Source organism: Sceloporus occidentalis, unplaced genomic scaffold, assembly GCF_023333645.1.
Source record: "Sceloporus occidentalis isolate IW3139 unplaced genomic scaffold, rSceOcc1.0.p SCAF_2, whole genome shotgun sequence".
NCBI lineage: Eukaryota > Metazoa > Chordata > Lepidosauria > Squamata > Phrynosomatidae > Sceloporus > Sceloporus occidentalis.
In genome coordinates, this window is record NW_028316982.1 from 41,235,304 (window position 1) to 41,363,368 (window position 128,065).

Here is a 128,065-nt window from a genome sequence, read left to right on the forward strand (position 1 = left end):
CAGCTGAGTGGTAGGAAGCATGATTTGCATGCCAAAAGTGGGCTTCCAACTCAAGAGGAAGGTAAGTCACACAATAGACATGTATGTCTTCTTCTTCTTTCTCCCTGCCAGTGCAACTGAAGTCAGATAGTACCAGAGCATGGCTCCACACCTGGCCATTGACTGGTCACAGCAGTGCACCCAGGCTCTATTTGGCCGCTGTAGTAAAGCCAAGTAAGAAGGAGCAGCCTTTGCCCAATGGATTTCTAGTAGAGCTTTATGCTCTGCCATCATTGAATAGGAACTTTATTTCGCAGGCCCTGGAATGGGCCTGTCACATCCTAAAAGGGAGCATTATGGGTATGGGAGGCAGCAAAGAACGCTGTTTACTGAACAGCGAGAAAGCTGTTGTCACCTCCAGAGAGGGTGATTTTCAGGAAATCACCCCTTGGGGAACACATCCAGAACATGATGGAAATGTTCAGGGGCGGCAGCGGCAGCATTCTCGCTGTGTGGTAAACAGCATTCTTTGCCACCTCCTGTCCCCATAACGTTCCCTTTTAGAACACGACAAGTCCGTTTCAGGGCCTGTGCAATAAAGTTCTAAGATTTTGGCAAAAAATGACTAATGTCTTAGTTTTAGAATCTGAGAGTTTGAATCTGTACTCGGTGTGTTTGTGCCTTCAAGTTGCCTGTTGAGTTATGGTGATCCCATGAGTTTCATAGGGTTTTCTTAGGTAAGGAATCCTTGGAAGTGGCTTTACCAGTTTATTTATTATTTGTTTGTTTGTTTGTTTGTTTGTTTGTTTGTTTGTTTACAGTATTTATACCCCACCCTTCAGCCCTAAAGGCTCTCAGTTCCTTCTTCTGAAATAAAGCCTACACACCTGGCAGGCTCCAATCCAAGTATTAACCAGGTGTCATGCTGCTTAGCTTCCAAGATCAGATGGCCTCTTATTTACAGTATTTATATCCCGCCCTTCAGCCCTAAAGACTCTCAGAGTGGCTCTGGTGACTTTAAGGCATTTAGGCTATTTCCCTTGGTTATTATATAGCAGTTCGAGGGAGGGTTTAGACAGGCAGACAGAAAAAATAAGCATTCTCTCCACCCCCATTTCCTACCATCTAAAATATACCCTTATGAGCCTGAAACCAGCACTTCAGATCTGTTTTACCAAGCTGCCTGGAACCTGAGAGGGAAAATATACTTGTTAGGGACTTTGGAAACAATACATTTTATTGAAAGCCTAAGCTTGTATATCCCTGTTTTTTCAAATATGTGGAAATAGTACAGAAATGTCATGCCACTCTAAGATCAACGGTAACATCAAATGTTATTAGCACAGCTCTAATACATTTGAACAGCTGGATTTAGTTTGGCAAATTTCACTCTTTCCCCTTTTCTCTCACCATCCTGTTCAAAAGTTTCAAGTGTGAAATTCTTCCAGTACTCCCTGGGATTCATTGTCTGTTCTGAGTTAAAGACCCATAGAAGAATCAAACAAATTTTAAGCTGACTCAGCACCCCTGTGAACATTCTTTAGGCAAAACTCTGAAAGTCTACACTCATATACATTTCCTTTGGGTTTGCTGTTTCTCTTGTATTATCTACAGAACTGCTAGCCACAAAGCTGTCCAGTTCTTTGACGATCATTTCAGCTACAATCTTCTTACTCATTGGATTTGGATTCATAGTACTGTTTTAATATTACATGTGGTAATAAAAACCCTTTGTCAGACTGTGTCCCCAGTTATCATCAGAATTTAAGTAAAATAAACTTAGCCCCACTGAAATGAGTAAGAATTGAGAAATATAATTATGACATGTTTTAAAATGTATTTATTTATTTGATTTATACCCCATTTTTCTTCTAAATGGATCTCAAAATAACTTACAATATAAATTAAAGCAGAACATCAAAAACAATTAGACTTAATACAAACGTTTTAAAATCATTAAAACGTTGTTGTTTCTATGTGCCTTCAAGTCATTTCTGACTTATGTCCTAAGGCAAACATCATAGGGTTTTCTTGGCAAAATTTGTTCAGTGGCAGGTTTGCCTTTTCCTTCCTTTGAGGGTGAGAGAGTGAACCTTACCGCCCGAGACTCCTGGGACGGCCTGAGAAAAGTCCAAAAGGGGCCAGGAAGGGAACGAAACGAGTGGGGGACACATTTTACTGCACACAAGGAAGTCCTTCACTTATTTTGTTCTCATTCTGTTCCAGAGGAGGCAATTTTTGAGAACTGCTCTGAACAGTTCTCAAAAATCGCCTCCTCTGGAACAGAATGGGAAGGGAAAGGAAAAGAACGGAACAAGTGAGGGACTTCTGGGTGCAGTAAAGTGCATCCCCCACTCATTTCATTCCCTTCCTGGCCCCTTTTGGACCGTTCTCAAGCTGTTCTGCTGAACTCCTGTGCAGTAAGGTCCTGTGTGTCTTGTCAAGGTCACCCATGGCGAAGTGGGAATTTGAACCATGGTTGCCAGAATCCAGTGCTCAAACCACTACACTAAACTGGCTCTCATTATTAAACTATATATACAATTAAAACACTACTTTTAAAACATTATAAATTAAAACAATTAAAACATTAAAATACCCATTTTGTTGATGTATGCCTTCAAATAGTTTCTGACTTATGGCAAACCCAAGATAAACCTATCACGGGGTTTTCTGGGGCTGACAGTTTGAGACTCGTCACAGGTTATCTGGTGAGTTTATCTGGCCAAGTATGGGACTAAATCCTGATCTCCAGAGTTGTAATCCAACACTCAGACCACTACACCACACTGGTTCATTACATACCAAAAAGCAGCACACCCAATTGTATGTCACAAAGATGTTTCCTGTGCGCTTACTACCAGAGGCTGGGAAGATGGTGGGATGGATGGAAAGCCCTCAGAAACTTTTGTCTTCAGAGATCCCGGGTGTTCCTGGAATAACTCGCCAACAAGAGTGGAATTTAAGTGAGGATGACTGTCACTACTTAGAAGTGAAGACAGACGGTAGAATCAAAGTAGATTGTAGGAAGTGTACATAGAAATGTTTTATTTGTTTGTTTCATTTCTCATTTGTGCAACAGGCTCAAGTTGGCTCTTCTCCTCTCCACTTTCTCTTCACAACAACCCTGTGAGGTAAGTCAGCTGGAAAGAGAGAGTGGTCCATGGACACCAGTCAGTTTCATATGTAAGTGAAGACTTTAACCTCTCTCAAGTCCCAGTCGAACATTCTAAGCACTGTATAGCTTTTTCTGGCTTCTATGGCAGTAAGTAGAATTGAATATTACAAACACAATCACAGTTTTAAGTCCCAGTATGTACTTTAACAGCAATACTATAAATTATATATTAAACTTGATATATTAAATACACACTGTCCCAAAAATCTTGTATCCAATGAGGTGCCAGTGCGCGATTTGATTGCAGAACTCTTCTGTCTGGGCTGCTAAGTAGCACTGTAACATTTGGATGCAAACCTTAAAGCCTTAAATTTAAAAAAAACAACAAGATAGATTTAAGTGTGATATAGAAATTTCACTAAAAAAAAATCCCCCTTTGTTTTCTCCTAAATACATAGCTGAAAATACTACTACCTTATGAAAGGTGAAAAAGGTCTGCTTCTGACAAATGCAACTCATCCTTACCTCTAGTTCTCCTTCGGTTTCTGAATTCAGCCAGCAAGTACAGCCCCAGCCTTAAAGCTTCCTCTCTACTGGGCCAAACCAATAATTTGTAAGGATTACAACATTGCACTTTGCAAAATATCACATTTTATAAATAATTTATCTGTATTATCACCTAGCAAGAAATACACACTTTAGAAGAGGAAGGAGTTTCTGAAATATACTGTTGAAATGTGTCTCTTTCTTATTGATGTTTTAAAAATGAAAGCCATACCAATTCAACATTTTGCATATCAGATGATAGATTATTACACAATCCATTTATGCCAATTCTGAAAACAAGTTGTACTATATCTGACAAGTCTGGTCTTTTTTACCCCTAGATCCTTCTTTCTCAATTAATTTGCCTTTACAATGAAAGACAGGGATATTTTCATGACACCACTGATAGCTATTCTAGTTTCTACTGATATGATCCATAATTTGCCATGTACTTCAAAAAGCTCCCCTGAGGCTGAGTTTTCTGCAATTCTTGACATGTTACTAAAGATGCTCAGTTAATAGCAGTATGCCAGCTTTCAGTTTAACTTCACAGTTGTCAGGTGATGTTTCATTATTTTCTGCTGTTGTAGCATATTCTAGGAATTTAATTATTTGAATATGTTTAATATTTGTCTGAACAACAATCAAATCTTTTGTTACAAACCTGCAATATTAAACCTTCAAATAAATGGATGATCTTTGTTATCCTTAACTGTCTTTCTTAACAAGTTTATATTGTTTGTATAAAGTGACCCACATGCATTAATTTTTGCACAGTTTTTGGAACCATGAAATCAGCCTTGTCATATTAAGCATTTGCACTACATATGTTGTACTGTAGAAAGCTAAAACATGCAGATCTGTATGAGAGGTTTGTGAGGCATGTTGGAACCACTGTTTGTATTGCATCCTTATGCCTTGAAGGTAGGTCATATAGGCCATGTTTTGACATGACAAAGCAGAGTTTTAAAAGATTTCTGGCTTGTGGAAGGTTAGCCAGAATGCTGGTGCATGCTAGATTAATTGTTCCTGATTTTATAGTGGGAGTGGCTAAACAAACCAGAGATCTTGCTTTTTATGTGTGTGAAACATGATTTGATTATCAGGTTTATCAGGATAAAAACAAACCAGAGAGCAATCTCCCTGCCAGATGTTTATTTCACAGTACAGAAGATATGGCTCCAGGTTTTCGGAGGGCAGACGCTATGCACCAGCACTTTGATTGTTCCCGTTAAACTACAGATTTCTGGTTTACTGTGATGGACAAATGCTGCGAGGGTTAGGAGAAACCAAGCCAAACCCACAGAACAAAATCCACTCTGAGGCTATGAGGAACAGATTAATATCAGACATAACTAACATAGGCAGTGGTACCATTGAAGCAGGATTTGGGGGAAGAGGTTCATGGTCTGCCTCAACAAAATGAGTAGGAGAGTTCCTAAATACATCAGATCAGGCTGACAGTTTCTGGAAGCAAGTGACCCAATAGACATTATGATTAAAAGATGGGGGCAAAGGGGAAAGAGGATAAAACCATTAAATCTAGAGTAGGCCACTAGTAGGAGTAGGAGACTTATAGATCTTTAGTTGCCTTGGCAGGTGATCCTGTCAAAGCCCTAACTGATCTCTAGAATAGGAAAATGGCCAGGGTAGTGGACACGATTGCCCCTAAGCATCCCCTCCCACAAAGTGGAGCCAAACGAGTCCCGATTCACTAAGAAGCTGGTGCTGATGAAATGAGTGGGACAGAGACTAGAGCAACGATAGTGGAAGACTTGGAGTGAGTCCAACTAAACATGTGCTAGAGCTCATTGGAAGGCCTATGCCATGGCAATGGTGAGAGCAAAGGAATTATACTTCTCTGCCACCATTGCATCTGCACAATGTCATCCAGTGAAACTGTTCTGAGTGGTCAGGGGCCTTATACATTCTGGCCCCGAAGAAGGAAACAAAGACCACTCAAAGCTAGCTGCAAAGAATTTGCAAGACACTTTACAGACAAAATCACTCAAATTCACTCTGACTTGGATGCTGTAGTTGAAACAGGTCCAGTGGATGTAACCTTAGTATCTGCTTGTACTGAAGACCTCCCTGAATCCTACCACTCTGGATTGGCCAATCTCTAATATTCCATTCTTAGGCAATGTTCTGGAATGTCTGGTGGTCTCCCAGCTCCAGGGGTTTCTGGATGAAATGGATTAATTAGATCCATTTCAGTCTGGATTGATACCTGGCTATGGGGCTGAGATAGCTTTGGTGGATGACTTACACAAGAAACTGAACAGAAAAGGGGTTTCCATGTTGGCCTGCCAGATCTCTCAGTGGTTTTCAATACCATTGGCCATGGTATCCTTCTGGGCCACCTCACTGAGATGGGGCCTGAGGACACTGTTATGCTGTGGTTCCAGTCTTTCCTGGAGGGGCAAACTCAGAAGGTAGTGTTGAGGGACTCTTGTTTGACTTCTTGGCTGCTGGCCTGTGGAGTCCCACAGAGTTCTATTTTGTCCTCCATGTTATTTAACATCTACATGAAACCACTAGAACAGGTCATCCTGAGCTTTGGGGTGCAGTGTCACCAGTATGTGGATAACACCCAACTCTATCTCTCCTTTCCATCTGATTCCAAGGAAGTTTTCTCTGTATTGAAGCAATGACTGCTATCAGTAATAGACTGGATGAGGGCAAACAAATTGAAATTTAATGACAACAAATCAGAGGTGCTCCTGGTTAATCAAAAGGCAGATCAGGGAATGGGGACTTTCACTGTGCTGGATGGTGTTACACTCCATCTGAAATCCCAGGTTCGCACCTTGGATCTCCTCCTCCTGGACTGAACTATGAGCCTTGATGCCCAGGCTTCAGCACTGGCCAGGAATACATTTGCACAATTAAAACCATTGCACCATTCTTTGACACATCAGATCTGACTATGGTGAAACATGTCTTGATTATATCTCGTTTGGACTACTGTAACGCACTCTACATGGGGCTGTTTTTGAACACTGTTCGGAAACTTGAGTGGGTCCAAAACGCCACAGCTAGAATGCTGACCAGGGCCAGTTATAGGGAGAATATAAGCCCCGTGTTGAAACAGCTCCACTGGCTAGCAGTTCATTTCGATTCAAAGTGCTGGTCATGCTTTATAAAGCCCTATGCGGTTAAGGTCCAGACTATCTGAAACTGTGGCCCCATACAGACAGGACAAAATAAAGCTGCTTCAGGTCACTTTGGAGGTATGCTATTCAACTGATTTATGCGTCCTAAGAATCCGGAAGCCATGCCAAAGCCACGCTCCAGTCCTAAGGACTGGAGTGTGGCTTTGGTGCAGCTTCCAGACTCTTAGGATGCATGCATCATTAGTGACCCAAAGTAGCTTTATTTCGGCCTGTCTGTATGGGGCCACAGTATCTCTCATATGAACCTGCCAGAGCCCTAAGATCTTCAGAAGAAGGCTTTCTTTTGGTCTCACCACCATCACAAACTCATTTGGTGAGGGCATGAGAGAGATCCTTCTCAGTGGCTATAGCCACCCCCTGGAATATTGTTTCATGGGAGGATAGTCTGCCCCCCCCCCCCGCTTTCCTTTTGCCGGCAAGTAAAAATGTTTTTATTCAGGCAGGCTTTTTAAAAATCAAGACAGGATGGCTTTTATATTGGGGTGGGGACATCTTTTAGTTATATTTTTAACTTTTGTATGTTTTAATATTAATTTTATACAGTTTTAACTGAATTATTTTAATGTTTTTTAATTATAAAGTTTTTAAAAGTGATTTTATCTTGTGAGTTGTATTGGTTCCTTTTTTGGGAGAAAGGTGGCATAAACATGAAATAAATAAATAAAGCCTTTTTGCTCAAAAATGACTTTCAGGGTAGCTGAACATGAGAAAATTCAGACACCAAATTCAATTAAATCAACAACAAAGTGTGGAAATAAGAGTTAAAAACACATCAGTAAAGAGAAGCAGCAGCGCTGTCTACACTACCCCAACTTAGATGTCAAGGGCCTATCTGAATTTTTAAAAGTCTTCATTCTGATTTGTAATCCAGAATACAAATTTATGTAACATCACCAGTAAGAGAGAACACAAGCACAAAATTACTAGGATAAAATAATACCAGGAGGGAAGTTAAAAGAACTTTTTAAAGAATAATTGTTTCTCTCTCTCTCTCTCTCTCTGTGTGTGTGTGTGTGTTTCTCTCTCAGAAAAAGAGAAAGAGGATGTAAACTGAGCCATAGCTTCCTTCCTGTTTTCCTCCCTTAATTTCACTGCATTATAATCCTTTTTCCCCTTGCAAGCTATCAACTACTAAAGGGAAATGAAAGAATTTGTTGGCCAAGTCTAATACTCTTAATTGACATGAGGCCCGAACAGACAGGCCAAAATAAAGCTGCTTTGGGTCACTTTGGAGGTATGCTGTTTAAATGATGCAAGTGTCCTAAGAGGCCAGAAGCCACACCAAAGCCACACTCCAATGCTAAGGACTAGAGTGCAGCTTTGGCACAGCTTCTGGCCTCTTAAGATGTGTGTGTCATTTAAAAAGCATACCTCCAAAGTGACTGGAAGCAGCTTTATTTTGGCCTGTCTGTTCGGGCCCATGGAGTGCTAATTTAAAATTAGCACCCTTGGAAGTCAGAACTACTACTTAAAAGGGGTAAATGAACCTTCCATTCAGTTTCATCATGGACAGCTTAAGCAATGCAAGCATCCTTGTCACCTGACTGGTTTTTAAACCAGCCTGACAGGGCTGTTGTTTTGCAGTCCACTCTCAATATGGTGCAATTTGAAATCTGGATGTAGCTTGGATTGAATAAGCATGTGCAAATGAATAATCTTACAGCAGCTTCCTGCATCATAAACCAAGCTATACTTGAAAGTTTGTTCAGTTTCAAAACTGAAAGTTATGAATGCATGATGTAGGACTAGGGGATACATGTGCATTTTTGCACAATCATATCAACAATTGTCTTCACTTTTCTGTGCATATTTGCGTCTATTCACCTTTCCTCTGTTGAAAATGCACAGTCATCCAAATGCAGTGAAAAAATGGACAGTGGATTTCAGTAGATACTCTGGTGAAATCCACAAAGCATTTTTCTGTAGTGTTTAAGGAGTTTTTTTGCGGGGGAAAGAGGCATGCAGAAAGCCTGAACTCCTGCAAACTGCATGTGGCCATATCACATTGTCTTCAACTGGAACAAAGAATATTTTAAACATGTAGACTAGCCCTAGGACTCCAGGAAACCAGGGCTCAGATCTTCATTCAGCCCTGGAAACCCATTGGGTGACCTTGAGGAGGTCCCGCTCTCTCAGCCTCAGGGGAAGGCAATGGCAAACCTCTTTTTAATAAAATTGCCAAGAAAGCCCTAGGATAGGGTCACCATAACTCAGAGCTGACACATTACAAGGCACATTACAAAGTGTCGCATATTCCTGGACATTTCTGCTATGGAACATGAGGGTGAAAATTTGGCCTACATGCTGGTTAATGTTGCCTCTTCTGCATTATAAAAATGGTGAATTAAAATAGCATGCTCAAGACCAGCCCTAACTTGAAGAAACAATCTCAGATCTCCTCCCCCCACCTTGACCATGATGCAGTAGGGAAAAAAAAAGGGGGGGGGCTAAGCTTTCCTTCTGTGCTGTTTCCCTACTGAAAAAAACCTTCAAAGTTTTCTTCCCCAAAGCTGTTATCTGTAAACAGCACTTTGGGGGCAGCTTGGGTGGTGGGCACTCAGCAGGAAATGACCTACGGGGTGAGAGGGCATTTTGTCCTTGATGTAACAGCTTATGAAAAGTGGATCTTCTACACAATTGCTAAAGAATTATTAGATTTAAAATGGGAGGAATGAAGTCCAGTAACTCAACCAAGGAAATGCCAGTTAATGCCCCTGTTACAGTCTTTAGTGTCCATAATTGTTTCCAGTGAGTAATGATGATAACATACTAAAGAGTTCTTAAAATATGATCAGTGCAAAACATAATTGATGTCTCCATTGTTTTCTGTTCCAAGTTTTCAGTATCCATCAGAGTCTTACCACAATGTGTTTCTTTTGGTTGGTTGTTATACAAAGGCTGACATGATGACAGAACACACATATCTTGTTTGCTTTCTAGAAGTTAGTGGGGAAAGCACATATGAGTGCTGGATTCCATTCATGGAACTATGCAGTACTTAGACAGAGAATCAGGCTAGGTTTAAACCTCCCTTGCCCATGCATGGTGGACCATATTGGGTTATCATGCATTTTTTGTTGTTGTTGTTGTGTACCTTTAAGTTGTTTCTCACTTACAGCAACCCTAAGGAGTTTTCTAGACAAGTTTTTTTAGAGAGAATTTGCCATTGCCTTTCTGGGAGGCTGGGAGAATGTGACTTTCCCATCCATTTACCTGTTTGCAAAAGAAACATCTCTTCCAGCATCATAGGAGTCTAAGGGTCAAATTAGGTTCCATGTTTAGCACATTTTTGCAGAGATGCTCCTTCAAGTGGTGAAAGGTGTCTGTCATAGCACATGATTTTCCTACACCTACATATCTTTCATTTATTGGGCTTTGTTTTGTGGTTGTTCACTGCAAGGTAAACGCATGGTTAATTTGCATGTCTGATCCCTTAAGCACAAGAAATTATGTTACAGGAAGGAGAACAGAAAACAGGGCTTAACTAGAGGGAATTCACATTCCTCTTGAAAGACCAGTAGATTGTGGTTAACAACCCAGGGATTGTTTGGTCATCCCAATTTATAATGCATGTCCTGCTCTCAGTCCTCAAAACTCATAAATTTGTAAGGGCTGTTTGCTGCCCTCAAATTGACTTTGACTTCTGGCAACCCTGTGAATGAGAGACATCCAAGTCACCCTATTATGAATAGCTTTGCTCAAGTCTTGCAGACTCAGAGCTGTGGCTTCCTTGACTGAGTCTATCCATCTGTGATATGGTCTTCTTTTCCTATTTCTTTCTACCTTACCAAGTCTTTTTATCTTTTCTCATGAGTCATGTCTCCTCATGATATGTCCACAGTATGACAGTCACAGTTTAATCACTGGCTTCTAGGGAGAGTTCAGGCTTGATTAGTTATAGAACCCTGTATGACTTTCTCAAACAATTGAATGAGCTGGGTGGAGTTGGCATGAAACCCTGGATTCTCCTTTCAAGGCTTTGATTTATATTGATGGGTGGAGTGAAGACTACACACTGCATTGGGAATTATGTTTGATCCATATAAAAGTTTCAGTTGCACAAATTATAAACTTGCAGATTTCTGTCACTAAATGTATTGTATTAAGATAACTTCAGATTTATAACATTTAAATTAAACATTAATATCACTATTACCCTAAATCTTGTGTGAAATAGTCTCCTTATAGGGCAATCCTATGTACATTTACTCAGAAGTTAGTCCTACAGAGATCAATGAATTCAACCATGGAAGTGGTATAGGATTACATCCTTTGCCTACCTGGCAACAATGAATTTGTAAATATTATTTTGCAGATCATAAATCATACAATTTTTATTAACTTGGCACTGGTCATGACATTGCCATTTTACTGTAGCCAGTTCTACTGTAGCCATGTGCCTACCTACAACTGGCAAGATAAACAGCAACTGCCTTCAGAATTCCCCACTGAGCATGTGTGAATAGGTAAAGGTGTCTCTTTGACATGATTGTCTAGTTGTGTCTGACTGTAGGGGCTGGTGCTCATCTCCATTACTAAGCCAAGGCAGACAGTGTTGTCAAAGACAACACTGTGGTCACGTGACCAGCTTGACTAAATGCTGAGGCACATGGAACACAGTTACTTTCCCACCAAAGTGGTACCTATTTCTCTACACTCGTCCTTCCACATTTGCGGCTTTGACTTTTGAAGTTTTGATTATTCATGGATTTTATTAATATGTTCTCTCTAGGAATAACTAGGTCCTCCAGTGCAACTCTATGGTCACCTTTAAACAAAGGTCACACTGAAGGACCTAGAAATTCCTAGAGAGAACACTCCACTAGGCATTTGTAGCTCATTCAGCATGATTCTATGGTCAATGTAAGGCAGATATTGACCACAGAGTTGCACTAGAGAACCTAGAGATTCTTAGAGAGGTATTCTCTCAGGTAAAAACATAGTGTTTTGTTATTTGAAGTTTTCCCACATTCATGGAGTCCTGTGCCCCTAACCCCAGTGAATGTGAAGGGATGAGTGTACCTGCACTTTTACATGCTTTTGAACTGCTAGGGTGGCAGACGCTGGGACTAGTCACACAGCGCTTGTGGTTTGAACTGCTAATCTGCTGACCTTATGGTCATAAGAGTCGGCATCTTAACCGCTAAACCACTGCATCTTGATTTACTGTGTAGGTATTCATTACCTATGTCATGTCATTACCATATATTCATTATTTTATTGTAGGAGGAAGAGGAGGAAGAGACAAAGTGGCATCAGAAATGACAATATTTAAAAGTTGTTAGGGAACACTTGAAACTCCCAGGATATTTTGTCATTGACCTCAGATTAGGAATCCTGGAAGAACTTTCATAGACCAGTTAGACCTACACACACACACACCTATGTGTTGGACTGCACAATCCTCTTTATTGGCTCATCTTGTCTTGGTTTTATTGACTTAATTTTGTTGGACAGGCAAAGCTGGGGGGAAAACAACATCCACCTTGTTCTGCTGGATCTTGTTCTCCTGCATCTCTGTCATCTTATGAACAGTTCCTGTTGTCCTGTTTTAGTATACCTTGAAAGGCATTTAGAGATCACAAGCATCTTGCAATTACAACATTACAAGGTGTCACATTTTAAAAACAAGTCTAGCAGGGCAAATATACAACACACACTAAAATATGGGTGGAGTCTGGCTTTTGCTTTTCAGGCTTAGCATGTCATCCTTTCGCCCAAGATCCACTTACCAAAACTAAATCCAAAAGACTGGCAGGAGCAAGAGAAGGAGCAATGCATTTGTACCACAGTCCTATTCCCATATATTTTTAACAAGTCCCAATAAGCAAATGTCAGATTTCAGCCTTGGAATTAAGAAAAGACACAAGCTCATTAGCAGCAAAGGTGAGTTCAGGGTTTTTTAAAATATAAAAATCCAGGTTTTTTTTTCTTCCATTAAACTCTGGATATACACAGTTATAGTACTTAGATACCATTTCAACTGACATAGATTCATACTTTGAAATTTTGGAATATGTAGTTTGGACGGTGAATGAATATTAGTGTCTATTATGAAGTTAACAAATTATTTATTGGAATATCCAAATCATATGGCTACTTAGAGATTAAAATAAAGCAGAAGGTAATTTGTAAAAATTTGTACCTTACCATGGAGTTCTCCCTAAATACTCTAAAGGCACCAGATCCTGACTGATTTTGGAAGCTAAGCAGGGCTATCCATGGTCAGTACTTGGATGGATACCACCAATGAATACCAGGTGCTGTAGGCTATGGTCCGGAACAGATGGGCCTTTGAGGCAACCTCGTCATGTGCGAGGGTTGCCTGGTGGGCGGAGCGCCCACACGCCAGGCAAATCTTGTATGTGATGGGGCGCTGCAGCTGCGGCGTGCCCACCAGACCGGGAGTGTAATGTTGATGTCGCAGCTGCACCGCTTCAAGATGAGGCGGCACACCTGCAATGTCATCGTGATGTCTCGCACTTTGCAGCGTCACAGTGACATCACAAAAAGGAGCCTCTTCCGGGCGCTCTTTTTTTGTTCTGCAGCACCGCTGCACAATTTGGTTTGTACCCTGCCTATATTTCTGAGAAAGGAACTTGCAAAATCACCTCTGAGTATTTCTTGCATAAGAAAACTCTATGAAAGTCATGGGATTGCCTTAAGTCAACAGGCAACTTGAAGGCACACATACACATACACACTTTACCATGGAGATAAATGAAGTCCAAATGACTTTAAATAGCTAATGGGCAGTGCAATGGTGTTTTAATGATGTGCTGGCTGTAGGAAGAAAGGATTAGGCATAACTCTTTTGATAAAAGAAACCCTCTTCTGGCAGAACCTTAAGAGATGAGCTCATATAGCAATCTAGTAGCTGCATTGTTCTGTTGGCTTGGACTGGCTGATCAAATAGTAAAATGAAAATAGGGAGCGAGGACTTGGGGTGAGGAAAAAGCAAGGTTACATGTGATCTAAACCTTTACCTCAGGGACATAGCCACAGTGCTGGTGCAAAGTTAGGTTGGGGTGAAAGTCACCCTGATACATTTTAACTCTCCCTGGGATGAGAGGAATTTAGATTCTCACACCTTCAGTTCACCTAGGGGCCATTCAGACTACTTTTACCCCGTATCAGGGACCAAATTATGCATGTGAAGTTCATATTCACCCTGAATCTCCCACAAGCGAATCCAAGGCTTCCACAACCATTTCGGGGCAAATGCCCCTTAGCGCGGGTCATTTGGAATCAGGGTAAAAGCTGTATCTTTTGGGGAAAAAATGGGTTTGGCGAATATAAACTTGCCCCCAATCATGATTGGGGCAAGTTCAGAGGAGGGATTTAGGTCAGAGGGAGGGCAAGGGTGGCAAGAGTGATGGAGGAGGAGGAGGATGAAGGAGCCGGGGGGAAGAAGGTGGCCATGGAGGGCAATTGGGGTAATGGAGCAGGAGGAGGAGAAGGAAGGAGCCAAAGTGTGCCAAGAGAATCGGTGACAGGGGAGGAGCAGGAGGAAGAGGAAGAGGATGAAGGAGCTGGGGGGGGGGAGAAAGGGGCCATGGAGGGCAATCTGGGTAGCGGAGCAGGAGGAGGAGGAGAAAGGAGCAGGACGAAGGGTCAAGTTCAGGAGAAAGAATTAGGTCAGAGGGAGGGCACAGAACGGAACAAGCTTCCCTCTTGCACCAGGCAGCTTTCTCTCTCTCTTTTTATTTTTTTTAAAATTATTTTTGACAGACTATGCACATATTTTTTGCTACAGGTAGATAGCTATATAGATAGAATGTGGCTGCCTGCCTGTTCACTTTCCCTTTCATTTCCTTGCTTCCAGCAGCAGGGCACTTTGCAGGAGGCCTTTTTTCTTTGCGAATGCTACAATGCGAATGTTACAAATGTTTCTCTTTCCAATTTGGCAAATTGATACAGAATGCTTTTGCTACTGTCTGTAAGGAATTCGGGGGTAGCTGAGGGAAAGCAAAGAATGTGTGGCATCCTTTTCTGGCATTCCGAGGTTGTTGTTGTTATTATTATTATTATTATTATTATTATTATTATTATTACATGTGTATGAGGCACTCTGGGGTGGCAAGGAGGGAGGAGGCAGGATGCAGAGATGGCATTAGCTTGCATTTTGGGGTTGAAAATGGGGCCAAGGGAAGATCCATAACCTGCAGTGATCCAAATACCCACAACACACACACACACACAGGAGGTTTTTAAATTTGACAAAATATGCACATACTGGTGCCTGGTTTTTTTTTAAAAAAAAAAAAAAAGGAGGGGGGAAACACACTTCCGATTGCCCAATGGGTGCAGGAAACGTCACCTATGACGAAAGCGGAACTGAATGTGATTGACAGCAAAGGCACCTTCATTTTAAACTGATTTCTCTGAGGGCATTCATGGTTAAAATAGCCTGATTGAGGTAGTGGGCATTTGCTTCCAGAGGAATTCGGGGGTGGGGGGGACCGAATCTTCCCAGTTCCTTCCAGCACAAAAAGGTCAGTATGAATGGGGCCCTAGTGTCCAATGCCTAATATCAAGAATATAAAAGACCATCACATAAACAAGACAACAACCAGTAAGTATAATATTTATCACAATTACCACAATCATAAAAACCAGAAAAAAGGGAATTATATAGAGTTAACAAAAAAAAGTCATACACACAATATGAAAAATAAAATGACATAGCCAGAGATAGTGATACCTATAAGGGAAGAAAATATCAAAATCTGTCTATATATATATATATATATATATATATATATATATATAGTGTGTGTGTGTGTATGTGTGTGTGTATCCATCTCCCCTTGCAGACTTCCACATACCTTCAAATCTTTGGAGGGCTAAAGCTCATTTTCAGTAGTTATGAAGGACTTCCAGGTAAGGGACAGAAAGGACACTATGGCTACTAGCACTCTGTAGGATTTAGGCCAGCGAGCCACGTCAGCTTGTGTACTTTTGAAATAAATTTTACTATGGTAAAAAGACATCACATAAAAAACAATGTATAGCCAAGGACAAAACCTACCACCGCCATCACTCTTCTCCTACTCCAATCAAACCAAAATCAGTACCACCCTATCAGACCTTTTTTGGATGGCATCATCTCATTGCAGTATCTGACAACTGGATCCTGATGTCTCTGAAGAAGTTCATTTAAGTTCATTTCCCCTTTTCTCACAATGTTTTGGAAAAAAGCCATTTCATAAATTAACAAAGCAGTCCATCTCTTTTACATTTCCAGATTGCCATCATTGATTGCTAATTTTCCTGTTTCTAGTATTTGGTCATCTGTATAATGCCTGTAGTTTGCTATCACAACTATTTACTAGCAACCTGAAAATATGGCACAGCACCAAGCAACTGCTGTTTCAGACAACTTTCATGTAGTTACCATTATATGTAGGTCAGTTCTCCCCATTGTTCTTTACTCGTTAAAAAAAAAAACATCCAGTGGCTCTTGCAGCAGGATTTTCCTAACCTTTTGCCTTTTCTGCAGGTCTCTCTGGCTCCCTAAGTCTACTTTAGAGTGTTACTCAATCCTCAGCCAAAATTTCTATTTGCTTGCCCTTCAATACCCATGCTGGTTGAGGAGTTCTGAGAAATTCAGTACAAAACTCTTCTAATCTCTGATTTTGAGTTGATTCGCCCTTCCCGGTTATTATATCGGAAAGCCAAATGATGGTTTGATTTGCAGAGTGTTCTGTTGACAATGGTCTATCTAGTGTTTCACCAGCATAGAAGGGTTTCCCCTGAATATCATAAAACACAGACGCTGGTGAATTTTCAGGTCCTGCTGGAGCATTTTAAAAATGTTTTCTTCTCTGTCACACTACTAAATATGGCAAATGTTTCTTGTTTAAAGCTCATTGTTACTGCTGTGTGTCTTCAAGTCATTTTCAGCTTAAAGTGAACCTATCACAGTGTTTTTCTTCCCAAGATTTGATCAGAGAGGGTTTGCTATTGCCTTTTTCTGAGGCTGAGAAGGTATGCTTTCCCCAAGGTCACCAGTGGATTTCCACAGCCAAGAGGGGAAATGAACCCTGGTCCTCCACAGTTCTAGTCCAGTACTGAAACCACTATAAAATACTACCTCTTAAAAACTCATACCAAGATTTTTGTAGAATAAGTAGTGCATTTCTCAGTTTCTCACGTTCACTATTAGGATGATGAGACATGCTAATTTAGTGACATAGTAACTGAAGCTAACACTTGACAATGTTAACATGATGAGTCATTGTTGATCATTGCTTCTTATCTCTTGACACCAGATAATGAAAGCTTATATACACACACACACACACACCATTTCATTGTTACCAATCCCTTAAAAGAATGTGCAAGCCCACTTCTGTAGATTGTAGAATCTAAATACTTTAATATGGTTCAATTAACCTTTAACAACATAGAATCATAAAACTGTAGAACTGGAAAGGCCATCCAAGGTCATTCAGCGGATGTAGGAATTCACACCTAAAGCATTCCAAACATATGGCCATCCAACTTCTGTCCAGATCTTCCAACCAAGAAGAGTCCACCATCTTCCAAGGTAGTTCATTTCACTGTTGAATGGTTTGTACCATCGGTATAAATTCTTTCTAATATCTAGTCAGAATCTCCTCTCTTATCATTTGAATCCACTAATTCAACTCTTGCTCTCTGGCACAGCAGAAAATAAATTGGCACCATTTCCCATGTAATAACCCTTCAGTCTTCTCTTTGCTAGGCTAAGCATACCCAGCAACATGCTCAGCTACCTCAACCATTTGTCATGGGACATGCTTTTCAGACTTTTCTTTAATGTCTGATCACTTTCTTTTTGACACATTTCAGCTTGACAGTGTGGAGCTCAGAACTGGAAACAGTGTCCCAGGGAACACCTAACCAAAGCAAAATGCATGATAGCATCAGCCACTGTTATTCAAGCAAGAGTAAGGAACAGGTAGTTTATAGACCAAATGAGCCTGCAAGCCTCCATTTGTGCTCTGTCAGCTACATTGGCTTCCAGTTTGTTACCAAACCTAATTTAAAGTTCTGTTTTTAGCCCTTTAAACATTCAAAGGCTTGAGAATGGATTCCTTGTATGACCACTTTCTCCCTAAACCTTAAAAGACATAACCATGTTAGCCTAGAAAATCAGTATGCAAAGGGATCCTGCGGCACCTTTGAGACTAACTGAAAGAAAGAAAGTGGTAGCATGAGCTTTCGTAGACTTGAGCCTACTTCCTCAGATGCATGAGGTACAGACTTTGTAACAGAAATTTCAGGAAACTTAAATTTCTAGGATTTGCAGAACAATAGAATTGGCAAGAGGACCTAGTAATTGAAAATCCATAAGTTTATTTCCAATTGTCGACAAAGGAAAACAATGAACTCAGTGGAATTCAAGTTCCAAAAGCTGAGACCCCGAACAAGACAAAATGGCTCTTTTTATATTATTCAAGACAAAGAAGCTTCTTCAATACACCTGATTGGCTAATTACAATTTAAACATACAGAATTCTTACAATCAGAACAGAAATACATGCATACATTAAAACTGCATCATCACTCCTTACCCCCTCCTGTAGGAATTCAGTGGCTTTCCTCCTAACCTTGCTTCTGAATGTCAACTATGTGTCCTTATCTCAGTAGTTTATGTTATGTCTTTTTACTGGTGCCAGCTTCCATCCAGGTCAAGATGCACTCCTTATTCCTTTGCTCTAGTTTCTCCTAAACTCCAAGCCTTTATTTCAAAAACCATCTCTCTGGCTGACAAAGGTGACTCCATCTTTCTATAGCTTTTTTATTTCAACAAGGAATATTTCCACCACACTTAAACCTTCAGAATTCCTCAGAGGCTGTACTGTGAGTGCTCCTGCAAAATGAAGTAGAAATGGATAACTACAAGGTAGACCATTTGGTGGTAGCATCCCAGTTCTACAATATCCTTCTCAGAGAGGTTTCCTTGGTGCCCTCCCTGTGGCCTTTCCAGCACCGCGAGGAATTGTTTTTGTTGATATTGCCCTTTTAGTTCATTCATGCCATCTAGTTCAGGGGTAGGCAACCCTTTTGAGCCGGGGACTGGGTTGCTGTCCCTCAGACAACTGGGGGGCCGAAGCCAAAAAATAAATAATTAATTTTTTTTTTTAAAAAAAAATACATAAATAAATAAACCGGGACAAATGTAGGACAAAATTTTCAAATAGAGGACACTTTTAAAATAAAAAATGGAGGACACGCGAAAAAAATGCTGATTTTTAAAAAAATGTTAAGATAAATGCATGTTTCTGAGGCTTCTATAGACAATTGCCCCACCATGCCCCTCGCGCGAGACACCAAAGGCCCAACGGCAATCGGCGGCAGGACCAGGCTGGGGCCGGTCCCAAGGCCTTGCCGGGCCGCATCCGGCCCGTGGGCCGCAGGTTGCCTACCCCTGATCTAGTTCTTTCAGTTTCAACAACTGTGCATAATTTTCCATTGCTGTGAGTTTTGTCTTGTCATATTTTATATTGCTTTTTATGGTTTACTTCCCAATTTGTTTTCAAATTACCTAAATTGTTTTCATGTTTCTGTACCACAAACTGCCAACAGAACTTTGTTATAGGAGAGCATGCAAATGCTATCAATTAATAAGCAAACAAATGAACGTGTACTCTGAATTGTTACAGCCCCAACAGAAATTTACCAATTGACCCGATCATGACTGGGGTGAAGTTCTGGAACTGGCGGCAGCTGCCCGAAAAATGGTGCTGGTGAGTGAGGGGGGACAGAGGGGAGGGTCGTTTCTGCTCAACTGCCCACTCCCTCCAACCTGACCCTCCCCCTGCAATTGACCTGATCATGACCGGGGCGAAGTTCATATTTGCTGGGACCCGGTTTTCCTCAAAAGATACAGCTTTTACTTCACTTTCAAAAGACCCGTGCTAAGGAGCATTTGCCCTGGAATGGGTGTGCAAGCCTCGGATTCACTTGTGGGAGATTCGGGGCAAATATGAACTTCACGTGCATAATTCGGATCCTGATCCGGGGTAAAAGGTAGTCTGAATGGCCCCCAGGTCTGTGATAAACAGATTTTTGCAATAAGAGACTGGTATTCTTGCTATGAATTTAGAAAAGTTACTTTAATCCAGTGGCAGCTGGTGGCTTCCCTGTCAGAAGAGCATTTATGCCACTTCCAGCTTTAGTTCAAGCTTCATAAAGAAATCCAGAGAAGACTCACTGTCTTGCTGACACAAAAGCTACAGCCACCTCTGTACAACTAGAAGGATTCCGTGTTCCCAATAGTATATTTTCCAAGCTCTGTTTTTGTTGGTGTCTAAAGATGCTCTGCTGCTCAGTCACAATTCATACAGTACCTGAGGCTTCCAAAGCTGCAACTTGCCTTTCACTCAGCTATTCTGAAAACATATTTAATGTTCCCCAAACAGTTATAGTTCTGATAGTGTCATAATAAAAAATAATGTCTATTATTTTTCATTAATATTTACATTTACATAACTGAGAAGCAGAGTATTTGATAATAGCCTTCAAGTATCAGCAGGCTCATATGAAGACAGGAGACCACATACTCCCCTAGTAATATTTAGTAAAAGAACCCACACAAATAATGAACAATAGTATCCAAAATTTACAAAAGAACAATACATTTATTGGACCATTCAAAATACACAAAATGCATGTTGCAATCTTTCAACGCTCCATTGGCTTTTTCTGTTAAGGAAAATGCAACATGAGACATACAGTGAAAGAAATAAAACATGTATGTGAAAGTCACAGTGACTAAGCAAGAGCAATTAAGAAGCCACACAGGTGAAAAAGCTAATGTAATTTAGAAGTCTTGAATGTCAAGGACAGAAATATAGAATGTACAATTGGAAACACCTGAGATTCATTAAGTGTACAAGGTGAGATGATGAAATTCTTAAGTATGGGTAGAACTATGTGAACCAATCAAAATGGATGTACACGCCCACTGGGTGGAAACTGACTAGTGGGTGGTGATTAACAATGGCTATAATAATTGCTATGTTTGCCATTGTATTTTGTGGGTAGTTGAGTAGTTTGGAGTATTGGAGATTGTAGAGATTGTGATAGTATTTGGATATAGTAGAATAAAGTAGATCTTTTATATAAGACTACTGAGTTGTCTGGTGTCTTGGGTGAAGATACAAGAGTCAGCAGAATCCTGGAGAAGTTTGGAGACATCTGAGGAAGAAGAGTGAGAAGGCTTGGAGAGTTTGTCAGGGTCTTCAGCCTATTCTCTGAAACTCTGCTGCTTGGAAGAAAAGCATTAACCACTGACCAAAGCTGGTCAGCTCTGCTGCATAACAAGGTGGTGAGTTAGAGCCAGAGGTGAAGAGCTACAACTCCCATCATCCCTGACATTTTCATCAGGCAAAGGTGTTAAAAAGCATAAAGGAGAAATAAAAATATGACAACATTAGAGTCAATATGTTTTTCTCAGTTAAAATGGTATAGAGGGATACATATTCATGTAAGCAGGTCACTCCCCTTCCTGGCCATGTGGGTTCTTGGAGACAGAGTCATAAAGTCCAGGAAATAAAATGTAAACTCCATTAGCAACACAAAAAGATACTTCCTTTGAGTTCAGGATGCCTCTTTGGGATCCAGGCTGTCCTTTGAGAGAATACCAAATAATGTCACTGAGCTGGGCATTTCTCCTCTGCTCCTTTCATTGGTAGGTAGTTGCAGAAGCTAGAAACCTGCTGAGCACAATATTACATCACACATCCCCCCCCCCCCCCAGCTACTGCTATGGAGACAAGATTGGTAAGATGTGGGTAGGGTTGCCATAAGTCAGGACCTCCAAACCGGGACAAATGTAGGATAAATTTTTCAAATGTAGGACACATTTTTAAAAAATGGAGGACACACAAAAAAATTGATGATTTTTTAAAAAAAATGTTAATATAAATGCCTGTTTCTTAGGCATGATCAAAATGGAGGACATTTGGGCATTATTTCTAGACACATGGCAGAAATGGACTTCCCTTTCTGGCCAAACACCCCCAACCTCCATTCCAAAACACACACAACAGCACATTTGGGCATTTCACATGGCTTTACTTAACATGGCAATCTCTTGCATCAGAGGCTTATTCCATAACCAAACCCCTTGGGTTTAACACTTAGCATGGTTTAACATGGCTATGCATATTGAACATGTCAAGGTGGTTTCACCGTTCTTGCACCAAGTGTACTTCTCAGAAGTGTGTGTCAAGGGACTTTGGTTTTTTCTTCACTGCGCATGAGTTTGTAAAAATCACAGCAATTTACATTGGCCTTGCCTCAGAACCAAAAACACACAGAAAAAGCACTTTGGAAAGTCACACTCTCTCGGCTTCAGAAACAGTGCTTGCATGCCTCTCAAGCTGATTCATATCATCATCATCATCATCATCATCATCATCATCATCATCATCATCGCACTATCATTGTCAAAACAAGGGGGACTTGTTAGCATTAAAAGCACCCCCCCAAAAAAAAAAACCACCTTGAGGCCTCTGGCCACTCACTCATCACCTCCTTCCCCTCCTCCTCCTCCTCCCCCACCACCTCCTCCTTCTCCTTCTCCCCCTCCTCCATTCGCCTGGGGGCTGGGGCGGACGGGGCGGAGGAGGCGGGTGGTGCGGTCGCGCACAAGGCGGGGAGGGTGGTGCGCGGCTACGTGCAGGAGGCGAACCGACTCCACCTTTGCTTCCTCCACGCGGCCGCACGGCCTGGGGAAGAGGGGGCGGAGGAGGAGGAGGTGAGTGGCGCGGCTGTGCAAGGAGGCGAAGGCAGACGGAGCCAGCGCCTCCTGCGCGTAGGGAGGAGGAGGAGGAGAGGGGGCGGAGGAGGCGGGGGAAGGTGGTGCGGCCGCGCAGGGAGGTGAAGGCGGATGGAGCCAGCGCCTCCTGCGCGCGGGGAGCAGGAGGAGAGGGAGCGGAGGAGGCGGGGGAAGGTGGCACGGCCGCATGGGGAGGCGAAGGCAGACGGAGGCAGCGCCTCTTGCGCGCGGGCATGCCATCCTCCCCGCCTCCCTGTGCGCCCGCGCCACCTTCCCCCGCCTCCTCTCCTCCTCCTGCCCACGCGCAGGAGGCGCTGGCTCCATCCGCCTTCGCCTCCTCCACGCAGGCAGGCACGGGGCGAGGGGGTGGAGGGTGGTGCGTGCGCGTGGGGAGGCGCCACCTCCAGCTTTGCCTCCTCCGCCCCAGGCAGGCTTCGCTGCCCCCCTCTTCCTCCCCGCCTCCCTGAGGAGGAGGAGGAGGGCAGCGAGGCCCTGCAGGCCGCAGCAACCCAGCTGCAACTGGGGGGGGGGGTTCCCGGTTTTTGGCGGCACCAGTGACGGGAGGGGCCCAGGGCCCCCAAAATCGGGAAATTCCTGGTTGCAGCCGGGTTATGGCAACCCTAGATGTGGGTCACTCAGAGGTACTCATGATTCTCATCTCATCACTGACATCTTGCTAAGGCCTTACTGGGATCTTTGCTGATGTATGCCCCATTGTGTTTTTCTGTTTTGTTGTTTTCTCTCTCTATATATATATATACACACACACATTCTCTTTAGGAACATTTGTAAACGGTTATCTATGGCTGTATCTGCAGAAATAATCCAGTTTGACACCACTTTAACTGCCATGTGTCATGCTGTGGAATTATGGGAATTGTAGTTTGTTGTGGCACAATAGCTCTCTAGCAGAGAAGGCTAAATATCTCATAAAACTACAATTCCCAGAATTCCATAGCACTGAGCATGCAAGTAAAAGTGGTGTCAGACTGGATTATTTGTGCAACGTGGATGCAGCCAACGAATAGTAGGATACGGAGTGGGCTGGATGTGCTGTTCCATCTCTGTAGTTCTTGATTGTAAAACTAGGGTTTGGATAGTAGAGCAGTTAATGGAATTACTGGGATTGTTGGAGATCCTGGAAATGTCAGCTATTTCTTAAGGAGATCTCTGTCACTGGACTTTTCTGAATGGAAAGTTATTTGAGACTGAAGGCTAAATTTCCCTTCCTCTCCCCAGCTGAGGCAATAACTGCAGAAATATTCAGAAGGGGAAGCAGTGAAACTAGATATTACCATCTTTGCCTGTTAGGCTTTAAGAACAACCCACAAATGAGAGCGGATCATATAGGAGAGATCACTTCTTGCAGGCTGTAAGAAATCTGCTTATTTCTTCAACTTGGCATTTTTAACACAGTTTTTACAGTTTGCTGCAGTTGTTAATGCCTCACTGCATTGGAAAGTCTGGTTTATACTTTATACATTATACATTGTCGATAATAATAATAATAGAGAATATCTGCTTGTCTGTGGCTGTCATAACTCATTAGGACATTGGGATAGTTGCCTCAAAATTTAACAGGATATTTTTGCTTATTGTCCAAGCTGCAATGACCAGCTTCAGGGTGAAATTATAAATGGGAAGCTTGCTAGAAACAAAAAAGGAGAACATTGCCCATCAGATACTCAGGGCAGATGACTTAAAATTTAAGAGTAGTTGCAGTTGCCATCCCCCATTTCTGTTCAAAAAGTCAAAATTTGAAATTGGGGACTTCCTTGAAACAAAAAACAAAAACAAAACAAGGATCTGCTATAACTGCTATGCCCTTCCTCCAGTCCATCTGCCTTGGTCCAGGCCTCAGAGGTGGAGAAGAACTGCTGGACCTGATCCCATTCCCCATCACCACTCCCTTCTCCTTTTGTGTCGTGTCTTTTTAGATTGTAAGCCTGAGGGCAGGGAACTGTCTAATTAAAAGATTGTATGTACAGCGCTGTGTAAATTTACAGCGCTTTATAAATAAAGGTTAATAATAATAATAATAATAATAATAATAATAACAACAACAACTCATCCCGGTGTGAGGTGGGGGAAGAGGAAGGGAGAAACAGACAGTCTTGTTTTGGAGCTCAGACTATGGCCATAGGATCAGAGTGTTTTGGAGCCCTGAGTGATACAAGAGAATATGTTGGGATGTTACAGCTGATGTGAATATTTGTAAATAAATGCAAATAAGATGAAACATCATTAAGCACCCAAGTGACCTCCTCCCAAAGGAAATGTAATCTAGGTAGCACCACACCCCTGGAATTGTCAACACTAAGAGAATTAGGGTGCACGTAACACTATGTTAATTTTGCCCTGGATAGAAGTCAATGTTTCAGTGGGAGATCTTTCCTAACCTATTTTGCAGATAACAGGGAACCCTCATGTTCCAATAGACACAGGATTTCTTGGTTAGTTTTGTTGCTAATTTCTCTGGGTAGGATGATGAAAGGGGGAAGTATCACATCAGTCTGTGAGGCTCAGCTCTGATCTCTACCTCAGTAATATTACTGGTGATGTCAAATGTACCGGGTCAAGTGGATTTTTTTGGTGGCCCCCCTGCAAACTGCAAAGAGTGCAGTCGGAGAAAATGAAAACACCTATGAAATAACCCTGGTTCCACAATGGGTTATTTCATTGTGTGAATGTGGCCACAGTGTGACCCATTAAGACAAGTGGAGTTTCACACAGAAGGTAAAACTCTGCTTAGACTTTAGACACAGGCTTAATTCGCAAATGATCTTTCTGGTATGCACAAAAAGTGAGGGTAAGCCTGTTGGTGATCCTTTTTGCAGCATCAACATGGGAAGTAGGAAGAGGCTACAGAGGGCTGATGGATTGAACATTTATTGGTCCCTCACTAATCATTTTCCTTTGCCTAATAAAAACCTCTGGCAAATTGAAATGAAAACTGACACATTATTTTGAAATAATATTGCCATAATAAGTACTTTATAATAATATTGTCACTATCAAGCAATCTTCATCATCCACTGGTAAAATATATGTAGATCACAAAAGTAATCATGGTGATTACCCACACAGTCCATGCACACTGGATCTTGAAACATAATAGTACTATGCAATTTGTTAACCAATCCACTAATTAATTTTCAGGATGAAGATGGTGAGTTTCCCCTCTCTTGACTATAAATGCTTTGATACTATTGATATTCTTAAACAAATTATGTATCTGATCCAGTCCAAACTCTGTAACCTGACATGGAGTGCAGAAGATGAGGGATCTTGTTGCACTCATATGCTGCTTATAGGCTTCCTTTAGGCAGGGTTCTTGGTCACTAAGGTCCAAAACACACTGCAGAAATAATCCAGTTTGATACCACTTTAACTGCCCTGGCTCAATGCTAGGGAATTCTGGGAAGTGAAGTTTTGTGAGTCATTTAGCCTTCTGTATCAGAGAGCTCTCAATTCCCAGGATTCCTTAGCACTGAGCCAGGGCAGTTAAAGCGGTCTCAAACTGGATTATTTCTGCAGTGTATTTTGGACCTATGTAAACAGAATGTTAAATCAGATAGGCTTTTGATTGGATATACCATGGTTCTTCTGGTAGTCTTTTGGCTACAAATTCTGAAGTGCCTATCGTGGAATAACCTCTGACTTCAGAATAACACTGCTCTGAAGTGAGAAATGTGACAACTGCTGCCTGTTAAAATGATCTTACTACTACAGTTAAGTAATATGCAGTACAAGCCCAAAACAGTTGCTCTACTTGAATGTGGGCTGCAAACTTCCTGTGTAACATTAAGGTAAACCTTTGACAAAAACCTAGAACTAATGAATAGTCAGTCACACCCACCATCAGCATGTAAAATTTACCATTCACAAAACATCCTTATTATAATTATGGCTCCATTTGTGTGACCTATACTTAGCCTTTCACAGTGAAGGAACTGCCTCAAGTAGTATCATTTCTCAACAGTGTGTTTTGGCAGATGGAAAACATCTTTTTAAAAAGCAAAGCTTGCAAACTGACTGTTACAGAAAGGATCGGCACATGATCTCAAAATATCCATGAGTGTTTGATTCAGTGTTCCAGAAATGGTGCCTAAGAAAGTTTTTGTTGTTTATTATATGTATATAAAAAAATGCATCACCAAACTTACTGGTTGTCCTTCTCACTATGTTCTCCTTCTATTCATAGCCAAGTTTAAGGGCAACTATGCCATCAATGACATACTACCAGTGTTCTCCTGCTTTATAGGCATGTTTAGATGACTAAGCACTGCTGTATTTCTTTATCTATATTCATGGGGCAGCATTCTTATTGATATATGTCCAAGTGAACTTAGGCCAATAAAGGTATCATTGTTTGGTGGATTTATATTAGTTGTTAGCAATGCTGGATCAGAAAACAAAACTAAGTTATTTTACTGATTTCATTTACTGACAAACATTAATGGTTTGAAAAACATGGGTTAAGATCTATGAAACTAGTCTGAGTTCTAGTGGGATGAGCAACACAATGCTATCTACATCTACTTGCTTTAATCATTCATTATCTTTGGTAAATCATTTTGAATAATTTTTTTTTTACAGAAAACCATAATAGAAGTGTCTTATAACAAAGTGGACAATCTATTTTAGGTCTCTGTATGGGGGTGAATAATACTCTGTACACAATAAAATCAACATTTCCAGAAAGCCTGCTTGAACAAAGTAGTGATACAGCATGACTGCAATGTAATGGCTAAAACATGGGACTTGGATTTAAAAGCTTGGGTTCTGATCCATCATGGAACATGCTTGTTTTGTAGGCTTGCTGTAAGGATAAATCATACATATGATTAGTAATAACCCATACATAAAAACTTCAGAGTCATTCTAGAATTTTACCTTGGCATGTTCCCCCCCGTTTTCATACATGCATATGCATGTGTGTGTGTGTGTATTCCACTGAAAATAAGGTGCACTACAACTTCCTTTAAGGTAGCAAGCAAGCATGACCCCACAAAAAACCCTGGCAAAATGAGGCAGTTCCTCTCAAACCTCCCCCTTCCCACTCAACCCACTTTGTGGGATTTCTAAAATGACTCTAGAGGCTTCCTGTGTCTCAAACAGGATGGAAGTTTGCATGGAATAGTTTGCATGGAAGAAGGCCTTTCTCCAGGTGTTGCTTGTCATGCAACCAGGTAAGAAGTAAGGCCTGCTAAAATTCCTTCTCCTGCATGAAGGTATAGGAGCAGCTGTCCTCCTTCTTCAGGACATGTCCTACATTTCAGCCTTCTGTCCAGGAGGAATCCCCCAATGTCCCCCATTTTGAGCATGACGAAGCATGTATTTACATTTAGCAGTATATGAGTCCCTTGGAGTGTAGTGGAGTCTCCCTCCTTGGAGGACTTCAAACAAAGGCTGGATGACCATCTGTTGGGGATGCTTTGATTTGGATTTCCTGCATAGCAGGGGGTTGGACTGGATGGCCCTGGCCTTGTGGTCTCTTCCAACTCTGTTATTCTATGATTCTATGAGTGTTTTTAGCTTTGTAATATCCTTCATTTTTTTTCTCGAAAGTCTTCCTTTTTTTGGAGCCTTGTCCCCCTTTGCAGTTAGGACAACTAGTCACCCTGTACATGAGCCACTGTGAGTTTCCAGTCTGTTGGCCCCAACTGCACCTCAGTCTTCCATCAGAAGTCATCCTGCCAACAACTGGCATTCAGAGGGGCTGAGGTTTAAACACATTTTTCTGTGTGTGAGAGTGACATACACACTGAGCCAGCATGATGTAGTTTTTGAGCTCTGGACTACGACTCTGGAGACCAGGGTTTCATTCCCGGCTTGGCCATGTAAACTCACTGGGTGACCATGGACAAGTCACACACTCTCAGCCTATATACAGTATATATCGTATATATACATATACACACACACACACATGTATATATCATGTATAACACACAAATTTATATTATATATATATATTGTATATATGTATACATTATATATGTGTGCGTGTGTATATACAGTGGACCCTTGTTATATCCTGGGGTTTGGTTCCAAGATCCCCTGTGTATAACAAAATCCGTGGATGCTCAAGTCTCATTAAATATAATGACAGAGCAAAATGGTGTCCCTTATAAAAAATGGAAAATCAAGCTTTCATATTTGAAATTTATACTTTTTGTCTGAACATTTTCAAACCGTGGATGCTTGAATCCGTGTATAAAAAATCTGTGTATAAGAGGGGCTGACTGTACACACACACATATGTATAACGCATTTATTTTGTGTGTGAATATATATGTGTGTGTGTGTTGTACATTATAATATATATATCAAGTCTTCCCTGACTGAGTCCCCTCATTAACTTACTGGGCCTCCGTTAATACGGACCCCCTTGTATAATATCCTAGGACTCCCATTGTCATGTGATCATCGGATATGATCTATCATGATTATTAATTGGGAATTTTATAGGTGTGTGGGAGGGAGGGAGGGACAATGGGCTTGTGTGGTGTTTTGTTGTATCTTAGTATTGTGTTTCATTCTTATGGGAGCCACCTTGATCCAACCAGAGAGGAGGGATATAAATAAAATGTATTATTATTATAGTATTATTATATGTGTGTTGTACATGGTATATATATATATATGTGTGTGTGTGTGTGTATATATACACGCACATTTATATTATGTATTATATATATATATATTTTTACATTTATATATACATTTACAGTATGAGTTCATTATTATATTATTAAATGTGTGTATATATATTTGTATACATTAAAAATTTACAGTATATAACTGTATTATACTTATATGTGTGTGACATTATACATTTACAGTATGTGAGTGCATTATTTTATTATTGTGTGTGTGTGTGTGTGTGTGTATTTGTGTACATTATACATTTACAGTATGTGAGTGTATTATTATAGGATTATTTTTATGTCTGGTGACTTTGGCGGAGTCACACTCTCTCAGCCTCAGAGGATGCCAACGGCTTTTTGTTTGAAAAACCCTCTGAAGAAACCTTGCCAAGGAAACCCCATGTTGCCAGGGTCCGCCATTAGTGGCCTGAAGGCACTCACTCTCAACCACAAGGAGTGATGTATTTTTATCATGTTTTATTATAACCCGCTTCGAGCCGCAGGGAGAGGCGGGCTAAAAATAATAAATTATTATTATTATTATTATTATTATTATGAAAGAGGCCACTCTGAACCCAAAAGCGGGGGAACCGCTTTAACTGCCCCTGGCCCCAGTGGAATGCTGGGAAATGTAGTTTTGTGTGAAACAAACATCGGTCCAAACCAAAACACACTGCAGAACTCAACTAATCCGTGCGTGACGTCACTCCAGACAAGGAGCAAAGAACCCCTCCCACCCTTTTAACCACGTGACGCCGAGCGCTGCGCGCGCAGCCAATCCCGAGCTGCGTCCTTCCTCCTCCTCCCAGAAGAAAGGGGGAAAGAAAGAAGGCCCTCCTCCCTTTCCTCAGCGAGGCGGCTGCGTCTCTGCTCTCGCGAGAGTTGTACCGAGTTCTCGCGGGAGTGGCCGGAACCCTCCTCCTTCCTCCTGCTCCCCGCCGGCTGCGCGCCTCCTCCTCTTCCTCCTCCGTCTGTGTCTCTCTTTCTCTGTGTGTCTCTGAGGCGGCGGAGGGGGGCGCTGCTCGGCCCTGCGCACTGAGCGATGTTTGGCCGCCATCGCGGCGGCGGCGGCGGCGGCGGAGGAGGAGGAGGAGAAGGAAGAAGAGCAGCAGCCAGAGAAGGGGGCCGAAGACGGGGCTGAGGAGCCCAACTTCGCCACCGCTGACTGGGCCTGAAGGTCGCGAGGGAGCGGGGCGCTGATCCCTTCCCCGGCCCTTCTCCTCCCTTCTCCCTTCTGCCCTCAATAAAAAGGGGGGGGGGCGCTCCCTTTGACGACGACGACGCCCCCAAGATGTCGAACCTGAGCAAAGGGACCGGCAGCCGGAAGGACACCAAGATGCGGATCCGAGCCTTCCCGGTGAGACTAGAGGGAGGAGTTGGGAGAGTTAGGAGAGGCCGGGCCTGAGGCCTAAGGCAGCCAGGAAGCCTCGGCCTGTCAGAGGCCTCTTTCGGGGGAGGTGTCAGGAGCCCCCAAGGCTGCATCCACACTGGGGAAATAACCCAGTTTGGAACCGCTTTAACTTGTCTGCCTGAAGGCTATGGCATTCTGGGACTTGGCGTTTGTTGTGGGCCCAGAGCGGAGCTTTGCTCCAGGCCCCACAACAAACTCCAACTCCCAGAATGCCATAGCCTTCAGGCAGAAAGCAGTTACAGCGCTGCCAAACCGGATTTTAAACAGACGCATGAATTTGACACGCTGAATGCCATATCCCTCCCTGGCCTCTATAGGCTTTCGTTCGAAGGGACAAATCGGGTTTTACTTGAGGGTTTTTTGGGGCCTGAGCAAACTTTTTATTGTGCCTGATTTAGGAAACTAGTGGCAAGTAATGGTTGCCTTTGCCCAGGAACTGGCTATACCTGTTTACCCAAATCAGCTCTCATGCCAGCATTGGATCAGCCCACACTCCCATCTTTGAAATTGAGCTTCCCTTTAAAACTTCCAGACGTAAAGTTCTTGACTTAGGAGCCCAATTGAAACCAATGAGGCTTGTTTCCAAGTAAGTATAATTAAGCTTAAGTAATTCAGCTCAGCTTAAAACCAAACAAACCCTATTTATTATCTTTATTCTTTGCTTTAAAGCACTTTGTTGTTGCCTTTGGACTATCTTCCATGCCTTTCAATGTTAAGTGTCGACTGCTGAAACAATAGTGGGATGCTGCCCTTAAAATCATTAACGACACATTTCTTAACATCATTCCATTCCAGACTTTTATAGTAGTCTACACTTGGCTAGCCGAGTCAGACACTTCGTTGAAATGTGAGGATTGGACTGAATGGCTGGAACGAAGTTTGCTGTGAAGATAAGCATTTTTGATTCTGCTTTTTTGCAGATGAGCCTCTGAAATGTCACTGGGTAAAAAACATTTTCGCAGCTTCACACATAAAGCGTTATTGTTTTCTCCACGAAACTGATTCTTGTTAGCAATTGTAACAACGTTGTTCTCTTTTGTATTACTTAGAAATAACTGAATTAGAAGTTTTCACAGGCTTGCTTAGTGAGAAAGATAGATACGCAACGTAAAGTGGAAATTAATACAACATGCTAAGTTATGACTTTGTTCTTTTTGTTGTTGTATCCTTACTCGCCTAAGGACTTGGGGTCTTACTTCTGCATGCATTCATAACGTACTTTAGAAAATCATTTCATGAAGTATGTCATGAATGCCTAACTGGAAGGCCACATCTGACCACTATATTCTTCCAAAGGAAAACCCCAGCATACAAGAACAACACAACCTTTCCTTGTACCTGATCCCTTTAACCTAAGTGGGAAAAGCTCTTTCCAGCACAGCTGTTCATAATATCAGGAGGAGGCAGATTGCTTCTAGGTGAGACCTGTTCACTAGGCTAAAGAAGTCAACAGTTGGGCTACTTCTTCCAGAAAGGAACTGCAGGTGTTTGGTAAAATGAACCATGAGCAGCACCAAGATTGGTGAGACTTACTCAGCAGCAAGACCAGCAGAAGAAAATCAAGAGGAATGTTGGCGCTGACAGAAAGATGTTCAAAATCAGGAGTGGAAGCATTTGGCATTCCTGGTGTTGTTGATCTGCAACTTTCAAAAGCTCAACTATGAATATGATAAACTACACTGAAGTACATTGATTTATATGTACAATATATTATTATTATTCTTCACTTCAGAAGAATATCTATTACACATATTCAACCTAGATCATGGTGATGAAGGTTTTAGTAGTGGCTTGTAAAATACTGTGCAATCCACAATAATGTTTGACAGCTTAATCTACTGGCTTCAGAAGTCCTTTCTAAAGTCAGACTTCTGTTGTGGCGTTACGTGAGTTTAGAACAGGACAAAAAAATGGAAAACACATATTCACAGTAGAAGAGTAAAAGGAAACAGATTCTCACATGCTGTGTGATGATGGCCCACAAACTTTATTACCTTAAAAAGCCCAACATGTTTTGGCCTTGCCACCAATTGGTCTTCTTCAGGGACTATTACCAGAAATTTCTGGAGTTGCAGTCTGCACTCTCAACAAAGTAGATACTCCTTGAGTATTAGAGAGTCTTGAGAGTGCAGGCTGCAACTCCAGAAATTTCTGGTAACAGCCCCTGAAGAAAGGCAATTGGTGACAAAGCTGAAATGCATTGGGCTTTTTAAGATAATAAAAGTTTGTGGACCATCACAGCACGTGAGACTTAGTTTCCTTTTACTCTTGTATTATGCTAATTTAAAAATCATTGCACAAGTTGTTGATCTTTCTCAGAGGCTTTTTAAGTGTTGATCCTAATGCAGCCAATTATTCTACATACACGCAGAGCCCTCTCTCATTCTTTTTCTTTAGTGGGTGGGGAGCAAATCAGTGGTTGCATAATGGATGAATTCAGGGCAGTGGCACTTGTTGCGAAATCAGTTGCACAGATGGGACCTAGTATACGGTAACTATATTGGGGTGTATTTGCGTTACGGTAGAAATGTCCTGTTCGACTTCATAATTACTAGGTCATAGCTTTGAGCAACTTGAACTAAGGGTCTCCTGAACCAGGTTCAATATGATAGTGAAATTTTAAAGAACCTAGAATGGATTTTCTTATCTAATTTAGTTTCTAGATATGTTTGAAAATGTTTGGGATGCTTATGTTTGATTGGATCACTATTGTAATGTTCAATTGTCCAGTTTGACTGTTCATCATTATCATGATTCACATCTACCAAACTAGGAGACTGATCCTATGTAGAGTTAAATTTCTATGTCCATTACTTTCAGTTGTTCTAGCAGGCCCCAGTCATGCACAGCATTGAGTTACAAAGTCATATTTGTCACATACAGGTGTGTGAGTAGAGTTAACCCAGTATATTAGCTGATTGACCAGCATATGCTGTTATTGCCTGTCAGTTATTAGAGGGAACCATTAACATGTGAGACAAATTTTCTGTTATCGTAGGCAGCCGACCAGATGAATGACTGCTGCCTTGCCCAAATAGCAAATCCAGGGATAGTTTTCAGATAGCTATGATGCTCTCAGAGATACGACTTTGCTCACACAAAGATTGACGTCTTGGGTAGTTCAGATGTCCACAGCTGACCCAGTCTCTGGTTTAACTCTTTCTCTTTGCTTGCCTTTTAATTTGGCCAGGTACAGACAGAAGAGGAGCTTATGCTACACAATGCTATACATTGTTGTTGTGGACTGTAATCTTTTCTCCATTTGCTCTTGCCAGTGATAGTTTTCTCTAAGGTAGCCTTTCCATATGGGAATAGTTTTCTCTAAGGTAGCCTTTCCATGTGGGAAGTGGCCAAGCCAGGAAACCGTGAGGGGAAAATACTCCAGCCATGTTGGACATTGTAATGTATGTACAGTTTTACAGTGAAATTTTGATTTGAGCAAAAGCGGAAACACCAGAGTGTCTATAATTATATCTCATTAAGAAACATGTTTGTTCCTTGGGCACTTGTTTACATCATGATGAATTTTCAGCTTCTTTTGAATAATAGTCCAGAACGTTGGAAAAAGCCAAGGTATAGTCTGGCTTTCCATTTAACTTGGAACATTCCTGGCGTTGTGATCACAGTAGAGTTAATGCTGTCCTGGAACATGAAATCTATTGTCTGTAGATTAAGAGCCTCAAATTTCTTCAAAAGTAAGAACCGATTCTTGTGTTTGAATCACTCTCACTTTTGGGAGGGAAACCCACCTTAAATATATGACATTTTGCGTGAGCAGGGTAAGAATGCCTTTTCTGGCTAATACAGAAGATGTTCATTGTCAGCAAATTGCAGTCACAAAAACTTACTGTGTTTTGTACTAGCTAGCTATTCCAGTTCTTGGCATTCTAAATATTATAAATGTTTTGCTTATGAATAGACATCACCCGGTGCAGCATTCTATCACTGTTTAGTCAGAGCTGTCTGTTTTATTTCAATATTTTATAAACAGTGATAACAGAGTCTCATATATTGGCGTAAACATATTTACACAGGGGTGCTTCTAATAGGTAACATTTTTTGTTGTCTTCAGCCTATTAATTCAGTACCAAATCCTCTTCAGCCTCTTTTGGGATTTTCCAGTTTGACTGACTTTGCATTCCCAATTTGGAAGAGGTAAAAACCAGTGTGTATTTGGGACAATGCCTAAATAAAAGTCTAACACAATTTTGTTGAGATTCCAACAAGACCAGTCGAATTCATATTTACTAAACATGTTTGCATAGAGTTACAGTCTTAGACAGAAATTAATCACCAAGTCTTATATATTGGTTGCTTGGTATGAATGGGAGTGAGCAGGACCTCAATACTTAGCAGAAAGGTAGCATGCTGTCTTTAGTTTAATTTTCTGTTCCAGTGTATTCATTTTGTTTCACTCCACAGTTTATGATTTCTGTTCTAATATAAAGTTGTCAAATAAAAAACCCAGACATAAGAGCTAGCCAAACTCTAGCTTCCTGATCATCATATTTCTGTTGGAGAGATAATGTATGAATGGCCATATACAGTGTGCCCGTGTCATACATGATTTTCAGCATATGCTGAAAGCTGCAAGGGGCGGCGCGTCCCATTGTGACTAATGGGGCGTGCGCATGCCGCCACATGCATGAGCCCCATTCAGTTACATCGGGCTTGAGCATGCGCGGTACTTGCTTTATGCAGGGGAGTCAGGAATGGATCCGTGCATAAAGCAAGGGAGGACTGTATATGTAAGTTATTTATTTCTTACCCAAATATATGCATTTGTTTGCATTTATCACATTCCTCATCTTCTGCTTTTCTGCTGTTTTTTTTTCTCTGCAATTTTTTTGTTTGTTTTATTTTATTTTTTATTTTTTTGGTGTGTGGTTGTTTGGGGCATATTTTGGTTAAAAAATGGCTGCAAAAATCGAGGAGGACTTCAAGGGCTGCATATAGCCCAGTAGTCCGCAAACTGTGCTCTTTAAGGGATTTTGGACTTCAGCTCCCCAAATCCCAGATTATTGGCCAACTTGGCTGAGGCTTCTGGGAGCTGAAGTCCAAAATCTCTTAAAGGGCACCGTTTGGGGACTGCTGATGTAGCCTGGGAACTGCATTTATTCAACTCTTTTTTAGATTGTAAGCTTTTTGTGGTGGCAAACTGTTTGACTTAATGAACTTCTTCAGAATGCCAGGTACCATGATGATAAGTGATAGAGATATAACAGAGTTTGATAGAGGTGACATTTAGTTCCTGGCAAAAGTCTCTTTTGTACTACCACACCCACACAAAAACAAGTATTGTTTTGTGTCAGTTTAGTGTTTCTCAAGATCCCAAACTATTTAACTAACAGCAAAAAAATAAAATAAAATAAATTCTGTGTCAAACTGTTATGTGGCACTCAAAATACATTTCCCAGTAGATAAGACCCCCACATCCTGTAGTTTGGGTTATGCTCCTCCCACTCACTCCAGATAGGCAGGAAGTAAAAAGAAAGACCTTCTGGTGACCCCATGTGGGTGGAGCTAATCCTAGAAGGCCAGTCTTGTCCTGCCTATCACTCCACTAGGATGTGTTTGCCGTTGCTCTGCAACTTTTTCACTATAGCCACTCCAGTCCTTTTCCTTCTCTTCATTTCTCTTGCTGCTTTGGAAGCATGAAGAAAGATTTCATATGGCAAGGATTGGAGAAAGGTCTTGGCTTTGCCGATGACTCTCCCTTTCCTCTGAAGCTGCCCCCTTTCATGGTGGGAGCACAGGAGATTTCTGCAACATTTCTCATTTCAAATGATACTATACTATTCACATATTTTTATTTGTTCAATAGGAAGACAGGAACAAGGAAATGTACCTCTTATTCCAAAAGAATATGTATTTGACAGGAGTCTTTATTTTGCATAGTTTTTTCAATGCATTCTTTTACTTTGAAAACTTTTGTCCCAAACTTGCTTACTTTTTTAATTGGCTGCAGTGTAGAGAAAAAAATGGGGAGTGATGGAGTATGAAGAAGTAAACTGTAGGGAGAAAGGTGGGCTTTTCTTCTCTCCTCTACAATCCCTTTTTTCAGTAGGCTCCTGGTGTCCACTTTGAATGATACAGGACTAAAGAAAAAAAAATGTCCCATCAAAACCATGTTTGTATCTAGGAAGGGTGTCCTATTGTTATTGACTTTTGGTCAGAGGCTCAAGTCTTTATTGGTGACATTACAGCATACTCCCAAAAAGTACAGTTGGGGAGCATTCTATGCTACCCTTCCCAGGTTCAAGCTTGTGACTGTGAAGTGGAGGCCTTCTGGAAGCACAGCATTACATGCCCAAGCCCCGGACCTATTCTGGAGCCTGGAATTGGGATGTGAACTGAAGTTTGTCCTTGCGATTGCACGATGCTATTGGAGGCTTCCGAGGAGGGTATTTCCTCAAACTCAGAAGGAAGGTTGGTACTTCGATGTGTTGTGTTATCTTTTCAGAGCTCATGGAACACCTAGGAAGGAGAAGGAAAATAGATTAACCTGCTTCCTTTGTACTTGCATGGTCTGAAGGAAATCTCTGGCATGTCAGTCCTGCAAGGATATGTGGACTGGTCACTTTTTTCAGCAAGTGGAATTGTAGAAAACTGGGCCTTAGAAATCCTCTTGGTGAAAGCATAGCTAATTACCTGTCAGTATCACTATTACTCCATTTTCCGTAAATCTAAAAGCTTTCACAAAGATTAACAAAAATAGAATTGTGATTTTTAGAATCGTAGGATTGTAACTTTGGAAGAGACCACAAGGGCCACCTAGTCCAACTGACTACCATACAGGAATAGAAAATGAAAGCACTCCCGACAGATGGCCATCCAGCCTCTGTTTGATTCTATTTCTCCATGTCCTAGTCTCTGGAGGAGTATAAAACATGCTTGTTCCATCTTCAATATGACATCCTTTCAATTATTTAAACATGGTTATCATGTCTCCTCTTAACCTTCTCTTCTCAGATTGGTCACCAGTTTGTCCAGGTTTGAGGACATAACACATGTTTTAAAATCTCTTAGCTGGCTGCCAATTAGCTTGTGTTAGAACACCCATCAACCAGGCTCATATTGACATCTCAGAGAGACTTTACAGCAGCTGCTCTGAAATTGTGGAATGGTCTTCTGGAAGAGATACGTCTTATTACTTCCTTGGGGGCATTTAAGAGGGCACTTAAGATGGATCCTCTCCTCTGGGGTATTAGCTACCCCTCCCAATTTGATGTTATTTGTAAATTTGATAAGCTTGCCCTCTGGTCCATCATCTAAGTAATTGAAAAAGATAATAATACCACTGGGCCCAGGACAGAACCCTCTGGTACCCAAGTAGTCACTTCTCTCCAGAATGAAGACTAGGCACTGGTGAGTACCATTTGGGTTTGGTTGGTCAACCAGTTACAAATCCTTCTAACACTTTGTCTAGTCTATATGTTACTAGTTTGTTTGTAAGAATATGAATATGTTAAAGACCTTACTGCAATCAAGATATGCTAGATCCATAACATTCTCTTCATATACCAAGCTTGTAACTTTAAGATTAGTTAAGATTAGTCTAGCATGATTTGTTTCTGATAAACCCATGTTGAATTTTAGTGATCACAGCATTGCTTTATAAGTGTTTGCAGACTGTCCATTTAATGAGCTGCTCTAGAGTCTTTCTTGATATTAATGGCAGACTAACTAGGTGGTACTTGTTTGGGTCCTCTTTTTCTCCGTTTTGAAGATAGGGGATGACATTTCTTTTCCTCCAGTCTGCTGTGTCTTCTGTTTCCAAGGAGTTCTCAAATATTATTGACAGTGGCTCTGAGATTATTTCTGCCAGTTCTTTTAATATCCTTGGATGTAGCACATTTGGCCCTGGAGACTTGAATTTGTTTAGATTAGCCAGGTGTTCTTGTATTACCTCTTTACCTATTCTGTGTTGCGTTCCCCAACTGCATCCTCTGTTCCATTTTCCCAAGGTTGAGTACTGTTTTCCTTTTTGGAAAAGACTAAGGCTGCTGCTAATAATAATAATAATAATAATAATAATAATAATAATATGTTCAGTAATTCTGCCTTTTCTCTGCCCCCTGTTAGCATTTCACAATTTTCTCCATGCAGTGGTCCTAACACTTCCTTGTTCTACCTTTTGCTACAGACATAACCAAAACACCATCTTTTTATCGTTTTTAACCTCTCTAGCAAGCCTGAGTTTGTTCTGCGTTTTAGCTTTTCTGATTTTGTTCCCCCTTCACATGCTATTCATTTGAATCAATCTTTGATGATTTCCCCCTTTTTCCATTTCTTGTCCCTTTTAAATCTTATCTCATTTGAAAATTCTTCAGGCATCCATTCTGGTTTCTATAGACAACTGTCATTTTTCCTCCCCATTGTAACTGCTTGAAATTGTAACTTCATTATCTCACTTTGAAGAGATAATCCATCAAATTTTACCTGTGGCTTATCCATAGATCATTGCAAAATTCATAATTTTGGCTCCAAAATGTATCTTTGATTTATACAAGAGGTTGACATTGGCATGAATACATACAGTAGTTGTTCTTTCTGAATTTAACCACCATAGAGATTTTGTTTTCTTACATGTGTGAGTAAATACATAAATCATGTAAATTGTGTTACAGTAAGTGTGGGCTGCTGTGCAGGGGACAGGAGGCATTTTTCCTCCCTGTGCCCACATAGTGGGCTGCAACAGCATATTTCAGTGTGCCTAAAATAATGTGGTGTCACGTCTGGCTGGCATTTTGGCTATTTTTCAGCCATTTGTTTTCTTTTTAGGCATGTTTGGGAAAGGTTTGGGTGGCTTTGTGGACTGGGGCAGCCAAACCACTGTATTTTAGGTGCCTTGGGACATTTCTCGGCAAAAGCACCCACAAAATTTGGTTGTACGTTTTTATTTGTTTATTTATTTATTTTCAGTGTCTGGGGCTTTGGTGAACCTATGGAGGTCCCAGGGGCCACACTTAGGAGTCCGAAAGGCCACATGTGGCTAGCAGTTTGTCCATCCCTGTGCTAGAGGAGCTCTCAGCTGATACTTTTGATTAAAAGAAGCAAAATGTTAAAGAATGGAGAAGGTAGAAAGAAACCTTGAAACGTCATGATTCTATTAATTTGTAATGATGATGATAAAAGGCAGAAACAACCTTATAAATGTGTTGGAAGTAGTATAAAAATACAGTTGTTGCCTTGAAAAGAAGTACATTTTAGGATAGCAAATGTATGTGTGTACTGTTCCCAGCATGATTGAAGTGAGACACCAGCTTTCATGGTTTAGATCCCACATCTGTCTAATACTGAGTTTTATTCCACAGAAGCTTGGGCAGTGATAGATGTATTTTTTTCTTCTTTAGAATTTACTGTTAAATGTTATTGCAACAAATTATTGCTACTGCCCCTTTGGAAAAGTTCTGTCACATTTCACATTATGGCAGAAATATGGAAATGGTGTTGCATGGAAGTTATTTCCATTTTGACACTGTTAAAAATGGTAACTCCTAGACTAAAACTTAACTAATATGTAATGAAAAATGGTAAGCCTTTGCAGGTATGTTGCAAGAAATTAAAAGCACTGTTGAATTCCCCAGAGTAGTAACAGGGACAGTTTAATAAGGTCAGAGTATTTGATCTTTGCATTTGTAAGTTTGTTTTTGCTGTGTAGAGGAATGCAGATAAGATGAGGGGAAGAATTAGAAAAGGAGCTATAAGAATAGATACTTGGTCGATTTTAAGCATTCAGTGTGATCACATCAGGAATTAACATAATCATTCAGTATCGTATTTGAGAGTTCATAGAACATTAGTGTAATATTGGGTGACTGAAGAGCAAAGGAAGACTCAGGAATGCTACTTGAGTTGTACCTGAAAAGATACTGAAGGAAAACAATAAAGAAGAAGAAGACGTAATAGTAAAGTGCATCTGCACTATAGGCGGGTACCCCATATGTGGCTTCCAGCTTACTCGGAAGCTGCGCGACGGGAGAATGAATGGTGAACGAATGTCGTGAGCATGAGCCCCATTCAATCAAATGGGACTTGATTTTACGCACTATTCAGCTTATGCAGGGGGGGGGGGTCCAGAACAGATCCCCCGTGTAAGCCAAGGATGCACTGTAATAGTAGTAATTTGCACCAGTATTTATCAAAATAAGGAGTGCACAGGATGGCATGGCCTGATAAAATTAATATTTCAACCATTAATCTGCAGTTTTCGTAAGAGGTTTTTTTTACTAATATTTCATTTGTGAGATTCATAATTTTAGGAGAATGTTGTCAGACCAAAAGCACAGATCAGCAAGGATAATAAAGTTTTTATTTAGATTTAGATTTTTAAAAAGTTGAGCAATTTTTTTCCTGCTTATTGAAAAGATTTGGCATGGAGAATGTGATTAGTTTGCAGTAAAAGAAAGACTGAAAGGAAGTTAATTTTTCATACTGGACTCTCTGTATAATAATAGAAACAGTTGACTTAAACCACATAAAGTTTTAGATTAAGAAGACTGCCTGAAGAGTAGCAGTGCAGCAATTTACATGAAGGAGTTATGGGAACCAGAGAATGGAATAACTGTGATTTACAGATATCAGTGAAAACTGTTACTGTGATTTTAAAATACCTGTGATTCAAAACTGTGATTTTCTGTAATTTTCTGTGATTTCTGTGATTTTCTGTGATTTCTGTGATCTGTACACTATGTTGGAGCTCAGTAACAGAATGAATCACAGTCACAGAAAAAGTAGCAGTTCACAGTTTGGAGCTCAGTAGCAGAATGAATCACAGTCACTGAAAAAGTAGCAGTTCTGTGAAAATCACAGTTTGGAGCTCAAGAGCAGAAAGTGTGGCTGCATCCACACTGCAGAAATAATCCAGTTTGGCACCACTTTAAATGCCATGGCTCAGTGCTATGGAATTCTGGAAACTGTAGTTTTGTGAGTGAGACATTAGGCTTCCCTGTCAACAAGCTCTGGTGCCACAACAAACTACAAATCCCAGGAATCCGTGGGATGGAGCCATGGCACTGAAAGTGATTGAAACTGGATTATTTCCAGTCACTGAAAAAGTAGCAGTTCTGTGAAAATCGGTTTGGAGCTCAGTAGCAGAATGAATCACAGTCACTGAAAAAGTAGCAGTTCTGTGAAAATCACAGTTTGGAGCTCAGTAACAGAATGAATCACAGTCATTGAAAATCACAGTTTGGCCTTCAAGCCAGTCACAGTTCCAAACTGTGACTAGTGAATATCTGTGAAAAAGTAACAGTTCTGTGATTCTATTCCATTCTCTAAATTGGGAACTTGTTTTGTTCCACCAGGATTTTCAGGGGAACAAATGGAATCTCCATTTGTTGAAGGGTGGAGTGCTTCTCTTTAGGTTTCTAGCTGTGCTGCCTTTTAGGATATTCTCCAGTCATTTCCCCCTATTTACTGCACCCTGCATAGTTAGTATTTTATACTCACTGCTTGTTTGGTGAGTTCCCCTGAGATTTTTTTTCCTCCTGTACGTTCTCTTGTATATTTGCAAGCTTGGAGTTACCCTCAGTTTTGTAGTAACCCTTGCTCCTTTTGCTTTCTTAATGCCATTTTGGCTATGTAGGCATTCAAATAACGAGCTCGCTTTTAGTATACACTCTTACCTCGGGTTACGAAATTAATCCGTTCCGCCGCCATTTTCGTAACCCGGAAGTCTTCGTAAGCCGAGAAAGCCATAGGCGCTAATGGAGAGAAGCCGCGATTTGGTGCGAAATAGCGCCGAAAAGCACCAAAAGGTTATTCGTAACCCGGAATAACCTTCGTAACCTGGAAATATTTTTTATTTTATTTTTTTTCGTAACCCGAAAATTTCGTATCCCGGCGCATTCGTATCCCGAGGTAAGAGTGTATATGAATGATGGTGGGCAGGAATCTGTTAGGAATGTTGTGAATTATACATTGAAAATTTTGAACAAATCTCCTTAGGGCAGTTCTTGAAGAAAAGACTCTCACTTAGATAATGTTAGTTGGATAATGTATGGCTAAATTTTGGTTTGAAAGTGAAAGTCATATCTTATGGTAATGAGTCCCTGTACTGGATAATACACTGATAGTAAAGATTTTGTAATGAAATGTTGCAGTGTTGAATGTTCACTTTTCCATTCTATTCCTCTTCTTCCTCAGTTTTTTATCCCCCTCCCAACAGTGTTGCAGCATTTTATACCAATCTGAGCATACTTGATGCTCAGTGGAATCTTGAAATATTTACTTCCTCACCTCAGTATTTTTTTCTAAAGAGTTTTAGTTTTGTTGTTGTTGTTGTTGCTTGATGAGTCACCTTTGAGAACCTTGGTGGATTACTGAGCCTTTTCTCTTTTACACAAATAGTGGCATTTTGTCTACTTAGTACTGACACTTGATGAATTGAGTTTTGTTCTGGTATATATGAGGAAGTTTTATTTTTGGCAGTTACTAGCTCAGGTGGTAGATGGGAAGGTAATTGGTCTCTGCTGATGATCAGGAATGTATCCATCCCGTGATTGAACATGAAAACACAGCTGTGCAGCCAGGTTCTTCATCATGGTTGATCTTTAATGTATCTTTGCAGTTAACTACAAGAAGCCATATTTTTTGTTATATCAGACTTCTCCAATCATTGTGGCTGTACTGGCTGGGTAAGTTGGGAATTGCAGTTCAACACATTTGGAGAGCATCAAGTTGGGGAAGGCTCTGTTGCAAGTTATAATGAACTCAAGAGTTGTGCAGATTATTTTCAGACAGTAATTTTCTTGTTGCTGCTAAGTGCCTAGCTACTAGATAGCTATGGTGTACTTTGTGTTATACTCGCTGTAGAGCAGTGGTTCTCAACCTGGGGATCGAATGACTCTTTCACAGGGGTTGCCTAAGACCATCGGAAAACATATATTTCCAATGGTCTTAGGAACTGAGACATCGCAATTTTATGGCTGAGGGATCACCACACACGAGGAACTGTACTAAAGGATCGTGACATTAGGCAGGTTGAAAACCACTCCTGTAGAGGGCACAAGCTCAGGAATTAGATATGAAAGTTAAGTGTTGCATTCCAAGATAGCAGGTTGTGATGTAGTGGTTTTATATTTTGTTCCTTGCCAGTCGTAGCAGTAAATTTTATGTTAACACACATGACTACATGTCTAGGGCTATTGGCAAAATAAGAGATGAGAAAAGTATTTACTGTAGTGTTTGATATAATTACTAGTATAAGTATATGTTAGTTACTAGTTAAAAGTTTTGTCTTCCCAGATACTGAGATTTGGAAATATCTGTTATGGTTTATAAGACCCAAATTAAGGTCACTCAATTGACAAGCCTATTAATTAATCATTGTGGCTTATTATGTAGGGCATTAATTCATTAGAACTTGAACAGAAATAAACTAATTACCAAAGCATTAATGGTTAAGAAGCAGTGCGATTGAATTCTAAACAGTTATGTCACATTAGCTTTTGTAATAATAATAATAATAGTTGTTGTTGTTGTTGTTGTTATTATTATTATTATTTATATTCTGCTTAATCACTTGGAATCCAAGCGGATTACAACAATAAAACAAGATACAGTTAAAATTATAAAAAACCCTATCCCTTCCCCCCCAGTATAAAAACATAGTAATACTAAAAAGAGATTAAACCAGAAAGATATTAAAACAATAGTATACAATCACAGTTAAAATCAGTGGAAGATTTGTAAAAAAAGAAATGTATAGCAGGGACCAGATAGGATGGAGAAAAGGATGGAGAAAAGGAGGGAGAGAAGTGGAGGGGCCCCCGGAAAATAGGGGTGGACCTAGTCTGAAAAGGCCTGCCAGAAGAGATCCGTCTTAATAGCCTTCTTAAAGGTTTCCAAGGTGGTAATCTGACGGATCTCATCCGGCAGGTCATTCCAGAGTCTAGGAGCAACTGCTGAAAAGGAACGCTGGGTCACTGCCGAAAGTCTAGTCCTCTGGTTGAAGCAGATTCTTCCCAGCAGAACGAAGAGTGTGGGGAGGATGATATGGGAGAAGGCGTTCCTGGAAGAAGCCAGGACCCAAGCCATGTAGGGCCTTAAAGGTTAAAACCAACACTTTGTATCTTGCCCAGAAACTAACAGGCAGCCAGTGAAGGGATTTTAAAACTGGTGTAATGTGGGCAAATCTAGATGTGCCAGTAACCAGCGTGGCCATATTCTGTACCAGTTGAAGTTTCCGAACTTGACACACAGGTAGCCCCGTGTAGAGCGCATTACAAAAGTCGAGCCGAGAGGTTAACAGTGCATGTACTGTACTACTGTTTCAAGGTCTTCCCGCTCCAGGAAGGGGCGCAGTTGGCGTATCAGCCGAAGCTGAAAGCAAGTGCTCCTGACTGTCGCATCCACCGGAGCTGACAGATGTAGAGACGTGTCTAGGAGCACCCCCAAACTGCGGACAGAGTCCTTCAGATGAAGTGTGACCCCATCCAGAACTGTTTGACATAACTCCATTCCAGGATTGGGAGTCCTAATTACTAGTACCTCCGTCTTACCTCGATTCAACTTGAGTTTGTTTTCCTTCATCCAGTCCATTACCAATTCAAGACAGGCATTCAAAGGAGAGATGCCTTCCTTAGTCACTGCATCAGTCTGAGACATAGAGAAATATATTTGGGTGTCATCAGCGTACTGATAACACCCCGCCCCATGTCTCTGGATGATCTCACCCAGCGGCTTCATGTAAATGTGGAACAGCATTGGGGCAGAGTTGCACCTTGAGGGATGCCTGACCTGAGCTCCCTCTTGGTTGAATAACTGTCCCCAAGCGACACCATCTGGAATCTACCCGAGAGGTAGGACAGGAACCACTGCAAAGCAGAGCCTCCAATTCCCAACTCTCTCAGGCGTTCCAGAAGGATACCATGGTCGATGTTATCGAAGGCTGCTCAGAGGTCCAAGAGCACCAGCAGGGTCATATATCCCCTGTTGGTGCCCAGACGGAGATCATCGACTAAGGTGAACAAGGCTGTCTCAACTCCGTAGCTTGCCCTAAAACTGGTTTGAAATGGATCTAGATAATCAGTTTCATCCAAGATTGCTTGGAGTTAAATGGCGACTGCTCTTTCAGTTACCTTTCCCAAAAATGGTAACAATGAAACAGGCCTATAATTATTTCTGTTCAGGGGGTCAAGGGTAGGCTTCTTTAGAAGTGGTTTAACCACTGCCTGCTTAAGGCAAGATGGAAGATAGCCTTCCCTAAAGGATGCATTGATTATGTTCATTAATAGTAACCTAATGGCATCACCCCCCTGGATGGCCAACCAAGTTGGGCAAGGGTCGAGAGAGCAAGTCATCTTTTTCACACAACCAAGAAGCTTGTCTACATCCTCGGTACTAACAAACTCAAATTGATCCAGAGTAACAGTATAGGCTGAGACGCTGGATACCTCTCCTAATGACTCAGTTTCAAAGCCGGCATCCAAATCGGCTCTTATCTGAGAGATTTTGTCTGCGAAGTGATTATTAAAAGCGTCACAGCAGGCTGTTGTAGATTCTAGCAACAGATTCAGGGTGGGGGGTAGTTGAGTTAAACCCCTAACCACCCTGAATAGCTCTGCCAGACAAGACTTCACAGACGCAATAGATGCAGAATAGAAAGACAGCTGCATCTATCACCACACCATAGGATTTAAGATAAATCCTATGGCGTGTCCTGTCAGGTATGAGTTGAGATCTTTGCCAGTCACGCTCAAGTCGTCGTCCAACCCGCTTCATTCTCCTGAGATCTTCAGGAGGGGTTCCAAGGGTTGCGGTTAGGAGCAGGCTGGAAAGGACGCTTGGGAGTGATAGTGTCTATAGCCCTGGTGAGGTTGTTGTTCCAAGTGTTAACCAAGGCTTCAACAGTATCACCGGCATATACCCTAATACCCACTTCTGAGGATTCTTTGCCTAAGAAAACCCTATGAGATTCATGGAGTTGCCATAAGTTGGCAACAGAGACATAGCCAGGATTTTAGGAAGGGGGGGGGGGGGTCCAGACTAAGTGCCACCATTATAATGGGGCTTGGGTGCAGTGGCGCAGCAGCACACACCATTCATTTTTCTAATGGAAGGGGGGGGTCCGGACCCCAAGATCCCCCCCCCCCCAGCTACATCCCTGTTGGCAAGCAACTTGAAGGCAAATACACATACAGGCACAATAAGCAAATAAAAGTATTTGAATTATATTTCAAAGTAAATGTAATTATTTGCTCTTGTCCAAAATCCTGAGAAGTAGTCCAACCACTTAGGATTTTGTTCTACTACCATACAGTAGAAAAATATTAGAACAGTTAAAAGAACATAGTCATATGTCAGTTTAAAGACAGACTGTGGTGATACAAGCTTTCATGGTTTAGATCCCACATCTGTCTAATACTGAGTTTTATTCCACAGAAGCTTGGGCAGTGATAGATGTATTTTTTTCTTCTTTAGAATTTACTGTTAAATGTTATTACAACAAATTATTGCTACTGCCCCTTTGGAATAGAATACAAAATCTGTTTCTTATGTTCAATGTAGGTTGCACAACTGGAGTATTTGCTGTTAAACATGGTGTGTCTATACATAAAGTAACTGGGAAGCAATGCTTTCACTTGAACCATTGCTGTCAAATGATATAGTACAGTCAGCCTTCCTTATCCACCGATTTTTTATCCACAGATTCAAGCATCCATGGCTTGAATGCACTTAGTAGTTGCCTTACAAATTGCCACACACACATTTCCAGGGTTAGAAGAAATGAGTAGGGGTATGGTTGTTTTGTTGCTGAGGTGTCATGGGTATCCAGACTATAGCAACTGCCCTGCCAGCCCTTCTCATAGTAGAGACCAGCTAGACAGCATTGTTTGTGGCCAACAAGTTACTGAGAAGGCCTACCCCCTTATTTTTTTTTTTTATCTTTTGCTTTGGCTAGCTAACCAGTCAAACTGTCAACTCCTATGACTGGTCAGCACTGACAGTAGTGCAAATGAGGTGTCAGGACTGCTAGTAATGTGTGATTTCTCAGAAAATTGTGAACATTAGAGCATAGTTCAGTGACACATTTCATTTCTTTTGTTCTTCTCTTTGTCGGTTTCATGTTTGATTTTAAGTAATAGTTGATGTTCTTCAGCATATTATGTTGACAAAAAGTGTGTTCTCACCTACACCCATCCTCAAAACATGATGTCTGAACAAATGTACAAAAGAATATTGATTAAAATATATTGTCATCAGGTACAATGTGAAGTGACTATGAGAATATTGACTCATTCTGTTGTTTATCCCTCATTGTGCATAAATGCTACTTATGGGCTTTTTATCCATTTGGCCCAGTATGATCTGTCTGGTAGTAATTCTTCATGAGCTCAGGTACAAAGACTATTTTATTAATTTTGCTTTTATTTTATATACAGAGCATGGAAAGGGAAGGGTTTTTTTAATTTTTATTTGTTTATTTATTTATTTGCATGCCACCTGATATATTTAACTTTGGACACTGAAAGCTGTCTTAGGAATCTTAGGAATAATAAGATATGCTTCTTTTTAGTCTGTCATTGAAGTATAACACTCATAGATACCTCAAGTTCTACTGTTTCCAGTGGTGGCATGCACAACTGTGTTGGTGCAGTCACATGCACTCAGTGCCTTTGGGGAGAATGGAGTAGGGCCATCCATGGATGCTCCAATTTGCAGATGGCAAATATGTGGAAGAGGAGAACCAATTGTATACAAAAACATAGGTAGCAGAAAAGAAAATAATCAAAAATCCACATTAGTATAAAATTTTCATGCGTTCTTTTGGTTGGCCTAGTTAAGATTTTACACCTTAATATGGCTGCCTTTGTTTTTTGTGTACTGTTGTAACCTTGATTACCAGAATACCAAATAGAGTTATAGTCACCTTCTTAGCCTGTTTAAAAGTAAGTGATTCACAATAAGGTATCACAGGATATATATTTTTAAGTGTGTAAGATTTTGAGAATGAATTTTGCTTATAACGTGGAAGAAGTGATATTTAGGCAGCAGTCACAAATCCATGTAACTGGGAGTAAGTCCACTAATCTTAATCCATTTGAATTAATTTGATGTATGTATGTTACCACATCATGAAAATGAGTGGACACAGTTTCACCAAAACTGGAGGATTTGTGTAGGATGGTCTAAAACATAGTCTCTGTGGGGTACACAAAATTCATTCTGAGGATGCTGAGTAGTGTGACAAAAATGTTGTCAAAATGAAGTTGAAACGTTAAATTTAAAAAAAAATATCATAACTACAGAAAATTTAAGTGTCTCTTACAGTATCATGTTTGTAAAGAAAATGTAAGTGTCTGTTAATGCATCATGTTTGGACAGATTCTCACCAAATTTGGCACGATGTTGGGAATAGTCTGACAGACTATGTGGTGTAACAGAAATCATTTGGGAAGGCCCAGGGGAGCATCCCAGTGTTGTTGTTTTTTATTCATACAACATGGTGTGTTTGACATCTAATAGACAGGCATGCTGTCTCACAAACAACTAACACTCATGTTCAGTACGATGAATATCTGAGCACCAAAGAGATAGGCACTTATCCTCCATAGCAGTTCCAACTGAACAGTCATTAACAATTCCCTGAAGCAATGTAGGTTGCTACAACTAACTTACACATGACTAATTTATACATAATTCTGATTAGACATGTGTGGCAGTATCATGTTAAAATCACTTATGTAATTGTTGAAAGCGAGTTAGATACAAAGATACAGCAAAATCCACAAAACAGTGATACCTTTATTGTGTCAATTAAAATGCACAATGACACTTAATTCTTATTGAAATACACAATAACTTGCCATTTTACAGTAGCATAATTATGAATTTATCTGGGATTAAAACTATAGCATTTTTAATATGAAGCCTCTGAAACAATCAAGTCAGATAAGCCTTACGTAAGCCAACACAAATATTTTGAAAACTTCTTCCAAAGGCCCAGGGATGATTTTGTTTCCCCTTACAACAGCCTCCACTTTTCTTATGATTTCTATTTTGGTTTCCAAACTTTAACATGATGCAGCCTTATCTGCCCCTCCCCCCCCCCCTTTACTCTTTTTCACTGTTCACATGTGTTCAGTAAGGGATTCTGTAAGTAGCCAGTGGTTACCTTGTCTGTTGTAGGCAGGGAAATATATCCACAGTAGGTCTGACTATAGTTTCCCAGCTACAGAGTCTAAAATAATCTTCCCACAGTTCACTATAGGTAAAAAAAAAAGCAGGGAGCTTTCCAGTTTGGCTGTCCAGGCAACTCAGCAATGAAATGGCAAACAACCTCTAGCTTTCCTTATGACCTAGGGGCTAGAGAAAGGGCAGGGGTTGTGGTACAATTGCCAGGAAAGTCCCCATTGCTGTGACATTGGGAGGAAAAGATGACAGCTTGCCAGAGAATAGTAGGGCATTCACTATGACATGTCAAAATTGGCTATGGCTGATTTTTTTAAAATGTAGCCTCCAGTCTTTAACATAAATACAGTGTAACACTGAACTCGGTGAAATTTGTTTCCGTTTCCTTTTTGTAAGCATAGGCTTAGGTTGAAAGAAATTTCAGTGTGTTTCTGTCTGGAGAGAATATACTTTTAAATTTTGCAGTTTAAAAATTTGCAACAGAGTTTTTAGCTAGAATATAAAAAGTCTGTATCCTCAGCATGGGGGTGATAGAATGCACTAAGTAATAATAAAGAATAGCCTTTATACTTGAATATTTTCCTTTACTTAGTTATACCTTCTGCTTTAATAGGTAAGGCTCTCAAGTAGCTTGTGTTTCAGTAAAAATAAGACTGACCTCCTTCTGTTTTAAAAGCCATGACACAAAAAGGAAAGTGGGGTAGGGAGGGAAATTGGAAAAAAAAACACTCAGGCATATCTAAAGTCATGAGGGTCATATAGTGACCAGAATTGGCGTAATTGCAGTGATGTAGTGATGTGGTGGTGTTGGTTTTTTAAAAAAACGTAACAGCCTTGTATAGCAGCAGCTGAAGGAATAGAGGATCCTAGTTCCAATATATTCCCATATATTCCGCTAGAACATTCCTATCTGGCTTTTCTTTTTAAAGTGAATGAGAAACAGTTTCTGTGACAGATTTTAAATAACAAAGTAGTCCATGAGGAAACACTGTAAGCCAGCAGTCCCCCCAAATTTCATTTTTATGTAACATAAAAAATTGTAACTTGCAACAGTTGGCTCTTAGAATTAGTAAGTTTCCTCTTTCATGGAACAACAGTGTTAGGGAAAATAGGGCACTGGACTGCAGAACAAACTTAGGTTGTGGAATAGTGGCACTGATAGCAATAGTCTGAATATCAATGATAGTTGCAGTTTCATGTGTTGAATATATTTTGGTATGTTCTTCTAGTACTGTGTGAAAGATTAGAATAGAAGCAGAAATATTAAGAACTTTCAGAGCATCATTTTTTTCTTCTGTTTTGGGGAATATGTGTGCCACCGTAACCTTATTATGTTCAGAGCCCAGTTCAGCCATTTCATCATTATCATTCAAATTTATATTTATAAATATACAAATGGGTTCTAGAGCAGATCAAGCAAGAAATCTCCATGGAAGCAAAGATGACAAAACAGAGACTGTCGTACTTTGGACACTTCATGAAAAGGCACGACTCATTGGAAAAAAATAATGCTAGGAAAGGTGGAGGGAAGTAGAAAGAAAGGAAAGCTGCATGCTAGATTGATGGACTCTGCTAAGGAGTCATGGGTATGAGTTTGCAAGAACCAAGCCTAACAGTGGAGGACAGGGAGTCTTGGAGATGTCTCATCCACTGGGTCGCCATGCGTCTAGCTCGACTTGAGGGTGGTTAACAACAACCAACAATATTTATAATATGAAAGTTATAAGGTGGTCATTTTGACAAAGCAATTTTTAAAAGATGAATATAAAATAGATACATAGATGCAGATTTACAAAGTAAACTTTTCAAGACTTCTTGATCATTATGAAACTATAGAAGGCAGTAATTCTTAGTACCTCCATATCTAATAGGAGCCACTCCCCCATTCTGCTGGTGCTGAATTTATCACTGCAGCAGAAAAATCTTTCCTTTAAAACAAATCTGCCCTGTTAGACACTTCTGGAAGTTGAGTCCGACTCATAAATAATGTGTATAGGGGCCATATTCCTTGTCTTGAGAGAGAAAATGTGTGTAGAGGATGTCTTTTACTGTAGCAGATTCAGCAGTAATAGCAGCACAACAAATCCAGGCAGCTCTGGTGACCCAGGAGCACAACAATTACTAGGGTATGAGGCATGTGCATCAACAGTCTTTGTATAAAGTGAAACTGCAATAATACGAACTGCAAGTGTACTGTCTGTTTTGACTGCCATTGTTTGTTAAAGGACTCAACAGTAGTGTGTGTATACGTTTACTTTTTCATTTGAGATATTTAACTAGAAACATGAGGAATTAACATTTAATAGGTATACCTGAATTAATGAAGGTAGGTGTGTTCCTGGAAGTACTTTAACAAAAAGAATTACAGTGGGCCCTCCCGTTACGTGGGGGAATGCGTTCCGGATCCCTCCACGTAAGGGGAAATCCGCATATGCTCATGTATGTGCCCACGGCTTGGGGTAACGCATGCACCATTACTTTGATTGATGTGCGGCTTTCACGTAAACTGCAAGTTGCATATAGTGCGTCTGTGTATGGTGCGGGTGGACTGTACAGTTGTCTCCACATTTGCTGGGGTTAGGGGTGAAGGATCCCTGTGAATGTGGAAAAATCACAAGTAAAAAAACTATTCTTTTTATCTGAGATAACACCTCTCTAGAAATCTCCTGGTCCTCCAGTGCAACTCTGTGGTCAACATCTGCCAGAGGTTGATCATAGAATCATGCTGGAGGACCTACAAATGCCTAGAGAAGTATTTTCTCTAGCAGCTTCTAGGTTCCCCAGCACAACTGTATGGTCAACATCTGTCAGTGTTGTGCTGGTAGATCTAGAGCTTCCTAGAGAGAACATATTAATCAAAATTGCAAATAATCAAAGCTGCACATGTAGAGGGCCAACTGAAATTGGCCTTTTTGGCTGAGGTTGATGAATGCTGTAGCTGGAAATATGGAGAGAGCCAAAGTTTTAGACTTGGACATTTAACAGTAACATAAAGGCATAACAACTCTCCTGGTGGTTTTACTCTCACTGTAATGTTGTGTCCTGGTAGCTCTAACAGGGCAATAGAAGTAGATTTTGCAACAATCAGACCAAAAGTTGAACTGTTATACTTCAGTTAATGAAGTAGATGTGTTTCTGGGCATTATTTCTTTAACAGAAGATTTGTACTAGAAGCAGAAATAAATTAGAAAGAATAGAGATAGGTTACTGCATCACACAAAAAAAGAGCACTTAAACATGTTTTTGCAGAGTTTTTATTCAAAACTAACAATATGCAGGTCAAGTAATTCTTTCATAAATAAATAACAACTTTGAACTTTCTAGAGCATTTGAAGGTGGGTTACAGACCACCGCCGCCGCTTGCTCCGTGAGGGAGCCGTAGCAGCCACACCGCGCGGAGCAAAAAAGGAGCTCCAAAATGGAGCTCCTTCTTGCGGCACCTCTATGACGTCGGAGGTGCCGCTGGCGCATTCGCGACATCATAGGCGCCGCGACACGTCTGGACGCTATGCGTCCAAGATGTAAAGATGGCGGCGCCTGTATGAACAGGGCGCTGCCATTTTGTACGTATTCCATACGTACTAGGGTTAGGGGGGTGCGGAAGCACCGCCCCTTCCTAACCCTAATACGTATGGAATACGTATTTTTTGGAGGTCTGTAACCCGCCGAAGTCTTCTTTCAAAAATGTAGTCAGAGATCACTTTTTTTTCACCCAGCCTCCATTTTTCAGCCTTTGCTTTTCTTATGATTAATGTTTTGGTGACCAAACATAGATCTGTGTTATTCTTTTAACATGCTGGATATAGCAGGTGAGTCAGACTAACCTGTTCTTCCCTTTTCTCTTGCTGTTCAGACATGCTCAGTAAGGGATTCTGAGTTTGATTCTGTCTGCCTTGATTATTGTAGGCAGGCATGCATAGCTGTTGTTGTTGTGTACCTTCAAGTCATTTCCAACTTATGACAATCCTAAATTGATGCTATTATGGGTTTTTTTTTGGCAGGTTTCTTCAGAGGGGGTTGCCATTGCCATCCTCTGTGGCTGACATAGTGACTTTCCCAATGTCACCCAGTGGGTTTCATGGCTCCGCAGGGATTCGAACTCTGGTCTCCAGAGTCCTAGTCCAGTGCTCATCCCACTATGCTACACTACTTTAATTATGTTTTAACTTTTGTATGAAATGTTTTTAAATTGTATTATGATTTTTAAATGTTGTACGCCACCTTTGATTCCATGCTGGGAGTAATGTGGGAAATAAATAAATAGACTTGCAACAAAACTTTGGGATTTAACACTATCTTGTGTGGAATTTGGCTATGGTAAATAGCCATGTTTAATCTTTAAATTTCTTTAAGAGATGCCTCAACATTCTAATGACATCACAGACTATTCTTGTGCCCCCTTGGTAACCATATTAGCATGCCAAGCTTCTATATGGGTGGTGAATACATGTTTAATGAAGGTAGTTTTTTGTCAGACTATCTAATAATCATTTCAAAGGGTTCATAGAAAAAAGCTTTGTAAAGAAAACATTTCAGAGGTAACAGTTTATTGCAGATCATTGAGAAAGAAACCTGTAATTGCTGGGTAGCATATAGTTTACAAAACTAAACTGAACTATCAGAAGTCTCCCTGAAACATCAATTATGCATTGCCTCATTTGATGTGTCGTTACTGTATTGTTGTGCCTTAAGTTCCTTGTTGTTCACATCACTCTTTAAGCGTGCTAGGTTGGAAAAGTAGAATTTTTATTGCTTCAGAGGCATGTGGTGGTGGTTTTTCACCAAGTCCCTTGCATATATATATATATATATATATTTGGCACTGGTGGTAAGATGTTACATATATCTGAGGTTCTGAAGACAGTGCAAGGCTGTGTATCGAGTTTACACTTAAAGTGTGCCATCGCTTGGAAGTCTTGTTATTTGGTTAAGAAGACAATACATTTTTATATATGCGGCTTACTCTAAGCAAATTAATCATTTTCAAGACTATCCCATAGGTTTTACTAACTTCTTTGCAAAAGTAGTTACCATAAGGACCTTTGACAGTGTTAGTTATTAGAAAAACACATATATAAAGTTATTTTTAGAGCAATTGTCTTGACATTAAGTTGCATATTTTGACTATAATTGCATTTCAGATTTATTTCTAAGCATCCATTGTTGTTGTGGTGGTGTGTCTTCAAGTTTTTTCTGACTTATGGTGACTCTAAGGTGAAACGATCATGGGGTTTTTTGGAGGGTTCAAGTTTGTTCAGTGGGGGTTTGCCATTGCCATTCTGATGTAGCTGGTGTAGGTTATGTTAAATTACCTAAGATATAGCATTACAGTGAGAAATAGTTTGTGCAGTCTTATAATTTCGTTTGATATTTCACAGTGCTAAGGAGACATCTAGGTGTATGTATGCTCATTTATGGCAGGAAATACTACCAGTACAACATTATTTCCTAGTTACTGTGTTTCTGAATACATGTGTGCTCACAGAGAGTCTGTTCATGCCAATCTTTGTTTAAATAACTTGTTTGCTTAATCTAGCAGTGGGGAACGTTTGGTTTTCCAGATATTTTAGAATAGAACTCTGACACTTCATTATCATTATTAGCCATGCTGAGTGGGACTGATGGGAGTTGTAAGCTTGGAGAGCCAAAGGTTCCCTAACTTTGGCTTATGGTTCATATGTAGAAATGTCAAAGTGCTATAATCCAAATTTTTATAAACTTTGTGGAAATATAATGGAATTGACTGAATATATCCTTTAAACAGGAGTGAAAACTGCTCATTATGGCTAGGGGTAGTTATGTTCACCAGTAATTTATGTAATAGAAGTAACATGGATGATGAAACTATTACCTGGAGTAATTGTAGATTGCTGGTTTGGTACCAGTTTTTCATTGAGCAGATTATCTCTTGGGTCCTGGTAGGTTTGTTTTGTTTTTATATATTAATTTATATTCTGGTTTTCCTTCAAGATCAGTTCTTTAATGAGTAAAGTTGATGGGAGTTTAAACCCAGAAAAGCTTTTATCATGTCTCAGTGTAATCCAGACTTTTCTGTGGACACAGATATATTTCAGTAAGTTAAAAACAAATGATTCACTCATGATTCAGAGCAGTACCTTTTGTTATATATTGGGCTTGGTATTGTCATAGGACTAAGCTGAGTAGTTGGTTATACCATTGAGGCCAAGATTGCTGCTGCTGTGTATGATAGTTTATGGAGGGAAATTTGTAGTAGCACATAAAATTTTCAAGAGATTCCACTTGCATATACTGAAAATGAATCATTTCATTTTGTGTTACTCTATGTTTGATAACTCACATGTGGGAACTGGTTACATTGCAAGTTATTTTGATTGAACTAATATAAGAGTTCTGTCTGTGGGGTTACATCTGTGATTGCTCGTTTACATACACAAGTCACCTCTCCAAGTCATTCAGTCATGGATCTGTGCACATGTGAACTGTGCTACTTATTTTGAGGAAGAAATGGCTAGTATGTTAAGACAGATTTTTTACAGTTTGAAGATCTGTTAGTATTAACTACTTGAGAATTAGTAATGCAGCATATATCAGGCTTGCTTCACCTGCCAATCTGGAACAGCTTCTGAAAATTAGGTAAACATGGGTTATGAGTAATATAACAGTTTTGAAAAGTTCATCATTTTGGAAACTTGTAGCTCAAGTGATGTTTGAATTAGTTTTATTTTCCTTTCTGTCTCTTTGCAGATGACCATGGATGAAAAATATGTGAACAGCATTTGGGATCTTCTAAAAAATGCAATCCAAGAGATTCAGCGTAAGAACAACAGTGGTCTCAGTTTTGAGGAACTGTATAGGAATGCATATACAATGGTATTACATAAACATGGAGAGAAGCTATACACTGGACTACGAGAAGTTGTTACGGAACATCTCATAAACAAGGTATTGGAGCACAATCAGCATCATATAGAAGATGAAAGATTATATACAAAAAATATACATGGCTGCCTTTAGATAATTATATACAGATTTCTACTTAATATGAATTATGATGGCTTTCTAGCATGTTTATAAACAGTGGGAGGAGGAAGTGCAAAATTTAGCAGTGTGCTTTCTCTTCACACTTACTTAAACTGTTACTCATACAAACTATCAAACACTTTAAATTTGTAGTGTTTTATAGTCTTGTTAGTGTTTGCACATGCAAGTACATTATTATCTATTTAAGTGTCCCAATTTTATAGGTGAATCAGAGGCTGAGATAGTTGTATTCGGGTGAAACACTGGACCATGGTTTGACAGTATAGACTGCAGCAGTTTCTGGCTTCAGTATTTCACAAGATTGATTAGGGACTCTTGTTTCTGATTTGAAGAAACCAGTTGTTTGCCATTTTATCCAAATCCAGAAAATTCTGGTTTGCCACAAACCAGTTTCTTAAACTGCCTTGGATTTGCCTGCCTTGGATCCTGCATAGGAAGAAAGGTGGATATAAATCAAATAAATAAAATCTTGGTTTGTGAACAATCTTGTAGAATCCAATTCCTTGATTCTCTAGGTATACAGTGCTACCTCGGGTTACGAAATTAATTCGTTCCGCGGCGCCGTTCGTAACCCGATACATTTCGCAACCCGAAAAGGCTTTCCGTTAGCGCTGGAAAGCCGCTAGCCGCGCTTCGGATTTGAATTTCGCGCCGAAATGAATTTCGTAACCCGAAAAATCTTTCGTAACCCGGAACAGTTTTTTCCAATCTAACTTTTTCGTACCCCGGAAATTTCGTAATGCGATCAATTCGTATCCCGGGGTACCATTGTATATGAAATGACACATGATGATTTGCGTCAACCAAAATTGAAAGCTGCTAATTTTGCTTAACACATACTAGAATGGGGAAGGAAGGTATGGAATGCATGAGCTTGAACTTGTATTTGTAAGATGAAGCCCTGGTCTAGTATAATCTCTGAATACAGTAATTGGCCTGATTCAGATATCACAAGTAACCCTGATCTGTTGTCAAGTGCTAGGTTTTTCTGTCTCTTCTCCCCTTCTCTTTTGTATGAGGAAGCATTTTCTGTTAGGCTTGAGTGTGATAAACTGTAACTTCTCACAATTGCTTCAGACAAACCAGGACTGAAATCTGGTTTATTGTAATGTAACAGGAACTATGTTGGCTCAAATCCAAGGCATGATGTTCACACATTAATTTAGTTATCCTTTCCTACATCTTTTCTAATTTTGGAAAATCTCTTTTTAAGTGCAATACTTGAAAACTATACAATACTGTAAAACTATATTATACAGAGCTATATATAGTATTCCAGGTGTAGTTATACCATGGTTTTATATAACAGTGGTATGATGAAATTTTGTTTTCAGTACTATTACTAATTTATGTCCAACATGGAATTAGTCTTTTTTTACTGCAGCTTGTCAGTGGGTGGACATTTTCATGGAGCTGTTCCACAGAACCCCAAGATCCCTTTCTTGATCAGTCATTGGTCTTCCTGATCCTAGCTACGTATATGCCAAGATGGAGGAGGGGGTTACCCCAATAGGTATCATTTTACACTTAGTTATACTGCATCTCATTTGCCGTTCTACTACCCAGTCTCCCAGTTTGGAGAGATCCTTTTAGAGCTGGCGTGGGAAACTGATGGAAGTTATGGGGTGCATTAGCCATCCAGGAAACCTTGGAGGGCCGCAGCGTGCCTGAAAACACTCTCTAGGGTTGTAGAGATGAAATTTTACTATGTTTTAACGTTCTCTTAAGCTATTTTAGTCCCAACAGAGACCTTTTTTTAACAGCTGGAAATAACGAGAAGACAAAAGAAGGTGAAATGCCCCCCCCCCCCCTTTTCAGAGCAATATGTGGCAGAAAAAAAAAATGGCTCAGGAGTCCTACACATGGCCCACCTCTTTTATAGATTTGTATTTCCCAGATGCGGAAACCTTTTATTAGCACACCAACATGTCTAATGTCTCATACTATGCAAAAGCGCTAAGTATTAAGTACAATTAGAAGATAGTATTTATAATTGTGTCTCCTACTTGGCAATGCTGTGGTATGCAAAGACTTTTTTGCTCCCCTGGGAAACATTTCAGGGCCACAAATGTTCCACCAGTGTTCAACATTTTTATCCCATCACTAGCACTGTCATTGTCCGCTGCAGCAAAAGGCAGAAGTTTGAACTTCAGGCTTTCAGAAAATATCAGGATTAGAAATGTAAAATTTACAGGAATTGTGAAGTAATTGGGGAAAGGAGTTTTGTTTTTCCCAGTTAGTTTTAGAGGAGAAACATCAAAGGGCACTAGCTTTTGACAGTTGTTTTAGGACATTGTTATGTCTGTATTTCCAAAGAAGATAAACAGAATATCAATTGATTAAAAATATAAATGGGTATGAAAAAAGAGAACTATGTATCACTTACCTGTGTAAGAAAGGAGAAAACTGTTATGCCATCTCCTATCTTCTTTGATGCATATGTCTGAGAAATAGGCTTGTGGAGAATGTTGTGAAGTCACTGTAAGAGGACCTATTGTGGCTGGAGAGGGAAAGAGGGTGCATCACCATATTTTCCACAGTTTCTTTAGACAGTTGGCTCTTTCTTTCTGCAGCCTTTCCATCCGCAGCATTGTGTTCTAAGTAATTACAAACCATATGTTTAATGATCTGCTCTAGAATCTAGAATTGATGTCAAGCTGACTGGGCAGTAATTGTTTAGGTCCCCCTTCCCCCCTCCATTTTGAAGATGGGGACAACATTTTCCCCCAATCTGTGAGGATTTCTTCTGTTCTCCAAGAATTATTAAAGATAATTGTCAGTGGTTCTGAAATTATTTGTGCCAATTCTTTGAATACCCTTGGATGTAGCTCATCTGGTCCTGGAGACTTGAATACATTTAGAATATAACTTCTCTACCTATTCTGTGCTGCATTTCCCCACCGTGCCACCTGATCCTTGCTCCTTAGGTTGTGCACAATTTTCCTTTTTAGAGAAAATGGAGGCAAAGAAGGTGTTGAGTAGTTCTCCCTTTTCTCTGTCCCTGGTGAGTATTTGACCATCTTCACTACACAGCAACCCTATCATTTTTTTGTTCTTCTTTTTGCTGCAGACATACCTTAAAAGCCCTTTTAATTATTTTTAATCTGTCTGGCAATCCTAAATTGAACCTGTGCTTTAGCTTTCCTTGCCTTCCCTCTACATATACTGGTTATATGCTTGAATTCCTCTTTGGTGCTTTCCCCATTTTTCCATTTCTTGTACATTTTTTTTAACACTTAGCTCAGTTGAACGTCAACCATTCTGGCTTCTTTATTGGAACAGTTTTGATTGTACCTTTAGTATCTTACTTTTAAGAAACTTCCATCCATCCTGAACTCGCTTCTCTTTCAGTATCCTTGTCCATGGAATTTCAGCGAGTAATTTCCTAAGTTTACAGAAATCAGCTTTCTTAAAGTCTAGAATGTGTGTCTGGCTATATTTGGCTTCCCCTTCCCCTGTATAACAAATTCCAAGAGAGCATGGTCACTCCCAACTGAGGATCCTACCACTTCAACCCCATTAACAAGGTCATCCCTGTTGGTTAGGATCAGATCTAAAACAGCCGATCCCCTTGTTTCCTCTTCCGCTTTCTTTTGGACACAGACAGGTCAGAAATTTGTTGGCCCTGATGTTCTTGGCAGAAGTTGACTGCCAACATATACAGAGTGCCCGTGTCATACGTTGCTTTCAGCATGCACTGAAAGCTGCGAGGGAGCCCGTGGGAGTGCGTGGGGCGCAAGGGACAGCACGTCCCATTAAGACTAATGGGGCATGCGCCCATGGTGCGTGCGTGCCGCCACACCACCATGCCATGCACGAGCCCCATTATTTTCAATGGGGCTCGAGCATACTCATGTTTTTTTTACATGGGGGGTCCAAAATGGATCCCCGCGTAAAAAGAGGGCACACTGTATCAGGATAGTTAAAATCTCTCATTACCACTAACTCTCTCATTTTGGAATGTGCATTCATCTCTTCCTGGAGGGCATCATCCATATCCTCAATTTGGCTTGCGGGGGTCCGTAGTAGACCCCTGCAATGACGTCCCTTTTATTTCTCTCCCCCTTAATTCTTATCCACATGCTCTCAACCTGGCTTCCTAGATTTAAGTCATGGATATTTTCAAAAGTATAACATCTTCAACATATAAAACTACTACCCCTCCTTTCTTGCTAGGTCTTTTTCTCTGACATAGGTTATACTCCCCAATTACTACATTGCAGTCATGAGACTCATCCCACCAGGTTTCAGAGCTACCTACTGTACTATATAATATTTAATAAGCTGTATTAGAGTTCCAGTTCATCTTGTTTATTTCCCATGTTTTGTGCATTTATGTAGAGACATTTAAGTCCATGTGTGTTTTTCTTTCCCCAGTTGTTCTCTAGTACTACTTGCCCTGTTCCTTCTCTAACACTTGGTCTTTTCTCCCCAGAAATTGCTGAATTTTTGCCCTCTAAAATACTGTCTCACTCACCACCAGAACTCAGTTTAAACCTCTCCTGATCAGATTTGTGAGCCTCTTAGCAAATACATTCTTCCCAAAAGCTGTGAGGTGAACCCCTTCCCTGATCAAAAGACCATCTTTGTGAAAAAGAAGCCAAATTGTTCTCAGTGACACCATTTGCGGAGCCACTTGTTCACCTCTGCAACTCCTCTTACCTTTCTTGGGCCATGTCCTTTGACAGGGAGGAGAGATGAAATTACAGTCAGTGCACCAAGGTCCTTCAGCTTCCTACCCATATCCTCATAATCCTTTGCAAGGATCTGAAACTGCGCCTCACAGTGTCATTGGTTCTGGCGTGAAATACAGTCAGTGGTCTTGACCAGTTTTGAAAGCTTCTCTGTTACATTCTGAATTTTGGCTCCAGGTAGACAGCACACCTCATGATTCATCTTGTCAAGCATGCAGATGTTTGCTTCTGTTCCTCTGAACAAGGAGTCCCCAACCACCGCAACTTGTCTCCTCATAAGTTTGACAGGGGATACTCGATGTGCAGATTCTTCCTGGGTCATCTGGTTATTCTTTACAGGCTAATACTGAGATGATGTACTATTTAACAAAATGTGTCTTTTGTCATTGACTGTCACCATGGCCAAATACATTATTGCGGGAGCAGTACCCACACTTTCATTTACCCATGATCCATGACTGCTCCCATCAGCTGAAATCCTTTCTCACCTTTTCCTCAGGCAAGGTGGCAAGGCAGAGAGGGAGGCCAGCACCACAGCTTGTCCTCTCTCCTTTTTCTCTTCCTTCTTTCCACTTCCTGTCTGCCTTCTTGGAGGAGCTTGAGAAGCTCCCATGCATCCCTTTCCATCCATGCTAGCCCCAGGCACTCACCTTATACAGTGCACCTGCGCCATACGTGGGTGTGCCATATGCAGCTTCCAGCTACACAGAAGTCACACAGGGGCAAACAGTGGCGCACGTGCTCATGGCGCATGCGCCACACCATGGGCTCATTATTTTCAGTGGGGTATGAGCATATGTGCTTTTTCTGTTATCCCGGGGAGGAGAGAACAGATCCCCTGTGTAAGACAAGGGTCCGCTGTATAGGATGTGGAGGGTATGCAAGGCCTTTTTACGACAGCAGTCACAAATGGGTACCTTGGATCTCACATAGTCCATCTGCTATGCCTAGGGTGATGCTGAGGGCAGCCAGCAGCATTTGCCTCAGCAGCATCCAGCTTGCCACCGACTATTCCACCTCCTCTGGTTTGTGCTGATCTACCACTCTGGGCTCTCCTGACCGAAAGAGTCCAAGGTGGCAACAAATGGTTGCAGCTGACACAGATGCTTCTGGCTGGCTGCTGTGCAAAGCAGTGTGTGGTGGCAGTGAGGTGGAGAACTCCTCGCTTTGCTTAGCGGCCATTCGTCCACAGATGTCTGCCTCAACTGCACTTGGTATGCCACCTGCTCCTTTGGTTTGTGCTTCTCCTCTGCCTTGGGCTGTCTTGGCTAAGGGCCTCAAGGTAAGCACCTGGGACCAGTGAGGAAAGGTGTGCACAGGGAGTTTGCCAAGCCCTGCCAGGAAGCAAGAGCTTCCATCACTCACCCAAGGAAAAGGTGAAGAGAGACCACAGCTGGTGGCAGCATCCATGGCCCTGGTGCCCTATGTGTTCACCATGTGCCCCAGTATGTGAGAATTCACTTCAGATTCTCTCCCCTCCTTGGGATAGAATGTAAGGGGGGGTGGGGGTGAAGGTATATTCTGACTTTAAAATTTATTTCTTATCAATTTTATTAAACCATTTAAAAATTGAAGCATACACTATCATCTGTACATGTCTGTAACTATACATATTCTTGTTCATATCACAGTTTCTTCTCATTGATCTTCTCCCATTCATCCCTTTGTTATCTTCCACCATCCCTCTCCTTTTTTCCAACTAATTCATCCCTTCTTTAACTTCCATCAATCCAATTTCTTCCTTTCTCCCTCCACCCTAGAAGCCCACTTGCTCTTCTGCTCCACTCCTTCTTGAGTACAAAAATATAGGGCTCGTTATTATCTGTGGCTTCATGTATCCATGCAGAGTTCTAGAATGGCCCCCCATGGATATTGGGGTCCTACTGTAGAACATGGAAGTATTGCATATGTGGAAGTATTGCATATGTGTTGTTTAGGTACTGCCTATGCATTGTATGTTGTATCTTATAACTGTCTCAGGTACAATAAAACTAGCTGAATTAATATATTTATGTGCAGTTCATACTTACATATTTATGAAGAGTGCTACGCACAGAATAACTATTTAGTTACTCTGGCGTATGTTTGTCAACCTAAGGGAAGTGTAAAGATATTTGAAGCTATTTTTTTCCAGCGATGAGGGCAGAGCCATTCTGACATATTTTGCTCCCTCCACTCCAGCAGGCAGGAAGTAGATCTTGAGGGAGTTACCTACAGAGGGAGCAACCCCCCTTATCCCACAATGCCCTAAATGTGCTGCAAAATACTGTAAAGCAAAAGTTGTGCTAAGGGTCACTTAAGGACAGTAGCTTGGGAAGATTAGTAACTGCTACATACTAATCTCTATTCAATTTGAAATAGTAGCATTCAGCTTTGAAATACAAAGTTGTTACTGTTTGGGGTGGGATTTTTTTATATTGATATTATCCTTGTTTAATTGTTGGCTGAATAATGTTTGTTGTTAATTGGCTTCAAGCTGATCTCTATTCATGGTGACCCTGTGAATTAAACTTCTCCAAGACTTTATGTCCTGCAGGTCCTGCAGGCTTAGACTTGCGACCTTTCTGATTGAGTCCATCCATCTGGCATTTGGTCTTACTCTCTTTCTGGTTCCCTCTGTGTTACCTAGCATTGTTGTTCTTTTCCAGTGAGTCATGCCTTCTCATGATGTGGCCAAAGTACAACTGTCTCATTTTTGTCATCCTGGCTTCCAGGGTGGGCTTGATATGTTAGAGAACCTATTTGTTTGTGTTCTTGGCTGTCCATGTTATGTTCAGCACTATTCTCCATCACCACATCTCAACAGAGTTTATTTTCTATCTATGTGCTTTCTTCACTGTCCAGCTCTGACATCCATACATGGTGATGGCTTAGACTAGCTTCGCTTTAGTGTTCAGAGTTATCTTTTAAGGGAGCCCTGGTTGTGTAGTGGTTGAATGCCAGTACTGCAGCCACAGGGTTGCGAGTTCAATCCCAGAGCTCCAAGGTTGACTCAGCCTTCCATCCTTTCATAGGTCAGTAAAATAAGTACCTAGCTTGTTGGGGGCGATTAGTTCACAGAGTATAAACCACTTAGAGAGTGCTATAGAAATGTAAATGCTATTGCTATTGGTATGTTTTGCTCTTTAGCATCTTGTCCATTTCTTTCATTGCTGCCCTTTTCAGTCCTATCCTTTTTCTAATTTCCTGACTGCAGTCTATGTTCTGATTAATGTTTGAACCAAGTTATAGGGATGCTTTGACAATTTCAATTTTCTCATTATCTGGAAGGAATACTTTTCTAATAGCACAGATATCAATCAAAAAGACTAAGAAGAGAAACTATGGACAGACAAGCAAATACAATTATATACAGTAGTTGCCATTCAAGAATCTAAAAGTTCTTTTTTCTTATTATCCCAAATTTTAACTACCTATTAGCCATTTCTGATTCTTATCTTGTCTTATCTGTTCCATTTCATTATTCTACCAACATTGTTTCTTCCTCCTTTGTTTCTTCAATCTTCCTTCTATCATTTTTACTTTCCTTTAATAACTATTCTTCCCATTTTCCCTTTCTTGTTTTCATTCTCCATTCCTAAATCCCTTCTACTTATTTCACGCCTGTTTACTCTCTTCTCTTCCATCCTTCCTCTTCGCTTTTCCTCTTCATTTCTTACATATCTCCACCTTCTTCTCACATACTCTAACCTTCAATCACGTTCTTTTACCTTCATAAATCACTCACACTGACTTTCTTCTTATCAGCCTCTGATTATTACATTCCTTATCTTTCCTGACTTTCATCCTCTTGCTTCTTGTGATTCTATATGAGTTTTTCATTATTTCCAATACTGTTTCATATTTTGTAGAGCTTGTCTACGTCTTCCTCATCTACTTAACCTATCGTTAGATTTGGCTACAATATGCTTGCTCAGTTCCTCTTTCTCTGACAGTTTTTCAATTGAGCCCCCAAGTGATATCAGGTAGTCGAAGGCTTTCATGGCTGGCATCCATAGTTTTTCGGGCCATGTGGCCATGTTCTAGAAGAGTTTCTTCCTGATATTTCACCAGCATCGGAAGATGCCAACCACAGATGCTGGCTAAACATCAGGAAAAAACTCTTCTAGAACATGGCCACATAGCCTGAAAAACCCACAAAAAAGAAGAAGATATCAGGTAGGTTATTAAATCAATTATACATTAACTAGACGTAAAAAAAACAGAAAGAAAACGGTTTATCTCATTGTATCCCTCATATATTTTTCAAATATTCTGTTATTTTCATCCAGTCATTGTTTACCTTGACTATTACTTCCCCTCTTAATAATAGCTTTAATTTATCAATTTCTATAACCTCATAAAATTTCCTTAGCCAATCCTCTTTCTTTGGTACCTCTCCAGGTTTCCATTTATGAGCCAGGGTTAATCTTGCCATTGTAATCGCATAGAAGATTGTTTTGCCATATTCTTTCTCTAGATCATCATCTATCATATTTAGTAAGTATAGTTTGGGTTGTCTTTGTATTACAACACCTAACATTTCACACAGTGTTTTGTTCACCATATCCCGTTATTTTTCCACCCTCTTGCACAACCACCAATAATGGTAAAAGGACCCTGGCTCTTTGTTATCTGGAATGAATTCTTATAGATTTTCCATGGTCATTATTTTTCTTTTCTTAATGTTCAGCATCAGGACTACCTTGGCACTTTCCTCCTTGAACTTTTTCAGTACTTGCTCCAGGTCTTGGTTGGTTTCTGCTGATAGTACACTATTATCTGCATATCTTAGGTTGTTAATGTTCCTACCTCTGCTCCTCCCTCCTCCTGCCTCTGAGTCTAAGCCTGCTCTGCATGTTATGTTTTCTGCGTATTGGTAGAATAAATAGGGTAAAAATATGCCTGACCTCTTTTCTCTCAATACTCTCAACAAAATTATCTAACATAGTGAAAATTGGGCACACTTTCTTAAAAGGTTTCCTCTTGCAAGCTGCTTGTTGTTGTTGTTAACTGCTTTCATGTCGCTCTCAATCCATGGCGACCCTATGGATGAGACATCTCCATCCCCTCCATCCTCTGCTGTTTTGCCCAGCTCCTGCAAAGTCTTATTTGTCATCTTTTTAATTAAGTCCATCAATCTAGCATGTGGCCTTCTTCTCTTTCTACTTCCCTCCACCTTTTCTAACATTATTGCCTTTTCCAACAATTCATGCCTTCTCATGATGTGTCCAGAGTATGACAGTCTAAGTCTTATCATCTTGGCTTTTGGGTATATTTCTGGCTTGATGTGCTCAACGACCCATTTGTTTGTCCTTTTGGCTGTCAATGGAATCCTCAGCACTCTTCTCCAGCACCACATCTCAGATGAGTTGATTTTCCTCCTTTCTTGACTGTCCAGTTCTCACATCCATACATGGTAATAGGGAATACAATGGCCTGTATGATTCTGACTTTTGTGCTGAGTTGTATGTCTTTGCATTTTAGGATCTTTTCTTTCATAGCCACCTTTCCCATTCTAAATCTTCTTCTGGTTTCCTGGTTTAACAACTGTTAAAATCCCTTACTTGTTGTATCATTAACACCACTAAACAGTTTTCATTGACACCACTAATCACTGAACTCACAATTGAAATGAAAAATTTAAAGCATATTTTAGATATGTAGCAAATATCAAAACTTATTTTTTCTAATTCATATTAAATTTAGCAATAGCCAATTAAAAAGATAGAAAATCTTCTAATTTAATTGTATCAAGTGTGTTATTGGTATAGTAGGCTTTTTTAAAAAAATAGTTGCAGTCTCTAATATGTTAAGCTCTTGAATTTTGTGATGAGTCTTTGCCTTAGAAAGAAAAAGTAGAGGGGTTATGTATGGCGTGTGTGTCGTGGTTTAATAAGAGGTTGACTTCAGGATAATCATTTAAATATTACAGAAGAGAGTCATTCTTCTCCTTTCTATGGTGGCTATATTCCTTTGGTTATTTTCATAGTACTGTATACAACAATGAAGAAGTACTCTAGAGTAATGCCATTGGACTTAATTAAATGATGAATTGGTGGCAGGAGCTGGAGTACTAGATAGTCATGCTTGTTAGTGTTCAAGGTGCTATTAAAGACATTTAAAGCTCTAAATAGTTTGGAACATTGCTATATGAAGGAGTGCCTCTATATACACATGCCCTGGAACTAAGGTCTGCAGAATGAACCCACCTCTGTGTCCCACCCGGGGGGGGGGCAATATGATGTCCAGAGCTTCCACGGACTCTGTTAAACTGGATCACTTTGAGTTTGTACATACCGATGAAGTGGACAAGGTTCTTGGAAGTGTTAGGAAGATGACATGCTCTCTCGATCCCTGTCCTTCTTGGCTGACCGCCCAGGGTGGGAATGCTGTAACATTGTTGTTACAACGTATAATCAATGCATCATTCAAGGAGGGAAAATTTCCATCAAGTTTAAAGCTAGCGACAGTTAAACCGTTGCTAAAAAAAACAACCCCTAGACCCCCTGGTAAGGAATAACTACAGACCGGTCTCATTGTTGCCATTTCTAGGTAAGGTGATCGAGAGAGCGGTCGCCTTCCAACTCCAATCTGTTTTGAATGAAACCGCTTATCTGGACCCATTTCAAACTGGCTTCAGAGCGGGATATGGAGCTGAGACTGCCATGGTCGCTTTAGTCGATGATCTCCGTCTGGGCATCGACAGGGGAAGTGTGACCTTGTTGGTGCTTTTGGACATCTCAGCGGCTTTCGATAGCATTGACCACAATATCCTTCTGGAACGCCTGAGGGAGTTGGGTATCGAGGGCACTGCTCTCCAGTGGTTCTGATCCTACTTCTCGGGCAGATTGCAGATGGTGCAGTTGGGGGACACTTGCTCCTCTAAGAGGGAACTAACATCTGGTGTCCCTCAGATAGCTATTTTGTCCCCCACTTTGTTTAACATTTACATGAAACCTCTGGGAGAGATCATGGGGCGTGGTGTTATCAGTATGCTGATGACACCCAAATATGTTTCTCTGTGTCTCCAACTGATGCAGTGACTAAGGACGGCGTCTCTCCTCTGAATGCCTGCCTGGAGTCGGTAATGGGCTGGTTGAGGGTAAACAAACTCAGTCTGAATCCAGAGAAAACGGAAGTACTGGTGATAGGTCCCCCAGGCGTGGGGAAGGAAATTTGTCCACCTGTCATGAACGGAGTCACACTTCCCCTGAAGGACGAAGTTTGCAGTCTAGGAGTACTTCTGGACTTGTCCCTGCAATTGTCATCTCGAGTAGATGCGACAGTCAGAAGTGCTTGCTATCAACTTCGGTTGATACACCAACTGCGATCCTACCTGGGCCAAAGGGACCTTGAAACAGTGGTACATGCTCTGGTAACCTCTTGCCTAGATTTCTGTAACGCGCTGTACATGGGGCTACCCTTGTACCAAGCCCGGAAGCTTCAGTTAGTACAAAATATGTCAGCCAGACTGGTCACCGGTACATCTAGGTTTGACCATATAACACCTATTTTAAAATATCTTCACTGGCTGCCTATTCGCTTCCGAGCGCAATACAAGGTGTTGGTTATTACCTATAAAGCCCTACATGGCTTGGGCCCGAGTTACTTGAGGGACTGCATCTCCCCATATAATCCGCCCCACATACCCAGAACATCCGGGAAGAATCTTGTGGAAATTCCACCTTCCAAATATGTTTCTACATCCCAGATGGCCTTTTCAGTGATGGCCCCGCGAATCTGGAATAGCCTTCCCAAGGAGCTCCGTTTGACGACCCCCTAGAAACATTTTTTAAAAGGCTTAAAACCTTCCTTTTTTGTCAAGCCTTCCTCCCTGCTAAATGAAGCTGTGTATGTTGATGCCATTGATTCCCTGCCTTACCTTGCTGTATGACTGTGTTTTAAATTTTGTATAATTGGTTTTTATCTAGAGATGTTTTGTAACGGTTTTTTATGATTGTAATGGTTTTCTACGGCTGTAAACTGCTTTGATCTGTGGAAAAGCGGTATACAAATAAAATTTATTATTATTATTATTATTATTAAATCTATTATGATGTGAGAGTACAAAGAGGGACTGCTCAGCTTTTCTGCCTTGTTTGTGGAATGACTTGAAGATACAATTCATGCTAGCATTGGTGTATTTTCAATGTCAGGTCAAAACAATGGGGGGGGGGTATTTATTTTCAATTTTTTAACCAAAGACACCCATTTCTGCAACCTGTTTGGTTTCTGAGAATAATATTCTCCCATAAAAACACAATAAATTAATGAAGTTTGCTGTTTCATTTCTTTGTCCATGATTTTACCATTTCCCTCTTTTGCATGTAATGAACTCCTGAGTGATGTGTGAATTTTATCTGGTCAGCGAGCAAGGATAATAGCTTTTTTAGAAGTTGATGCAACAGTAGAACAGCATGTATGAAGGAGAAACTGAAAGGGATAGTGACTCATCAGTAATCTATATTAAAGTTTAAGTTGATATAGTAAGACAGTCTCTTCTGTTGCAGGTGCGGGAAGATGTGCTAAATTCATTAAATAACAACTTCCTCCAAACATTAAACCAAGCATGGAATGATCATCAGACAGCAATGGTGATGATCAGAGACATTTTGATGTATATGGTAGGTAATGCTGATGTCCTTACTATTCCATAGCTAGGAAGCTTCAGTCTTTTAAAAAAATAATAAAAGATTCATAGTGATAGAAAAATTGTCTGTTACCATTTGCTTTTTTAAAATCTGAACCCAAGTGTATTAATATCTTTGTGACAAGTGTATACTCTTGCTTTTTGCTTATCAATTATCAGGTATGTGCTTTCATATTTCCTCCTTGTAATGTAATGCTTTGCACTAGATGTGGTATTATGCTGATTTATTGGACCCCATTTCTTTTTTAGTTCTCTAGTCACATCTTGTAAATTAATAATAATGGTAGGGTGAACAACCTCCTAAGGGTAGGGGACACATTGGAACTCTTCCCCTGCCTCTAGTGCTTTGGGACTGTGCACTACTGTGCTACAAGAACAATGATACAGAAACAGCGGTCACTTTTTCCCCTTTATACCTGTTCATATGATGTATCTTCTTTTATGAACAAAGGTGCACGAATCCCGCATGTCTCTTTTTTCAAGAAAAAAAGTCAACTTTTTTTTTTACAATAATCATATCATCAGATTTCAGAGGAGCTTGACCAGAAAAAGAACAAATGAGCCACATGTTGCTGCTGTTGATATAAACCCTGGAAATGTTTTATTTTAATTCAGACAAACCAGTTTTTGCAACTTGCAACAGATATTCAAAACCATAGAAAACATCTTACAAATCATGGGTTAAGTTTGAATTCTGAGCAGTTTTTAAAATGCCAGGTTTCATATATGTTGAAAGCATTTACTTCATTGAACCTGACCAGTACACTGAACACTAATGGAAGAACAATGTTAATTTTATCATTCTGTGAGACTGACAGTTACAAAATAGTTTGGGTAGCTTTGATTTTTTTTCCTAATCTGAAAAAAGGAGTGGTGGCACGATTACAACATTCAAGTAGCCATGCGTAATTAAACAAGAAAATATATTGAATAAAAATCTATCAGACTGAAAAAGAATGGCTGCAGTGAGTTAGACATCCTACCTCAGGACCTCTGCTGAGTATCACCTTGTAAATAAGTGTGTTTGAGATTAGATACATCAGATTGCCAGGCCCAGTGGTAGGCTTGAAGGAGACTGTGTTGAAATGTCATCTGTAAAAACGCTGATGAATTGTTCAAAACCAGTATCTGTTGAAGGTATGAATGTTGCTGGCTAAATCCAGAATTGGCATCTTTAAACATGGATACATTTCATAATGTGATGCAGATTTCATCAGTTAGTTCTTGGATGTAGCTTAAATCACTGGTGTTCATGTTCCAAGTATGGGTATAACTTGTCCTGAATGCTGCAGTGTTAGAAAAAGGATAATTGTTGCTGTGGAACACCAGGCAGTGAAATAATAAGATGCAAACACTGCCAATTATACCAAAGTAGTAAAGTTCTAGTGTAGACATATCTTCCTAATGTTCAACATAGGTTCGCCATCACTAGACTACACTGTTCTGAGATAACTGTTACGCAATTTCTGCTTCAATGTCATTTACCTTTGGCAGCCCTGATTTAATTTGGTTGTTTCAGTTGAGATTTCCTTAATCTCAAATATTCAGGGTGTATGATTCTGTTATCTTTAGCTTCATGTAGTCCATTTCAGTATACAGTTGGCCCTCCGTTTCCATGGGGGATCCGTTCCGGACCCCCCCCCCCAGCGAAAAAGGAGACTTGCACATATTCAAGCCCATAGGCTTGAATGGGGCACACCCCCACAAACACACGGGGGGCATGAACCACAGGGGTGAGCCCCATTGAGGATGATGGAAGTCATCCCTCTGAATAATCAAGAATGTGGATTTCAAGTCCGTGAGAAAGGAGGGGCGGCTGTATTATTATTATTATTAACCTTTATTCATAAAGCGCTGTAAATTTACACAGTGCTGTACATACAATCTTTTTAATTGAACGGTTCCCTGCCCTCAGGCTTACAATCTAAAAAGACACGACACAGAGGGAGTGGTGGTGGGGAAGGGGCCTCTCTAGTAGGATAATACATATAAAATACATAACAAAACAGGAAATGATTCAATCAAACAGGCAACAAGAGAACATCAAATAGCAAGTGACAATTATGCAATGCCTGGGAACGCTGCCCTGAACAGGATGATCTTCAACTCCGTTTTGAAGCTGGTTAAAGAAGTGATGGCTCTTGCTTGTGGGGGAAGAAGGTTCCAGGAGTAAGGGGCAGTGAGTGAAAAGGGGCGAATCCGAGATGGGGTAGAGGAAATCCTGGGCTGGGACAGCAGACCTTGACTACCAGAACGGAGGGCCCGAGTGGGAAGGTGAGGAGAAAGAAGGTCTGATAAGTAGGGAGGGGCCAGTCCATGGAGGGCTTTAAACGTGGACAGCAGGAGCTTATACTGAATGCAGAGAGGGAGGGGGAGCCAGTGAAGGGATGCCAACACAGGAGAGATGTGGTCAGAGCGGTGGGTGGATGTGATAATGCGTGCAGCTGAATGCTGGACAGAGATTAAAGGACGGAGGTGAGAAAGAGGAAGCCCAGCCAGGAGGACGTTACAGTAATCAAGTCGTGAGACCACTAGGGCATGGACCAGGATCTTGGCAGTAGAGGCGGAGAGATAAGGTTGGATTTTAGCGATATTGTACAAAAAGAATCGACAAGCCTTGGCTGTGGTCTGGATCTGAGGGATACACGACAGAGAAGAGTCAAAGATAAAACCAAGACTGCGGGCTTGCTGGACTGGTTGAATAGAAATGTTGTCCACAGAGACAGAAAAGGAGTGTTGAAGGGTGGGCTTAGGAGGAAAGACAAGAAGCTCCGCCTTGGACATGTTGAGCTTCAAACGTCGATGGCGCATCCACTGCGAGATAGCTGTGAGGCAAGACGAAACTTGCTGTTCAAGCCTTGGAGAAAGGTCAGGGGCGGAAAGATACAACTGGGTGTCATCGGCATACAGATGGTAGGAAAAGCCAAAAGAGCTAATGAGTTTTCCTAAGGACAGTGTGTAGAGAGAAAACAGAAGGGGACCCAGAACAGAGCACTGGGGAACTCCAACAGATAAGGGAACAAGAGAAGAAGTCTGGCCCCCTGCAACCACTGCAAAAGATCTGCCAGACAAGTAAGATCTAAACCAGTCGAGAACAGAGTCTGAGAACCCAAGGTCAGAAAGTATATCAACTAGAAGACAGTGATCAACAGTGTCAAAGGCTGCAGACAAATCGAGAAGGATGAGAACAGAGTAGAGGCCATTAGCCTTGGCCTGTAAAAGGTCATTCGAGATCTTGGTGAGAGCTGTCTCTGTAGAATGCCTTGGGCGGAAACCAGACTGAAAGGGATCAAGGATGGAGTTGGCTTCAAGAAACTCAAGACAGCGAAAATAAACAACCCGTTCCAAAACCTTAGAAAGAAAGGGAAGAAGAGAAATCGGACAATAGCTAGACAAAGAGGAGGGGTCAAGGGAAGGTTTTTTCAGAATTGGGGAAATGAGAGCATGTTTGAAGTCCGACGGGAAGGAGCCTGTAGAGAGAGAGAGATTGAAGATATGGAGAAGCGAGGGCAGAAAGGAGGGAGCTATAGAGATTAGAAGACGAGTAGGAATTGGATCAAGAGAGCAAGTTGCAGGTTTGGAAGAGTTCAGAAGTGAAGAGAGTTCATCCAAAGAGGCAGGAGGAAACACAGAAAATTTTTTAGGCGAGGGCGATAGAAGATTATGAGCAGAAGAAGAATCGGGGGGGGGGGGACTATCTCAGAGCGAATAGTGGTAATCTTAGAGATGAAATAATTAGCAAAGTCATTAGGAGAGAATGATGAAGCGACAGGAGGAGAGGGAGATTTAAGCAAAGTGTTGAAGATGGAGAACAAACACTGCGGGCACCTCTCATTGGCGGAGATCAATGATTTGTAATAATTCTGTTTTGCCATAGAGAGGGCGCGTGAGAAGGAAGAAAGAACAAATTTGAAATGGATAAAATCAGCCCACTGTTTGGACTTTCTCCAAAGATGTTCGGCCGCTCTAGAGCAGGACTGGAGAAACTTAATGTTGGGGGTAAGCCAGGGCTGAGGCCTAGTCTTAGAGGAAGAAGTGCGTACAGAGACAGGGGCAAAATGGTCGAGAGTCGAGGAGAGAGTGGAGTTAAATAAAGACATTGCTGAATCAGCAGAATCCCCAAGATTAAGGGGAGAGAGAGATGAATCCAGGGTCAGACCAAGATGGTTAGAGTCAACAGATTGAAGATCACGAAAATGGCGTTGAACAGTATGACGAGGAGGAGGAGTATAAGTAAGAGCAAAGGAGATTAAATGATGATCAGATAGTGGAAAGTCAAGTGCCAGGTAGTCAGAAATGGCACAGTTTGCAGCAAGAACTAGGTCAAGACAGTGACCAAGAGAATGAGTTGAAGCATTGGAGTGTGGTTGGAGGCCAAAAGAAGCTAGCAGAGAGTTAAAGCGAGATGTTGTAGGGTTATTGGAATCATCAATGTGGATATTAAAGTCACCTAGGATCAAAGTGGGGACAGAATCTGAAAGGAAGAGTGTCAGCCATGATTCAAAGTCTGAGAGGAACTGGGTGGCAGAACCAGGAGAGCGATAGATAACTGCGACCCAGAGCTGTAGAGGAGAAAAGAGTCTGATAGGATGAAACTCGAAGGAAGAGAAATGATAGCTGGGGGAAAAAGATAGGACTTGAAACTGGCAGGAGTTAGATAGCAAGATACCAACCCCTCCCCCTGGACCCTCAGGACGGCTTGTATGTGTGAAGGAGAGACCACCAAAAGAAAGGCCAGCGGAGGTTGTAGCATCATGGGCTGGGAGCCAGGTTTCTGTGAGAGCGAGGAGATTAAGGGATTTGGAGAGAAAAAGGTCATGGATTGCTGCTGCTTTGGGGGCAGCAGAGCGGCAGTTCCAGAGGGAACAGAGGAATGGAAGCAGGGAGACAGGGAGAGGCCGAATGGGGATCAGGTTAGGAGAAATGTGGCGAGCCATGGGAAGGATGGGGTTCATAGAGAAAAGAAAGAGGTGTAGCTGGCTCTCTTTCTGAGGTGGTAAAGGAGTTTGAGGGGTTTACAATTAAAGGTCAACAACAACAATAATAACAATAATAACGAAAACAATAGTAATATTGCCAGGTCAGGCCATCTGGGGAAGAGTCCGATGCAAGCAGGAAGTTCTTCCAGGCAGCACAGGTTATATTTGTACTCACCAATTCAGTGTTCACCAATGTTTAGGAAACTGTTCTTGATATAATCTTGTGACTGGGATTAAAGAACACTTTAAATGTTATCCCAGGTGTGCTGCTGATTCATTATGTAACCAGCACAATGGCATCATTTATATTTTGTATCATTCCATGCAAATGCTAGCATCTGTGTCACTTTGCCATTTGATTACCGTGCAGATATCTACCACCTCCCTTAATTATCCTTGTCTTTGAAGATTATACAAAGTATTGTTTACATTATTCATCTTTATTATTATTATTATTATTATTATTATTATTATTATCAAACTTTATTTCTAAAGCGCTGTAATTATACACAGCGCTGTACAAAATTGGTAAAATTAAAAAGTATATAAAAGCCTGCCCAAGGCGTACATTCTAAGATAACAATAAAAGAGGAATAGATAAAATTATCATATAGAAAAGAAAAAACAAATTAAAAACATCAAATATAAAACAAATCACATCACATCTAATATTATCAGACAGCCAGATGACAATCACAAACTCCCTGAGAATGCTTCCCTAAACAATATGGTTTTCAGCTCAGCCATAAAGCTGGTTAGGGAAGTGATGAGCCGTGCATGCAGAGGAAGAAGGTTCCAGGAATGGGGGGCAGCAAGAGAGAAGAGACGGATCCAGGATGGGGCAGAGGAGATCCTGGGTTGAGAGAGGAGACTTTGGCTACCAGAGCGGAGAGTGCGAGTAGGGATGTAGGGAGAGAGAAGATCGGTTAAATAAAGAGGGGCCAGCCCATGCAGGGCTTTAAAGGTGAGTAGCAGAAGTTTGTACCTGATGCGGAAAGGAAAAGGGAGCCAGTGAAGGGAGGACAACAGAGGGGAAACATGATCATAACGGCGAGCGAGTGAAATAATTCATGCAGCTGAATGCTGAACAGAGATTAATGGGTGGAGATGAGAGAGGGGAAGCCCTGCCAAGAGGAGGTTATAGTAGTCTAGTCGTGAGACCACTAGGGCATGGACCAGTGTCTTTGCGGTAGAAGCTGAGAGATATGGACGGATTTTGGCGATATTATAGAGAAAGAATCTGCAGACTTTGGCTGTAGTCCGGATCTGAGGGATAAATGACAAAGCGGAGTCAAAGATGAAACCGAGACTGCGGGCTTCCTGGACTGGCTGGATAGAGACATTATTGACAGAAATAGAAAAGGAATAGTGAAGGGTGGGCTTAGGAGGGAAAACAAGAAGCTCTGTCTTGGACATATTGAGCTTCAGACGCCGATGGTGCATCCAGTGGGAGACAGCTTTAAACAGGATGACACTTGCTGCTCTAGCTCTGGTGAAAGATTAGGGGTGGAAAGGTACAGCTGGGTATCATCGGTGTACAGATGGTAGGAGAAACCAAAAGAACTGATAAGTTTGCCAAGGGAGAGTGTGTATAAAGAGAACAGAAGGGGACCCAAAACAGAGCCCTGAGGAACTCCAACAGATAAGGGGACAGAAGACGAGGTCTGACCACCCGAGACCACTGAAAAAGATCGATCTGACAAGTAAGATGTGAACCAATCAAGAACAAGGCCCGAGAAACCAAGGTCAGAGAGTACATCTATTAGGAGACAGTGGTCCACGGTGTCGAAGGTCGCAGACAGATCGAGTAGGACAAGGATAGAGTAAAGGCCATTCTCCTTGGCCCGCAAAAGATAATTCAAGATCTTAGTAAGGGCTGTCTCTGTGGAATGCCGTGGGCGAAAACCAGACTGGAAGGGATCCAGAATGGAGTTGGTTTCAAGAAACTCAAGACAGCGTGAATAGACAACTCGTTCCAACACCTTAGAAAGAAAAGGAAGAAGAGAGATTGGACGATAGCTAGCCAAGGAAGAGGGGTCGAGAGAGGGTTTTTTCAGGATAGGGGAAACTAAGGCATGTTTGAAGACTGAGGGGAAGGAACCTGAGGAGAGAGAGAGAGATTAAAGATATAGAGGAGGGAAGGTAACAAAGAGGGGGCTATAGAGATTAGAAGACGAGAAGGAAGTGGGTCAAGAGAGCAGGTGGTGGGTTTTGATGAGTTCAGCAGCGAAGAGAGTTCTTCCAAAGAAACAGGAGGAAACACAAGAGAATTTATTAGTAGGAGGGGCGAGGAGATTAATGGTGGGAGCCAAATCATGAGGTGTTAACTCAGAACGAATGGTAGTGATCTTTGTAATGAAGTAATTGGCGAAGTCGGAGGGAGAAAATAATGGAGAGACGGAGGGAGGAGAGGGTTTTAACAGTGTGTTGAAACAGGAGAACAAGCGCTGCGGGCGCCTCTCGTTGGCGCAGATCGATGATTTGTAGTAGTCTTGTTTTGCCATCGACAGGGCGCGTGAAAAGGATAAAAGAATGAACTTAAAATGGATAAAGTCGGCCCACTCCCTGGACTTTCTCCAGAGACGTTCGGCTGCTCAAGAGCAGGACTGGAGAAATCTTAACAATGGGAGTGATCCAGGGCTGAGGCCTAGTCGTAGAGGAAGAGGAGGACACGCGCGTAGATACTGGGGCAAAGCTGTCAAGAGTTGAGGAGAGAGTAGAATTTAATAAAGACATAGCTGAGTCAGCAGAGTCCCCAAGATTAAGAGAAGCGAAGGATGAGTCCAAAGACTGAGTGAGGTGGTTAAGGTTAAGAGAATGAAGATCGCGGAACTGGCGGAGGACGGTATGACAGGGAGGTGGGATGTAGGTAAGAGTAAAGGAAAGTAGGTGATGGTCAGATAGTGGAAAATCAGAAGCCGAGTCATCAGACACGACACACTTGGAGGGGAGAACTAAGTCAAGACAGTGACCAAGGGAATGGGTTGGAGAGTTGGAATAGGGTTGGAGACCGAAGGAAGCTAAGAGAGAGCTGAAGCGAGAGGTTGAGGAATTCTTGGGATCGTCGAGGTGGATGTTAAAGTCACCTAAGATCAGGGAGGGGACAGTATCTGAAAGAAAAAATGTTAACCAAGACTCGAAATCGGTGAAAAACTGAGACGCTGAACCAGGAGGACGATAGATGATGGCAACCCGAAGTTGCAGAGGAAAAAAGAGTCTAATGGAGTGTAATTCAAATGAAGAGAAAGAATAGCTGGGGGGAGGAGAGAGAACCTGAAACTGGCAGGACTTTGATAATAAGATGCCGACCCCTCCTCCGCGACCCTCAGGGCGGCCAGTGTGGGTAAAGGAGAGACCACCAAGAGAAAGGGCAGCAGAGGTAGTGGTATCGTGGGCTGGAAGCCAAGTTTCAGTGAGGGCGAGAAGATTAAATGATTGTGACAGAAAAAAATCATGGATTGCCGCTGCTTTTGGTGCAGCGGAGCGGCAGTTCCAGAGAGCGCAAGAGAATGGGAGTTGAGAGATAGGGAGGGGGCGGATAGGGATGAGATAGGGAGAAGGAGAGGTGTGAGGAGCCATAGGGAAGAGAGGTTTGGGTGACAAACAGATGGCAGGAGAAAATGTAGAAAAAAGAAAAGCAGATAAATAAAAGTGCAGTCCAACAGTGCTGGATGGGATGTGCTGACGATCCCAAGACATGAGGGAGATGAAAGAGGAGAAGGGTAGCTATAAGAGCCTCTGGAGGTCCCAGGTTCTAAGGGTGGTTCCTCTCAGGAGGCAGGCTGGCTGGAATTCACAAGGGAGGAGGGGGCTGAGACAGTGCCCTTCTAAGGGGAAAGGCAGGCCCCACCTCTCTCTCGGCTGAGTTGGAGATGCTGCTGCTACTTCCAAGGAGTCCCAGAACAGTAGGAAGAGGGAGGGAAGGTCAGCATTCAGGAGAGGTTCCTCTCAGGAGGCAGGCTGGCTGGTATTCACAAGGGAGGAGGGGGTTGAGACAGTGCCCTTTTAAGGGGAAAGGCAGGCCTCACCTCTCTCTGCTGATTAAATTAAATTAGATTAATAAATATGAATATAATGAGCATGTAGCATTACTTTAAGGAGATCTTTCTTTCCTAGATCCCAGTTGGTCAGTATATATAGTGGCTAGTATTTGTATATTTATGTATGTATATTATTTTCATGCTAGCAATGTTCTAAGATCTCACAGTTAGGATTCCCAATGAGTCTTCCTTCTAAGTCTTATAATCATTCTTTTTTTGTATATTTTAAATAATCCATTTTCTAGTCATCTTCCACTTCTTCCCATTCAGTGTAATCTGCTACAGGTGAGCACATAAGTGACAGCTCATGAGAATTTTGGTTGGTTTGTATTCAGTCTAAACTCTACATGTCATTTGAAAGACAGTAGAGCTGATAAAAGTTGTGATGGCTCAGATCTAGAGACTTGTGTGGTGCTTGAAGGACCATATGTTCTAAGTTCTTTGATTTTTGCATTGTTAATTGTTAATACATTTATGTACAGTATAAATAATAACCATTGATATCAAATGTATCTCAAGTGTAATTTTTTTAATCAATTAGTAGGATAAAGGACATTAAAGTGTTCTTCTTTGAGGAGAGGGTGAATTTATCAAAAATGTTACAGCTTGGGAAAAGTATGTTCAAGCAGCTCTGACCAATGTTTTTAGATGAAGGATGATGTACAGTTTCTGAGGTTCTGGCCATTTCCCTCCTTCCCCAGATCTTGCCACCCCACCCTCAAATACCAACTGCACTGCAGAAACTTCAGGAGGATGATAGTTTGACACTGAAATGTAATCCCCACTGAGCCTTTTTAGGTTAAAAAGAATCACTTCATGGAAGAAACATGTTAGAGGGGGCTACTTTGAGGTCCTGGGTAGGGTTGCATAATCCTCATGGGACACAATTTGTTCACCACTGCTCTAGATGAACTGTTAAGATTTGCTTAGGCAACTTAGTTGAATGCCCTAGATTTACCCTTAAAACAAGGCTAGCATCTCACATGTTTTAGGCTGTCATTTGTATTATCCTTGAATATGCTGGCTGTAGCCTAAAACATCTGGAGGGCATTAGATTTACTACCGCCATCTTAAACTGTATAAATGCATATAATACTTTTATTGTAACTATATTTTTTCATCAATTTTAGGACCGTGTATATGTACAACAAAATAATGTGGAGAATGTCTACAATTTGGGATTAATCATCTTTCGTGATCAAGTTGTACGTTATGGATGTATTAGGGATCATCTCCGACAGACATTGTTGGACATGATTGCAAGGGAACGGAAAGGAGAAGTTGTAGACAGGTATGACTCTAAAAAGGAGTTCCTTTGAGACTATTTCCTTGATATATGTGACCTATGTTCATGAATTCATTTTTCTGCCTTTGTTTGCTTTTCTCAGTCTTATACTTCATTATCAATTTGTTGTTTCTACTGTGTTTGAGCTGCTATTTAATAATTAATTAATTCTTTACCATTTTCTTTGCTGTTTCAGATTTAAACTTGATTTTGTTTTGCCTACATGTTCCCTTAGTATATGAAGTTATAAGACTACATACATCAGTTGCATACGTTCTGTTTCCTTCTTCTCTGAAGCAGTGCTACTCTAAGTGCTTGTCTCTCAACAATTTTTGGTCCCTGAGCGATTGGTTTCCAGGAATGAAAAACAATTGTACCCAATATAGTTTTGGTCCCTGGCACACTGGAAAAAAATAATTGCTGATCCTCCACATCAGATAGCTTGAGTAGCACTGCTCTAAAGAACTACACCTTCAACAAGTCTTTACTTGTCAACATTTTGTCCTTACTGGCTTATTTACAGAATATAGTGCTGTTAGTTGTTAGTGTTCCATTACTAATTTGAAACTCACAAACAATATTTAAATTCCTCACTGCCCCATATATCCCAAGTCTGTGAGCTCATATCTTTATTTTCTGCATCTGTCTACACACATTTAATATTAACATTCCTCTACAGACAAACTGTTTTGTAGTTTTTCTGCAAAGTTCTTAATTTATATTTACTGTATGTATTCATATATAAGTATAGATATTTTAGTAAAAAAATTGACCCAAAAAACCTGGATCACCTTATCCACAGGTCAATGTAAATACTGTACTTTATCTCTCATTTAAAAAAGGGCACCATCCCCTAGTAAAAGATAAGGGTATAACCTGTCCTGGAAGCACTGCTCTCATCTATCCTGCCTTTAGCGTGAGCACAAACAGTTATGTCTGCTCAAACTTTGGAAGTTCTTTAGCATTGTTTTCCTTTGCTTCATCCTTTAGATACTTTGTTACATGCCCCTAAGTTTTACTCTTGACTTATCCACAGGTCATTTCAAAATCCATAGTTTTGGCCCCAGAACCTACTCTGACTTATACATGAGGTCGATTTATAGTCGAATGTATACTTTAGATATTTTTTGAATAAAAACTTTGAATAAAATTTAGAGATAACTTCTTAAATAAACTTTGAATAGAATATCTAAATTTATATTTATACATTTCTTGAATAAAACTTTGTTTTAAAGCCTTTGATTGCATAGATCATCAAATGCTATGGAATGCCCTTAAAATATAGGAGTCCCTACACATCTAATAGTCCTGATGAGTAATCTGTACTCAGTACAAGAGGCTACTGTCAGAAAAGAAACAGAATGGTTCCCAACAAGGCTGCATTGTTCAACCTATATGCAGAACTTATTGTAAGAAAAGTAGGATTGGCCATAGACGGAGGAGGAGTGAAAATAGAAGGAAGGAATATCAACAATCTAAGATATGCAGATGACACCATAATTCTAGCAGACAACTTCCCAGACAAGGAAGATCAAGGAAGAAAGTACAAAAGCAGGTTTACTGTTGAACATAAAGAAAACAAAAATAATGACCACGGAGAATCTATACATATTCAACCTAGACAATGAAGAAATAGAAAGAGTAAAAGAGTTCCTATACTTGGAGTGCTGAGGATCGCTTGTATGGCCAAAAGGCAAACAAATGTGTCCTAGAGCAGATCAAGCCAGAAATCTCTCTGGAAGCCAAGATGACAAAACATAGGCTGTCATACTTTGGACACATCATGAGAAGGCACGACTCACTGGAAAAAACAATAATGCTGGGAAAAGTGGAGGGGACTAGAAAAAGGACATTCGTATGCTAGATGGATGGACTCTATTAAGGAAGTCACAAGTATAAATGTACAGGAACTAGGCAAAATAGTGGAGGACAGGGAATCTTGGAAATGTCTCGTCCACAGGGTCACCATGTGTCAGGATTGACTCAAGCAGTTAACAGTAATAACAAAAACTTTGTGCTATAGTGTGGACTATTACAGTGATTTTCAACTAAAAGAGGGTTTTTTTCACTGTTCATTCATATACTGTTCACATACATTTTCACTTCAGCTTTCTGTTAGTCAGGGGGAACTAGTTGAGTCTATGGACATGCATAGTTTGCGAGAGATTCTATGAGAGATTATGACTATAAAAAAAACTCCATTTTTTTTTTGAGCTCTGGATATAATAATTTTTATGCCGAGATTCACTGTAAAAAGGTTCCAAAAGACTAGTTTAGACTAACAGTTGGATTTGCTTGGATGGATTTGCAGATTCTTAGTTTTTTGTGGGGTTTCCGGGCTATGTGGCCATGTTCTAGAACTCTTCTAGAACATGGCCACATAGCCCCGAAAACCCCACAAAAAACTATGGATGCCAGCCATGAAAGCCTTCGACTCCACTTTGCAGATTCTGTTTCTAGTAAAAATTAATTTAATCTAACAACTGTTAATATTTTAACAGAGGAGCAATAAGGAATGCTTGCCAGATGCTAATGATTCTAGGCCTTGAAGGAAGATCGGTCTATGAAGAAGACTTTGAAGCTCCATTTTTAGAGATGTCAGCAGAATTCTTTCAGGTACAGTGTATTATCCAAATGTATAGAGGATGTTTCAACACTCTGCTTTGCTGTAGTCTGCTTAAAATATTTGTTTTTGGAAGTATTTGAATGTTGCAAAGATAAATTAATTATTTTGCTGAAGTAAATTTCAATATTGAATATTATATAGGTTAATTCCCCTCTCCGATACCAAGCCAGAAAAAAAGGGAGGAGTGGACATTGCTTGCAACTGAAAATACAGATATATTATACTTTCAAGTTGTGTTCCATTCTCCCTTCCCTTAAAGCAGCCTTCCTTTTCATTGCCCACATTAAAATTAGACAACCTTCTGGAGGTGAATTTTATAAAAAGTAAGAGGCTGCCTATGAGAGAACTTATTAGTGAACCCACCACACACACAGGAAAGATAGTTGTTGTCTTCATCTTAGAAAACGTATACATTGAGTTCTATGCAAGTAAATATTTTTTAGAAATGTTGTTTGTTATTGAGAGCTGATATCTATAATGTATTTTGTTGTAACATTCATATTGTATAACTGCTTTATTCCATTTCAGATGGAAAGCCAGAAATTTTTAGCAGAAAATAGTGCTTCAGTTTATATAAAGAAAGTAGAAGCTAGAATTAATGAAGAAATAGAACGTGTTATGCACTGCCTTGATAAATCAACTGAAGAGCCAATTGTAAAAGTTGTTGAGAGGGAGCTTATTTCCAAGCATATGAAGACTATAGTGGAGATGGAAAACTCTGGTCTTGTACACATGCTGAAAAATGGAAAAACAGAAGGTAAGAGAGTATGATGGAACCTGCAGTTCTAAGTCTCAAGTTGATGGATATGGAAGGGAGAGATCCAAAAGAAACTCCATGACAAGCTAGGGAAGAAGAAAATGGGAAAGACTTGAAAACCCTTCATTGTTCATATGCTTAATATAAGAAGTGTTGTATCGTCAGTAAGTGATGGTATACTTCTTTCTCTATTGCAGATCTGGCTTGCATGTACAAGTTGTTTAGTCGTGTGCCGAATGGCCTGAAGACAATGTGTGAGTGTATGAGTTCCTACCTGCGGGAGCAAGGTAAAGCCCTTGTATCTGAAGAAGGAGAAGGAAAAAATCCAGTTGACTATATTCAGGTACTTAAAGCCTTAATAATAATAAATAATAAAACCTTATTTGTATTTTCCCACCTCTCCCAGGTGGATTGAGGCAGGATTACAACCCAATACAAAATGCAATATACAAACATAAATCACAACAATAAAAAAAGCAATATAGTACAATGGAATATAAAAATAGATAACAAAAACGATACTATCAAAGCGAAAGAGGAGAGAAATTTTTCAATCTAGGTCAAAGAACATGTCTTATAAGTGATCAGGTGGATCAGCTCGCTGGAAGAGATCTCTCTTAACTGCCCTCTTAAAGGCCTCCAAGGAGGTAGTGAGACGGATCTCTTCCAGGAGATTGTTCCGGAGTTTTGGAGCAGCTGCAGTAAAGGCTTTCTGGGAAGTGGAAGTTAGTCTGGTTGTGTGTGATTCCAACAAATTCTTCCCCTGTGGGGCGGATTATGTAGGGAGAGGCATTCCCGCAAATAACTCAGGCCCAAGTCATGTAAGGCTTTAAAGGTAATAACCAACACCTTGTATTGTGCCTGGAAGCTAATTGGCAGCCAGTGAAGATCTTTTAAAATTGGAGTTATGTGGTCGAATCTTGATGAACCGGTGACCGGTCTGGCTGCCATATTTTGAACTAATTGAGGCTTCTGAACTTGGTACAAGGTTAGCCCCATGTAGAGCGCGTTACAGAAATCAAGACGAGATATTACCAGAACATGTAATATTTTCCAGGCCTGGCCTGGAAAGACTAAGAGCCCTCCTCCCGACCACCATCTTGAGGGGGAGAGACTAGGCCTGGCCTGGAAAGACTAAGAGCCCTCCCCCCGACCACTATCTTGAGGGGGAGAGACGAGGCCTGGCCTGGAAAGACTAAGAGCCCTCCTCCCGACCACCATCTTGAGGGGGAGAGACGAGGCCTGGCCTGGAAAGACTAAGAGCCCTCCTCCCGACCACCATCTTGAGGGCGAGAGAGGCCTTGCAATTTTTTGTATTGTATTGCAATTTTTACTGTACACCGCTATGATCATTGTGGAATAGCGGTCTATAAATAAAACTTCTTCTTCTTCTTCTTCTTCTTCTTCTTATTATTATTATTATGTACTACTGCTTCAAGGTCCTTTCGGTCCAGGTAGGGACACTGTTGGCATATCAACTGAAGTTGGTACCAAGCAGTACTGACCGTTGCTTCTATTTAAGACAAATCCAGAAGTACTCCCAAGCTGCAAACTTCGGCCTTTAGGGGAAGTGTGACCCCGTCCAGGACAGGATGACAAAATTCCTTCCATAGACTTGGGGTACCTATCGCAAGTACTTCCGTTTTCTCTGGATTCAACTTGAGTTTGTTTTCCCTCATCCAGCCCATTACCGACTCAAGGCAGGCATTTAGAGAGATGCCATTCTTAGTCACTGCAACAGTTGGAGGCATAGATAAACATATTTGGGTGTCATCAGCGTACTGATAACACCACGCCCCATGTCTCTGGGTGATCTCTCCCAGCAGCTTCATGTAAATGTTAAGCAGCATGGGGAACAGGATGGTGCCCTGAGGAACGCCAGATATCAGCTCTCTTTTAGAAGAGCAGCTGCCTCCAGCATCACCATCTGGAATCTGCCCGAGAGGAAGGAACAGAGCCACTGCAAAGCAGTGCCCGCAATACCTAACTCCCTCAGGCATTCCAGAAGGATACCGTGGTCAATGGCATTGAATGCTGCAGAGATGTCTAAGAGCACTAGCAGGGTCACACTTCCCCTGTTGATGCCCAGACGGAGATCATTGACTAATGCGACCATGGCAGTTTCAACTCCATATCCTGCCCTGAATCCAGATGAAATGGGTCTAGATAATCAGCTTCATCCAAGACAGCTTAGAGTTGGAAGGCAACTGCTCTCTCGATCACTTTGCCTAGGAATGGTAATAAGGAGACCGATCTGTTATTACTTTGCACCAGGGGGTCTAGGCAGGGTTTTTTCAAGAGCAGTTTGACCACCGCTTTTTTAAGTTGGTCTGGTAATTTACCCTCCCTAAAAGATGTATTAATTAAAGATCTCAACAATGTTTTTACTGCATTACCTCCCTGGGTGGTCAATCATGACGGGCAAGGATCGAGAGAGCACGTTTTCTTCCTTATACTTCCAAGAAGTTTTTCCACTTCATTGGTATTTACAAACTCAAAATGATCCAGTTTAACATAGTCCATGGAATCACTGGACACCTTTCTTACTGTTTCTCTTCTGTGCTGGCCAAATGGCCGTAATAAAGTTATTATTATTACTGTTTTTCTTGTAATGCCCACATCCAGATCAGCTCTTATCTGAGAGCTTTTATCTGCAAAAAAGTCATTAAAAGCATCACAGCAGGCTATAGTTGGTTCCAATAGAGGGTTCAGGGTGGGAGGCAGTTGGGTCAGCTCTTTTACCACCCTGAACATCTCTTCTGCACGAGACTCTGCAGACGCAATATGTGCAGTATAGAACGAATTATTTGTTGCATCTATTGCCACTCCATAGGAATCCAAAAAGTCTCTATGGCGTGTGTTGTCAGACAAGCATTGATGTTTCCGCCAGTGGCACTCTATTTGTTGAGCGGCCTGCTTCATTTTACTAAGATCTTGCGTGTACCATGGTTTCCTATTAGAAGCAGGCCGAAAAGAATGCTCAAGGGCAATAATGTCTATAGCCCTGGTAAGATCGTTATTCCAGGTATCAACCAAGGCTTTGACAGAATCACCGTCATTTCCAACCATAAAACCTTCTAGGGCCTCCTAAAGCCTAGCCAGTTCCATCAGCTTTCAAGGGCGGACCATTCTAATAGGTCCTCCACCCCCGAGGGGGATATGGCCTTCAGTCATACCTTGACCAGGACAGAGCAGAGGTCTGAATCACCTCTGCCCATGGCTTTTCCCGATCCATACTAAAGACCACATCGAGTGTATTACCAGCACAATGTATTGGCCCTGAGACCAGTTGGGAAAGGCTCATGGAAGTCATGAACTCCTGAGTTACCCCTGTTACATCTAATGAGCTGAACCCGAAGGGGATGTTGCGGTCCCACAGGACAAGAAGCCTAGGAGACTCCAGCACCAAGACCAGCTGTGTCAGCTTGGCCAGGGAGTCTGTTAGACAACGGGGTGGACAGTATGCCAACAAAATCCCCAGGTCACACTACTATCTTCCCCCAGCCAGGTTTCTATAAAACATGCCAGGTCAGCGTTTTCCTCTTCTAATAGATCGTAAATTATATGGCTTTTATTCCTAACCGACATGGCATTGCACAGGAGCAGGATACTAATTTTTCCCATATCACCCCCAAAGACATAATTATGCTGAGAGCTGTTCAAATGTTTTTTTTTTTTTGGGGGGGGGGGGGGATCCACATCCAAAGAGCAATTTGATTATCCCCAGAGCTGTGGAGCAGACCTTCCCCTCCTTTGCCTATATTCTATCTTAGTTTTCTAGAGAGTAAATATCTTTGGAGATATGCAGAGCAATCTAATTTTACATGAGCTCACTACTGTCATTGTTTCTTTCAAGAAATCAATTCTTGCCAGAGAGTTTTAACAGCCAATATATATCTATATGTCTCCTGTTGAGCAAGAGAACAACATAAAGCTCTTGAAAGTATTATTGCACACTAAAGAGGTATCACCACTATATCTGATCTCTGGGAAGGATGTTCTTTGAGGAACATAGGAAGCTGCTCAGTCATCAGTGCATAGCCTTACTAACATTGGCCTCATACAGACTGCTAAAATAAAGCTGCTTTGGGGCACTTTGGCGGTATACTGTTTAAATGTTGCATGCGTCCTAAGAGTCTGGAAGCTGCGCCAAAGCTGTGCTCGAGTCTTTAGGACTGGATCATGGCTTTGGTGTGGCTTCCGGACTCTTAGGACGCTTGCAACATTTAAACAGCATACCTCCAAAGTGTCCCAAAACAGCTTTATTTTGGCCTGTCTGTATGGGGCCATTATTAAGATGAACATTTATGCCTTATCCAGGTGCGTCTTTAGGGAGCGATATGTCCTGCAGAAGGTTTTACGTGCTCCAAGAGTCAATTTCTTGGTGTTGTTGCTCTGGTTTTTCCATCCTGGGATGATGCATGGCTTTTTTGACATTCCCGTGCTATCTATTCTCCAAAGACAAATGGAAATTCCATGCAGAGTAAAAATAATTAATGTTCTTAAGTCAAGGAAGATAGCTATGTTTTCTCTTTGGTGCTGTAATTATGTCTTTGTCTTCCCCATAATCAGTTGATTAAAAAATCACAACTTATTTCCTATTCCTTTTGTTCTGAACTTTTCTATCATGTAGGAGACCATTCAGTGGGATTCCCTGACATCAAGGAATTTTTTTTACTTTACATGCTGCATTAGATTAGAGTTTTTGGATAATGAGTGGAGGAGCCCTTTCTTGGGAAATAAAGATTATGCGAGTGCCTTTCCAGTTCAGGAGGAAAGATGTTTTTCATATTAATTCCTTGAAAAGAGCATAAATTCTCTAGTAATAATAGACTTTCCATTTTCATTAACATAATTATCAATTATTTTGTCAGCACGTGGTTAGAAATCTTGGTTTGCTTAGCAAATGACATTCAGTCATCTAATCTCAATAGCAGATATGATTTTGCTAGAGCATGTATTAGAAATTCGAAAACTAAAATTATACTTTGTTTTTGAAGGGTTTGCTGGATTTGAAGAGTAGATTTGACCGCTTCCTTCAAGAATCTTTTAATAATGACAGACTCTTCAAACAAACTATTGCGGGTGACTTTGAATATTTCCTCAACCTCAACTCCAGATCTCCAGAGTATCTCTCATTATTTATTGATGACAAGCTAAAAAAAGGAGTCAAAGGAGTAAGTATACTTTTTCAGTTATAGCTATGCAAATTTTTAATAAAACAGCATTTAAACCTGTATTTGTGTATGCTATATAACTTCTAAAATCCAGTTGAGTAAACAAATTCTGTATAGTTGTCAAAAAATAACTTTGCAGCCACAAAAGCCAGACAGGTGTTCATTTTTAAAAGGCAGAAAAATGATTGAAAGAGGACAGACTATTAACACATTTTCTTTTCTTTTACAGTATTCTAATGTATAGCGCCTTTGCAGGAAATAATAATAATATATTTTTATCCCTGCCCTCTGTGCAACACAACAGGGTGGCTTACAAGATTCAAACATACATCCCCATATCCCGCAATTCCACCCCCCCTAAAATACAATTAAACAACTTACAGTTTAAAACATAATTTAAAATAATAGGCAAAACAGATAAACAATAGCAACAGCAGAATTAGGGGTAAACAAATTAGACTTTTTTTGGTGGCCAGGTATCTATTCAGGGAAGGCCTACCAGAAGAGATCTGTCTTAACAGCTTTTTAAACAAACGCATGTCTTCTGGCAGGCCATTCCCTAATTTTCACCGAAAAGGCCTTCTGGGTGGTTGCAGACAGTCTAATTTTTATGGGTTGCAACAGATTCCTCCCAGACGACCTGAGTGTGTGGGGTGGATTATAGAATCATAGAATCATAGAGTTGGAAGAGACCGCAAGGGCCATCCAGTCCAACCCCCTGCCATGCAGGAAATCCAAATCAAAGCATCCCCAACAGATGGCCATCCAGCCTCTGCTTAAAGACCTCCAAGGAAGGAGACGCCACTACACTCCAAGGGAGTGTGTTCCACTGTCGAACAGCCCTTACTGTCAGGAAGTTCTTCCTAATGTTGAGGTGGAATCTCTTTTCCTGTAGCTTGCATCCATTGTTCCGGGTCCTGTTCTCTGGATCAGCAGAAAACAAGCTTGCTCCCTCCTCAATATGACAGCCTTTCAAATATTTAAACAGGGCTATCATATCACCTCTTAACCTTCTCTTCTCCAGGCTAAACATCCCCAACTCCCTGAGTCGTTCCTCATAGGGCAAGGTTTCCAGACCTTTCACCATTTTAGTCGCCCTCCTCTGGACACGCTCCAATTTCTCAATGTCCTTTTTGAATTGTGGTGCCCAGAACTGGACACAGTATTCCAGGTGGGGCCTGACCAAAGCAGAATACAGTGGCGCTATTACTTCTCTTGATCTAGACACAATACTTTTATTGATGCAACCTAAAATTGCATTGGCCTTTTTAGCTGCCGCATCACACTGTTCAACTTGTGGTCTACTTGGACTCCTAGATCCCTTTCACATGTTGTCTCGTTCAGCCAGGTGCTCCCCATCCTATATCTGTGCATTTCATTTTTCCGTCCTAAGTGCAGTACCTTACATTTCTCCGTGTTGAAATTCATTTTGTTAGTATTGGCCCAGCTTTCTAGTCTATTCAGGTCATTTTGAATGTTGATCCTGTCCTCTGGAGTATTAGCTATTCCTCCTAATTTGGTGTCATCTGCAAATTTGATAAGTATGCTCCCAATTCTGTCATCCAAGTCATTGATAAAGATATTGAATAACACTGGGCCCAGGACAGAGCCCTGTGGGACCCCACTGGTCACTTCTCTCCAGGATGAAAAAGAGTCATTGTTGAACACCCTTTGGGTTCGGCCGGTCAACCAATTACAGATCCATTTAACAGTTACTTTGTCTAGCCCACATTTTACAAGCTTGTTTGCAAGTATGTCATGGGAAACCTTTCAAAGGCCTTACTGAAATCAAGATATACTATATCCACAGCATTCCCTTCATCTACCAAGCTGGTAATTTTATCAAAGAAAGAGATCAGATTTGTTTGGCATGACTTGTTTCTCTGAAACCCATGTTGACTTTTTGTGATTATGGCATTGCCTTCTAGATGTTCACAGACTCTCTGTTTAATGATCTGCTCCAGAATCTTTCCTGGTATTGATGTCAGACTAACTGGACGATAATTGTTGGGATCCTCTTTTTTCCCTTTTTGAAGATGGGGACAACATTTGCCCTCCTCCAGTCTGCTGGGATTTCTCCTGTTTTCCAGGAGTTTTCAAATATGATTACCAATGGCTCCGATATTACATTTGCCAGTTCTTTTAGTACCCTTGGATAATTATAATATATAAAGATCTATATATCATTTATTGAGCCAGCTGATGAATATAAGTGTCCAACCATTCACTTTTGGTCAGACTTAGGGTTTTATAGGGGGAAAAGTAATAAACTTTGAGTCTATATCAGAAACAAATATAGGTACTAAGCCACAGATGGATAACTTTTTTTTCTAAGAAGGGCGTAGCTTCATGGGAAATATCACCAAGGGTGGGGGTGGGGGGTTGAGACTTAGTCAGTGATGAGCAGAGCAAAAGAACTGAAGAGTTTACAGGACAACTCCTGTGCCTTGTATCCCATACTATTTATCTCTCTCCCCCCCACCCCTGTCTGTGACTCTGCCTGATGAAATTCAGCTAAGGAACTTCATGAAAACAATGGGTTTCAGTTTCCTGACCATCAAAGCATTATGCATCGTACTCTTCATCCCCCTAAGAGGAGGGGAAATGGGAAGGGTGCAGAAGCGAGTGCTTTGTACTTCTTCTGCCACTTAGAGCAAGTGCCTGGGGCACCTTATGTTACATAATATGTAAAGGAACTTTGAGTTCTTATTTGTTGTTGTTGCTGTTGTGTGCCTTCAAGTCGTTTCCGACTTATGGTGTCCCTAAAAAAATCAATTCATTCGAAATGTGCTGAAGAAGAGTGCTGAGGATTCCATGGACAGCCAAGAAGTCAAACAAATGGGTCCTAGAACAGGTCAAATGAGAAAGCTCTCTGGAACCCAAGATGACTAAACTGAGGCTATTGTACTTTGGCAACATCATGAGAAGGCATGATCACTGGAAAAAACAATAGTGCTCGGAAAGATGGAGGGAAGCAGAAAGAGAGGAAGGCCTTCATGCTAATTGGAAGGACTTTATTAAGGAGGTCACAGGTATGAATGTACAGGAACTAGGCAGAGTAGTGGAGGACAAGGTGTCTTGGAGATGTCTCATCTACAAGGTCACTATGGGTCAAGATTGTCCCAAAGGTGGATAGCAATAACAAAAGGTGAACCTATTGTGCGGTTTTCTTGGCAAGATTTGTTCAAAGGAGGTTTATGGTTGCCTTCTGAGGTTGTAAGTCAGCTATAGATAAAGTTCATGAAGCTTTGTTGGCAGGTTAGATGTTAGATGGAGGAAATTTGCATATGGATCGTGATTAGTAGTGAGAGTGGAGAGACGCTGAGGAGAACCAAGATTCATGTTTGGAGAAGAGGGAAGATCTGCATTCTTGAAGTAGGGAAAGAGATTGCATGTGGAGAGACTGTTTTAAGATTTGGTTTTATAATACGGTTGGCCCACTGCATCCATGGATTTTGTGATCACAGATTCAACCATCCACAGTTTAAAAATATTCAACAACAAAACCGCAAAAAGTAAACATTGATTATGCCCATTTATACAAGGGACACCATTGTATATGATGGGACTTGAGCATCCACAAATTTTTATATCCATGGGGATGGCAGTATTGTAGTACAGTCCACTCTCCCCATACACGGAGGATCCATTCTGGAACACACACCCCACATATGGGGAAAAGTATGTATACTCAAGCCCCATAGAAAATAATGGGGTGCATGCTCACGGTGGTGCATGGGATGCGTGGCGCAAGTATGCGCCCCACTATTTCTGGCAGGGTTTGCCTTCTTTGTAAGCTCAAAGCCAGGAAACACAAGCCCACCTGTAAGGAGGACCAACTGTACATTAAAATAAAAGAAGGGGCAACTGCAAGTATCTGCTGGAGAAGAGCAGTAAGATCCATAAAACATGTGAAATAGCAAGAGCCTTTTAGGAACATGATTGATTGGCGATATTTGTGGCAGTAGTTGCCCTTAGGATCCTACACACACATCAAGTATTAAACCAGATCAGTTACTTGCTATCACCCAGAAGCATTTGTCTACTTTAATACAAGGTGTATATGCCCTCTGTAGGCCTTGTTTTTGAAAGAGAAATCTGGAATGTTCAAGTTGATGCCATGGCCTCTAAAATGCATAATTTTACCTGCCCCCCCCCCCCAAGATTTCAGCACCTAGCAGCCAGGTGCATCCCCCATTGTAATGAGGCTCAGATGCAATCTTTTACAGTAATATTGCCCATTTCTGCAGTACATATGAAGCAATTAACTTCAAATAAACATTATATTATTATTATTATTATTATTATTATTATTATTAACCTTTATTTATAAAGCGCTGTAAATTTACACAGTGCTGTACATACAATCTTTTTAATTAGATGGTTCCCTGCCCTCAGGCTTACAATCTAAAAAGACATGACATAAAAGGAAAAGGGAAAGGTGGTGGGGCTAGTAGGCTAATACATATAAAGTACATAGCAATACATGAAATGGTTTGATAAAACAGGCATCAAAAGAACATCAAGTAGCAAGCGACAATTATGCAATGCCTGGGAACGCTTCTCTGAACAGGATGGTCTTCAACTCCGTTTTGAAGCTGGTTAAAGAAGTGATGGCCCTTGCTTGCGGGGGAAGAAGGTTCCAGGAGTGAGGAGTACTACTTTCCTGTTTCTAATTTATTATCCTGTAGTCTTGACATCTTAGTTTTTTAAGAACCTCTTTAAAGAACAAGTGTCTGAAGCACCACTGTCCATTGTAACACATATTGTATAGTTATACTCAAAAGTTGAGAGATGGCTAGTATATATGATAGAAGGAACTTTGATTTGTTTGTCCTGCCATTTGTCAATTGTCTTGTCTAAATATATATATATATATATTTATTTAGTGCAGGAGTGGGGAAACCTCAGTCTGCTTGTGCTCTCTTCAGGGACACCCAACCACACATACAAATTTATGAGGAAATTGCCCAAAATGGGTAACTTGCCACTCCTGGAGGCATCCAGTAGTGTGAGATCACTTAGAACCACTACCTGAAACTGTGATTAAGAATCCTATGGGGAAGGGGAACCCAACAAATTAAAATCCATTTTTGACTAGTGTGGCCTGGTGTAGCGTAAAAACATGGGAATAATAATAATAATAATAATAATAATTATTATTATTATTATTATTTTCCCACCTCTCCCAGATGGATCGAGGCAGGATCACATTTGTCCATTCGGAATAGTGTTTATTCCAATAAGGGCCAAGTTAGTCACAGAAAGTGTGATTTCCATAGGAAACATGAAACTGTCCTAAAAGGTCTGTGGTTGTAATCCTTTGTACACTGTATGGGAATAAAATTGGTTGAACACAGTGAAATTATGTCTGCCAAAACATTCGTTGGATTGAGCTGTCAGTGTTATTCTTTAATCATGGAATTTTGTGGGCACACTTTGTATCAACAGCAATTGGCACTATTCACGTTATTTTGTTTTTGTCTTTACAGCTAACTGAGCAAGAGGTAGAGACTATATTGGATAAGGCAATGGTTCTGTTTAGGTTTATGCAAGAGAAGGATGTATTTGAACGATACTATAAACAGCACTTGGCAAGGAGGCTTCTGACCAACAAAAGTGTTTCAGATGACTCAGAGAAAAATATGATTTCTAAATTAAAGGTAAGGTCAGTCCCTACAATCCTCTTCTGCTTAGTAGTTTTTTAAAAAAATCTTTCTGGTTTCATGTCAACATTCAGTTGGTATAATAATACCTAAAGTGGATAATTGCAGTTATATTAGGACTTGCCAGTGTATTTCAGCTGTCAGATCTGACAATACTAAATAGTTATGTTTCTAAATACTAAAATTAGGCCTCTAATCATTTTCATTCTCAATTGAAAATAGTTTTATATGGTCAGCCCGCAGCATTTTAACACCCAAATCTATTTGTCTTTTTGGAGAGATTTGATAGATATATTGCTATTTTCTATTTCCATTCCTTTGCATCCATTTAATAAAATTTTTCTGTAGATTATGGATTGGTGTAAATCGTGACATAAATTAACATTATGACTCCAACATGGGTGTTTAATGTACTACTTGGTGGAATATTCTTTTTTGTCATAATTTGAAATTATTGGGGGGAAAGTACACAAATATCTCCTCTATTTTGTGATTCTGAATAGCTGGCTTGATATGCCATAAATAATGCCATTCTTTTTTGCAGACTGAATGTGGATGTCAGTTCACATCAAAACTGGAAGGAATGTTCAGGGACATGAGCATCTCAAACACAACAATGGATGAATTTAGGCAACATCTACAGGCAACAGGGGTAAGAAATGAATTGTTGGTTTGCTCTCTCACTAGTATCTGAATGCTGATTTCTCACATTTCTGTTTCTTTTTCACACATATTCTGAACACAGTAGTAAAATAAAACTTAGTTCTTAATACAGCATTGAATTTCTGGCTTATTTTTTTATATAATTGTGTGCCACTTGTTTACAGGTTAACATTCAGTGCAGTTTCAGACAAAATGCAAAATAATGAAATATTGTTAATATAAAACAGCATGATTTTAATACACACACACAAAATGAAACAAAAAGGAGCAGCTAAATAACAGAGTAATATTTTCAGTTGAAAAATAACTGCATCTCACAATAAAGAATTCAAATCAGCCATGGTATTAAACACAGAGAAAGAGAACAGACTTTGTGTGACTCCTAAAAGGGACCAGTGTTTTCAGGCAAGTGTTCCTTGGGGAGTGATTTCTAAAACTGGTGCATCTAGAGGAAATACTATCTCCCTGCTGGATACTTTACTTATTTCCATAGATGAAGGCACAAAGAGAAAAGATTCTGATGAAGATCTCAACTGTGGCTAGGTTTAGAAAGTGGCATTTGGTTCATTGCATATCTTTCAGGGCTTTGAAGGTAGAAACCAGCATTTTGAATTTGTCAGATAAACTATGAACCATTACTGTTCCTTATGAGCTGACATAATACATATTCACAGCGGCATGCTCCTGTTAGTATTCAGTGCCATAGTTTGAACTAGCTGAAATTTCCAAAGGCAGACTTGCAAAAAACATAGTGTTCCTTGAACTTTTGCTGTAGAAAGATCAATAATCTAGGCAACTATACAGTATACTGCTGTACTAAATTGGTAGCCAGTGCAGGTGACAGAGCACAGGGATAACATTATTGTATCAGCCAGTCACAATTAAAAGCTTACCTGCCTTATTTTTACGCAAACAGGAGGTTTCTGGACTGTGAGGTTTAAAACAGCATTTTGAATTGGGCCTGGAAACAGATTGGTAGCCAGTGCAGATGGTAGAGCACATGATTATATCAGCCAGTCCCAGTTAACAGCCTACCGGCTTTGTTTTTGGGCTAACAGAAGGTTTTTGGACTGTTTTCAAAGAGAACTTTGTATATAGTGAATTTCCATAATCCAAATGGGAGTGCGAATAACTGTTACCAGTCTGTGTCAAGGCTGTAATTAACAGTACTTCATTCCAGTTACAGCCCTCCAGAGATTCTCTCCAAAACCTTATCATCTTGGTTTTGGAGTGATTTTGTGCACCTGGTCCTTCTAGCCTTTTGGCTGAAGAGCGGGGTATAAGTAAATAAATATTATTATTATTAAACTTGATATGGTAGCCATTTCTCAGCTTTCCTCTATGGAAACAGAGACTCTCGGGAGAGTCATTGCAGCAGGGATAGAAAGTGTCATTGACAACTGATTGCTGTTTTAAAGTAACAATACATTTCCCTTTTGAGACTGGGCAGTTGTAGGCCAAAATCTATTACTCTCACCAATCATCCCTCTGTTTACTCTTGGGATCTTTTCCCCCCTTTCCCAGTCATTCTCTAACAGTGACTGATCTCCCTACTGCCACTCGGATCCAAATGAAATTGGAGCAAAAAGAAGTGACTATTATGACAGATTAGATCTTCTCATGTTTCCTTTTTCATTAAAGTGTTTTTGTGCTGAAAGAATGTAATATTCTGTATCAAGCCAACTGAAATTCTGAAGCCTGTAGTTTGAATCCATTGCTCCGGGTCCTATTCTCTGGAGCTGCAGAAAACAAGCTTGTTTCATCCTCAGTATAACATCACTTCAAATATTTAAACAGGGCTATCATATCATCTCTTAACCATCTCTTCTCCATGCAAAACATACCCAGCTCCTTAAGCATTTCCTTATAAAACATGGTTCCCAGATCCTTCACCATTTTGGTCACCCTTCTCTGGACATGCTCCACGTTCTCAACATCTTTTGAATTTCAAAAGGAAGAGTCTAGCATCACTGCTGCATTGTTATTAGATTGTGGAATGTCACACACACACAAAGTATGGTCTGAAAAATTGGCAATGTCTGACATCAGGTTTTGATGTGGGCAGGTAGCTGGGGGCATTGGAGATAAAAAGGATCATGGAGGGTAATCACTTTCTGAAAGCTACAATAGTGGCTGCAGAGGGAGGAAAGTGGCAAGATAGCAAATTGAAACAAGATGGAGGGAAGGATAGGTTAGAGCAATGAAAACGGAAGAAACCATTAAAAGGCTAAGGAATATTAAAAGATGAGATAGACTGGAAGGTGGTTTTTTTCTAGAAACTGAATTCTAAAATCTAACATCATATATTGATTCACACTGAATCAGGTGACATGTATAGTTCTAGACATAGTAACTTTTAAGGCCAAAAGAGAACTGACTTTGACTGTAAAAGAGACTCTTCCTTCATTCCTGGCATGACCTTGAACATTTTACTCTGAAATTAGTCACCTCTCCTTTCTCGCGGACTTGAGATCCATATTCTTGATTATTCACGGAGGGGCAATCTCCGTTATCCTTATTGGGGCCCATGGGGCGCGCCCCATTCAAGCCTAAGGAGCTTGAATATGTGTGAATCTCCGTTTTGGGGGGGGGGGGTCTGGAACAGATTCCTCGTGAAAATGGATGGTGGACTGTAATGGGGGGGAAAAAGATACATAATCCCAGCCAAAGAAACCTTTTTCTAGAAACTGAATTCTAAAATCTAACATTATATATTGATTCACAATGTTTTCTTTGTACTATGCTAATAGCAGCTTCTGCTCTCAAAAATTCACTTGATGGCTTCTGGACTCTTCAAAAGATCTAAATACTAGTAGTGTTACATTGTGTTCACTGTACTCCTGAAGCATTTGTTAGGACCTGAAATAGAGATATACTGTGTGCAACATTGGTTCTACATTTTATTGTATGAGGAAGTGAGGAAGTTTCATTCAAAATTGCATTAATTGCATACTGTTTATAAGGCAGTAAGTTGGTAGTCAGATAGATCATATTGTTGTAAAGAGTTGTTGTTGTGTGCCTTCAAGTCATTTCCGATTTATGGTAATCCTAAGGTGAACCTATCATGGGGTTTTCTTGGCAAGTTTCTTCAGATGGGGTTTGGCATTGCCATCATCTGAGGATGGGAGAGTATGACTTGCCAATGGTGATCCATTGGGTTTCCATGGCCAAGCTGGGATTCAAACCCTGGTCTCCAGAGTCATAGTCCAACACTCAAACCACTGCACAAAGCCTGCTTTCTATGATATGTTACATGTGCTTTAGGACTAAGCTGTAGAATGGCTCACAACTAAGTCTAATTGAACTGCTTCACCAGCAGATGGCATACATCCACTTTTTGTAATGGGAAATAATCAAATAATTAAACATCTTATTTGGTTAAGCATCATGCAGTATTTATTCCATTGACAGTTTTTGTAGTGTATATTCCTTAACGTTTTATTACTAATTTTTTTTATGCAAGCTACAGGAAGAGAGATCCCACCTCAACATTAGGAAGAACTTCCTGACAGTGAGAGCTGTTTGACAGTGTAGTGGAGTCTCCTTCTTTGGATGGCTTTGAACAGAAGCTGGTTGGCCATGTGTCAGGGGTGCTTTGATTGTGATTTCCTGCATGGCAGGGAGTTGGACTGGATGGCCCTTGTAATCTTTTCCAACTCTGATTCATTAAAGCAGCCCATTAGGACTCTGTACATCTTCTATTTTATCATCCAAACTTGGTCAGATCTCTCTCTCTCTCTCTCTCTCTCTCACACACACACACACACACCCCAGCTGTTGCTGTTGTTGATGTGTGCCTTCAAAGTATCTCTGACTTAGCTTATTATGGGTTTTCCCTTTGCAATATTTATTCAGAGTGGATTTGCCTTTGCCTTCCTTCTGAGACATAGTGCAATTTTCCAAAGGTGAGTTTCCATGTCCAAGAGTCTCCAGAGTCAATGCTCAACACTCAAAAAATTACACCATGCTGGCTCAGCTCTTGGACACATAGATAAATGAGATCTGCATAATGGGGCAACGAACACCCAAAATGCATATTTTCATTGAGGGAAATGTTGCAGGGGAAGGCATGAACCCACCTATCCCAGGATCATGGTTATGGTGATACAGGTGTCTCTGCAATGTGTTTGTACAGAAGCAAGATTCTGTCAGAATCTTCTGCTTCATCCATTTTGGCCATGAGTAAAATGAAGATGTTACAATGTGGCAAAATGAATATTGGAATTGTTCCTTCTGCATCTCTTAGCTTGTTCCATATCAAAATGTAAAGGGTGCCATCTGTTCTTTGGTAGCCTTATTGCTGAAAACTCTGATACTGTTGTTTGTGGTAAACTGACTAAGTGTAGGATTATAATTAGAAGGCATTTTTAAAAATAAAACATATGCTGTTTGAAGTAATAAAAGTAGAGTAAGGTTGTAAACAGTCCTGTTGAATCAGATGAAGGGTTCAACTAGGCCAGCATCCTGTTTCCATCAGTAACCACCCAGATGACTCCATTGAGGTCCACAAGTAGAATATCTGACAGTATTAGGCCCTACACGAAGCCGCTGGAAGAGATCATCCAAGACATGGGGCGTGGTATTATGTCATGGCTAGCCAAGAGCAGGACGAGGAAGAGGCCATGGTTCCTCAAGTGCAAGAGGAGATGGAGGCTATACCAGGTCCTAATCCTGCCCTGCCAGACCCCAGCCCTGATCTCCCAGCCCCAGGGTTTGAAGCTCAGCAAGGTTCTAGTTCTGTGGAGATCCCTCCTGAGGCTCAGCAGCCTAGTGGTGACTCTGTGGAAGAACCAAGCCTGGAGTTTCTTTCCTTTAGGCAGAGAAGAACTGAGAGTTCTTGTATGCGTCGATCCAGGAGGCTTGCAGAGAGGCAAGCTGCTGATAAGCCACAGCTGGCACAAGGGAGGGCGTTTCTCATTTAAGCAGCTGAAGAGCGCCGACCCTTTGCCAGCAATTATTGCAGAATCCTTCTTTGTGATTGCTGTCAGCATTGGCTTCTTGTTTCCTGAACCCTTGTTTGTCTTGGACCTACGACTTTGGAATTAACTGGACTATTGCTACCTTCTGGCTGCCCTGACCTTGGACCGAACTGACTTCCATGAACTCTGGTATCCTGGCTTTGTTTGTGGCTTGCTTCTCTTGGACTAACAGAAAGGTCTGTAGACTGTCTCCCAGCTCCTTTCTTGCTGAGCCATCACTATCAGCGTTGGTTTGTGTGTGTGCTGGCCGCAGTCCAGGACATGTTAGCAGTATGCTGATGACACCCACATTTACTTCACTATGTCTGACTGCTGCAGTGACCAAGGATGGCATCTCTCCTCTAAATGCCTGTCTTGAGTCGGTAATGGCCTGGATGCAAACTCAAGCTGAATCCAGAGAAAACAAAGGTGTTTGCGATAGGTACCCCTGATCCAGGGATGGAGAATTGCCAGCGAGTCCTGGAAGGGGTCACATTTTTCCTCAAGGATGAAGTTCGCAGTTTGGGAGTGCTCCTTGACTAGTCTCTAGAGTTGTCATCTCAGGTGGAGGCGATGGCCAGGAGTTCTTGGTACCAGCTTCGGTTGATACGCCAATTGCACCCCTACCTGGCTCAGAGGGACCTTGAAGCAGTGGTACATGCACTAGTAACCTCTTGTTTAGATTTCTGTAATGCGCTCTACATGGGGCTACCTTTGTACCAAGTTTGGAAGCTTCAATTGAACCAAAACGCTGCAACCAGACTGGTCATGGGAACATCAAGACCAGACCATATTACTCCAATATTAAAATCTCTTCATTGGCTGCCGATCAGCATCCGGGCGCAATACAAAGTGTTGGTCATTACCTTTAAAGCCCTTCATGACTTGGGCCCAAGTTACTTAAGGGAACGCCTCTCCCTACACAATCTGCCCCACACTCTCAGAATGTCAGGGAAGAAATTATTGGAATATACGAAAACTAGACTAGTTACAACTTCCCATAAAGTGTTTACAGCCGTGGCCCCTAAACTATGGAACAACTTATCAGAAGGGATCTGTCTTATTACCACCTTAGAAGCCTTTAAGAAGGCACTTAAGACGGATCTCTTCCAGTGGGCCTATCCATCTGACCTTCTATAGCTGATCTAAAAGAACAGTCCCACTTCTGACTTTGATAGCATAGAAAACAGACGACAATTTGGTCATTTTAGTGATTGTTAGTAGTCTTGTTGTTCGTTCTATTGATTGTATTTTTAGATAATGCTGTATCTTGTATTTTATTGTTGATTTTATTCTCTTGTAATCCTGCCTCAATCCACAGGTTGAGACGGGAAATACAAATTATTATTATTATTATTATTATTATTATTATTATTATTATTATTACGTGTTCCCCCCCAGCATGTAGTATTTAAAGGCATATACTAATAACATCTGTATAAGTACATTCCATTTAGATCCCAGGTAACTAATGTGCTGTGATAGAAGTATCCTTAGCTAAGCCTTAGCCCATGGTGCTATTGTCAGTGTTTGTGATCATCTCAGGAATTAGATTAATTTAAGAGAAGAGGAAGTAAATGCTAAATTAAAAAATGGCTGTTCAGTGTCTAGGAGCCTTAAATTATTCAGTACCATTAAAAACCATTCATGTTAAGGCCATTTCAAAAGTCAAAATCTCTACCAAATTATGAATCTCTTTTGAAATAGAAGGCTAGTAACTTAAGAAAAACTAGGGAATAGTGGAAGGGAGAATATAAATACAGTACTTTTTTAAAAATAAAAAAGAAATTGTTGACTTAAAGTTTTTCCTGTATATAGCTGGTTAGGAAGCAGTTTGGTAGAAGAAGGATATACTGTATATACTCATGTATAAATCTAGAAATTTTAGTCAAAAATTGACCCAAAAGTTGACTTATCCATGGGTCAATGTAGGTAATGTACTTTAACTTATTTTTAAAAAGGTACCATTTCCTGGTGGAAGGCAAGAGTGTCATCTGTTCTAGAAGCATTCTCTCACCCATCCAGTTTTTAGTCTGACCAGTTATGCCTGCTGGAATTTTCTAAGTTCTTTGGCATTGTTCTCCTTTCCTTCATCCTTTACATCCTTTGTTACATGCCCTTAAGTTTTATCCTCAACTTATTCACGGATCATTTCAAAATCCATAATTTTGGCACCAAAACATGCCCTCAATGTTAACTTATTGTTGAATATATGCAATAATACACAGAAGAGTAGTAATTTATCTTCCTTGAACTATAGTAGTTCTCCCCATCCATAATTAGTTGTGGTATAAAGAAGTACAGTGGGCCCTTGCCTTATGTGGGGGATCCGTTCTGGACCCCCCTGCATAAAGCTAATTCTGCACATGCTGGCGCCCCGTTCATTTGAATGGGGCTTGTGTGCGGCGGTGCAGGAGCATGTGGGGTGCCACGGGTGCGCACCCCATTCATTTGAATGGGGCGCGCTCCCCGCAGCTTGAGCTCGTACACTCAAGTCTGCGTAAAGCGCGCCCATGTATAACGCAGGTGCACTGTACCACCAAACGTTTCCAAAAAGTTCTGAGTTGCTATCAGCATGAGATACAGTATTTGTACCTTCACTTTTTCTGTTCTATTTAGTCCTCCTGGTCCAGGATAGCTACACATGATCATGTTGATTTTTAGGGCCACTTCATATGTTGCACTTATATAATACTTAATGAAAATCTATTTTAAATAGTAAACTATGAACTTCATGGAATGTGGGAGACAGAAAAATGGGGGGATAGAAACCACTGTGCAATGCACTTTTATCTTCCTTTTTGCAGGTCTCATTAGGTGGTGTTGATCTGACAGTGCGGGTTCTCACAACGGGCTACTGGCCCACTCAATCAGCCACACCAAAGTGCAACATTCCCCCAGCCCCCAGACATGCTTTTGAAATATTTAGGAGGTAAGAAACTGTTAATACTTTATTGTGAATAAAATGGGTTGTAAAAATATGATGACCATGATCATGCGTGTATTAAATTCTTCTGTTAGGCACACCAAGAATTCTTTAACTGTTGCTTCCAGCTGTAGCTAGTGGTAATGCATTGGGTGCTCCTTAGTTTTCTAACTTCTTGAAAATCCTTTTTCTAGTGAGGAGGGGACTGAGATAGCAGAAGAGTCCTCAAGCAACCCTTTTGATTCCACCTAGGTGTTTCTGATGTCTACAATCAGATATACTGATGAAATATTTTTGGAAGTATTTTTGGGGACTTGGAAAGTTCTTCATCCATAACCTGATTTTATAACACTGAGTTTATATATGTTGCTTATAATAGCTGATTCTTGTTTGTTGTGTTGCCTGCCACAAAATAAATTATATATGACTGCATGAGAATAGTTTCCAGTGTTTAAAAAATGTGCTGTTAAGTAGCCATTAAATGTCTTGAATTTTGTAGATTTTATTTAGCCAAACACAGTGGACGGCAACTGACACTCCAGCATCATATGGGCTCTGCAGATCTCAATGCCACCTTTTATGGTCCTGTTAAGAAGGTAAGTGCTTTAGATATCAATAGGGATGAGGAAGAGAATAATTCAGTTTGTATGTATTTTATTATGAATCGACCTGACCCATATTTCTCAAACCAATAAATGTTCCAAATGCACACTGTCCCTTGATATTTGCATTTCTGTTAATTGTGTGATCAAGTTCTGCAATTTTCAAGATGCACATGAAATTTAATAGAGAAAAGTATTCCAGAAAATGTAGCCAGGGGAGGGTGCGGGCATGAAAATGCACCATTGCTGAAATTATTTCCAGAAAAGCATACAGTGGTCAGAACTGCATATGGATTGTATATATTAAAGGAAATGTGCAAGTGCATGCAAACTTAAAATAAAACAGCAAGCTTGTGCAGAAATAGCACAAAACAAACTCAGTACTGGAAAACAAAGAAACAAAAAAAGTTATTGCATTTATTTTCAGGGTTTGTGCGAATTTCTGACTTCCCTTTCTTACTTTATCGCACTACACAATAGCACTGAAGACTGAAATACTACAGTCTATAGTATCCTATGATCCAGGATCTCTTAAGAGCCTCCCCCCCCCCCCCGCCCAATAACACTTCTGTTGCATCATACAGCCAGACAGGACTTGGAAGACTGATGACCATATACAATAGCGACAGCACGTTAGAAAGCAAGCAGTTTGAAATAAGTTTTGCTTTAGAGCAGAACTGAAACTTTGAAGTAAGAAAATATAGATAAATATCTCAAAATGAAGATCATTGTTTTGAATTTGCCGGTATATGAGTCACACAAGAATTCAAAATGTTACAGTATGTACATAGAAAGCTTAATTGAGGAGCCAAACATAATGTTCCAGAATGATTTTTGTCTTTTTAAATTTAAAACAGGAAGATGGCTCAGAGGTTGGTGTAGGAGGTGCCCAAGTAACTGGCTCTAACACACGGAAGCACATATTGCAAGTCTCCACTTTCCAAATGACGATACTAATGCTCTTTAACAACAGAGAAAAATACACTTTTGAGGTATGAGCTTTAACTTTCGGTGCTACCTGTAAAACTGCATCTGTCTCCTAAATATGCATTTATTTTCCTGCACTGTACTTGAATATTCAAATTATTCATCCCGTTGTGAGCATTTGTACAGATTACTGCACACTGTGTAGAAGGCGAGTCTGTTAATGCTTAATAAATAATAATAATAAAATATTTATTTGTATCCTGCTTTTCATAGATCAAAGCGGCAACAACAATCAATAATACAGTTACATTCATATAAAAATCAGATTAAAAACATCAACAATACGTATCACAATCCTGCCAGCAGCAAATAAAACAATACAATGCGGTGAGATTACAAATTAGAGAGGGGAAAACTAGCTGTAAGGCAGTTTAGGGGAAAGCCTGTTGGAATAAATGGGTTTTTAAACCCTTTTTGAACTGGTCAAGGGAGGTGGAAGAGCGGAGCTCACTGGGAAGTGAGTTCCAGAGCTTGGGGGCAGAGATAGAAAAGCCCCTCTGTGATGTTACAACATATCTAGACTCTGGAACTCTAAGCAAATGCTCCCCAGCCGACCTGAGTGTGCGGGGCGGATTGTATGGAGAGAGGCGGTCCTTCAAGTACCCTGGGCCTTAGATCTTACTGGCCCTTAGAAATACCATGGTTGGGAAGAGTTTGAGCATTCATTGTATATTTAAATTTGTCTTGAGTTCAGCTCTAAGTATATATTTCTTTGGTGCAAATATTTTAATTCATAGGAGGTAAGATTTATTTAGTCATTTTATATATTGCTTGGCATATCTAAACTTGATATCTTAAAACTCCATCAATCTAACTTCAATGAAATGAAAATATATTAAGCTCAAGCTGTGGTGTATACTTTTTTTCCTGAAGAATCATTTTATTTGCTTATATAGTAGCACATAATGTTTTTATCTGGTAAGCTACCTTGGTTCCTTCCTGGGAGAAGGCGACATTGAAATGAAATGAATGAATGAATATAGATAATGAATGCTACGTTGGGATTTTGAGATAATGTGTGTGACACAATAAAGTGTAAAATCTTGCCTTTAAATTGCATCACATATCCGGGGGGGGGGGGGGGGGAGGGGACTGACAAAATGTTTTTCCTGGATTGGATCACTTGACCCTGTAAGTGCAGAACTTCATTTATTAACATTTCTACACATTTTAAAAATAAATCCTTACATATTGAAAACAAGGAAATCAGGAAGGTTGCTCATTAGCCTCTTTGGGGATTGACTTTCTTTTGGTTGGGCAGGATTTTCTGAGAGGTTTCTTCACCTTTGCCACCCAGCAAACCTAGAGTCTGGCAAGGCATAGACCGGAAAGGACCTTTCAGCTCAGTTCTTGAACAGATTTATTGAGTAAGGTGGCAGAAATTTAACTGACTTGTACAGCTGAAGTTGATATGCCTCACTATATTAAATAATAAAAATACAGTAAATGCCTAAACACATTGAGTGAGATCCTACTTCTTCTTCGTGGTCTCTGCGAATCACACAAATGGGTTTATTCTGCGCCTGCGCAGCAATCCTCGGAAACTTCTAGAATCTCCAGGCAGAAAGCAATGTATCTTTCTGCAACTTTTTGGCGGTAGCCCTGCCCACCCATATATAAGGCCCCTGGTGGCCCGCTCCTCTTCAGTTCCTTCATTCCGCCGCGCTAAGCAGCTCGAGGAACTTTGCTTGCATCTTGTTGCTCTTTCACAATTGAATCTCTGGCATTTGACCTTCGGACTTTCACTTGACCATTCTTCGGACTTTCCCTATCGGCTTGTCTTCTACGTGATCTTTCGGCTTGACCTCGGACCGGTAAAGGACTTGATTACCATGGCCTCTTTCAAGCAGTGCACTAAGTGCGGGGTGAAAATCCCTAAGGCCGATGGCCATGAAAAATGTGTCCTTTGTTTGGGGGAGTCCCATATTCCTGGCAACTGCCCCCACTGTAAAGCTATGTCGGCCCAGGCCCTAAAGAACAGGGACCGGACACTTAAGGCTGCGCTCTACGAGAAGGTTTTGACCCAGCCCAGTGGTTCTGGGGACGCGGACGCTCCCAGGGCCTCCAAGAAGAGAGGAGACAAACGCTCCGACCACGAGAAGAAACGGGCCCGCTCTTCATCTCCGCCAGCCAAGAGCCGTCGCAAGGGCCCTCCAAGTACGGTCTCAGTGCCTCCGCCTGAGTCGAGGCCAGCACCGTCTACATCCCCAGTGGCCGAACCGGTGAAGACCCTGACTCCTGTACCGGCGTCTTCCCGGATTATACCCTTGGAACCCAGGGTCCTCCTTGCGAGCCATCTCTCCGCACCGGCGGATGCCCTGCAGATCGTGGACTTGGGTTCGGAGTCTGAAGGGGAGCTTCACGACTCCGATGCTCCCCTATCCCCACAGAGGGCTAGACCCCGTTCTCCCTCTCCTGTGGTGAGACCACGTCCCGCCAGACGGGACACAGAGCGCCCCCACTCCCCCCGAGGAAGGATCGGGCCACACTAGGGGCAGAGGCGGATGCCGCCTTAGATCCAGACCGTCCAGACTCAATGGAACGGGACCAGGACCTGTTTGATGCCTTCCCAGATCTCGTCTTCGATCACCGTACCGGACAGTATCTTATCCCGGTAGATCCGTCCCGCCTACGGCGCAACATCCGGGACTGCTCACGGGTCCGTCGCCACACTGATGCCTCCCACGGGCTGGATGACTTGACCACCACCGACTTGTCGCCCAGGAAGCGTAGCAGATCTCCTTCAAGATCCAGATCGAGATCCCCACGCTCTGCGTCACCTTCCGACGATGACGAGGCTCCATTCGTCCTGGAGGGACCTGCTGTTCCGTCCCCTACAGACGACGTCAGGTCCTTTGCCGACAGGGTAATCCGGATGGCGGATGCCCTGAAGTTAGAAGTCGCCCACCCCGAGGACGATGCCCTCGACCCGGTGGAGAGAAGGATCCACGGTTCCGCCCCAGCTCCACCAGCCTTGGCATATCTCCCATCGCTAGAGAAAATTGCCAAACGCTCCTGGGACGCACCGGCCTCCATCCCGTCGACATCCCGTAGGATTGAAAACCTCTATCGGGTCACTCCTTCGGCACCTTCTTGGCTCTCCAACCACCCTAAGCTTAATTCAGCTATCGTGGAAGGAGCCCAGTCCACCTTCGTCCCTAAGTCCTCGTCTTCTCCAGTCGATAAGGACAGCAAGAAACTGGATGGCCTAGCTAAGAAGTTTTATGCTTCAGCGGCCCTGGATTTGAAGGTGGCTAACTACGCGGCCTGCATGGGGGCCTACGTGCAATACCTCGTAGAGAAGATGGACCCCACCATCGCTGACCTGCCGGATGACAGGAGGCGGATGATGTCTGCACTCAGGAATGAAATCCACCTGATAGGCGGACAGCAGATCATCTCCGCGAGGCACTCGACGGACTGTGCATCAAAGGTCCTCTCTGGTTCCATAGCCCTCAGGCGATACGCGTGGCTCCGGTCTTCGGACCTCACTCCACAAGCAAAGGCGGCCATAGAAGACATGCCCTTTGACAACTCGGGCTTGTTTCACCGGGACACGGATGAGAAACTCAGCTTCCGTTATAGGATGAAGACTGCCGCCAGAAAACACGGTATGTCATCCTCCGCTTCCAAGTCCCCCAGACAGAGGTACACTAGTCAGCGCCCCTGGCATCCAGGCGGCCACTACCGCTTCCAACCACAGGACCGTCCCTACCATCAGGACACTCGGCCTCAAGGCCAATCCTCCCGGTCACCTGCTCCTCCAACCGACGGGCGTCCATCTTCCCAGCCCAGATACCAACAGGGCTATAGAAAGAAGGACGGCAGGGGCAAGAAGAGATTCTGATGGGTTCCGGCGCACCTCGTCATCTCCAACAGGCTGAGCCCCTTTTTTGACACCTGGGCCGCCATTACCAGTGACTCTTGGGCACTTAACATCGTCCGTAGGGGCTATGCCCTAGAGTTTTCCCAGCTCCCACCAACTGGAGCTTTTGTTTCCACTGCCCCCTCGGACACCCTTCTTGATGAAGTGCGCATTCTTTTGGACAAAGGCGCTATTGAACCCGTCTCCCCCTCTGACTTCAAGCGCTGTTTTTTCTCTAGATACTTCACTGTACCGAAGAGAGACTCTGGCCTCAGACCCATAATGGATCTACGGGCCCTTAACAAATTTATTATTTACAAAAGGTTCAGGATGGTAACCCTTGCTTCTATTTTACCACTCCTGCAGGAAGGCTACTGGTTCGTGACTTTGGACTTGAAGGATGCCTATTTCCACATTGCGATCCTGGAGGACCACCGGAGGTTCCTCGCCTTCGCCGTCGGCCAGAACGCCTACCGGTACCGGGTCCTTCCCTTCGGTCTTTCCACAGCTCCCAGGGTCTTCACCAAGTGCATGGCACCCGTGGTGGTGTACCTGCGTCAAAGAGGGATCACAGTCTTCCCATATTTGGACGACTGGCTCTTCACAGCGTCCTCCAAGGACATCTTACTCGGGCAACTCGAATTCACCCTATCCCTGCTGCAAGCACTGGGATTACAGGTCAACTTCGACAAGTCCAACTTGATTCCTTCCAATCGAATAGACTTTATAGGAACAACATTGGACTCTGTACAGAGGAAGGCATTCCTTCCAGAGACAAGGTTTCAGACCCTCTGTACATCTCTGCAGCCCTGCCTCCGCCAAAGACGCCTCCAGGCCCGTGCCGTACAAGTCGCCATGGGACACCTAGCCTCTACCACTTTCGTCACACCGTGGGCCAGACTGCGCCTCAGACCCATTCAATCTTGGTTTCTCTCCGTCTTCGATCCCGTCCGAGACACGGCTACCAAGTTGCTCACCATCCCGAGGACTGTAACAGAGGTCTCTACGATGGTGGCTCCAATCCGACAACGTCTGTGTGGGGATGCCATTTCTACCTCCTCAGCCAGATCTCTCCCTGACTACGGACGCCTCCCTGCAGGGATGGGGCGCCCACACACTGGACCTTACAATAAAGGACAAATGGTCACTGGCGGAAGCTACTCTCCACATCAACGTCCTGGAAATGCTTGCCGTGGAGAAAGCACTCAGAGCCTTTCAGTCGGTCCTCGCGGACAAGGTGGTACTTCTTCTCACCGACAACACCACCGTCATGTACTACCTCAACAAACAAGGTGGTACAAAGTCGAGGACTCTGCTGTCAGTCACCATCCGCATTTGGGAATGGTGTATAGAACACAAGATTCTGCTGCAATGCATCCATCTGCCCGGCGACCAGAACGACCTTGCAGATCATCTCAGCAGGTCACCTTCCACTTGCCACGAGTGGAGACTGCATCCAGAGGTGGTGTCCCGACTCTTCAATCGCTGGGGAACCCCCCTCCTCGACCTGTTTGCCTCCCGGCTGAACGCCCACACTGCGAGATTTTGCTCACGGTACAGAGAGCTGAGATCGGAAGGGGACGCCTTCCAGCTCAAGTGGACTCAGGGCCTCCTGTATGCCTTCCCTCCGTTTCCTCTGATCACACGGGTCCTCTCGAAGATGTTGGCAGACCACACGGCCGCAATCCTGATAACCCCGTGGTGGCCCAGACAGCCTTGGTTTGCCCCGCTCCTTCAACGGGCGCAAGATCATCTCCGCTTGGAGCACCGGCCCGACCTGCTATCTCTCCACGGCGGACAAGTCCACCATCCCGAGATGCAATCTCTCCCATTGGTAGCATGGAGGATACGATCCTGAGGACGCTTCCATCCGGTGTACAGGATATCATTAAGGCAGCACAGAGACCATCCACACAGAGGTCCTATGCCTACAAATGGGATAGGTTCCTAACCTTTCTACAAGCAAAGGACATTCCACCATCCCGTGTCTCCATCCCGATAGTCCTGGAATTCCTTATGGCTTTAACAGGCGCAGGTCTCTCCTTGAGCTCTATCAAGTGCTACCTGTCAGCCATTTCATCTCACTACCTATTTCAGGACAAACCTTCTCTGTTTGGGGATCCTCTCATAAAGAGGTTCCTTAAGGGATTCAACAATTTGCATCCACCGATTCTAGACCCTACACCGCAGTGGTGTCTAGACACCGTCCTGGCACATTTGGTATCCAAGCCCTTTGAGCCCTTAGCTACCACGGACCTGAGACTCCTGACTTGGAAGACGGCCTTTCTGGTAGCCATCACATCAGCCCGCCGAGCTGGTGAACTGTGTGCCCTAAGGATGGACCAACCCTTCCTTCGTTTCCATAAGGACAAGGTGGTGCTACGTACAGACATCACTTTCTTGCCTAAGGTGGTGTCTGCCTTTCACATCAACCAGGACATTGTTTTGCCGACTCTGGCTCCCAATCCGACCACAGACTCTGAGCGCCAACTCCATGCCCTGGATGTCCGCAGGGCGCTGGCATTCTATTTGAACAGGACTGCCGCTTCCAGGCGTTCAGAGAGACTTTTTGTGTGTTACTCCGAAGCTAAGAAGGGGCTGCCGGTGTCACCGCAGCGGTTTTCCAAGTGGGTGGCCAACACCATCCACCTGTGCTACGAACTGGCAGGGAAGCCTCTACCAGGTCGGATTAGAGCCCATGCAACTAGGGCGGTAGCCGCATCCTCAGCTTTTTTGACCGGGATCCCCCTTGAGGATGTGTGTAAGGCAGCTGTCTGGTCCCAGCCATTGACATTCATTAGACGTTATAGGCTGGACGCAAGGGCCAGGCATGATGCAGCCTTTGGGAGGGCAGTGTTACTTTCTGCCATGCATTAGACCTGTTGCACTGTTAATAAATAACACAGTTGTTTGGTTTACATACTTTATTGGTTATGCGATTTATTGGTTATTGACACTCCCTCCTCCACTGACTACAGCTCGCTAGTCTAAACCCATTTGTGTGATTCGCAGAGACCACGAAGAAGAAGAACAGGTTGCTCACCTGTAACTGTGTTTCTTCGAGTGGTCATCTGCGAATTCACACAAACCCGCCCATCCATCCCCTCAGTGTCTGCTCATTTGACAACGCTTGTTGCCGCGCTGATTAGCGGCTCATTCGGAACTGAAGAGGAGCGGGCCACCAGGGGCCTTATATATGGGTGGGCGGGGCTACCGCCAAAAAGTTGCAGAAAGATACATTGCTTTCTGCCTGGAGATTCTAGAAGTTTCCGAGGATTGCTGCGCAGGCGCAGAATAAACCCATTTGTGTGAATTCACAGATGACCACTCGAAGAAACACAGTTACAGGTGAGCAACCTGTTCATCTCCTACATAATATGAATTTGTAACTAACGTCTCCTTCCCCATCCATGGCCCTGCACACATACACAGCCAGCAGCCTCGCTGAGCAATGGAGATCTATTCTGCTGTGGATTGGGGCTCAGCAGGATGATGTTTCCAGCCCCTTCCTGTCAACAAGCAAAGCTGTGACATCAAGAAGCAGGACATTTGTCAATTCCACATCACAGCCTCAATCACTGGAAGGAGAGGGCTGGAAACATCCTACTGCTGCACCCTAATCTGAAGCCAAACAGAGATCCATTCCCTGGTGTGGCTGCTGGCTGTTACCAGGGGGGGGGGGGGGGCAATTGCAGTCATGACAATAACATCTTGACTGTGAATGTGCAATACAGGTTGAGTATCCCTCATCTGAAAAGATTGGGACCAGAAGCATTTTGGAATTGTGATTTTATACACACACACATGGTTATACCTCAGTTTTTGGATTTTTAAATACAAAAGTAGTGTAGTATGCACCTTTACTGTATTTGCGAGACTAGAAAGACACAAGGATCTGTGAAGTGATGGGAAGGCATGGATTCATGCCAAATACTATGCTTGGTTTCCTTCTATGGATTTCACAGATCCTCAGTCTTTTTCCAGCCTCACATCTTTTTTCCACCATCCACCTTTTTCTACCCTCAAGATGGAATCTGTGACACTCCTGCTCATTTGTCTCTCTCCAGCCTTCCATCTTGTTCATTTGCTACTTGTGTTGTGTATGAGATATGAGGCTAGCGAGAGACTGTGGATCTGAGAGACGAATGAGCAGGAGTGCTGCAGCCACCGCCTTAAAGGTGGAAGCAGACAGCTAGCAGCAAAAAGTTTAGGGGTTCGGAGGTTTTCAAATTTATGGATTGGGGTGCTCAACCTGTATTAGTGAATACCAAGCGGTTAAAAATCTGTAATTCGTAGGTTACAAATCTGTAACTTCACTACAGAATGCTACCTACTTTTATCAAAATTAAGAACTACTTTAATTTTATTGTAAGCTTGAATTAATAGTTTTGAATTTACTTGAGTAGTAAGGAAAGATATCTTAAATGTTGTTGAGAATTTTGTTTTCTTCAAAATTTCCTTTGCACTGTAAAAATTCAATTGTTCCATTTAATGTAGGAAATACAACAGGAGACAGATATCCCTGAAAGAGAACTTGTACGAGCACTACAGTCCCTCGCATGTGGAAAGCCAACACAACGGGTTCTTACAAAAGAACCGAAATCAAAAGAAATAGAAAATGGACATATATTTACTGTGAATGATCAGTTCACATCTAAACTGCACAGAGTGAAGATTCAAACAGGTATGTCCATTTCCATTCTAATTTATCTTGTTTAGATCCACTTCCCTCCCAGTTACCAATTCATCCTTTACCTTTCTTCATCAACATAATCACTCTCTTTCAACTCCTTCTCCACTGCTTTCAAATATACCGCTGTTCTCCTTTTAAAAAAAGAAAAAGAAACAAACCTTACTTGACCCATCTTCCCACTCCCTATGCTGTGCAGTATTTCTTCTACCCTTTGCATGTAAACTCCTACAATATGGTACTTACTCCAGCTGTCATAGTTTTCCTTTTAGCCCTCAGTTTGGTTTTCATTCCTATCCCCTAAAGCCTCTGTTGCAGAAATTACTGGTGACCACTGCAGTACTACAAATATAAGAATCTCTAGTCAGTATACTATTAATAATTTATCCTATTGAGTAAGCATGTAGCCTTCGCATGACTCTACCCTTCTCATTCATTGCATCACATCCATTGTGAAGTCATGTCTCTTCATCCTTTACAAAACTGCAAACAATTCTTCTCTGTCCTCTTAAAGGTTAGTTAAAGCACCAATCAATAATGTTTCACTTCGGAGATTAGCACATGCCAAATCTGCACTGGGATAGACACATGTTGTAACTGTCACCAACACATTATTGCACTGCCTTGTGCCCGTTCAGTAGGCAGCAGAATGGAATTTTCCCATTCTTGAAAAGCTGCCGGAGAAGTCCGTATTGGACATGAGGCAATGTAATAAGATCTGTTGGTGATGGTTACAACCCATGTCTATCCCAGAATGGATTTGGTGTGTGATATTCTCTATAGTCTACTGCAGTCTTCTCTACCCATCTTATCTGTCTAGTATCTAGAAGTGAACCATTCATTTCTCCAATAATTCTAGCTACATTACCCTCCCTCATTGAAGACTTATATGACTTTCTATTTGCTCCCAGCCTTCTTTACCTTACCTTTTACAGCTCCCCTCCAGTTCTCTCCACTCTCCTCTTTCATGATCTTCTATCCATTATACAGTCCACCCTTCCCTTACGCAGGGATCCGTTCCATATCCCCCTGGGTAAAGGAAAAAACGCAGATGCTCAAGCCCCATTCAGATGAATGGAACTCGTGCCCGTGGAGGCATGGTGGCAGTGCGCGGGATGCACGCCGCAGGCGTGCGCACCATTGTTTCCTTCCGGCACGCGCTTCCCTCACTTCTGTTGTGGCTTCCAGCATATGCTGAAATCCACGTAAAACGTGCCCGCGTATAACGCGTGCGCACTGTATTCATTTCACTAGTTCACCATCAGAACATTTTCTGCTCCTGTTCTCTGTATGCACAGGATTTTGCCATCTAAAAAGCCTTTGACACAGCCCCCTTGTTTTTGTGCTGTACTCTAGCTAAGGCTGTAACTATGTGCAACTTAAACAATTACACATTCTTCCAATATTTATCCCTTTTTGTACAGTGTACAGCAACATGCACAGTGATGACCCAGTGGTGATAATGATGATAGAGTACTTTCTTGGAATTGTACAGACTAGTACAGTAAAAAGCCTTTTCATCTCTTTACAGAGCTGCTTGCAAACAACATATACACTCATCCCTCCATATTTGCCGATTTGATTATTCACAGATTTGATTAATATGCTCTCTCTAGGAATATCTAGGTCCTCCAGTGCAACTCTTTGGTCAACTTTAACTAAAAGTTGCACTGAAAGACCTAGAGATTCCTAGAGAGAATACTCTACTAGGCATTTGTAGCTCCTCCAGTGCAGTTCTATGGTCAGTGACTGTTGGACGTTGACCACAAAGCTGAACTGGAGGACCTAGAGATTCCTAGAGAGGTAAAAACATGGTGTTTTTGTTATTTTTTTTTCCATATTCACAGGGGTCTTGTGCCCCTAACCCTAGTGACTATGGAGGGACAAGTATATTTCCTTTCACCGTTCAATCTGGTTGGCATATTGTGTATTTATCTTTTTGGTAATCATTTCACCTGATCGAAAAAATCACGCAGATATTTATAAGCTTCACATTAGGATTCACTGGAACCTTCAATTTATTTCCAGTTTGATCATTCATTATCATTCATTGTACAAGAGACTAAATCCAAATAATAGTCCCAACAAAATAGACCAACTGAATCATTAGCAAATGGTATGTTTGTACTTAGAGAAATTGCATTGATTCAGAGGTTCTGCTCTAGCTGGGACTAGCAGTTGGGTTAAATAAAACAAACAAGGCTGGATTAGATGAATTTGTACTGATTGGGAGGGATAGGGGAGATTAAGATTAGAAGGAAGGAAAAACATTCACATGCAACCTTTACAGGCATAGAAATCTGCAAATAAATTTTTGCAGTTTCAGTCTTTTTAAAATATTTAAATAAACTTGCTTTGAGAGTTGTAGCACATAAAATCTTGTTCTTATCCTGTTTTTAAAGAAATTGGTACTTTGATAAACCAAGCTAAACTAATTCCAAAGGTTGCATCATAACACAGTTCTTTAATTTCAACAAATCATGTCATGGGGCTGTATATAGGGTGTGGCAAATAACTAAATACAAGGAGTCCTTTTCTAGAACTGCCAAATGTGATCTTTCCATTGAAGAAACTTTCTAAATATATTCTGCTTTAATTAAAATAGTGAATCATACACCATGTATCAGTCTTGTTTTAGCTAACTGAAAGTTGAAATGTATCACTCTTATAATTTGCTGTGTTGTGGCATTGCACCATCTTGCACTGCAAATACTTGTTGAAGTTGTGGAAGAAAGATGTTATGGGTGTATTTCCAAGTAGCTGAAAGGTTAGTATCTTTTCAATTAACTATTTAAGAGATTTTTAATTTTTGAGATCTTTCTCCTGTTCTTTCAGTTGCTGCCAAACAAGGAGAATCAGACCCAGAAAGAAAAGAAACAAGACAGAAAGTAGATGATGACAGAAAACATGAGATAGAAGCTGCTATAGTGCGGATAATGAAATCTAGGAAGAAGATGCAGCATAATGTGCTAGTAGCAGAGGTAATCTCATTTCAAATGGACTTGGGGAATAAATTATATCTTCAGTTGAGATTGTTTCTGCAAAAGCAGTTTGTAAACTTCAGGCTGAATAAGCGTCACTTCTGCTTTCCAGAAGACCCTCCAAGATGAAAAAATGGTTGGCATTGATGATACCTGTTGCTTTTTAAAGATTTTAATTACACATAGGCTGCATCCGCAGTGCAGAAATAATGCAGTTTGACACCACTTTTCTGGCTCAATGCTATGGAATTCTGGAATTTGTGGTTGTATGATTTGTAGGAATTCTAGGATTTGTAGTGAGGCGTTTAGACTTCTCTGTCAGAGGGCTCTGGTACCAGAAAAAAATAGTTTCCAGAATTCCATAGCACTGAGCCATGGTAGTGAAATTGGTGTCAAACTGTGTTAGACTGTTTGGATGCAGCCATAGAGGTCTGTGAAAACACAGATCATTGAACTGCATTCCTTTTCATTGCTCCAAAGCCATCATTCAGTCTAATGTGTGAGTTCTTGCTGTGCTGCTGTCACTTCTAATGTTAAAATAAGTTTCATTTTGTTCCAGGTAACTCAGCAACTGAAGGCACGATTCCTACCAAGTCCAGTTGTTATTAAAAAACGTATTGAAGGACTTATTGAACGAGAATATTTGGCACGAACACCTGAGGACCGCAAAGTATACACTTACGTAGCATAAAATGTGTTTCGCAAATATGATTTATTCTTGGACTATACTCTTCGCATGAACTGGGAAGTTCTTTTAAATCATTAAATATTAAGATGACCATCTCTTCTATTAAATTACAATACATGTTCTAGACCATTCAGATCAAGCCTTTACACCTTCGGAGAGTTTTTCAACATCAAAATGATTGAGCTTCAAGCTTTTCAGCATTTATCCCTGTAGAGATCATCCTTACAGTTCCTCGGGAAAATGTGAATGTGCTGCGTTTTGTTTTCAATACTGTATGAAAACAGAAAAATAAAAATAAAAACAAATTTAGAAAATACAGCTCATTACAAAATAAAATTGTTGGAATTTCATTTCCCCGAATCTTCAGTGTTGATGTAAATGTGTTTTCTGTAGTGTTGCTTAGCACTTTGCGCATTGTATACGTTTGGGTTATGAGAAAAACACAGCTGGTAAGACCAAATTTCCAAAAATATTGCTTTGCTTTGGACATTACTAAAGAGCCATGTTTAATTTATTATTTGGTAAATTTATAAAGACCTGAGAACGCAATTTGAGCATGCTTTACTTCTCCACCTTCATTCATTCATATTAATAATATGATCAGGAATCTTGTTTTGGACATAGTTATGGGCTGTAATATTTGGCCTTCCCTTTTGTAATTTGAGTTCTTCCAAATTAAGTTACATACTGATTAGGTTTGTTCTGGTTCCTTTATAGGAGAAATGGGAAAAATAGTGTGTATAAACTGTATGATATTTTTTGCTGTTGTACTCACTGCTCATAGTGGATTGTACAGAGCGATGTTTTTATTTCACGCAATGTAGACAAAACAAATTTAAAATAAATGGACTTAGTGTACACAGAGCACTAATTCAAATGTATTAGAGCACAGGGATGGCAATTTATTAAACTAAATACTGCCCCTTGGAGAAGCACATTAGCCTTCACTCTATTCATGAGGTAGAGTGGGGTTTATGGCTTTTTGATTTCCCACTTTTCAGGAGTTTCAAGTGAAGCCATTCTGCACTATTAATTTACTGTTTTAAAATGCAATCTGAAAATGCAATAAATATTGTTACTTTGATCTTAATGAAATCTCCAGTTCTTAAAGCAAATATTTTCTCTTACATCAGAACAGTTAGCATGCTGCTTGCTCCAGAGCTTTGAAGCCAAGGATATTTCTTTAGATGATGTGTTTGTGCTAGTCTTATACTATGTAGCTTGACACAAATATAGCATTTTATGTAGCTGCAATACTATTTTTATACCAAGAATTTAACATAGGTTTCTGTCTTCATTTGAGAGCCACCAATGCCAGCTGAGACTTCCCTGTGGATTATGTAAGTAGGCTGAAGTTAAGTTTGACTGCAGATAGTAAAGGATATCTTTAAATATTTTATGTAACAAGTTATAATTGTTTTCTCTGTGGAATAGTGAACTTGGGAAAACACCACTACCTGACTCATTTGCTGCATGAAGAATCTGAGTTTTGTTTAGGTGGGAAATACAAATCCCCTTGTACATCATATATGTTAGTCAGTTGTAAGGGATCTGTTTTTGAACATGTTCTGTTCAACTAAAACTCCCACGTTGCTATCCATTTGGATGACCTGTACTTAGTGATAAGAGAAATGCCATTTTAGAAATGGAGCTGAGCATGTGACCGTTTGCTGCTGAAATCTGTTTTGCATGTTTACAGAAGAATGTAACCAATATACAGGCATACCTCAGTTAACAAAGCCTGTGACAAGGAAGCTTTTTTTTACTAAGTCTTTCAGTCTCTGTCCAGCCTTTGCCTTTTCCTCATTGTCATCTGTCTAGCTAGAAGTTGCTTAGCTGCTTCAATGCTGGGAGGATGGTGAAGTGTGGCTGCAGAAACACTTCTGTCATGTTGTAGCAGCATGTCTGCAGTAAGCAGTGCAATAAAGCTTCCGCTGGAAAAGAATGGGATTCTACTCCAGCCAATCCTACTGTAGCTGCATGTGCTTGCTTAGAACAGACAGGTAAATAACAGCTGCCTCCAGAACCTTACTGAGCATGCATGAGCAGCTGATCCAGGAGAAAAAGGAAAAACAGATAAGCTTGCTTCCCTAGCTACCTCCCTCCCTACAGGTTAAAAAACCCCACAGAGATATATGTGGCCACCAAAATGGGAATCATAAATTATCCTTGGATGCATCTTGGAAGTTTTCCAGTAGTCTCTAGAGAAGGTTCAAAACATTTTAGTTTAGTTGAAGTGGTTGTTTCATTTTACATGTGCATAGTGTTAGTTTTGGATAAAAGGTTTGCAGAAACATACTAAACTGCTTCTCTTTGTTTTGTAGAAATCTACCCCTATTCTTTCCATGTTATTCCTGTCTGGTACCAAATTCTGATAATTGCCACTTCCCCTTCATTAACTGGGGTGTAGCTGTAGTTTGAGTACAATGGCCATACCTTAATTTTGTGTAGGATGTGTGAAGCACTTCACAGTGCTTCACGTACATTGTTAATAATCTTTACAGTATAATACAGCATAGCTTTTGTTTTTGTTATTTTATTTTTTATTTAAAAGATAAAAGCTGGTCCATTGGCATAAGTTGGGATCAGCTGATAAGGTTAGGGCATGCAAAAAGAAGCTGCTTGAGGGAAAAGATACTAAGTTGGCTTCAGCAGAAATAAATCTTTATACCATCGCAACACTTTACTTTTAATATATATATATATGTATGCACGCACACATTAAAATTGTAATCATGAGAAGTCCCCACTGGACTGATTTCTAAGGAAACATGCAAGTAACCTGTACGTCTTTCTCATTGTTTATATGTTTTATTTTTCATTAGAATATCTAGCCTTTATAGACTTGAATCTGTTGTTAGCCCCAATTAGAACAGACCCACTGAATCTGTTATATAAGATGTCCTATTCATTCAATGGATCTACTCTAGCTTAGATTAACAGTTGGTTTAGCCCACTTGTTTTACCTGGGATTTATCTTCAGGGACAGATGTATTTGCTAAGATAAATACTAAGATTTATTATGACCAATGCCTAGTTACTCAATTTGAAGATGTAGTGGTTTGCTTGTGTCTGGGCTATATCACTCCAGATGGACTGTTAATGGTGAAACCTCACAAGATGGAATCTTCTCTAGTGGCGGGGGGAGGATATTTGCCTACATTTAATTATGCTAGCGTAACCCAGAAATGGCTCAAGGACTAGACAGTTTGGAACTGATGGTGTTCTTCGGTCAATGTTATTTAAATCAATGCTTCTTAAGCTGCCAGATGTGGGGAACCAACATTTTTCCATTGTTCTAAGTTTGTTGTTGTATGCTTTTGAGTTATTTCTGACTTATTAACCTATCATGCGATTTTCTTGGCAAGTTTCTCTAAAGTGGGTTTGCCATTGTGTGACTTGCCCAAGGTCACCCAGTGGGTTTACTTGGTACTAGTACCATATTTGTGACTATTAGCTACAATTTATTCATTTCCTGGAAACACTCTAGGGTCCAGCAGCTGACAGCTCATGAGCTGGTAGTGGTCCATGGCCCACCATTCTGAGTGTGTTGCTGTTGTTGTGTGCCTTCAAGTCCTTTCTGTCTTTAGGCTAAACCTATAATGGGTTTTTCTTGGCAAGATTTGTTTAGAGGGGGTTTGCTTTTGCCGTTGTGTAAGGATGAGATAGTGTGACTTGCACAAGGTCATCCCATGAGTTTCCATGGTCAAGCAAGAATTCAAATCCTGGGCTTCAGAGTCATAGTCCAGTGTTGAAACCACTACTTACTGGCTCCTTACACTTTGAGTACACTAATATACATGTTTTCTTCCTTTTTCTGGCATTCTTAACTTACTGTGTGCTTAATTCATTTTTTCTTAACTTTCTTGAAGAAGGATGTGACAATAATGCATAATATTGTTCTGAATGCAAACAACCAGTATGGGGACATGATATGTAAATTAATGAATTGTGTCTTGCAGGTTTCTCCTTATGAGTGAAATTTAGCTACTGCAGAGTAAGCTCTTTGGAAGCCAAAGCCCCAGCTTGTCTTCCCTGTCTTTCAGTTTCCATTTGCTGCTAAGAAGGAGTATTACTTTGTTGACAAACAGCCAAGAGCATGCCTCTTAAGGGACTTTTCCTACTATGTCACACTAAAGAAAGTCTTTACATAATACACTATTTAAAAAAAAACACTGGAGGAAGATTGTTTGACTTTTAACCTGTTGCTAGTATCATTTTCCAAATTAATTTCCTCCACATGCTATTTGCCCTGCTTGGAGCTCAATCCACTGGTACCTATTTGCAGTCAGTTGCTTAAAAGTAATGGGATATTTAATCATGGATCTTTCACATCTCATCTGGTTTGAATTCTGAATTAATTATGAGTACTATTTTGCAGTGGAGTCCAGACATTTTTGGTGAGGCATGAAAGATCTAGTAAAAGCTTTCCTGGCTGCTCTGATACCTGTTTATTATCATGGCATCAACTGTGGATCATACTGCTATTGGTTGCATTCCCCATCCCATCTTCTATGCTACGGTTAGGGCAGGAAATAATGATACCAGGCACAAATTTCCCTTTAGAATTCACTATGAAGCAGCAGCAAGAAATATGGTTACACCAGGATTGCTTCTGTAATAGTATATAATCATTGTTTACTACCTTTATAGACACACTCAAATAATAATGAAAAACAGGCCCCTTGCAGCATGGTTAAATTTAGAGTATGTTGCAATTGAACCAGTTCACAGTTTCCAAACTGGAAGATTTCCTCTTAGCCTTAACTTTTGTTGCATCATTAGATACCACTATCATGGCATTTGCATCTGACGGATGGGAATGATGTGACTCTCCAAATGTAAAGAATACAAATCCCTGTAGCCCTGCCCAACATAAACAGTAGTGAGAAATGTCAAGAGTTGTTCAGCAACATCTGGAGACTGCATAATTGCCACCTCTGGTTGAAACAAAGCAATAGTGATCATGATGGAACAGATAAATCTCAAAAGGGTCATGGGTGGTGATTGCAGATAGAAAGGCATAGTTGTTCGGATCAGTGAGTTTTCAATTCACCAAACCATGCTTCCTAAAATAAATAAGCAACTTGACAATATGAAAGAGAACTTGGAGAAAAAGAACTTTTTTTTATATGGAATGACAGTGATTGCCAGTTAATACTGTAAAATAAATATTCATGTAAGCAACAAATAATGTGAATAAAACCTGCATCAATTGTATTCAAGTGTGACTTAACAGAAAATAGAGCCTTACTCTTCTTTGCATTTTATATTCATCCATGCATTTTTAACCACACTCACAAGGTGCTAGCCCTTACTGTGCTTTGCTCAGTGTTTGGGTTCTTGCTTGTTGTTCCTTATATGTAAAGCCTGTGCAGTAATTTTAAAGCAAAGATTGACATGATCTCCCCAAAAGTTGGATGTTTCAAGGAGTAATATCATCAGATCATTCTACAGAATTCCAGTTTCTGTAAAATTGCATTGACAGTTGAGGCAGTGCAAATGACAGAATAGACCTCTTCAGTCATACTATTGTGACAAGAACTAGCTATCATTTGATGATGGAGGCTGATTTCTTGAAGAAGTAATATACTGAAACACCTAAAATTACACTGTTGAGCTATCACCTGAGACAGCCTTGCAATTAAGTGACAAAACGGAGGCTTTTCCCTTTTTCACAGAACTCATTTGCAGAGCTGCATGGTGCCATACCTTTAGAGCCAGGGCGGGAAAACCTGTAGACTTCCAGATGCTGTTGAATCCCACCTCCTATCAGATAGCATGGGCAATGGTAATAGGAGTTGTAGTCCCAACAACCTCTTGAGGGCTACCATTTTCCTACTCTTGCTTAGCCATTCCCAAATTGGTCCTTTCCAGAGCAGCACTGCTATGAATTGGCTGAAACTACAGATCAGTTGAATGAAATGTGCACAGGAGAGGCGATAAACTCTCAGTTGTTTCCAAACCCCCATTGAAAGTAGGGATGTAGCCTGACTGGATAGTTAATCAATTATGTGACCTTTGATTGATGAACCAATTAATTTACTTAAATCTGCATATGTAAAGGTTAAATATTTTTGAAAGGGGGGAAACCACATTGTGTTTAGGTGATGCAGGTGTGTGTTACAGGACCTTAGAACAAGAGCTGTTCTGCAAGAAAAAGAAAATGACCCATTGTTTTTTGTGGGTTTTTCGGGCTATGTGGCCATGTTCTAATCTAGAAAATTTTCTTCCTGACGTTTCGCCAGCATCTGGCTGGCATCTTCAGAGAATGCTTTGCCTGGAAAAAGGTGGGTGTATATATACTGTGTGAGCCTGGGAATGCAGGAGTGATTTGCATGTGTATGTTCTGTGCTGATGGCAGGCCTCAGGCTGGGAGGCTAAGAGGATTAATGTCTGCTGGGAAAGCCCCTGACTCTGAGTGGTTTCCCGTTTGCATTTGCTGAGTCCTTATTTTACTATTCCTCAGGACTGGTAGCCAAATTTTGTTCACTTTAAGGGTTTCTTCAGAATGACCCATTGTTGTTTTAGTAAGCATTTTTAAGACAATCCCAGAAGCAATCTGATTATTTAATATCATCTCATTAAACTAGCTAAACAGTATTGTCCTAATCAGTCCTACTGTGCAGCAGAGCTTATGTAGGCATAGGATTTCATCCTTTAAAAAGGTAAAGGTAGTCCCTTGACATGAATGTCTAGTAGTAACCGACTGTAGGGGGCAGTGCTCATTTCCGTTTCTAAGCTGAAGAGCCAGCATTGTTTGAGGACTGCTCTGGTGGTCATGTGGCCAGCAGGACTGCACCAAACGCTGTTACCTTTCCACTGAGAAGTGGTATCTATCTACTTGCATTTGCATCCTTTCGAACTGCTAGGTTGGCAGAAGCTGGGACTAGTGGCAGGAGCTCACCCCATCATGCAGCACTCGGGCCTCGAACTGCCAGTCTTCTAAACTGGCATCTTAACCACTAAGCCACCAGATCCTTTCATCGTTACCAATATGGAATCTACATGTTTACCCAAAACAGACTTACCGTTAAGTACAAGCAATTTTTGCCATCAAGCCTGCCTGTTTCCACAGGGAAACGAAATTGCTTACAAGGCAGCTGTCAACATAATAAAATTATCTATTGTACTGTGAATGTAATAGAATACATTGGTGGTACCACTGCAATGCCTAGCCTTTTCTCTCTGGTTTCTCCAGGGCTACATCAACAGAAGCCTGCAGGGAAGGTTTTGAACATTGCCTTTAACTAGAATGAACATAATGGCATCATTCAAAGACACAGCCATTTTAGTCTGGAAAATAAGTATGCAAAGAAATCTTGTAGCACTTTTGAGATTAACTGAAAGAAAGAAGTTGGTAGCATGAACTTTCATAGACGTGTGCCTACTTCCTAAACATGCATCTGAGGAAGCAGGCTCATGTCTATGAAAGCTCATGCTGCCAGCTTCTTTCAGTTAGTCTCAAAGGTGCTAGAAGATCCCTTTGCATAATGACTATTTGTGCAACGGGGAAATGATGCTCTGGGATCCAACAAAAAATGGATTCTGGGATGGTTGGGAACAGGGAACTTGAGTAAAATTAGACCACCGAGATTCCTATATAGTTGAGCTCCTTCAGAATTTATCAATGAGAAGAATGCTAAATGATCAAGCATAAAGATGACAGAAAGCAGGTAGTTGAGCCATTATGTATGTGGTAGGGTTTTACATTTGCCTCCCTGTGCTTGATATACAAAATATTTTCGTTTTTATTTACTCATATTTTTGGTATTTGGCCATTGTTTTCGGTGGTGGTAATTATCTTAATGCAATGTATTCTGTATTTTTATTGCTTTGTCAAAACATAACTGCAAGCCAGGCAAAAATAAAAAGTTTGCCTGCCTGCCAACTTTGAGTCCTCCCCACTAGGTCTTTTCAGATCATCATCCTTTACGGCACTGTTATGCATAACTTCAGCTTCTTCCTTCTTATTTTCCAAGTTCTTCAAAGTTATTGGCAAAAATTATCTCTGCCCATTTCTTCCAGCAGAAGTGGAACTTGTCTGGATCCAAACCACATAAAACCATCATAAAACAGATCAACAGGAATAAAAAAAATATCCAAAATCCAGGCACATTAAATGTCTTTGACCGCTGAAGTCCAAAGTGGACCTTTTCCAAATGAAGTCAGCGATCCACCTGCCTTGTTCAGCATCTGGTTCCCCATAGCTAGTTACTTCCACCAGGTAATAAAAAGACATTATTATCCCTGCTGTTGCTCCTCTATATCTCTTATTTAAAGGTAGGTAGCCCTTTACCAAAGAAGTGCTGTTATGGTGTGAATGGTGAATACGTTTCTAGTGCTCCCATCATTTCTTGTCATTCACCATGCTTGGGACTGAGAGGGGATGTAGTCCAACATCTCAAAAGACCACTTGTTTCACTCCTGTTCCCTTGTTCTCATAATGCATGGTTCAGTTGTCCACATTTCTAATCTTTCCTAAAAATCTACAGTTTTCACTTGAAGAATTTCCAGATAAGTCAATATTTTGGAGGGTTTTGTATATTGTGTATACTGGGAATTTTGAAACATACTTGTTTTGCAATTGTATTTATTGCCATATGTCCATGGATTTTAAAGTACGTATGCCCAGCACTCATGAATCTGGCACATAGTGAGCACACTGACCTCTCCCTCCCAAAGGTGATGACCTAAGTCATTTAGAAAGATCAGTAAGTCATTCAGAATAATGAATGTTTGCAGTTTGAGCCATATACAACTCAGTATCAAGCAGGGAAGCCAAAATATGGTTTACACAGTAGTTTGTCATGCATATTATAGCCTTTTTCTTTTACAACCTGCACTTAGTGCTGTCCAGTTTTACTACTTGATGTAAGTTAAAATCAGTACCTTCAGAAGAGGTTATGTTAGGTCAAATTATTATTATTTTTAAAATCCTTCCAGTATGTTTTAGGAAATCTCTAAAACTGAGCGAGTACATAATCTGGGCAAGTTTATACTTGCTTGATCATCATTCAGTGGCTGTGGTGATAAATGATATAAGTTATGTAAGGTGGGGAGGGGGGAAGCAGTAGAAAAAGACAGATGTTTTCTCAAAACACTTCAAACACACTTTGGTAGACAAATCTACAAGTACTACAGTGCAGAGAGCATGGGTTAAGGATGTACATTCAGGCATGGTTGAATATGTCAATCAGATAAGAGTATAAAAAGCGCATCATTTGTTGTTAACTGCCCTCAAGTCACCCCCAGCTCATGGCGACCCTGCCAATGGGACATCTCCAAGACCTCTATCCTCAACTAGTCTGTTTAGGTCCTACAGATTCTGTGATTTCCTTGATTTGGTCCACCTATCTGGCATGTGATCTTCCTCTCTTTCTACTGCTTTCTACCCTTCCTATCATTATTGTCTTTTCCAATGAGTCTTGCCTTCTCAAGATGTGGCCACAGGATAACAGCCTCAGTTTTGTCATCTTGGCTTCCAGGGATAGTTTAGGTTTGATCTATTCTAAGACACATTTGCTTGTCTTTTGGGCTGTCCATGGTATCCTCAGCAATCCTCTCCAGTGCCACATCACAAATGAGCGATTTCCTTCCTATTCTCTGACCAGCTCTCACATTTATACAGGGTGAGGGGCACACAATAGATTGGAAAGTCCTAGCTTTATTGCTCAATTGTATATCTTCACATTTTAGGATCTTATCTATTTCTTTCATAGCTGTCCTTCCCATTCCCAATCTTCTTCTGATTTCTTGATTGCAGACTCCATTCTGATCAATATTTGATTCAAGGTACAGGAAATCTTTATTTCATTTTCCTCATCCAGGTTGAATTTTTCTAGATCCTCCATGGTTATTTTTCTTTTATGTTCAACAGGAAGCCTGCTTTTTCACGTTCTTTAACTTTCCTTACGAATTGCTCCAAGTCTATTATCATTTTCCTCTAGTATGGTGTTGTCTGCATATTTTAGACTGTGGATGCTTCTTCCTCCTGTCTTCACTCTTCCTTCTAAACCATGCATTCTGCAAATGGTCCCAGAAGTTTTATTGTCCAGACAAACCTGTAATATATGTACCATATATTCTGAGTTTCTGTACCCTTGTAACAGATTTAACAGCATCTGTAAAATGCTAGCTGGAGACAGCTGGAGAGACCAGTGTGCAATTAAGCCCTGCTACAATTTGAAATACAATCTTCTTTCAGTGTCTTTATTTCCAGGTAGCATCAACCACTTTTAAGCTGTGTCTTTACTGTTGCAGCCTTTCAAATAAATGTGCAAGTTAAATGAGGCTTTAAAAAAGAAAGCCTGAAATTGCTTGTTCTGCTGCACTGAAAGCCTGACCAAAGCCACTCTTTGAATTTACAAAATCTTCTATGCTTGAAGGAATTGAGCAACCATTTCTTGGGAAGTGTGGAAGTTCCTGGGTTCCTTCTCCTAGACTCTGCCTAGACATGCCCAGTCAAGTAAGTGCCAAGCCGTACCTTTTGTTATTTGCAGATTTTCCTTGTAGCAGTATCTGGCTTACTCAATTGTAGGGTATTAAATATTCAGAAATTGTTGGCAACCAGTCCATCAGGCTTAGATTATGGCTTCTATAATGCACCCTGAAAGTAAAAAGCGGCCAATTTTGTCTACATATTTTGGATGAGCCCTCCCTCCGGTCCATCTGTCTTGGTCCAGGCCTCAGAAGGAGACAAGAATGCTGGACCTGATTCCCTCCCCCCCTCACCATTCCCTTCTCCTTGTTTGTTGTGTCTTTTAGATTGTAAGCCTGAGGGCAGGGAACCGTCTGTTATCCCCTCTGTTGTAAATCACTCGGATTCCCAGTGATTGGGCGGTATATAAATAAATCCTATGATTACTACTACTACTACTACTACTACTACTTTCTGTATGAGTTAATGTTGGATTAATGCTCAATGCCCCTGATGTGTCTGAAAACAACCCCACTTTTGTGGGATATTCCTGGGATTTAAATCAAGTCTCTTCACAGGAATTGGGGACTTAGCCTCCCGTGTGGTAA

General features: G+C 41.1%; 1 protein-coding gene across 1 annotated transcript; it reads left to right on the forward strand.

Annotated features, from left to right (window-relative positions):
• The first annotated feature begins 30,161 nt into the window (after positions 1 to 30,161).
• Positions 30,162 to 117,373, forward strand: LOC149318197 (cullin-3). The gene is made up of 16 exons (XM_089509220.1): positions 30,162 to 30,604; positions 56,525 to 56,722; positions 70,008 to 70,121; positions 80,297 to 80,457; positions 82,953 to 83,067; positions 83,606 to 83,834; positions 84,032 to 84,177; positions 88,835 to 89,011; positions 94,504 to 94,674; positions 95,222 to 95,329; positions 103,106 to 103,230; positions 103,724 to 103,820; positions 104,684 to 104,818; positions 113,176 to 113,362; positions 116,204 to 116,349; positions 116,909 to 117,373. The coding sequence occupies exons 1-16, from the start codon at positions 30,539 to 30,541 to the stop codon at positions 117,038 to 117,040; spliced, it is 2,307 nt and encodes a 768-aa protein (XP_089365346.1). The 5' UTR covers positions 30,162 to 30,538; the 3' UTR covers positions 117,041 to 117,373.
• Positions 117,374 to 128,065: the final 10,692 nt, after the last annotated feature.

What these genes read in the sequence shown, in the direction of transcription:
- LOC149318197 (XM_089509220.1), top strand. Translation starts at nt 30,539, where the DNA reads ATGTCGAACCTGAGCAAAGGGACCGGCAGCCGGAAGGACACCAAGATG. An exon ending in GAGAAAAATACACTTTTGAG is followed by an intron (nt 104,819 to 113,175) that starts GTATGAGCTTTA and finishes CATTTAATGTAG; the next exon opens with GAAATACAACAGGAGACAGA. An exon ending in ATAATGTGCTAGTAGCAGAG is followed by an intron (nt 116,350 to 116,908) that starts GTAATCTCATTT and finishes ATTTTGTTCCAG; the next exon opens with GTAACTCAGCAACTGAAGGC.